The 144,179-nt window shown below is 36.7% G+C and overlaps 8 protein-coding genes, 1 long non-coding RNA gene, 2 other non-coding genes and 3 pseudogenes across 15 annotated transcripts; 4 read left to right on the forward strand and 10 right to left on the reverse strand.

The window, feature by feature from the left end:
• The first annotated feature begins 2,973 nt into the window (after window positions 1–2,973).
• On the forward strand, window positions 2,974–7,451 carry LOC121767693. Its single transcript, XM_042164019.1, has 4 exons — window positions 2,974–3,140; window positions 4,908–4,997; window positions 5,155–5,227; window positions 7,072–7,451. The coding sequence occupies exons 1-4, from the start codon at window positions 3,092–3,094 to the stop codon at window positions 7,082–7,084; spliced, it is 225 nt and encodes a 74-aa protein (XP_042019953.1). The 5' UTR covers window positions 2,974–3,091; the 3' UTR covers window positions 7,085–7,451.
• Window positions 7,452–9,467: 2,016 nt separating this feature from the next.
• Window positions 9,468–10,747, reverse strand: LOC121767403 (deoxyuridine 5'-triphosphate nucleotidohydrolase-like). The gene is made up of 4 exons (XM_042163669.1): window positions 10,690–10,747; window positions 10,145–10,269; window positions 9,955–10,046; window positions 9,468–9,870 (listed from the first exon to the last, which is right to left on the reverse strand). The coding sequence occupies exons 2-4, from the start codon at window positions 10,246–10,248 to the stop codon at window positions 9,617–9,619; spliced, it is 450 nt and encodes a 149-aa protein (XP_042019603.1). The 5' UTR covers window positions 10,249–10,269; window positions 10,690–10,747; the 3' UTR covers window positions 9,468–9,616.
• A 1,084-nt stretch (window positions 10,748–11,831) lies between these two features.
• LOC121766800 lies at window positions 11,832–61,914 on the forward strand (annotated as a pseudogene).
• A 186-nt stretch (window positions 61,915–62,100) lies between these two features.
• Window positions 62,101–67,803, reverse strand: LOC121768469 (membralin-like protein At1g60995). 2 transcript variants are annotated; one of them, XM_042164993.1, is made up of 15 exons: window positions 67,514–67,803; window positions 67,255–67,317; window positions 66,700–67,128; window positions 66,460–66,541; window positions 65,894–65,955; window positions 65,609–65,703; window positions 64,947–65,026; window positions 64,533–64,616; window positions 64,303–64,419; window positions 63,925–64,010; window positions 63,733–63,839; window positions 63,191–63,282; window positions 63,034–63,110; window positions 62,396–62,867; window positions 62,101–62,318 (listed from the first exon to the last, which is right to left on the reverse strand). In XM_042164993.1, exons 1-14 carry the CDS (start codon window positions 67,664–67,666, stop codon window positions 62,397–62,399), a joined length of 1,998 nt encoding a protein of 665 aa, XP_042020927.1. In that variant the 5' UTR covers window positions 67,667–67,803; the 3' UTR covers window positions 62,101–62,318; window position 62,396. The 2 variants fall into 2 exon arrangements, with proteins under 2 accessions (XP_042020927.1, XP_042020928.1); XM_042164994.1 differs by having other exon boundaries at window positions 62,101–62,867; window positions 66,700–67,148; window positions 67,514–67,573.
• A 3,247-nt stretch (window positions 67,804–71,050) lies between these two features.
• On the forward strand, window positions 71,051–79,469 carry LOC121768556. Its single transcript, XM_042165094.1, has 12 exons — window positions 71,051–71,194; window positions 71,703–72,999; window positions 75,164–75,171; window positions 75,578–75,753; window positions 76,340–76,400; window positions 76,533–76,631; window positions 77,246–77,340; window positions 77,705–77,818; window positions 77,988–78,055; window positions 78,433–78,543; window positions 78,733–78,955; window positions 79,217–79,469. Exons 2-12 carry the CDS (start codon window positions 71,723–71,725, stop codon window positions 79,325–79,327), a joined length of 2,343 nt encoding a protein of 780 aa, XP_042021028.1. The 5' UTR covers window positions 71,051–71,194; window positions 71,703–71,722; the 3' UTR covers window positions 79,328–79,469.
• A 912-nt stretch (window positions 79,470–80,381) lies between these two features.
• LOC121769151 (probable aquaporin NIP5-1) lies at window positions 80,382–84,044 on the reverse strand. The gene is made up of 2 exons (XM_042165863.1): window positions 83,206–84,044; window positions 80,382–81,273 (listed from the first exon to the last, which is right to left on the reverse strand). The coding sequence occupies exons 1-2, from the start codon at window positions 83,422–83,424 to the stop codon at window positions 80,596–80,598; spliced, it is 897 nt and encodes a 298-aa protein (XP_042021797.1). The 5' UTR covers window positions 83,425–84,044; the 3' UTR covers window positions 80,382–80,595.
• Window positions 84,045–93,745: 9,701 nt separating this feature from the next.
• Window positions 93,746–95,679, forward strand: LOC121768389. Its single transcript, XR_006043363.1, has 2 exons — window positions 93,746–94,477; window positions 95,018–95,679. It is a non-coding gene; the product is annotated as an uncharacterized LOC121768389 (long non-coding RNA).
• A 119-nt stretch (window positions 95,680–95,798) lies between these two features.
• Window positions 95,799–99,567, reverse strand: LOC121768388 (putative methyltransferase C9orf114). Of its 2 annotated transcripts, XM_042164885.1 has the most exons (11): window positions 99,316–99,567; window positions 98,905–98,952; window positions 98,539–98,715; window positions 98,379–98,445; window positions 98,006–98,080; window positions 97,290–97,354; window positions 96,894–96,972; window positions 96,709–96,821; window positions 96,482–96,631; window positions 96,308–96,385; window positions 95,799–96,216 (listed from the first exon to the last, which is right to left on the reverse strand). In XM_042164885.1, exons 1-11 carry the CDS (start codon window positions 99,526–99,528, stop codon window positions 96,136–96,138), a joined length of 1,146 nt encoding a protein of 381 aa, XP_042020819.1. In that variant the 5' UTR covers window positions 99,529–99,567; the 3' UTR covers window positions 95,799–96,135. The 2 variants fall into 2 exon arrangements, with proteins under 2 accessions (XP_042020819.1, XP_042020820.1); XM_042164886.1 differs by lacking the exon at window positions 98,006–98,080 and having other exon boundaries at window positions 99,316–99,565.
• LOC121769577 lies at window positions 97,705–97,766 on the reverse strand. The gene has a single exon (XR_006043607.1). It is a non-coding gene; the product is annotated as a small nucleolar RNA snoR101 (small nucleolar RNA).
• LOC121769578 lies at window positions 97,970–98,033 on the reverse strand. The gene has a single exon (XR_006043608.1). It is a non-coding gene; the product is annotated as a small nucleolar RNA snoR101 (small nucleolar RNA).
• A 3,389-nt stretch (window positions 99,568–102,956) lies between the features above and the next one.
• Window positions 102,957–107,430, reverse strand: LOC121766801 (annotated as a pseudogene).
• A 1,856-nt stretch (window positions 107,431–109,286) lies between these two features.
• On the reverse strand, window positions 109,287–110,869 carry LOC121766351. 2 transcript variants are annotated; one of them, XM_042162623.1, is made up of 3 exons: window positions 110,539–110,869; window positions 109,890–110,082; window positions 109,287–109,788 (listed from the first exon to the last, which is right to left on the reverse strand). In XM_042162623.1, the coding sequence occupies exons 1-3, from the start codon at window positions 110,728–110,730 to the stop codon at window positions 109,784–109,786; spliced, it is 390 nt and encodes a 129-aa protein (XP_042018557.1). In that variant the 5' UTR covers window positions 110,731–110,869; the 3' UTR covers window positions 109,287–109,783. The 2 variants fall into 2 exon arrangements, with proteins under 2 accessions (XP_042018557.1, XP_042018556.1); XM_042162622.1 differs by having other exon boundaries at window positions 109,287–109,742; window positions 110,539–110,863.
• A 3,691-nt stretch (window positions 110,870–114,560) lies between these two features.
• Window positions 114,561–118,980, reverse strand: LOC121769035 (protein phosphatase 2C 70-like). Of its 2 annotated transcripts, none has more exons than XM_042165692.1 (14): window positions 118,894–118,980; window positions 118,601–118,815; window positions 117,643–117,811; window positions 117,375–117,524; window positions 117,098–117,273; window positions 116,869–117,027; window positions 116,590–116,733; window positions 116,448–116,509; window positions 116,113–116,248; window positions 115,791–115,885; window positions 115,330–115,445; window positions 115,116–115,245; window positions 114,986–115,040; window positions 114,561–114,916 (listed from the first exon to the last, which is right to left on the reverse strand). In XM_042165692.1, the coding sequence occupies exons 1-14, from the start codon at window positions 118,958–118,960 to the stop codon at window positions 114,752–114,754; spliced, it is 1,839 nt and encodes a 612-aa protein (XP_042021626.1). In that variant the 5' UTR covers window positions 118,961–118,980; the 3' UTR covers window positions 114,561–114,751. The 2 variants fall into 2 exon arrangements, with proteins under 2 accessions (XP_042021626.1, XP_042021625.1); XM_042165691.1 differs by having other exon boundaries at window positions 117,375–117,560.
• A 7,404-nt stretch (window positions 118,981–126,384) lies between these two features.
• On the reverse strand, window positions 126,385–137,381 carry LOC121766802 (annotated as a pseudogene).
• Window positions 137,382–144,179: the final 6,798 nt, after the last annotated feature.

Genomic DNA, 144,179 nt, shown 5'->3' on the forward strand with positions numbered 1-144,179 from the left:
TAATAATAAACGTACCTAATTGCGCCTTCTTTTCCATGCATTGTCGAACAACGGCCCGAGTCATTGAAGTTCGACTCAATTTTCTTGCAGCGGCATTATAAACTTGCCGCATACTCGACTCAAAAGCATCGTTATCAAAAGCATTGAATGGAAAATGTTTCATAACGGCAAATCTAGACATCACATTAAGAGCATTTTTATGATCATATTTCAAAAGAGTATTGCTACACGTACCTGATGTTTGGGATGAACCCGTCCCACTCCCGGTCCCGACTCCATGTTGAAAGTTGAGTTGAGTTTGGGTTGGAGCGATACCAAACTCGACCGGATGCGCTTTCTCCATGTGACGGGTAAATGTACCGTATCCTCCACCCCTTCGGAATGTGTATACGTTTTCGCAATAGTTGCAATACACATTATAAGTGTTAGGATCGTTACTATCTTGTACCTTCTTGAAATGTTTCACCATGATGTTTGAGGTTAAAGACCTTTCAGCTGGTCTAGGAGGTTGAGGAGGTTGTCCACGACCACGCCGACTCCTTGGTGGTGGTGGGGATGGCATTTCTTGAACCTCTTCTACCTCCTCCCCCTCCTCCTCGTCGTCATCATCATCATCGTCTTCATCAACATTCACAGGGGTTGGACTTTGTTGGGAATAGGCACCGCGACCGGAAGCACCACTACCGGTACCAACATAAGCATCGCCTTGGGATTGAGAGCGAGAGAGAGCAATAGCATGTGCCACATCTTGCTCTTCTCGAGCCTACAAAATAATATTTGTATTGTAAATACAAAATAAAATTATGAACAATAATGTAATGTAATTCAAAATTAATTAAATTAGTAGATAATAAATATTAACCTGCCACTCATCCATGTTCATTTGAGAAATTTCATCAATAACGGATCTCCGAGATGGCCTCTTGGCCTTTCCCTTTCCCTTATCAACACGACCTTCTCGGGATGAAGACATATTGCTATGTAGAAATGTAGAAATATGGAATAATATTTTTTTTTGTTTTAGCAATTGAGAAAGGAAGACAACTTATAGAACTACGGGAACAAGTATAAGTGTATAGCAATGCGTAAAGCGTAATAAGAGTAGCACTTGCGTAATTAAATGGAAGCACAATAGCACAAATGAGAAATTGGAGACAAAGAGAGAGAATTGGGAGATTGAAGAGAGAAACTCTTATTAACACAAGAGTGGGGTGAATGTAAATGAGGATAGAGGGGGGTATTTATAGATAAAAATGGGGGGGGGGATGGAAGAATTCGAATTTGAAATTTGAAAAAAAAAAATTTGAAAAATCGGCAAAACCGGCGGTTTTTGGCGGAAAACCGCCGGAACCGCCGGTTTCCGGGCAAAACCGCCGGTTCGATCAACGAAACCGTCTGCAAAAGCTGAGTCATGTCGCCTCGTTTCTCGCGCCGCATCCGGAACCCCCTGAACCGGCGGTTAACCGCCGGTTTTCACGGTTAACCGCCGGTTAACCGGCGGTTCACGACCCAAAAACCGCCTGAACCGGCCGGTTTTTCAGCTGAAAAGCTGTCGCCGGTCTGCCCCATCCACATGCCTTGAAAAACGCACCCGAACCGGCGGTTCGGCCGGTTAACCGCCGGTTCCGAACCGTCCGGAACCGCCGGTTCGGTGACGGTTCCGGTTCGAAATATCTTGAACCGGAACCGGACCGCGACCCGAATTCCGACGGTTCCGGTTCGGGAAAAAGGCCACGGTTCCGGTTCGGAACCGGAACCGGCGGTTCCGGTTCGGCGGTTAACCGCCGGAACCGGAACCGGTGGGCATGTCTAAATTCCCATATGCAAAATAAATTTTTTAAAAAAATCTTTCTTGCAAATCTTATGGTACATAGCATAATTATTTCGAAATTTTAAGAAGCGTGCTTAACTACTGCTCCCTACTTCAGCCAATAGGAATTCCATTTCTTGACGGCACGAGTTTTAATAAATGTTAGAAAAGTAGTTGAAAAAAAATTAGTGGAATATGAGTCTCACTAATATATGCTATTAGTTTTAAATGAAATATGAGTGAAATGAGTTAATGGAATGTGAGATCCTATTATCATTTATGGTAAAAATGAACCTGAATTCATATTCACGGACGGACTATAATGGAAAAAAGAGACTTCTATTAGCGGACGGAGGAAATTTACCTATTAGATTATTATAATAATAAGAAACAGAAATATGAAAAAAGAAGAGAAAAACAGCTAAGAACACTCCACACGTAGTATGCGAATTATTTTTAAAATACTAGAATGAACATATATTAATTAAATATATAAATTGAAATAGTTAAATTTTAATCATGAAAAATAAAGACTAGAAACTTATAAATTTAATTAATTTTAAGTTCATTTCAGTATTTAACTAAAAGAAAAAATTGCAAAAATATATATATAAAAGAAATGGGAAGAGTGAATTAAAAATAAGATGTGTGTGTGGTGTTTGTAGCATTTTTTCTCTTTCTTTTCACATTCCTGTATATTGCATCCGTCTCAACTAAGTTGAGTCGTATTCCTTTTTGGGACGTTTCAACAAAGTTGAGTCATTTATTTTTTTTGACAGAAAAACAAAACATCAAATCACTATTACTTTATTTCTCCATCTATTTTACTTTTTTTTTCTCTCTCCTACTTTTTTCTCTTTCTACTTTTATTTTACTTTCATTTAATATATTCAACACGACTTCTTAAATTTCGTGCTAAAAGTTTTGTACCAAGTTAGTTGAGATGGATGGAGCACTATTTATGATCAGTATAATCTAATATACTAGTAATAGTTAATTATTGTTTCGTCGAAATTTGAACTAATTATAATATTTACATTAACCTATGCTACCAAAAGATTTGCAAGAGAGAGTTTTTTAATAAATTTATTTTGCATATGGGAATTTGCTCTATTATCGAGGAAATGAAATAAAAGAATTTAAAAAAAAGATGAATGCATATCACCCAATCCTTCCTTCCCTGATTTATTTTATGCCCTACACTTCACCCGCCTTCGTCTATTCTGTGCAGCAGTCAATCAAAAGGGTTTTCGGCATCTCTCTCTCCCACCTCGATCATCAATGGCTGGCAAGACTCACTTTGATTCTCGCCCTAATTTGATCACCAAAGGTTCACATTCTTCTCCGTAGCCTCTTTTTTTCATTTGTTGCTTCCTGTTTTTTTGTCATTGTTTTCTTCTCCGATTAATGTTTTCTCCGTGATTTGTTTTTTTTTGGTATTTTTTTCCAGTCGTGAATTGATGCCGCTATTGCGTGTTTCAATTATCATCTTTTCGGATTGAAAATGGCAATTTCTTCTCTTTAACTCTTGTTAAACTCATCACTGTGCTTGAAAAAACTTTTCTTTCGATAGCTGTACTTGATAATGTGAGGTTAATTTGAAAATTTTGGCTTGAAGCTATTTCCTTCCCTCCATTGGGAACAAGATTCGTCTTTCTAGTTTTTACTAATGTAGTATTTTGTGGCGGCTGCTTAACGTGCATAATTGATTTGAGTTGCTACCTTATTCCTCACATTTTTAAATTTAGTTCGTTACAGTGTTGCCAAGTAATTTAACTGGCGGTTCTTTCCAACTCTTGTTAAACTCATCAGTGTGCTTGAAAAATCATTTCTTTCGATTGCTGAACTTGATAATGTGGGGTGAATTTGAAAATTTTACAGTCAATAGTTGTTTGGCTTCAGGCTATTTCCTTCCCTCTTATTTGGAACAAGATTTATCTTATCATGTGTTTTACCTTGTACTATATTTTATTCAAATGCAGCAGAAAAATGTTATTCCTTATACTATCTATGTGATTAAGTCAGTCACTCCTAAATTAGTGCCTAATAGAGAAATCGTGTGCCTCTGTTTAGAAGTAGTATATGAGGTTTCAAAAAGTCAAATTGCCATTATCTCCATTTCAGTTTTCCCTATTTTTTTAGTTGTACTGGTTCTGATGTTTATTTTTGAATCTTATCATGAAGTGTCATTACTCAGAAATGCCATTTGTTGTTCAATACTACTACTATTCTTTCTCATGTCACTTAAATTTTACAAATGACTATCGAAGATGTGTCTTATGCTTTAGTATATATTTCACTCGGCAAATGCTTGCGAGTTTTTGGTCTTTAACACTATTGACCATCAAACGGTAGATTGTCGTTACATTAATTAATCTCAACCACTTTTAATCTAAATTTTGAATGCTGACGTTTTTGCAAAGTTACAATTATCGACACATCTGGAAGTGGTCTTCATTCCTTTTTTTTGAAAGTTAGTGCCTTTGAGTTCTTGAACCATCTCATCCTCGCATCACTCGAACCCTAATACAAGATGTGTTATTTGAGAATGAAAATGATGGCTGTTTATAAACAACAATTGGGTGAAAAAGTTTAAATTTGAAAGAAAATATTGATTTCCTTTGTTGAAAATTCGTCTTAAACCGGAAGCAACGACCCGGTTTCCACCGAATCGATGGTCCCGGTTTAACCATCGATATTAGTTTGATTTTTCCGCCTCCCTCTCCATCGCTGTGCTGCCACATGCTGAACACGCCGCCGCTGTGAACACCCTGCCAGCTTGACGTCACCTCCCTCTCTCTCTGGCTCTTCTCTTCTTATAACTTAGCTTTTCAATTTAAAATCACCATTTTTCGTTTCAATTTCTTCAAAATTGGCCTTTTTAGTTTGACATTGTTGAATCTTAGTAACTCTGTGTTTCAATTTTCGCTCTTTTCTCATGCTACATTGAATCTAAATTCTGGATTCAGTTTTACTTTGACATGTACCGTTCGATCTAACAAATTACTATTAATTAAACAATATATAGAGAGCAATCAAATAGTATTACTCAACAGATTTTAAGTCTGGGATTCTTTCTCTCCGAATATATTTTCAGAATCGATGAATTGGGTTCAACGCAAGATTTATCTTTATAACGTCACCTTCGGTCTCTACATGCTCGATTGGTGGGAGCGCTATCTTTTCAGTATCCTTTACTCTTTCTAATTCAAATCCTTTTTTGCCATTTTTTATTTGATTTGATTTGTTCTGAATAGATAGATGAAGATTTGAGTTTCTATTTGATGGGTGTATATCTTAATTTGTTGTTCATTTGATCTTCGTGGACCTTAAATATTGGAAAGATACACTTGTTCTTGTGCTGATGTGGTTTATCTTCTACAACACTTCGAGATACGTGACTGATTTCTGCAAAAGGTGAGCTTTTAAATCTTGTTTATCCATGGTTTAGATCATATTATCTTTTCGGGTTTTTTAGGTGCTTGTTATGTTTTGTAGCTTTTGGTTAGTATGATTTATGTTTTTTGAATTAAACATTTCGTTCCATGAATGAAGCTAGCAAATTTGTTTATTTTGAACTTAGTAGTTTTCTAGTTCTTCCATGATTTGTCAGCATGTTTGCTAATCATCGATCACAAGGTCATTATGTGAACTACACAATTATTAGGAAAGGAAGAATGATTTACCGATGCTACTCTTTGCAGTGGTTACAAGTATTGATGTATAATTTGATTGTGCTACTAATATAGTACTTGAGAAAGTAGGTAGATAGGCTTTTCTCTTTTCTCTGTTCATTTGTATTGAGCATGTTAAAATCAAGGAGAAACACATAAAAAAGAACCAACTATATGAATTTGGTTCTTGATAATTAGAAATTTGACTAGACTTTTGAATTCTCATTTCCTTAAAAGTAGCGATTAGAACCAAATACAGAGATGTTCTATGAAATGGTTAGCCCTTCTTTTCCTGTCCAGCATCAATATTGTTGGTTTCTAAATTTGGTGGAAGTCTTGCCTTTTAGTCAGTGATATTGCATCTTCATATGGCGTTTGGTTAAATGCATTTGCAAGATTCATGGCTCTTTATTTCACTGTTTCAAGTGTAAGTGTGTGTTTGACTGAAGATATGATTATTATAGCGGGATGAGGCTTAGTTTGTTGTTTTACAATTATGCATGTATCCTTCTAAATCATCGGGTGTGTAGCGCAAAAAGTGATATTTTCTATGCTGTAGGTTTGTTCCACTATATTCTTTTTTTTTCCGGTTTACTCTTTAGAATATAGGCTTGAAGGTTAAGCCCTATTTGAAGCGGACTGTTTTTATAAAGCCTTAATGAAGAAAATAAAAGAAAAATCAACTCTAAAATAAGGAGAAAAACCTACACAGTCTGACAGTCTGCCCCCTCCCGCTCCTCTCTCTCTCTCTCTCTCTCTCTCTCTCTCTCTCTCTCTCTCGTCCACCCTGCCCTCTCCCTCTCCGGTGACGCATCTTATAAATTGTAAAAGTTGTGTTTTGTTGTGTTTTAGTATTATACTTTCTGTTTTTATATTTTCTATATTACTCCCTCCGTCCCATTGAAGATGACCCACTTTTCTTTTTGGAGTGTCCCAACCAAGATGACCCATTACTAAAATTAAAAACATCTTTTATCTCTACTTTGTTCCTTCACTCTTACATTACTCTCTCCACTTAATTCACAAAATAAAGCTGCATAAAATCTTGTGCCGCCCAGGAAGGGCATCTTCCTTGGGACGGAGGGAATACTCGGTATGATTTTCATGTGTTTTTTTATTTATAGCTCAGGCCTACACCTCGGACTGCCTTGAGGCTTATGCCTTTCAGGGCCAATGGAATACCCCTCAAGTAAAATGCCATTTAAAACCTTGTATAACTGATTGGTTTCTATTTAGGCTCTACAAATTCCCCTTGCATTACCGACATGTTTTTCAATGGGAAGCTCAATGTTTTCATGCTAACTGCATTTCTTATTCTAATAGTTGTTTTCTTGTTGATTATTTAAATCTTTAGAACATATAGAGTGACTGCATCTTCAGATAATGGCTTCAACTGGATATGTCGTAATTTGACTAGTAAATATTTAGGCACTGCAAAGTCCCCTTGAATGACCAACATGCTTTATTATATGGGAAACTCAGTAATGTATGTCATATTTTTCCATTCTAACTGCATGTTTTTATTTTGATAGTTTTGTTTATTTTTTTCTCACCCTTCCATTTTATGTCCTTTCTTTTTTTGTTTAGGCACCTGCATTGATGTATAGCTTCTGTCATCGGATACTAATGTGCATTACCATGTGGATTAACGTCTGAGTCGTGTTTTAGCAGCAGACAACTGAAAATGTGCTCAAGCAATTCAAATGTATGTACTTTCTCATTTCCAGACTTCAAAAGATCAACTCAGTCTTATGTCCTCTTGATCCCACTCAAGAAATTATGCATTTGTAACGATATAAAAGGTCAGATTCACTGATTCTGCTTGGCCATTTAAGTTACAGTCTTTGTCTTTGAATGAACTTTAAAGCTAAAAGTTTTTTCAGTCACTGAATCTGATTTTTAATTAGTTCAGATTGTATCAACGATTATTTCATGCTTCATTATCGAAAACAATTCTTAGGTTGTTACTACTGCAGCACAGAAGTTGTTAAATGATTATAAATGCATTATACTTGTGCCTGAATAATTTTGTTTTATGATAGATTTGAAGTATTCCGTTAACATTGTTTTTGTAGTGATTTTGCATCATCAATGATAAAATCTCGTTTTCAGTTGCGGTGATCCCTTTAGTTCCTTTAATACAGCTTCAGACTAATAATTTTGATTTTAGTTTCTGCCATTAATGAAGTTTAGTGGATGAAGGATGGCTAAGCAAATTAGTTTTTGAGTTTTATTTATTTCCTAGTTAGTAAAATTAGTAGATGGAAAAATACTAATTTTTTTTCCTTGTACAAATTAGGGTTTCATTTTTTGCTTATTTTCTTTTTAGTTATTTTCCTTTTAGTTTTATTATTCCATAAGTTTAGGATTTTCATTTATCTATGTAAAGCCATCATTGTTGAAATAAAAAGTACATTGAGTTATTATACTCTAGAGTTGTCAATTAGTTGAGTTCTTTATTTACCAGTTCAGTCATTTTCTATACGTTTCTGTATCATTCATACTCATTGCTAATGCAATTTCTTGCATAGTTAATTCTCTCTTTCTTTGAAGAAAACAAAATAGTACTAGTAGTTATATCCATTGCCTCTCTTTCTCTTGTAAGGTTAATGATCATTTGCATAGCTATTACTATTAGCATATGTGAAGCGGTTGATTTTTATAACATCTTGGAGATGGGGGAATTTCAAATGAAATTCACAAGAAGTTGAGAGAACTAAGTTGGGTTCTGGAATTTCAACTTTTCATTATCATTTTTTAAGCATCACTTTTTCATTTTGCTTGAATTCATCTCAAGAAATGTCGGAATATGAACCTAGTAGTATACTTCTGCTACATCATTAACTTTGGTTTCACTAGTCTCTTTAGATCACATAAGGTATTAGTGAGAGGTTCAAGACGTGTAGTATAAATGAGTCACGTGTATATTTTAGATACAAGAACCCTCAATGCAAGTCTTCAGTTTAGTTGCTCATCTACATTTATGATGAATTCCTTTTTTCTTTTGAGTGTTTAAATTCACCGTTGGTTGTTGATATTGCACTGGTAGGTAGATATTCCATCCGTTCTACGGTAGTTGAGGCGTTTCTTTTTGGCACGGAGACTAAGAATTGATTCCTTATGAAAGCTTAAGCATAAGATTAGTCTAGATCTTGAGTTTAGACCCGAGGAGGAAGAAGAGAAGATAACATCACTGAACTCGAATAAGTAGTCCAGAAAGAAAAAAAAATACATTAATAATAATTGATTGTCAAATACTAGATGATTAACTTGAAATTGAATGTATCCGAGTTAGGTAAGCAAAAAAAAGTAGAAGTTGAAATAATTTCGTCGGATGTTTGGGGTTGGGGTGTGAGAGTGTCCATAATAGGGAGGCTGCGACGGACTATAGCTGGAAGGGAGGGAGCCGCGGCAGAGGGCGTGGAAGTGGCGGGGTGGACGGGACCGCGGCTGTCTATTGCGGACCGCCGAGAGCCGCGGCACCAGCAGCAGATTTATTATTATTATTATTATTATTATTATTATTATTATTATTATTATTATTATTATTATTATTATTATTATTATTATTATTATTATTATTATTATTATTATTATTATTATTATTATTATTATTATTATTATTATTATTATTATTTTATTTTCTTAATTTATTTCTATAAATACAACCTATTTATTTCTTAATTTTTTTTCGATAATGATATTCTTATTTATTTTAGTTAACTTGTTAGTGACTAACAAGAAGCTATTGTTAGTGGGTTTTTATTGCATTTGTGGAAAGTTTTGTTTCATTAATTTGGTTAATCTATAATTATTTCAAAGTGGGCGTCGCCTATGACATTTTCTTCAATAATTTAAGTTCCTCAATTTGACGGTAGTACATTAGTTAATCTCAACCCCCCTTTTAATCTAAATATTTTACATCACTTTAATAGAAAGGGATGTCAAAACAATTTGTTGTCACGAATTTAGCAATCCACAAAGGTTGCATCATAATTTCCATGTTAATACGAAGAAGGCCGAAATTGCTTACACTGAACCAAGTCAGAAAACCCAAAACCCATATTTCAAATGTACCATCCTTCACCAATCACCATTATCTACCATACTAACATACCAATGACAAGAAACATCAAGTTCTTAGACACCAGTAGATCCAAACCCCACCAGAGCCGCGAGCCGTGGAATCAAGATCATCAACCTCTGCCACTTCCGGGGTCACAATCTGCTCGATGATCAACTGTGCGATTCTATCTCCAGCCGTCACTTCAAAGTCAACATCGGAATGATTGAAAAGGATCACCCCAATCGGCCCCCGGTAGTCAGCATCCACCACTCCCGCCCCCACATCGATTGAGTGCTTCCACGCCAGCCCAGACCTCGGTGCTGCAGTTAAGAAAATCTTCTTACATTTGTGCATTTTTTCATTGAAGAAACACAAAAACATGTTCAAGTATGCAGAAAAATTACCAATTCGAGCATACGTTCCTTCGGGAACAGCGATGCTGAGATCCGTTGGCACCAGAGCTTTTCCTCTAGCTGGAACCTTCGTCTCCACGGCACTATTGAACTCATGGACAATATAACATTCTGGAAACATGGGAAGGAAAAACAGGAAACTGGTTCGTGGGGAAAAGGAACTATATGAATATATACAAACCTAGAGAGATCGTAGCCGGCTGAAAGAGGGGAACCCCTAGAAGGCAAAATGGCTTTCTCCGAGAGCCTTTTCACTCGAAGAAACGGCGCAACTTCCTGGATCATTCTAGAAGCTATTTTCTCACCCTGCAAAAAGATTGAAGCTTTAGTAAATACTACTACTGCTATAAATTCTCCAACCCTTTAGCAAGACTTAGAGAAGCATAGGGATGTGAACTGTGAAATTAAGAAAAGGTATAAATTAGTTATGGCTTGAGTGTTGCAAAACCGGTTGATTTCAATGTGGTAGAATTTAGGCTTAGCAAGTCACTATTTTTTCCTAAGGATATGATATTAAAAATAGAACTAAAAGCAGAAAAAACACTCAGGATGAAGCAATATCACATACTATATTAGAATAAGCTTTCCTTAGCCAAAGTAAGTATGAATCAGACAAGAAAAAATGTCTCACTCTACAAATTGAGATATGAAAGGAATTGCCTATTCCTTTAGATCTCTAATCCAACAAAGTAGTGGCGTCATTTATGGTTGAAGATAGAAGAGAACCTTTTGAGAAGCAATACCAAGAAAGGTGCCCAACTCTTCAAAACTGTACAACAGACTCTCAAAGTCAACCACATTATACAACCAGAGTTATTAACTTATTATAGATGAATTATGAACTACCATCAATCAGATGCATGTTATTTATCTCCATGGCCATTCATATGGTTACAAACCAGAGTTATGCTTTATCTACATGGCCATATGGTTACAAACCAGCAACACCATTACTCGTTGTTTGACAAGCTACAAGCCCAAAAACTAAAAGCACTGAGAGAACATACTTCATTTCTAAGACATAATAGCATACTCTATTACCTTGGACAAATCTTATCAATCATCTGGAGTAGACTCAAAAAAAATGCGGATCAATGAGAAGGTATTTTCTATTGTTTGGTAGCCTAGATAAGACCAAGATACATGAGTTATACCGGTTATTTGGTAGTTTGGTAGATAAAATAAGTCCATTGTTAGGTCATCGAAGCCCATCCCGACCCACTGAGACCCGGGGCGAATTAGTTAGATCTTTGAATGATAAAGTCTATGCCAAACATCCAAAAAGAATTAACTAAACTACTGGCTCTACAAACTAACCTAATAACACGTCTCAGTTAAGTCTCAGTTAAAATACACAAGATCCTGATATACAGTTACTACCTCTGTCCTACAATAAGTGTCACATTTTGCCATTTCAGTTCGTCTTATAATAAGAGTCACATTTCACTTTTACCATAAATGATAAGTAGACCTCATATTCCAGTAACCAATTATACTCAATTTTTTTATTATAAAACTTATACTGTATATAAGTGTGACCCATAATCCACCAACTTATTCATCTCACTTTTCTTTACATTTCTTAAAACTCGTGCCCACACTAAATGTGACACTTAATGTCGGATGGAGGTAGTATTTAATTTCCCTTTGTCAAATAAACAACATACAATTCATCAAGAGACGGCGCTCAATTATTATAATCAAAGCCAATCCAATCCAATCCAATCCAATCCAATCCAATCAAACACTCACGCACAAAGGAAGGGAAATTAGAGAAAACCATGAAAACTGACAAGTAATGAATGAATGATTGATTGATTCAAAGAATTGGTACCGTTACCATATCAAGTTGCAAAGGAAGACGAACTTGATCCCCTGCTCCTGAATTAAGGTTTATCGTTTCAAGAGAAATGAGAGAGAGAGAGGGGTTTACTTAATCAAATTAAGTTCGCAAAATGCAGAGAACAAAAGGTTCTAAGAGTTCAGATACAACGAAACTCCAGGGGTTATACAGAAGTTTATATGATTTTGGAGGGTCTTAGTGTAAATTTGATGGGGACTAGATTACAAATTCAGAAACTCATTTATGTGACAGTTGATTTCATAAATTAATTCGAGAGAAATGGAGAAGATGAATCAAGCATTTGAGAGGATGAAAATGCTGGTGGGCATGGAAGTTGACGATGAAGAGCAGCTGCAGCAGCAGACTACATGGATGATTTCAATCGCAACTGCACTTTGTCCACCAAACAGGTGACACTTTGTTATTATTTTTTCCGGAAATTGCAATTGCAAATCATAGTGTGGTTTGTTTTGGACTGGAATTGAATAATCATAGTTGATGAGCTTCTTCTACTTCCTTTTGCAGAGACTGTACGGTTTTGCAATTTGCTTATCTGCTGGTATAACTTGCACGCTCTTGGTGAGTTTCCAAATAATTTTGATTATCTGAATTGAAGATGATGTAATTGTCGTTTTATGCATATGATTTAGGCATGGTTTTATGTCAATTTTATGTCCCAACAGAAAATTAACAAGTTTGTGTAAGAATATTTATATTCTTAGGTGACCTATGTATATATTGGTTTAAAATTAAAGTTTAAGTTCATAATATTAAAAGCTAAAAAGGGATTCTAATATTAAAGACGATACCGTGATGGATCGGTTTCGATTATAGAATAAGAATCGGGTGTATTGATAACCCTCCTCTCCTACCTCTAATTATAATGTTATAATATATAATATATAATATATATATATATTATATACTAATAGAATAAGTATATGTATGTATAAATGAATTGATTATATATGTGTTGCCGTAATATACTAAACTAATACTATTAAATTATGGCAGTTAGTATATAAAGTAATATTTGTAAGTGTGATATGCATGTATGTGACATACGGATTGAGATTCATGAATTAGTTTCTTTAGAAACTGATTAACTGCTTTACAAATCAACGTGTCTATTGCTTAATAAAGCAGTAGTATTTAAAATGAAAAGTCACGTCTGAGTGTCTCTCCACGAAGGGTCACGTATTAGTCTATATAAAGGGATGGCCTATGCATGGATTAAACACACCAACAAATGCTTACAGATATAGTCGGCATTTATACACACATATATTTATACATATATATATATAGAGTAGTGATCTAGGGCAAGATCCCCTTAAACCTATAACTAGAGAACAAATCACAGCCACAAGATCAACAAAATCAAGGGCTAGGGTTAATTTTTGAATTTTAAGGATAAATTAGTTCCATCAATCACAAATTTACTCCATAATAACAAGGCAGGGGTATTATGGTCATTGCATATCCAATTGAATTTACGCAACATCAGGTTAGGTCTGCAAAATTCAACGATTGCCAAGCTGATTTGATTGATTTTCGAATTTAAATGGCTCCACTGAATCGGAGCGCAGCAACAATTTGAAATCCCTAATTTGAGGTAACGCCATGAAACTTTCGCGTGTAGACTGGAATTCGGTAGGTCGTAGGAGCAATTGGAAAGACAAAAGGGTAAGTAAACAGAGGAGAGGATGGAGCAGCAGTCATTGGTTAGCTCCGAATACTGGTGATGAACATGATAGGACTGAGGTTGGGGAAGGCGTTGAGGGTCGTGTTGATGGTGGATTTGAAGCAGTAGAAACTGGAGAAAGAGGTTGTGTGGAAGGGAGTTTGCGAAGTAGAGATGAAGATGATTGATGATAGTAATGTGAATGATTCCAAGGCATAAGATAAAAATCTGGTACTGAATTCGAGATAGCAGAAAGTGTTGATGATGAAATAAAAATAGTTAAACTTTCTTGTATGATTGGTTTATACAGTGATAATATTAGTATTAATTAGGTCAGAGATTACTTTTCTATTACAAGAGAAATTATTATGTTCATTTTGATAATTATCCATGCTTTGTGGCTTACAAGAGTGAAGTGAACTAATGCTAAGAGTGATGTGATTTGTAAATAAGAGTGAAGTGAACTAATGCTAAGAGTGATGTGCTTTGTGAACAAGAGTGAAGTGAACTAATGCTAAGAGTGATGTGATTTGTGAACAAGAGTGAAGTGAACTAATGCTAAGAGTGATGTGGTCTGTGAACAACAGTGAAGTGAACTAATGCTAAGAGTGATGTGGTTTGTGAACAACAGTGAAGTGAACTAATGCGAAGAGTGATGTGATTTGTGAACAACAGTGTAGTGAACTAATGCTAAGAGTGATTTTATTTTCTCATATCCATGAAGCTGCTGCAGCCGAAATAAGGTCAAAGATTCGTAAACAATAGAACTAATGCTGAGAGTGATGTGATTCGTAAAATCATGCTAAGAGTGATGTGTTTTGTAAACAAGAGTGAAGTGAAATCATAATAAGAGTGATGTGTTTTGTAAACAAGAGTGGAGTAAAATCATGCTAAGAGTGACGTGTTTTGTAAACAAGAGTGAAGTAAAATCATAATAAGAGTGACATGTTTTGTAAACAAGATTGAAGTAAAATCATGCTAAGAGTGATGTGTTTTGTAAACAAGAGTGAAGTAAAATCATAATAAGAGTGATGTGTTTTGTAAACAAGAGTGAAGTAAAATAATGCTAACAGTGATGTGTTTTGTAAACAAGAGTGAAGTAAAGTCATGCTAAGAGTGATGTATTTTGCAAACAAGAGTGAAGTAAAATCATGCAAAGAGTATCAGTGTAAACAAGAGTGAAGTAAAATCATGTTAAGAGTGATGTGTTTTGTAAACAAGAGTGAAGTAAAATCATGCTAAGAGTGATGTGTTTTGCAAACAAGAGTGAAGTAAAATCATAGTAAGAGTGAAGTAAAGAAACGAAAACATTGTAAAATTTTTAATAAACAGTAACTGTGATTAGCAGATAAAATCGTATTATCAAGATATAAACAACGAATTGAGGTCCTTGTGGAGTTGGCAAACAAAATTTAGATGTATGAAAATGATTATGAAATGAGATAATCGTAGCTAAAATTATTCAATCTAATTCAAATTATATTCATATATGATCGTACTTTTTTTAAATTTTGAATGACAAATTATGAACCTTTCCTTTCTTATATCAGTGAAATCGAAGCTAATATAGTGGACTACGTACAAATCATTCAATGATATAATTGGCATCATAATTTGATTCATTTATATCTTTTTATTCACATTTTTCTCTCATTTTCTTCATCCCTTTGCATCCTTTTATTATATCTTTTATTTTTCGCCATCAACAATTGCGGACGGCCGCTGCATAAGCGGCATCAGCTCTCTCCATTGGTTCGCTGCCTTAACAACATATATCTCCGCCAGAACTGATCAGGGAACGCCGGCAGGTTGAGGTCGAAATCCCGGTGACTAACAGTGGACCCCACCCCTTCCGACGAACTGGAGGCGGCGGTGGTGCCATCGTAGTAGTGGCAGCGCTTGTGCCCTCCCAATGCCTGCCCCGTGGGGAAGCGCTTGTGGAAGATGGCGCACTTGTGGACTCTCCCTCCGGCGCCGGAGGAGGGTGCCGCCGGAGAGGAGGTGCAAGCTGCTCTGCCACCTCTTTCGTGAGAGAAGGAGAGAGTGCGGGTTTGTGTGTGAGTGTGAATAGTGTGTATGTGAAAATATGAGAATAAGGTTGATTCCTAAAATACCCCTATGCAGTTTTTATTAACTAAAAATGCTTACTTATTTTGGTAATTGGATTAAGATAATGAGTGGCTGAGATTTGTTCTCTAGTTATACACTTAAAATTAGTTATATCTTGATCACTAACCTATATATATATATATATATATATATATATATATATATATATATATATATATATATATATACAAAAGTGCTCTTGATTCCTTATCCATTAAAGGGATCAAATAGAAGGCTTGAGGTCAAGAAGAGGATAAACATCAATAGCAGTTTAAGGGGAAACATCAAATAGTGGATCCAACCCTACATCAAATTAATAAGCATGGATGGAGGTTGGTGATCTATCTCCACTTCATAGTATAAATGTTATGGTTGAATTAATTCAAATCTAGAATTAGATTTCATTATCGAAATCGGTAAAGTATCGAAAGATGGCTAGCAGTTGGTATCAGAGCCAATCTAGATTGGGTTAATTCACCATTTATGTGTTTTCAAAATTGAAATTTAAATGGTCTTAATTTTCGATTTTGGTTAAATTTTCTTCCGCTTATGTGTTGGGTATTGTTTTATGAAATGATAAAACAATATAATGTTTTCTACCCATTAAAGATTTCAATATTTAAATAATATATAACTTGTTAATCACCAAAGTGGTCTTGTTATATTGCATTTAATTATTGAGCATGATGAATGTTAGTTAATTGATCATGATTAAAGAGATGCTATAAATGACATTAAAGTTTGATTGATCAATTATATTATTATTTATATACTTGGAGATCACCCAAAGGTGGATCATTGTATACATTTAATAATACGAAAGGGATTAATCATGTCTACTATGTGTCTTATGTAGTATGTATACCCAAAGGCAACATGCTTATTTGATATATGTATGATTTGATTAATTATTAAAGAAATTTTTTTTAGCATCGTTGAAAGTATGTGTATTTTAAGTATTGCCCAAAGGTTACTTGAATGCATGTTATTTAAAGTATTACAGTTATCTGAACCGGTGTTTAAAGTTCAAAGCACTAATTGTAAGCATGTATAAATGTTGCAGCTTCATCTAATATATATGCATCTGCAAACTCTGTCGTAAAGTTCAATGGGCAGAACTATGGTGAATGGTCAGAACAGATCCGGTTTTCACTGGGTGTTATGTCACTTGACCATGCCATACTTACGGAAGATGAGCCTGCAGCCATTACGGAAGAAAGCTCCGAAACGGACAAGTCTCGATATGAGACTTGGGAGCACTCTAACAGGCTAAGTCTCAATCTTATGAGGATGGCGATGGCAGAAAGTTTTAAGCCATCTATGCCTAAGACAGAGAGTGCAAGGGAATTCATAGAAAAGATAAAAGAGTGTTCACAATCAGAATTGGCCGACAAGTCAATTGTAGGGAGCCTAATGAGTGAGCTCACTACAAGAAAGTTTGACTGGTCCCAACCTATTCACGATCATGTAACACACATGTCAAACTTGGCAGCAAGGCTCTCTACCTTGGGAATGGAGGTTCACGAACAGTTCTTGGTTCAATTCATCATAAACTCTCTTCCTAATGAATTTGGCCAGTTCCAGGTGAATTATAACACCATACAAGATAAATTGGACCTTAAAGAGCTTAAGGCCATGTTAGTACAAGAGGAAGGGAGACTAAAGAAGATGGGTGGCCAAGTTGTGAATCTAATGGGTCATGGAGGAGCGAGCACCAGTAAGGGAAAGACAAGTAAAAAGGACAAACGTAAAGATTCTTCTTTACCTAAAGGCCTCGAAAAGAAGATTAAGAAGGAAATGAAGTGTTTCTTCTGTAGAGAAACGGGACACTTCAAGAAGGATTGTCCGAAAAGAAAGGCATGGTTTGATAAGAAAGGTAAACATAACAGTTTCGTTTGCTTTGAATCGAATCTTATTGAAGTGCCTAATAATACTTGGTGGTTAGATTCTGGTGCTACTACTCATGTGTCTCATATTGAACAGGGATTCAGTACGATCCAACCTATAAAAGGAAGTGAACAATACTTGTTCATGGGAAACAGGATGAAGGCACAAATTAAAGGCGTCGGGACCTACAGACTGATCTTAGACACATGATGTTATATAGATCTTAAGGAATGTCTCTATGTACCAGATTGTGCTAGAAATCTTGTATCTGTTAGTCGGTTGGATAGATTAGGTTTTAAAATCAAGTTTGTAAATAGTGTGTTCACATTGTACAGAAATGATTACTTCTATGGAAGTGGTACTTTGTTTGATTCACTCTATAGTTTCAATCTTGATGTAAAGTTTTCTGAATCCTTGTTTAATATTGAAAGTAGAGGCATAAAACGTAGTATGTCAAGTGAATGTTCGGCTTACTTGTGGCATCAAAGACTAGGTCACATATCCAAAGGAAGGATAATGAGGTTGGTAAAGAATGAAATTCTTCCTCAATTGGATTTTAGTGATCTAGATATGTGTATAGATTGCATAAAGGGGAAGCAAACTAAACACATAGTAAAGAAATCAGCCACAAGGAGTTCTCAACTTCTTGAGTTAATTCATACTGATATATGTGGTCCTTTTGATGCACCTTCGCGGGATGGTAGAAATTATTTTATCACCTTTATTGATGATTTCTCACGGTATGGTTATATATATCTATTGCGTGAAAAGGCTGAATCGGTGAATGTTTTAAAGATATTCATAGATGAAGTGGAAAGGCAATTGGATAGAAAAGTTAAGGTTGTGTGATCAGATAGAGGTGGTGAATTCTACAGAAAATTTAATGAGTCTGGACAATGTCCGGGCCCATTTGCAAAGTACCTCGAAAGTAAGGGCATTTGTGCGGGGTATACAATGCCCGGCACTCCGCAACAGAATGGTGTAGCGGAAAGGCGGAATCGTACTCTTTTGGATATGGTTAGATGCATGTTAAGTGGATGTAATTTGCCTCTTTCGTTATGGATTTATGCATTAAAGACTGCAACGTATATGCTTAATCGGATTCCTAGTAAGGCAGTTCCAAATAGAGATGCCCACCGGTTCCGGTTCCGGCGGTTAACCGCCGAACCGGAACCGGCGGTTTCGGTTCCGAACCGGAACCGTGGCAATTTTCCCGAACCAGAACCGTCGCAATTCGGGTCGCGGTCCGGTTCAGGTTCAAGATATTCCGAACCGAAACCGTTACCGAACCGGCGGTTCGGGACGGTTCGGAACCGGCGGTTCGGGACGGTTCGGAACCGGCGGAACTGGTGGTTCGGGCGCGTATATCAAGGCATCGGGGATGGGGCCGATGGCGGCAGCTTTTCAGCTGCAAAACCGGCCGGTTTCGGCGGTTTTTTGGCGGTTAACCGTGAAAACCGGCGGTTCCGGCGGTTTTCCGCCAAAACCGCCGGTTTTCCAAAAATTCAATTTTTTTTTCAAATTCGAATTCTTCCATAAGAGTTTCTCTCTTCAATCTCCCAATTCTCTCTCTTTGTCTCCAATTTCTCATTTGTGCTATCGTGCTTCCATTTAATTACGCAAGTGCTACTCTTATTACGCATTGCTATACACTTATACTTGTTCCCGTAGTTCTATAAGTTGTCTTTCTTTCTCAATTGCTAAAACAAAAAAAATATATATTATTCCATATTTCTACATTTCTACATAGCAATATGTCATCATCCCGAGAACTACGTGGGCTTTGATGTATATGTATTGTAAATTGTAATGTATCGTTGTCCGTTACAACTCAAACTCAATAAAATTGATATCATTTTCTCCTTATTCGTCGTATTTCTATATGAATTATACATTGTCTTGTACTTTTGTTCCAAATTGTTGTATAAATCCAAATTTCAAATTAAAAAAAAAAAAATCGAACCGCGAAACTGCCGGTTCCGAACCGGAACCGCCTAAACCGCCGGAAAAACCGGCGGTTCCGAACCGGAATCGGAACCGCCGGTTTTCGAACTGGAACCGGAACCGGAACCGTGAAATAGCCTCACGGTCCAGTTCCGGTTCCGCCTTCGACCAAACCGGAACCGGCGGTTCCGAACCGGAACCGTCCGGTTCCGAACCGTGGGCAACACTAGTTCCAAAGACCCATTTTGAACTGTGGACGGGAAGGAAACCGAGTTTACGACATATACGTATTTGGGGTTGCCATGCAGAAGTAAAGTTGTATAATCCACATGAAAAGAAGCTGGATTTAAAGACGGTCAGTGGATTCTTCATTGGCTATCCAGATAAGTCAAAGGGATATACATTCTATTGTCCTAACCATAGTACGAGAATAGTTGAGACGGGAAATGCAAGGTTCATTGAAAACAATGAAACTAGTGGGAGTGGTGAACCTCGTAAAGTGGACTTTAATGAAGTTCAAGACAAAGTTGTTCATCCACCTATTGTTGCACCTAAAGTTGTTGTTCATATTAAACATCATGAAGTGCATAACCCACTTGTTGAGATTGAAGATGAACCAGTCATAATTCAAGAACAGAATAATGAACCAATAGAATCTTTAAGGCGATCAGTAAGGGAACGTCGATCGGCCATATCGGATGACTATGTGGTATATTCTGTTGAAAGTGAATGTGACTTGAGCATTGATGAAGACCGAATCTCATTCCAACAAGCCATGGAAAGTAACAATTCTGAAAATTGGTTAAATGCAGCAAGGGAAGAGATGAAATCTATGGGCGATAACAATGTTTGGGACTTAGTAGAATTGCCTACAGGTTTTAAAGCCATTGGTTGTAAATGGATCTTTAAAACAAAACGTGATTCGAAAGGTGACATTGAAAGGTACAAGGCTCGCCTTGTTGCCAAAGGTTTCACTCAAAAGGATGGCATTGACTACAAAGAAACTTTCTCTCCAGTTTCAAAGAAGGATTCTTTAAGAATTGTGTTGGCTTTGGTGGCTCATTATGATTTAGAGCTTCACCAAATGGACGTAAAGACGGCCTTCCTAAATGGAGTACTTGAAGATGAGGTATACATGAAACAGCCCGAAGGATTTATGATAGAAGGAAAAGAAGGTTTAGTATGTAAGTTGAGAAAATCAATATATGGACTCAAACAAGCTTCTAGACAATGGTATATAAAGTTCAATGATATCATTGTGTCATATGGTTTTGCAAAAATCATCGTTGATCGATGTATCTATATTAAAATCAGTGGGAGCAAGTTTATTATATTAGTCCTATATGTTGATGACATTTTGCTAGCCGCAAATGACATGAGTCTATTACATGATGTAAAGAAATATCTCTCTTTGAACTTCGAAATGAAGGATATGGGTGAGGCATCTTATGTGATCGGAATAGAGATATTCCGGGATAGATCACAAGGATTGTTAAGTTTGTCTCAGAAAGGTTATATCAATACAGTATTAGAGAGATATAGAATGGAAAAATGCTCCGCAGGAATTGCTCCAATTCAGAAGGGAAACAAGTTTAGTAAAATGCAATGTCCGAAAAATGAATTGGAGCGTAAGGAAATGGAAAGAATTCCATATGCATCAGTGGTTGGGAGTTTGAACTATGTTCAAACATGTACGCGACCGGATATCACCTTTGAGGTTGGTATGTTGGGTCGATATCAAAGTAATCCCGTAATGGATCACTGGAAGGCTGCAAAGAAAGTCCTCAGGTACTTGCAAGGCACCAAAGAGCACATGCTTATGTATAGAAGATCCGATCATCTAGAGGTCATTGGATATTCAGATTCAGACTATGCCGGGTGCGTTGATAGTAGGAAATCAACGTTTGGCTATTTGTTCCTTTTAGCCGAAGGAGCAGTATCATGGAAAAGTGGAAAACAGTCTGTCATTGCTACTTCCACTATGGAGGCCGAATTTGTGGCATGCTTTGAGGCCACTGTTCACGGATTGTGGTTGCGGAACTTTATTTCAGGGCTTAGAATTGTCGACTCTATAGCTAGGCCGCTGAAAATTTATTGTGATAATTCCGCAGCTGTCTTCTTTTCAAAGAACGATAAGTACTCGAAAGGGGCTAAGCACATGGAGTTAAAATACGGAAAAATTCTTTTTTTGGTAAAGATCTTTAATGGAATTCCATTTAATGAAGATGATTAGTTGAATTCCGCCTCAGGGAGTGACGCACAAGGGTTATGCGTCGTTAACAGAGAGACGCATAACCATTATGCGTCGCTAGCGAAAGACGCATAACCATTATGCGTCGTTAGTTAGTGACGCATAATGGTTATGCGTCGTCAGCTAACAACGCATAAGCATTATGCGTCACTAACTAACGACGCATAATGGTTATGCGTCTTTCGCTAGCGACGCATAATGGTTATGCGTCGTCCGTCGCGTTTTAAAACGGGCAGAAGGTAGAAAGAGACAGAAACGAAGGACGAAGAAGCAGCAGCCAAAACCGAGCGACGAATCCAAAGCAATTTCCGACGAATCCGAGTAATTTTCGGTGAATTTCCACCCTCTTTCGACCATATTCCGGTAATTGTTCTTCAATTTGGCTAAATACATCCTTTAATGCTTAATTTGGGCAGATATTCTGTAATTTAGTAAAAGTAAGGTTTATGATGAAATTGATGGATTTTTGGTATATTTGTGTTGTTTTGTTGCATATAATTAGGGATTATGATGAAAGTAGGGGTTATGATGAAAAGTATGGAATTTTTGGTCGAATTTCGGTAATTTGTGTATTTCATATGGATATAATTTAGCAAAATTAGGGTTTATGATGAAATTGATGGATTTTTTGGTCGATTTTCTGTAATTTGGGTATTTCGTATGCATATAATTGAATGGGTAGAAGCAAATGATTAAGTTTTTGTAATTGCGCCCCTTTTGTTAGGTGATTTTCCGTAAATTGGGTATTTCATATGCATATATTGCGCCCCTAAGTTGCAATTTAGTTAGATTGTTGAGTTGTTATGAAAAAATTGAATCTTGGGTGAATGTTTTGAAGTAGATGGCATCTGCAAGTTCCGAACAACAGTTATGCTATGGACCTGAGGATCCATCATTACTATTTCATCAGAACGAACACATTTCAGCCTCCTTGTTGGCGAATGGCACAACAAATATGTTAAGAAGTCGTAGGACGGAGAGTAAGGTTTGGGCATTGCCAATACATGAAAATGTGATGTATTGGCTTGATGTATGGGGGTTCAGAGGCGTGGTTGAATGTGGAAGACCGATGAGGATGGACAATGAGCTAATAACTGCCTTGATCGAGCGCTGGAGGCCTGAGACACACTGTTTCCACCTTCCAGTTGGTGAGGTTACTGTAACCTTACAGGATGTGCAAAGCCTGTGGGGTTTGAGAGCAGACGGTCGTGTTTTCACTGGCCGTGACGCCAAATTGTTGTGGCCACCCCCCACCTAAGTCCATCATCGTAGCACAGTGACCAACACTCTTTTGTAATCCTATTCAGCATTCGAACCGCACCACTGTTGACATCATGTAGTGCTCGACGTCTTCTTGCAAATTTACGCTCCTGAGAACTGACCCCCAACTTCCATATAATGGCCTTCACATTGGGGCCCTTGTGCTTCTTCAACACATTTGCCCTCACATGAAGCAAACAAAATTTGTGGTGTATCTGCGGGGCCCTTGTCATGATTTCAGACTCCATTGCATTCAAGAGTCCTTTATGCCTATCTGATATAATGCACACCTCCCTCTCGTATTTCACGACATGAGTTCTGACATGATCCAAAAACCACGACCAACTGTCATTGGTTTCTTCATCCACCACAGCATATGCAATAGGCAAGCATGTCTTGTTAGCATCAAAACCACAAGCAACAAGCAACTTACCTTTAAATCTTCCTCGGAGGTGAGTCCCGTCCACTGTTAACACCGGTGCGGCCTTCTGGAACGCATGTATTGCAGGCCCAAATGCTCAGAAAACATAGTTGAACACCATTGTACGCCTCTGACTCAACAGATCGTTATGCTTCCACTCAACAATTGTGCCCATATTCTGTGACTGGAGTTCAAACATGTAGCTTGGCAACTGCCTAAATGATTCCTCCTATCCACCGTATACAAACTCTATAGCCTTTCTCTTTGCATACCACGCCTTCTTATAACTGATTAACACACCAAATCTGTCTTGAATATCAGCTATTATTGAGAAGACCTTGAAATCGGCACATTGTCGCACATGATGTCGAATCAACAGAGCTATCATTGGGGATGAAAAGTTAGCATGATCTCTATTAGCACGATGGCCTATACAAGTATGTCGAGCCTTCCACTTCCTAACTTTCCACATATCGTCATGCGACCTTTGTGTAACTGAAACCTCCCACTTACATTCCCTCACCTTTTCAGCGTCAGTGGTGCTGATGATGCCTGCCCCTGTTACTGTCGTTCCTGCTGGAAATTTGCATACTGCATGCCACCTTCTTAATTTGCTCTCGACAACCTTAAACTGTTTTTCATTCCACAAACTCCACATAGTTATAGCAGTCTTCACGTGTAGCTTGGAATCAAATTTTGTTCCCAACACAATCCGATGCGGCTCATTCTCATTCCAATACAAAAGGCTGTGTTCATTACCACCCACATCATCCGATACTCCAGAAGGACGACTTGGTAATTCATGAAAGAATCTAAACCCACTAGGATTGTATTCCGGAAGTGGTTGTTCACCTTGCATAACAGGTTTACATGGTACTATCTCATCATCAGAACTACCACCGACATCATCAGCACCATCACCATCACTGAGATCGGGGTCTGGCTCTGTCTCAGATAGTGGCCGTGGCTCATCAAGATCATCTGCAACATCTACCTCATCATTCAATCCAACACCAACATCAGCAACACCTACAACATCTACAACATCTCTCTGCTCATTCATACTACGATCAAAACTCATTTGGTCCACCCTCGCAGATGATCCAATACCATAATCAACAACTGGTGGGATTTCTACACTCCTTACCGGTGCATACTCAACAAATAATTCAATACACCCACTTGAATTTTGAGCATTGTTGAACATAAACATTACACTTTCATCATTGCAAATCACAGAACATGTATAACTCATACCGGAAGCAAAGACTATACATTGTCTCCATAATAATTCAATTGTGTGTTGGTTCATATCTATTCTCATCGCATCACAGATCATTGCTACCAATTCAGAATAGGAAACACCTGAATTTAATATGATGGAGCTCCTCGGATGAGGTGGTTCATAACCAATACCCATATGTGATAGTTGAACTACTCTACCACCCTAATACAAACTCACAAATACTTGCATGATTTCTGCATCAAAAACATTTAAAACAACGACAATTATGGACATTTTTCCTACAAGCCCTAATTTGTATAAATTGGGTAAAACTAACAAATGAAAGCAAAATAAACATGAATAATGATGAATGCAGCTAAATTGATGAACAAATTACCGGATCTTATGGAGAAATCGCCGGAAATCGCCTAAAATCACCTGAAATCTCCGAGAAATGAAGTGAAAGTGTGTTCTGTGCGCTGCGTCAGCCCACAGGGGGTTAAAAGCCGACTTAACGACGCATAAGGGTTATGCGTAATTAAGGTAAGACGCATAACCTTTATGCGTCGTTAAACGACGCATAACCCTTGTGCGTCACTAAAGAACGACGCATAAGGGTTGTGCGTTTATTAATAACGACGCACAACGATTATGCGTCACTCCCTCATTCAGAATAAATCTATTCTCCTTCATTAAATTGGAATTCCATTATTTGCCTAGAACAAAAGAAGAAAGAACTCGTTAAAATACTTATCTGTGAAAGAAGAAGTACAGAAACAAAGAGTGTTCTTTGAGCATATTAGGACGGATATGATGGTAGCGGATCCGTTAACTAAAGGACTACCACCCAAAATATTTATTGGTCATGTAGAGCGTATGGGTATTATAGATAAAGCCTTGCTATTTTAGTTGTATTATGCTTGTAAAGTGTAAGACACTTTGAATTCAATAAAAGTTATGTTTCTGTTTATTGAATATGTTATCATTATAGTTTGTATACAATTATGGTTTTTGGATAACATATGATAAATTGAGAATAAATGTTCATCTCAATGAAAGGACAATGTGAAGTTGGAATTGGTATGTGATGCATGGAAGGGATCATGTCGCTTAATGATGTGTGACAGCCATGATTCGACTAATTCTAATTTTATCATGGTATTTAAAGTATATATTGAACTTGATATAAAAGTGCGCATTATGGTTATTAAATCATCAAGACAATACAAAGGTCAAGTGGGAGAATGTAAGAATATTTATATTCTTATGTGACCTATGTATCTATTGGTTTAAAATTAAAGTTCAAGTTCATAATATTAAAAGCTAAAAAGGGATTCTAATATTAAAGACGATACCGTGATGGATCGGTTTCGATTATAGAATTAGAATCGGGTGTATTGATAACCCTCCTCTCCTACCTCTAATTATAATGTTATAATATATATATATATATATATATATATATATATATATATATATGGAGATGATCAAAGTATAACTAATCTTAAGTGTATAACTAGAGAACAAATCTCAACCACTCATTATCTTAATCTAATGACTAAATTAAATATTCATATGGGGGTATTTTGGAAAATACATTGTTCCATATTTTGAATTAGATATCATCTATTCTTGTATTTTGGGTTGCACATTATTGGAATCAGCGACGGAGGTTGGAGGAAGATCATCTCTTCGCCGCCGTCAAGGCCTCCGTGCTCGGAATCTCTCCGTAACTCTCTCTCTCTCACACACACGCACTCTAAAATTTCTTAAAATTCTAACAATTACAGGCGGATGATTAACTGCAATTTGAATTATCTCTCTGTAATTTCTCAAAATTGAATCAGTTACTGGAGGATTATCACAGGCAATTTGTTATTGTATTGGATGATATTGGATGTTGAAAAGTGTGCTCGTGACATGAAAGCAAACATCGAAGGTTCTGATGCTCAGATGCCGTTGGATGTAATGCGTAGGAAGAAGGAAACATGTGGTGGATTCACTTTTGAATTTGAAATAGACGGAGACGAAGAGGCAGGCCCAGGTACGGCGCTTGCTCATGTGGCGGAGCAGCAGTGCCGTGAAATTGGAGAGCTCCGGCAGCGGGGGAGCTCCGGCGGAGGAGTCCGCCATGGATTGATTGTTGAATTGGGGGAATATTTGTTGGATTGAATTGGAATTGAGGTTTGCTTTTGGGGAGGGTTTTGTTTGTAGCTTGGAATTGTGCCTTTTTCTTTTTTGTGTTTCTCTTTTTGGTTTGTGTTTTTGATGCATTAATATGTAATTGTTTGGTATTCTGATACGAATTCAATCACTTCTAAATTCTAATCAATGTACATAGATTGGTTGTATACATGCGGGAATCAGTTCCACCAATTCATAGTAGTACCATTTTAAATAAAACACGTCACTATTAGAATGATTTTACTTCACTCTTGTTTACAAAACACATCACTCTTCGTATGATTTTACTTCACTCTTGTTCACAAAACACATCACTCTTATTCTGATTTTACTTCACTCTTGTTCACAAAACACATCACTCTTATTCTGAGTTTACTTCACTCTTGTTCACAAAACACATCACTCTTACTCTGATTTTACTTCACTCTTGTTCACAAAACACATCACTCTTACTGTGATTTTACTTCACTCTTGTTCACAAAACACATCACTCTTACTGTGATTTTACTTCACTCTTGTTCACAAAACACATCACTCTTATTCTGATTTTACTTCACTCTTGTTTACAAAACACATCCCTCTTAGTATGATTTTACTTCACTCTTGTTCACAAAACACATCACTCTTATTCTGATTTTACTTCACTCTTGTTCACAAAACACATCACTCTTATTCTGATTTTACTTCACTATTGTTCACAAAACACATCACTCTTACTATGATTTTACTTCACTCCTGTTCACAAAACACATCACTCTTAACATGATTTTACTTCACTCTTATTTACAAAACACATCCTATGATTTTACTTCACTCTTGTTTACAAAGCACATCACTCTTAATATGATTTTAATTCACTCTTATTTACAAAACACATCCTATGATTTTACTTCACTCTTGTTTACAAAACACATCACTCTTATTATGATTTTACTTCACTGTTGTTTACAAAACACATCACTCTTATTATGATTTTACTTCACTCTTGTTTACAAAACACATCACTCTTAGCATGATTTTACTTCACTCTTGTTTACAAAACACATCACTCTTAGCATGATTTTACTTCACTGTTATTTATAAAACACATCACCTAGTTCATATAATTAGATTTTCATATGTATCGAATTCATATATTTTTTAGGCATTGAGAAGTATAACATATTATTCTCTCATTCCATTAAGAATAATACAATTATGTTATAACCATTATTTTACTTCACTCTTGTTTACAAAACACATCACTCTTAGCATGATTTTACTTCACTCTTGTTTACAAAAAACATCACTCTTAGTATGATTTTACTTCACTCTTGTTTACAAAAAACATCACTCTTAGCATGATTTTACTTCACTCTAGTTTACAAAACACATCACTCTTAGCATGATTTTACTTCACTCTTGTTTACAAAACACATCACTATTAGTATGATTTTACTTCACTCTTGTTTACAAAAAAACATCACTTTTAGCATGATTTTACTTCACTCTTGTTTAAAAAACACATCACTCTTAGCATGATTTTACTTCACTCTGGTTTACAAAACACATCACTCTTAGCATGATTTTACTTCACTCTTGTTTACAAAACACGTCACTATTAGTATGATTTTACTTCACTCTTGTTTACAAAAAAACATCACTCTTAGCATGATTTTACTTCACTCTTGTTTACAAAACACATCACTCTTAGCATGATTTTACTTCACTCTTGTTTAAAAAACACATCACTCTTAGCATGATTTTACTTCACTCTTGTTTAAAAAACACATCACTCTTAGCATGATTTTACTTCACTCTTGTTTACAAAACACATCACTCTTAGCATGTTTTTACTTCACTCTTGTTTACAAAACACATCACTCTTAGCATGATTTTACTTCACTCTTGTTTACAAAACACATCACTCTTAGCATGATTTTACTTCACTTTTATTTATAAAACACATCACTCTTAACATAATTTTACTTCAGTCTTGTTATATGGTCATCATCATCAGCTTCTATATATGCTTCATCTCTTCTTCCACTAAAATAATAATTGCAAGCAGTTTACAAGTATGAGATTCCCATGTTTTCTACTTGTGATCTACTTATTCAATTTTGTAAAAGCAGAAGAAACTCTAGAGACGTACATCGTCCAAATCGACCCACAAATCAACAATATTAATCAATATTCATTTTTGGCAGCCAATGTCGAGCTCCAGTCACGTCTTCTCCATCACTATAACCACGTTTTCTCTGGTTTCTCAGCAAGACTATCGGCAGCTGAAGTGAAAGTCGTGGCAAATACAGAGGCCCCCCTCCTCGCCGTCCCCAACCCCCTCCTCCGCGCCCCCTCCTCCCCCAACCTCGCCGATGTCCTCCGCTCCACGTCCTCCTCGAATACCTCTCCCTCCCCAACCTCCGCTGCATCCCCCGCCGGCAAGCTCGTCGCCACTCTTCTCCAAACCTGATTTTGGCTATGCAATGACCATAATACCCCCGCCTTGTTATTATGGAGTAAATTTGTAATTGAGGGAACTAATTTCTCCTTAAATTCAAAAATTAATACTAGCCCTTGATTTTTTTGATCTTGTGGCTATGATTTGTTCTCTAGTTATTTGGTTAAGGGGTGTTTGCCATAGATCACTACCCTATATATATATATATATATATATATATAGGATAGTGATCAAGATATAACTAATCTTAAGTGTATAACTAGAGAACAAATCTCAGCCACACATCTTAATGGAACAAATATTATTTATTTTAATAATACAAAATAGGCCAAGGGTATTTTTGGAAGGTACATTATCAAATTTAAATCAGCGATCAAATTACGTGATTTGATCCCAACGGAGAGGAGTGGGGATTCCAGCGGTCAGCTCTGCCCCAGCGGTCACAGATTAGAGAGCGGATGTGGTGGAGCGAGACGGCGTTAGCGGAGTGGACGTAGCTGTCGCAATTGAGGCACAGGGCGGCGCCGTCGGACTTGCAGTAAACCATCGCCATGAGTCGTGGCTGAAGGAGAGTATTTCGAATCTGGAGAAGGCGTTGGCTGAGGAGAGGGCTGCTAGCATGGAGGCGCAACTGAAGTTGCTGGCAAATATGGCAAAGGCAGAGCATGAGTTGAACGAATTGAGGGAGCGACTGAGCCAAGCTTCTCATCGCAGCTGGGAGCTTCAAGAACAGATCAATCGCAAGCCTAATTGTGTTATATTGTATTGTGATCTTCGTTCAATCAACACTGGAGGATGGACCTTAAATGAATTGAATTATTGCTGTTCAATTCAATGTAACATGTAAAATCGAGAAACATTGAAAGATTGGTTGTTGAGAATATATCAGTAGTTGGGTACTTGGGTTTATTGACATATTAGGTTAAACACAACATTTTGATGATAGTAATTGATAAGTATAAACCTTTCCAATGTGTTTTTGGATTATTTTGTTTTCTAGGATCAAAAATATAAATCTAATTATGGATTTTTGCTCTGCCACATGAATGAGTATAAAAATTTTTACTTCACTCTTGTTTACAAAACACATCACTCTTATTGTGATTTTACTTCACTCTTGTTTACAAAACACATCACTCTTATTGTGATTTTGTTAACAAAACACATCACTCTTATTCTAATTTTACTTCACTCTTGTTAACAAAACACATCACTCTTGTTCTGATTTCACTTCACTCTTGTTTACAAAACACATCACTCTTATTCTGATTTTACTTCACCCTTGTTAACAAAACACATCACTCTTATTCTGATTTTACTTCACTCTTGTTTACAAAACACATCACTCTTAGCATGATTTTACTTCACTTTTGTTTACAAAACACATCACTATTCGAATGATTTTACTTCACTCTTGTTTACAAAACACCTCACTCTTATTGTGATTTACTTCACTTTTGTTAACAAAACATATCACTCTTATTCTGATTTTACTTCACTTTTGTTTACAAAACATATCACTCTTATTCTGATTTTACTTCACTTTTGTTTACAAAACATATCACTCTTATTCTGATTTTACTTCACTCTTGTTAACAAAACACATCACTCTTATTCTGATTTTACTTCACTCTTGTTTACAAAATACATCACTCTTAGCATGATTTTACTTCACTATTGTTTACAAAACACATCACTATTCGAATGATTTTACTTCACTCTTGTTTACAAAACACATCACTCTTATTGTGATTTTACTTCACTCTTGTTAACAAAACACATCACTCTTATTGTGATTTTACTTCACTCTTGTTAACAAAACACATCACTCTTATTCTGATTTTACTTCACTCTTGTTTACAAAACACATCACTCTTATTGTGATTTTACTTCACTCTTGTTTACAAAACACATCACTCTTATTGTGATTTTACTTCACTCTTGTTTACAAAAGTGATTGTTGGAATGAATTTGATATTCCTTCTTCTTCTTGGCAGATTTTCGCTTCTTCGCACCTGGTGTTTTTTTTATGTTTTTCATGTTTTTATATGAATAGCTAAAGTGACTTCAATTACAATATGGTTAAGCGTATCAACGATACTATTACGATATTAATTAAAAACTAATTTGTACACAGCTTTCGCAGAAACCAAAATCAAATGGATCAGCTGAAGCCAAGTCCGCTCAATTCAAGGCCGCTGACGCCGATCAGCTTCATCGAGCGAGCCGCCACCGTCTACGCCAACTGCACCTCCATCTTCTACGGCTCTACCACCTACAGCTCGAACCGCCACTCAATCGCGGCGGATCTCGACGGAACGCTCCTGATCTCCCGCTCCTCCTTCCCTTACTTCATGCTCGTGGCGATCGAGGTCAGCAGCCTCCTCCGCAGCCTCATCCTCCTACTCGCCTTCCCTCTCATCGCCGTTTCTCAATGAATTTCTCAATGAATTCAATTTTGCACCTAACATGATTTTGGATTTAATTCGATCTGCAATGACAATAATACCCCTGACTTGTTATTATGGAGTAAATTTGTGATTGAGGGAGCTAATATCTCATTAAATTCGAAAATTAATATTAGCCCTTGATTTTTTTGATCTTGTAGCTATTATTTGTTCTCTAGTTATATGGTTAAGAGGTGTTTGTCATAGATCATGACCCTATATATATATATATATATATATAGGGGAGCGTTATTCTCCTTTTCACATCTTAGATCCTTTTTCCTTCTTAATATTACGCGATAGATCTAAGGCATCAACGGATCAGATTGATTCTATAAAACTGGTTCCGTGTTGCATTATAGAAGGTGGTTGTATGCATTACAGGGTTATTATTGACATTTGACGGAAAAGTAACTGCCACATTTTGGTATCTGCGAATAATGCACCACATGGTCACGAGTAATGCATATAATTGACTATATAATGCACAATATGTGAACTGCAATGCATACGAATAAGATGTACCATGTTATGATGTTTGGACACACGTTTCTTGTTTCCCCTAAGGGTTTAATAAGCTTAGGGGCTAGGGTATAGTACGTAGACACGTATGTAATCTTCACATGGTAACGAGTAATGGATATAATTGACTATATAATGCACAATTTGTGAACTGCAATGCATACGAACAAGATGTGCTGTGTTATGATGTTTGACACACGTTTCTTGTTTCCCCTAAGGGTTTAATAAGCTTAGGGGCTAGGGTATAGTACGTACGCATTAATAACAAATTATAAAACGATACGAATAATTCACCAAATTGTCACGAGTAATGGATGTTATTAACTATATAATGCACAATATGTGAACTGCAATGCATACGAATAAGATGTACCATGTTATGATGTTTGACACACGTTTCTTGTGTCCCTAAGGGTTTAATAAGCTTAGGGGCTAGGGTATAGTACGTAGACATTACTAACAAATTGTTGTTATTGGAATATACGTATGTGCATTATTTGGTTTAGGTAGTGCATTATGTAGCTGTTAATTGTCATTATCTCAGTATATTATGCATTATTAGAGGTATTGTGTATATGGGTTAATCAACGGATTGAAGATTACATACGTGTATTTAGTAATGTCTACGTACTATACCCTAGCCCCTAAGCTTATTAAACCCTTAGGGGAAACAAGAAACGTGTGTCAAACATCATAACATGGTACATCTTATTCGTATGCATTGCAGTTCACATATTGTGCATTATATAGTTAATAACATCCATTACTCGTGACAATTTGGTGAATTATTCGTATCGTTTTATAATTTGTTATTAATGCGTACGTACTATACCCTAGCCCCTAAGCTTATTAAACCCTTAGGGGAAACAAGAAACGTGTGTCAAACATAATAACACAGCACATCTTGTTCGTATGCATTGCAGTTCACAAATTGTGCATTATATAGTCAATTATATGCATTACTCGTTACCATGTGAAGATTACATACATGTCTACGTACTATACCCTAGCCCCTAAGCTTATTAAACCCTTAGGGGAAACAAGAAACGTGTGTCAAACATCATAACACAGCACATCTTGTTCGTATGCATTGCAGTTCACATATTGTGCATTATATAGGCAATTATATGCATTACTCGTGACCATGTGGTGCATTATTCGTAGCGGTTTCCAGCCTAGATTAGATTACTATTGTACCCTCATAATGCACAAAATAGGATAAATAATGCAACACGGGATTAATTACTCAATGTTGATCTTGACCGTCCATTTCTCTAATCTAATGGCTGATATTAAGAAGGAAAAGGGAGGAAATATAGGAAAAGGAAATGAATACATCCATATATATATATATATATTATATACTAATAGAATAAGTATATGTATGTATAAATGAATTGATTATATATGTGTTGCCGTAATATACTAAACTAATACTATTAAATTATGGCAGTTAGTATATAAAGTAATATTTGTAAGTGTGATATGCATGTATGTAACGTACGGATTGAGATTCATGAATCAGTTTCTTTAGAAACTGATTAACTGCTTTACAAATCAACGTGTCTATTGCTTAATAAAGCAGTAGTATTTAAAATGAAAAGTCACGTCTGATTGTCTCTCCACGAAGGGTCACGTATTAGTCTATATAAAGGGATGGCCTATGCATAGATTAAACACACCAATAAATGCTTACAGATATAGTCGGCATTTATACACACATATATTTATATATATATATATATAGGAAAATGATCAATACAAAACTTGATCTCAATACAAAATCCAGACCAAATCCTGACCATGAGATTTGACAATCCAATGGTCATAATTAAACAAAAACACGGAGGGTCATTGTAAAGCAGTTTTAGGTCATATTATAAACTTTGGATTTGAGGTCATGTTAAGATCATTTCATGTCATCCTTACTATAATGACGTAAAAATAAGCTTACAATGACCTAAAAATTACTTTTGTATGCTTGGTTCTGCATTTTTGTATTAAGAATGCTTTTGCATGGATCATATATATATATATATATATATATATATATAGGTTAGTGATCAAGATATAACTAATCTTAAGTGTATAACTAGAGAACAAATCTCAACCACACATCTTAATGGAACAAATATTATTTATTTTAATAATATAAAATAGGCCAAGGGTATTTTTGGAACTTACAATATGAAAATATAAAATAGGATCATGAACATTGTCGGATCCTCCACCTCCTGCTACGTCACCACCGGCACCTTCTCCAGATCCGCCATCAACCACAACACCGGCTGCAAAACCGCTCTCTCCAACGTATTATATTGATAAAATAGTTAAATTTACGCTATAGTCACCAAACGAAACACATTGGTTAACACGGCACCGTTACACAAAAGCCAGCGACACCTCGCCGGAGAAACCCTCACTTATCGCCACCACCGCCGCCAAGGCCTTCGATCATAAGCAGAACTAAGCTCGAGAGATTTCCTCGATCATCAGGACCCTAGGACTTCTGCAATTCAATTCATGGGTTTATATAATTTCTGGAATGCTGATTAATTAGAGGAATTGAAGCCTTATGCTTAGATCTGTAATCAACTTTGGTCATTTGAATGGATGTCTCGTGGATTCTGATTTTACAGTTGTACATTTAAGTTTGTTGCGTTACGAATTATACTTAAATTCTTATTGTTTATATTGTCATAATTGAATAATTGTGTCTTGGAGCTGGACATATGTTGAAAATTTGTAACACAATGGAGGTCAAGTAAGGTTGAGAAAAAGTCTGTTTTTGATATCTTTCTTCATTTATAATGCAACGTATATACCCTAAGATAGTCAAATTTCTAGCATCATCTCGTAAACGTACAATTTGAAAGATCATATTTATAAAACACATTACTCTTAGCATGATTTTACTTCACTCTTGTTTACAAAACACATCACTCTTAGCATAATTTTACTTCATTCTTGTTTACAAAACACATCACTCTTATCATGATTTTACTTCACTCTTGTTTACAAAACACATCACTCTTAGCATGATTTTACTGCACTCTTGTTTACAAAACACATCACTCTTACTATGATTTTACTTCACTCTTAGCGAGATTTTACTTCACCCTTGTTTACAAAACACATCACTCTTAGCATGATTTTACTTCACTCTTGTTTGCAAAACACATCACTCTTAGCATGATTTTACTTCACTCTTGTTTACAAAACACATCACTCTTATCATGATTTTACTTCACTCTTGTTTACAAAGCACATCACTCTTAGCATGATTTTACTTCACTCTTGTTTACAAAACACATCACTCTTAGCATGATTTTACTTCACTTTTATTTACAAAACACATCACTCTTAGCACGAATTTACTTCACTCTTATTTACAAAACACATCACTCTTGTTTACATAACACAATGAGAGCAACAGTCATCAAAACATTCACTTCCATCCACTCTATCTCATACGTCCTCTAGTACCTCGCACATCCTCCACAACATCCCTTCATTTAGCTGAATTCACCACCTTTCGGCCACCTCTCCAGTACACCAACAATGGATGTGTATCAATTGGCTGCCCCTCGGAAGCAGTCTTGTCCTCCAAGGCTGAAATAATGAAATTGTTCCCGCATGTTGATTTCATCCATCCAAGACAAATTCTCCTGCGCCAATCCAGTGCACTTGATCTTACGGAACCTCCTCCCCTTCATGATGCACAATCTTATAGGCTACAGCGGCTTCTAGCAAGAATGGAGAATTCCAACGGCACAAAACTCTTGGGAGAAGGAAAATCCCAATGAGGAAAATCGAGAATAAATCAAGCCTGCAAGTCGCCTGCACCAAGCGCCGCGGCGGGCTCTTCCGCAAAGCCACCAAACTCTCCATCCTCTGCGGTGCGGAAGTCGCGATTCTGGTGCAGTCCTAGGCGCAGAAGCTCTACGCTTTCGGCCACCCTGCTCTGATCGACCGCATCGATCCGATCTCCTGCCGCCGCTGTGACGACGGCGGGTACAAGGCGGCGATGAAGATGGAGAAGAGGAGAAGATAAGATGAATTCAATTTGCCGACGTAACCTAATTTTGGCTATGCAATGACCATTATACCCCTGCCTTGTTATTGTGGAGTAAATTTGTGATTGGGGGAACTAATTCCTCTTTAAATTAGAAAATTACATGTATTAATACTAGCCCTTGATTTTCTTGATCTTGTGGCTGTGATTTGTTCTCTAGTTATTTGGTTAAGGGGTGTTTGCCATAGATCACTACCCTATATATATATATATATATATATATATATATATATATATATATATATATATATAGAGTCCCATTATTCACAAGTCCACTCTTGTTCCAAATTGTTGTATAAATCCAAATTTCAAATAAAAAAAAAATCGAACCGCGAAACCGCCGGTTCCGAACCGGAACCGCCTAAACCGCCGGAAAAACCGGCGGTTCCGAACCGGAACCGGAACCGCCGGTTTTTGAACCGGAACCGGAACCGTGAAATAGCCTCACGGTCCGGTTCTGGTTCCGCCTTCGACCAAACCGGAATCGGCGGTTCCGAACCGTGGGCAACACTAGTTCCAAAGACACCTTTTGAACTGTGGACGGGAAGGAAACCGAGTTTACGACATATACGTATTTGGGGTTGCCATGCAGAAGTAAAGTTGTATAATCCACATGAAAAGAAGCTGGATTTAAAGACGGTCAGTGGATTCTTCATTGGCTATCCAGATAAGTCAAAGGGATATACATTCTATTGTCCTAACCATAGTACGAGAATAGTTGAGACGGGAAATGCTAGGTTCATTGAAAACAATGAAACTAGTGGGAGTGGTGAACCTCGTAAAGTGGACTTTAATGAAGTTCAAGACAAAGTTGTTCATCCACCTATTGTTGCACCTAAAGTTGTTGTTCATATTAAACATCATGAAGTGCATAACCCACTTGTTGAGATTGAAGATGAACCAGTCATAATTCAAGAACAGAATAATGAACCAATAGAATCTTTAAGGCGATCAGTAAGGGAACGTCGATCGGCCATATCGGATGACTGTGTGGTATATTCTGTTGAAAGTGAATGTGACTTGAGCATTGATGAAGACCGAATCTCATTCCAACAAGCCATGGAAAGTAACAATTCTGAAAATTGGTTAAATGCAGCAAGGGAAGAGATGAAATCTATGGGCGATAACAATGTTTGGGACTTAGTAGAATTGCCTACAGGTTTTAAAGCCATTGGTTGTAAATGGATCTTTAAAACAAAACGTGATTCGAAAGGTGACATTGAAAGGTACAAGGCTCGCCTTGTTGCCAAAGGTTTCACTCAAAAGGATGGCATTGACTACAAAGAAACCTTCTCTCCAGTTTCAAAGAAGGATTCTTTAAGAATTGTGTTGGCTTTGGTGGCTCATTATGATTTAGAGCTTCACCAAATGGACGTAAAGACGGCCTTCCTAAATGGAGTACTTGAAGATGAGGTATACATGAAACAGCCCGAAGGATTTATGATAGAAGGAAAAGAAGGTTTAGTATGTAAGTTGAGAAAATCAATATATGGACTCAAACAAGCTTCTAGACAATGGTATATAAAGTTCAATGATATCATTGTGTCATATGGTTTTGCAAAAATCATCGTTGATCGATGTATCTATATTAAAATCAGTGGGAGCAAGTTTATTATATTAGTCCTATATGTTGATGACATTTTGCTAGCCGCAAATGACATGAGTCTATTACATGATGTAAAGAAATATCTCTCTTTGAACTTCGAAATGAAGGATATGGGTGAGGCATCTTATGTGATCGGAATAGAGATATTCCGGGATAGATCACAAGGATTGTTAAGTTTGTCTCAGAAAGGTTATATCAATACAGTATTAGAGAGATATAGAATGGAAAAATGCTCCGCAGGAATTGCTCCAATTCAGAAGGGAAACAAGTTTAGTAAAATGCAATGTCCGAAAAATGAATTGGAGCGTAAGGAAATGGAAAGAATTCCATATGCATCAGTGGTTGGGAGTTTGAACTATGTTCAAACATGTACGCGACCGGATATCACCTTTGAGGTTGGTATGTTGGGTCGATATCAAAGTAATCCCGTAATGGATCACTGGAAGGCTGCAAAGAAAGTCTTCAGGTACTTGCAAGGCACCAAAGAGCACATGCTTATGTATAGAAGATCCGATCATCTAGAGGTCATTGGATATTAAGATTCAGACTATGCCGGGTGCGTTGATAGTAGGAAATCAACGTTTGGCTATTTGTTCCTTTTAGCCGAAGGAGCAGTATCATGGAAAAGTGGAAAACAGTCTGTCATTGCTACTTCCACTATGGAGGCCGAATTTGTGGCATGCTTTGAGGCCACTGTTCACGGATTGTGGTTGCGGAACTTTATTTCAGGGCTTAGAATTGTCGACTCTATAGCTAGGCAGCTGAAAATTTATTGTGATAATTCCGCAGCTGTCTTCTTTTCAAAGAACGATAAGTACTCGAAAGGGGCTAAGCACATGGAGTTAAAATACGGAAAAATTCTTTTTTTGGTAAAGATCTTTAATGGAATTCCATTTTAATGAAGATGATTAGTTGAATTCCGCCTCAGGGAGTGACGCACAAGGGTTATGCGTCGTTAACAGAGAGACGCATAACCATTATGCGTCGCTAGCGAAAGACGCATAACCATTATGCGTCGTTAGTTAGTGACGCATAATGATTATGCGTTGTTAGCTGACGACGCATAAGCATTATGCGTCACTAACTAACGACGCATAATGGTTATGCGTCTTTCGCTAGCGACGCATAATGGTTATGCGTCGTTCGTCGCGTTTTAAAACGGGCAGAAGGTAGAAAGAGACAGAAACGAACGACGAAGAAGCAGCAGCCGAAACCAAGTGACGAATCCAAAGCAATTTCCGACGAATCCGAGCAATTTTCGGCGAATTTCCACCCTCTTTCAACGATATTCCGGTAATTGTTCTTCAATTTGGCTAAATACATCCTTTAATGCTTAATTTGGGCAGATATTCTGTAATTTAGTAAAAGTAGGGTTTATGATGAAATTGATGGATTTTTGGTATATTTATGTTGTTTTGTTGCATATAATTAGGGATTATGATGAAAGTAGGGGTTATGATGAAAAGTATGGAATTTTTGATCGAATTTCGGTAATTTGTGTATTTCATATGGATATAATTTAGCAAAATTAGGGTTTATGATGAAATTGATGGATTTTTTGGTCGATTTTCTGTAATTTGGGTATTTCGTATGCATATAATTGAATGGGTAGAAGCAAATGATTAAGTTTTTGTAATTGCGCCCCTTTTGTTAGGTGATTTTCCGTAAATTGGGTATTTCATATGCATATATTGCGCCCCTAAGTTGCAATTTAGTTAGATCGTTGAGTTGTTATGAAAAAATTGAATCTTGGGTGAATGTTTTGAAGTAGATGGCATCTGCAAGTTCCGAACAACAGTTATGCTATGGACCTGAGGATCCATCATTACTATTTCATCCGAACGAACATATTTCAGCCTCCTTGTTGGCGAATGGCACAACAAATATGTTAAGAAGTCGTAGGACGGAGAGTAAGGTTTGGGCATTGCCAATACATGAAAATGTGATGTATTGGCTTGATGTATGGGGGTTCAGAGGCGTGGTTGAATGTGGAAGACCGATGAGGATGGACAATGAGCTAATAACTGCCTTGATCGAGCGCTGGAGGCCTGAGACACACTGTTTCCACCTTCCAGTTGGTGAGGTTACTGTAACCTTACAGGATGTGCAAAGCCTGTGGGGGTTTGAGAGCAGACGGTCGTGTTTTCACTGGCCGTGACGCCAAATTGTTGTGGCCACCCCCCACCTAAGTCCATCATCGTAGCACAGTGACCAACACTCTTTTGTAATCCTATTCAGCATTCGAACCGCACCACTGTTGACATCATGTAGTGCTCGACGTCTTCTTGCAAATTTACGCTCCTGAGAACTGACCCCCAACTTCCATATAATGGCCTTCACATTGGGGCCCTTGTGCTTCTTCAACACATTTGCCCTCACATGAAGCAAACAAAATTTGTGGTGTATCTGCGGGGCCCTTGTCATGATTTCAGACTCCATTGCATTCAAGAGTCCTTTATGCCTATCTGATATAATGCACACCTCCCTCTCGTATTTCACGACATGAGTTCTGACATGATCCAAAAACCACGACCAACTGTCATTGGTTTCTTCATCCACCACAGCATATGCAATAGGCAAGCATGTCTTGTTAGCATCAAAACCACAAGCAACAAGCAACTTACCTTTAAATCTTCCTCGGAGGTGAGTCCCGTCCACTGTTAACACCGGTGCGGCCTTCTGGAACGCATGTATTGCAGGCCCAAATGCTCAGAAAACATAGTTGAACACCATTGTACGCCTCTGACTCAACAGATCGTTATGCTTCCACTCAACAATTGTGCCCATATTCTGTGACTGGAGTTCAAACATGTAGCTTGGCAACTGCCTAAATGATTCCTCCTATCCACCGTATACAAACTCTATAGCCTTTCTCTTTGCATACCACGCCTTCTTATAACTGATTAACACACCAAATCTGTCTTGAATATCAACTATTATTGAGAAGACCTTGAAATCGGCACATTGTCGCACATGATGTCGAATCAACAGAGCTATCATTGGGGATGAAAAGTTAGCATGATCTCTATTAGCATGATGGCCTATACAAGTATGTCGAGCCTTCCACTTCCTAACTTTCCACATATCGTCATGCGACCTTTGTGTAACTGAAACCTCCCACTTACATTCCCTCACCTTTTCAGCGTCAGTGGTGCTGATGATGCCTGCCCCTGTTACTGTCGTTCCTGTTGGAAATTTGCATACTGCATGCCACCTTCTTAATTTGCTCTCGACAACCTTAAACTGTTTTTCATTCCACAAACTCCACATAGTTATAGCAGTCTTCACGTGTAGCTTGGAATCAAATTTTGTTCCCAACACAATCCGATGCGGCTCATTCTCATTCCAATACAAAAGGCTGTGTTCATTACCACCCACATCATCCGATACTCCAGAAGGACGACTTGGTAATTCATGAAAGAATCTAAACCCACTAGGATTGTATTCCGGAAGTGGTTGTTCACCTTGCATAACAGGTTTACATGGTACTATCTCATCATCAGAACTACCACCGACATCATCAGCACCATCACCATCACTGAGATCGGGGTCTGGCTCTGTCTCAGATAGTGGCCGTGGCTCATCAAGATCATCTGCAACATCTACCTCATCATTCAATCCAACACCAACATCAGCAACACCTACAACATCTACAACATCTCTCTGCTCATTCATACTACGATCAAAACTCATTTGGTCCACCCTCGCAGATGATCCAATACCATAATCAACAACTGGTGGGATTTCTACACTCCTTACCGGTGCATACTCAACAAATAATTCAATACACCCACTTGAATTTTGAGCATTGTTGAACATAAACATTACACTTTCATCATTGCAAATCACAGAACATGTATAACTCATACCGGAAGCAAAGACTATACATTGTCTCCATAATAATTCAATTGTGTGTTGGTTCATATCTATTCTCATCGCATCACAGATCATTGCTACCAATTCAGAATAGGAAACACCTGAATTTAATATGATGGAGCTCCTCGGATGAGGTGGTTCATAACCAATACCCATATGTGATAGTTGAACTACTCTACCACCCCAATACAAACTCACAAATACTTGCATGATTTCTGCATCAAAAACATTTAAAACAACGACAATTATGGACATTTTTCCTACAAGCCCTAATTTGTATAAATTGGGTAAAACTAACAAATGAAAGCAAAATAAACATGAATAATGATGAATGCAGCTAAATTGATGAACAAATTACCGGATCTTATGGAGAAATCGCCGGAAATCGCCTAAAATCACCTGAAATCGCCGAGAGATGAAGTGAAAGTGTGTTCTGTGCGCTGCGTCAGCCCGCTGGGGGTTAAAAGCCGACTTAACGACGCATAAGGGTTATGCGTCATTAAGGTAAGAACGACGCATAACCCTTGTGCGTCACTAAAGAACGACGCATAAGGGTTGTGCGTTTATTAATAACGACGCACAACGATTATGCGTCACTCCCTCATTCAGAATAAATCTATTCTCTTTCATTAAATTGGAATTCCATTATTTGCCTAGAACAAAAGAAGAAAGAACTCGTTAAAATACTTATCTGTGAAAGAAGAAGTACAGAAACAAAGAGTGTTCTTTGAGCATATTAGGACGGATATGATGGTAGCGGATCCGTTAACTAAAGGACTACCACCCAAAATATTTATTGGTCATGTAGAGCGTATGGGTATTATAGATAAAGCCTTGCTATTTTAGTTGTATTATGCTTGTAAAGTGTAAGACACTTTGAATTCAATAAAAGTTATGTTTCTGTTTATTGAATATGTTATCATTATAGTTTGTATACAATTATGGTTTTTGGATAACATATGATAAATTGAGAATAAATGTTCATCTCAATGAAAGGACAATGTGAAGTTGGAATTGGTATGTGATGCATGGAAGGGATCATGTCGCTTAATGATGTGTGACAGCCATGATTCGACTAATTCTAATTTTATCATGGTATTTAAAGTATATATTGAACTTGATATAAAAGTGCGCATTATGGTTATTAAATCATCAAGACAATACAAAGGTCAAGTGGGAGAATGTAAGAATATTTATATTCTTATGTGACCTATGTATCTATTGGTTTAAAATTAAAGTTCAAGTTCATAATATTAAAAGCTAAAAAGGGATTCTAATATTAAAGACGATACCGTGATGGATCGGTTTCGATTATAGAATTAGAATCGGGTGTATTGATAACCCTCCTCTCCTACCTCTAAAATGTTATAATATATATATATATATATATATATATATATATGGAGATGATCAAAGTATAACTAATCTTAAGTGTATAACTATAGAACAAATCTCAACCACTCATTATCTTAATCTAATGACTAAATTAAATATTCATATGGGGGTATTTTGAAAAATACATTGTTCCATATTTTGAATTAGATATCATCTATTCTTGTATTTTGGGTTGCACATTATTGGAATCAGCGACGGAGGTTGGAGGAAGATCATCTCTTCGCCGCCGTCAAGGCCTCCGTGCTCGGAATCTCTCCGTAACTCTCTCTCTCACACACACACACACTAAAATTTCTTAAAATTCTAACAATTACAGGCGGATGATTAACTGCAATTTGAATTATCTCTCTGTAATTTCTCAAAATTGAATCAGTTACTGGAGGATTATCACATGCAATTTGTTATTGTATTGGATGATATTGGATGTTGAAAAGTGTGCTCGTGACATGAAAGCAAACATCGAAGGTTCTGATGCTCAGATGCCGTTGGATGTAATGCGTAGGAAGAAGGAAACATGTGGTGGATTCACTTTTGAATTTGAAATAGATGGAGACGAAGAGGCAGGCCCAGGTGCGGCGCTTGCTCATGTGGCGGAGCAGCAGCGCCGTGAAATTGGAGAGCTCCGGCAGCGGGGGAGCTCCGGCGGAGGAGTCCGCCATGGATTGATTGTTGAATTGGGGGAATATTTGTTGGATTGAATTGGAATTGAGGTTTGCTTTTGGGGAGGGTTTTGTTTGTAGCTTGGAATGGTGCCTTTTTCTTTTTTGTGTTTCTCTTTTTGGTTTGTGTTTTTGATGCATTAATATGTAATTGTTTGGTATTATGATACGAATTCAATCACTTCTAAATTCTAATCAATGTACATAGATTGGTTGTATACATGCGGGAATCAGTTCCACCAATTCATAGTAGTACCATTTTAAATAAAACACGTCACTATTAGAATGATTTTACTTCACTCTTGTTTACAAAACACATCACTCTTCGTATGATTTTACTTCACTCTTGTTCACAAAACACATCACTCTTATTCTGATTTTACTTCACTCTTGTTCACAAAACACATCACTCTTATTCTGAGTTTACTTCACTCTTGTTCACAAAACACATCACTCTTACTCTGATTTTACTTCACTCTTGTTCACAAAACACATCACTCTTACTGTGATTTTACTTCACTCTTGTTCACAAAACACATCACTCTTACTGTGATTTTACTTCACTCTTGTTCACAAAACACATCACTCTTATTCTGATTTTACTTCACTCTTGTTTACAAAACACATCCCTCTTAGTATGATTTTACTTCACTCTTGTTCACAAAACACATCACTCTTATTCTGATTTTACTTCACTATTGTTCACAAAACACATCACTCTTACTCTGATTTTACTTCACTCCAGTTCACAAAACTCATCACTCTTAGGATGCTTTTACTTCACTCTTGTTTACAAAACACATCACTCTTAACATGATTTTACTTCACTCTTATTTACAAAACACATCCTATGATTTTACTTCACTCTTGTTTACAAAACACATCACTCTTAATATGATTTTAATTCACTCTTATTTACAAAACACATCCTATGATTTTACTTCACTCTTGTTTACAAAACACATCACTCTTATTATGATTTTACTTCACTGTTGTTTACAAAACACATCACTCTTAGCATGATTTTACTTCACTCTTGTTTACAAAACACATCACTCTTAGTATGATTTTACTTCACTCTTGTTTACAAAACACATCACTCTTATTATGATTTTACTTCATAGTACTAAATGTGAATAGCATACAAGTAAAATATTTTAAGTTGGATTTATATTAGGATGACAAATATATGCTTGAAATTTGAAAAATAATGATCTTCTACTTCATCCTATAAACTGGATTATTGATGAGCTTTCACAGTACTAAATGTGAATAGCATACAAGTAAAATATTTTAAGTTGGATTTATATTAGGATGAAAAATATATGCTTGAAATTTGAAAAATAATGATCTTCTACTTCATCCTACAAACTGGATTATTGATGAACTTGCATTCAAATGAGCAAAATCTATGATTAACTAAATTTGGTTGTTACTTGTTAGTATATTTTTTTGTCATTCAATATTGCACGCTAAACCGTTTGTCTAGGTTTTCAGAGGTTAAAAAGCAAATGTCAATTTTGACGGTTTACCAGTGAAATGAATTTTCCAAGTCACTTGACAACAGCCACTTGCTTTTATATTAAAAAAAGGCGTAATAAATGACAGAGACATTTTTCTTCCGACAAATACATCACTCTTAGTATGATTTTACTTCACTCTTGTTTACAAAACACATCACTCTTATTATGATTTTACTTCACTCTTGTTTACAAAACACATCACTCTTAGCATGATTTTACTTCACTCTTGTTTACAAAACACATCACTCTTAGCATGATTTTACTTCACTCTTGTTTACAAAACACATCACTCTTAGCATGATTTTACTTCACTGTTATTTATAAAACACATCACCTAGTTCATATAATTAGATTTTCATATGTATCGAATTCATATATTTTTTAGGCATTGAGAAGTATAACATATTATTCTCTAATTCCATTAAGAAAATAACACCTCTACTAAGGCTCCATTATTCACTTTTCATATTATTTCTGCCACGTTAGCCTCAAACATTACAAACTTAGTAATGGAATCTAAAACCATACAAACATAAGAAATCCTTAGCCTTTTGCTTAAGGCATTAACAACTATACACAGCAAATTATTCATTTGCTGGAAATTCAGTTGAATAAAACCAAGGCATTACCGCACAATGCAATTGTGGTTTGAAGCCTCGGAATTTCTGCCGAAAACAGTAAAGGAGTGATTGAAGAAGGCGAGATCCGATCCACTTCATTGCGGAAATTTGGTTGTGTGAAATTGAAGGAAAGTGTGTTTGTTAGGGAGCCTTTCAAGGAAAATCCGGTGGATCAGTTACTTTGATTTTGCATTATGCATTTATATTTCCACGCCGCCGCTGCATTCATCGCCACCACGCAGACCGTGTCGCCGCCGTCTTCATCCCACGCATTCACGCAGTGCAGCGGATTAAACCCCGCCGCCTCAATCCACACGCTCTCTGTCTCATCCTCCGCATACTTCGGAATAACCCCCAATCTCGCCACCTTCTCCCGATCCACCCCCACCGGCGACCTCCCCCTCACAATCAGCCACGGATCCACCACGATCTGCATATCCGGTATCACGGCGTACTTCTCCGTCGCCGTGAAGTCGTGAATCGACATCGGTCTCTCTATTGAGTTTATAGCCACAGATCTGTACTTTCGACCATAATACCCCTGCATTTTTATTATAGAGTAAATTTATGATTAATGGAACTAATATCTCCTTAAATTCAAAAATTAATACTAGCCCTTGATTTTCTGGATCTTGTGGCTATGATTTGTTCTCTAGTTATAGGTTTAAGGGACTCTTGCCATAGATCACTACTCTATATATATATATATATATATATATATATATATATATATATATATATATATATATATATATATAGTGTAGTGATCAAGGTATAACTAATATTAAGTGTATAACTAGAGAACAAATCTCAACCACTCATTATCTTAATCCAATGATCAAAATAAGGAAACATTTTTAGTTAATAAAAATTGCATAGGGATATTTTAGTAAATCTAACTCTATTCTCATATTTTCACTATTCCCGCTCACACACAAACACACACTCTCTCCTTCTCTCACGAAAGAGGTGACGGAGCAGCTTGCACCTCCTCTCCGGCGACACCCTCCTCCGGGCTGCCTGCCTCTCACGGCTGCATCCCCATCACTATATGCTCAATATATGAGAGCGAACATGATGCTTTCCACACTGTTGACAAGTCAAGCAAGGAACGTAAGTAACAGTACTGCAAGTGTCAACTAAGAGGGCAAACTGCTGCGGCGGCGTTCCGATCCACAGCCGAGTCGGGTAATACCTGCACCACCGCATCATAATTCGTCAGGCAAACAAATAATAATCGAGTGATTGAAGATCAAATCTCGCATCACGACAGAAAATGTCAAATTAAAAGAGAAAAGAAGACGCAGAGCAGACCCGTTGAGGAGGAGATCGTTATGGAGAGACATGCGAGCATTTGGGATGGTGCGCGCGTGGAGACGGCGGCGGGTGAAATAGTCCTGGTAGTTGTTGCGCTGCTTGAAAAACAGGTGCAAGATCATGGCGTTGCCTCTACTACTCGTGTTGTTTACGAATCTAACTTGCCTTGCCCATTTGGTTTACCTTATTCTGTTCTTGCTCAATCACTGTTGCTGTAGTGTCTGTAGAGAGAGATCTTTGGATTGTGTAGACTGTAGTAGTAACTTTTTTTTGTTTCTAGTTACGTCCGACACTCACTCAATACACGAAAGCAACGTGTAACATGAATTTGGATTTGCATTAGTATTATTGAATTTATGTTGAGTTCTTTCCTTGTACTTATACATTTTTAACATCTACACTTGTAATTAGCTTGATTTTGTTAAGTTTTCTATTTAATGATACGAGATCCATTCTTAATTAACAATAATACAATTATGTTATAACCATTATTTTACTTCACTCTTGTTTACAAAACACATCACTCTTAGCATGATTTTACTTCACTCTTGTTTACAAAAAACATCACTCTTAGTATGATTTTACTTCACTCTTGTTTACAAAAAACATCACTCTTAGCATGATTTTACTTCACTCTAGTTTACAAAACACATCACTCTTAGCATGATTTTACTTCACTCTTGTTTACAAAACACATCACTATTAGTATGATTTTACTTCACTCTTGTTTACAAAAAAACATCACTCTTAGCATGATTTTACTTCACTCTTGTTTAAAAAACACATCACTCTTAGCATGATTTTACTTCACTCTGGTTTACAAAACACATCACTCTTAGCATGATTTTACTTCACTCTTGTTTACAAAACACGTCACTATTAGTATGATTTTACTTCACTCTTGTTTACAAAAAAACATCACTCTTAGCATGATTTTACTTCACTCTTGTTTACAAAACACATCACTCTTAGCATGATTTTACTTCACTCTTGTTTAAAAAACACATCACTCTTAGCATGATTTTACTTCACTCTTGTTTAAAAAACACATCACTCTTAGCATGATTTTACTTCACTCTTGTTTACAAAACACATCACTCTTAGCATGTTTTTACTTCACTCTTGTTTACAAAACACATCACTCTTAGCATGATTTTACTTCACTCTTGTTTACAAAACACATCACTCTTAGCATGATTTTACTTCACTTTAATTTACAAAACACATCACTCTTAACATAATTTTACTTCAGTCTTGTTATATGGTCATCATCATCAGCTTCTATATATGCTTCATCTCTTCTTCCACTAAAATAATAATTGCAAGCAGTTTACAAGTATGAGATTCCCATGTTTTCTACTTGTGATCTACTTATTCAATTTTGTAAAAGCAGAAGAAACTCTAGAGACGTACATCGTCCAAATCGACCCACAAATCAACAATATTAATCAATATTCATTTTTGGCAGCCAATGTCGAGCTCCAGTCACGTCTTCTCCATCACTATAACCACGTTTTCTCTGGTTTCTTAGCAAGACTATCGGCAGCTGAAGTGAAAGTCGTGGCAAATACAGAGGCCCCCCTCCTCGCCGTCCCCAACCCCCTCCTCCGCGCCCCCTCCTCCCCCAACCTCGCCGATGTCCTCCGCTGCCACGTCCTCCTCGAATACCTCTCCCTCCCCAACCTCCGCTGCATCCCCCGCCGGCAAGCTCGTCGCCACTCTTCTCCAAACCTGATTTTGGCTATGCAATGACCATAATACCCCCGCCTTGTTATTATGGAGTAAATTTGTAATTGAGGGAACTAATTTCTCCTTAAATTCAAAAATTAATACTAGCCCTTGATTTTTTTGATCTTGTGGCTATGATTTGTTCTCTAGTTATTTGGTTAATGAGTGTTTGCCATAGATCACTACCCTATATATATATATATATATATATATAGGGTTGTGATCAATTGAGATTTTTTAGCCTAATTGAGAATTGAGATGCATTATAAGCCACTCATTTTTATTAAATGAGTGGTCCAGAATTTGCCACATGGAAAATATTTTTACATTAATTAATTGTGAAAGGGCATATTTGTAATTTCATCATATATTTTATTTAATAAATATTTTTTTTATTTTTTTAAAAAAAATATTTTTTTTTTCGATTTTTTATTTTTTTATTTATTTTTATTTTTTGTCAACTACATATACAATTCATGTCAACTACACACATGTAATGTCAACTACATATACAATTCATGTCAACTACACACATATAATGTCAACTACATATACAATTCATGTCAACTACACATATATAATGTCAATTATAAGTTGTTGACATTTGATGTGCAGAGCTATTGACATTTGATGTGCAGACTACACATCGTAGTTGACATAATGTCTCAGTAGTTGACATCGCGCGAAAATTTAAAAAAAATTTAAAAAAAATTAAAAAAAATTAAAAAAAATTAAAAAAATTAAAAAAATTAAATTTTTTTTAGTTGTTGACATTTTAATACGAGTTGTTGACATTTGATATTCTGGCTATTGAAATGAAATGACGATAATACCCCTTAGTTGACATAATCTACTTGTAGTTGACATTTCAAAATGAGTGGCTGAAAATGCATCTCAATTCTCAATTAAGCTAAAAAATCTCAACCTAACAAGACCCTATATATATATATATATATATATATATATATGATAGTGATCAAGATATAACTAATCTTAAGTGTATAACTAGAGAACAAATCTCAGCCACACATCTTAATGGAACAAATATTATTTATTTTAATAATACAAAATAGGCCAAGGGTATTTTTGGAAGGTACATTATCAAATTTAAATCAGCGATCAAATTACGTGATTTGATCCCAACGGAGAGGAGTGGGGATTCCAGTGGTCAGCTCTGCCCCAGCGGTCACAGATTAGAGAGCGGATGTGGTGGAGCGAGACGGCGTTAGCGGAGTGGACGTAGCTGTCGCAATTGAGGCACAGGGCGGCGCCGTCAGACTTGCAGTAAACCATCGCCATGAGTCGTGGCTGAAGGAGAGTATTTCGAATCTGGAGAAGGCGTTGGCTGAGGAGAGGGCTGCTAGCATGGAGGCGCAACTGAAGTCGCTGGCAGATATGGCAAAGGCAGAGCATGAGTTGAACGAATTGAGGGAGCGACTGAGCCAAGCTTCTCATCGCAGCTGGGAGCTTCAAGAACAGATCAATCGCAAGCCTAATTGTGTTATATTGTATTGTGATCTTCGTTCAATCAACACTGGAGGATGGACCTTAAATGAATTGAATTATTGCTGTTCAATTCAATGTAACATGTAAAATCGAGAAACATTGAAAGATTGGTTGTTGAGAATATATCAGTAGTTGGGTACTTGGGTTTATTGACATATTAGGTTAAACACAACATTTTGATGATAGTAATTGATAAGTATAAACCTTTCCAATGTGTTTTTGGATTATTTTGTTTTCTAGGATCAAAAATATAAATCTAATTATGGATTTTTGCTCTGCCACATGAATGAGTATAAAAATTTTTACTTCACTCTTGTTTACAAAACACATCACTCTTATTGTGATTTTACTTCACTCTTGTTTACAAAATACATCACTCTTATTGTGATTTTGTTAACAAAACACATCACTCTTATTCTGATTTTACTTCACTCTTGTTAACAAAACACATCACTCTTATTCTGATTTCACTTCACTCTTGTTTACAAAACACATCACTCTTATTCTGATTTTACTTCACCCTCGTTAACAAAACACATCACTCTTATTCTGATTTTACTTCACTCTTGTTTACAAAACACATCACTCTTAGCATGATTTTACTTCACTTTTGTTTACAAAACACATCACTATTCGAATGATTTTACTTCACTTTTGTTTACAAAACACCTCCCTCTTATTGTGATTTACTTCACTCTTGTTAACAAAACATATCACTCTTATTCTGATTTTACTTCACTCTTGTTAACAAAACACATCACTCTTATTCTGATTTTACTTCACTCTTGTTTACAAACACATCACTCTTATTCTGATTTTACTTCACTCTTGTTAACAAAACGCATCACTCTTATTCTGATTTTACTTCACTCTTGTTTACAAAACACATCACTCTTAGCATGATTTTACTTCACTCTTGTTTACAAAACACATCACTATTCGAATGATTTTACTTCACTCTTGTTTACAAAACACATCACTCTTATTGTGATTTTACTTCACTCTTGTTAACAAAACACATCACTCTTATTCTGATTTTACTTCACTCTTGTTTACAAAACACATCACTCTTATTGTGATTTTACTTCACTCTTGTTTACAAAACACATCACTTTTATTGTGATTTTACTTCACTCTTGTTTACAAAAGTGATTGTTGGAATGAATTTGATATTCCTTCTTCTTCTTGGCAGATTTTCGCTTCTTCGCACCTGGTGTTTTTTTTATGTTTTTCATGTTTTTTTATGAATAGCTAAAGTGACTTCATTTACAATATGGTTAAGCGTATCAACGATACTATTACGATATTAATTAAAAACTAATTTGTACACTGCTTTCGCAGAAACCAAAATCAAATGGATCAGCTGAAGCCAAGTCCGCTCAATTCAAGGCCGCTGACGCCGATCAGCTTCATCGAGCGAGCCGCCACCATCTACGCCAACTGCACCTCCATCTTCTACGGCTCCACCACCTACAGCTCGAACCGCCACTCAATCGCGGTGGATCTCGACGGAACGCTCCTGATCTCCCGCTCCTCCTTCCCTTACTTCATGCTCGTGGCGATCGAGGTTAGCAGCCTCCTCCGCAGCCTCATCTTCCTACTCGCCTTCCCTCTCATCGCCGTTTCTCAATGAATTTCTCAATGAATTCAATTTTGCACCTAACATGATTTTGGATTTAATTCGATCTGCAATGACAATAATACCCCTGACTTGTTATTATGGAGTAAATTTGTGATTGAGGGAGCTAATATCTCATTAAATTCAAAAATTAATATTAGCCCTTGATTTTTTTGATCTTGTAGCTATTATTTGTTCTCTAGTTATATGGTTAAGAGGTGTTTGCCATAGATCATGACCCTATATATATATATATATATATATATATATATATATATATATATATATATATATATATATATATGGGAGCGTTATTCTCCTTTTCACATCTTAGATCCTTTTTCCTTCTTAATATTACGCGTTAGATCTAAGGCATCAACGAATCAGATTGATTCTATAAAACTGGTTCCGTGTTGCATTATAGAAGGTGGTTGTATGCATTACAGGGTTATTATTGACATTTGACGGAAAAGTAACTGCCACATTTTGGTATCTGCGAATAATGCACCACATGGTCACGAGTAATGCATATAATTGACTATATAATACACAATATGTGAACTGCAATGCATACGAATAAGATGTACCATGTTATGATGTTTGGACACACGTTTCTTGTTTCCCCTAAGGGTTTAATAAGCTTAGGGGCTAGGGTATAGTACGTAGACACGTATGTAATCTTCACATGGTAACGAGTAATGGATATAATTGACTATATAATGCACAATTTGTGAACTGCAATGCATACGAACAAGATGTGATGTGTTATGATGTTTGACACACGTTTCTTGTTTCCCCTAAGGGTTTAATAAGCTTAGGGGCTAGGGTATAGTACGTACGCATTAATAACAAATTATAAAACGATACGAATAATTCACCAAATTGTCACGAGTAATGGATGTTATTAACTATATAATGCACAATATGTGAACTGCAATGCATACGAATAAGATGTACCATGTTATGATGTTTGACACACGTTTCTTGTTTCCCTAAGGGTTTAATAAGCTTAGGGGCTAGGGTATAGTACGTAGACATTACTAACAAATTGTTGTTATTGGAATATACGTATGTGCATTATTTGGTTTAGGTAGTGCATTATGTAGCTGTTAATTGTCATTATCTCAGTATATTATGCATTATTAGAGGTATTGTGTATATGGGTTAATCAACGGATTGAAGATTACATACGTGTATTTAGTAATGTCTACGTACTATACCCTAGCCCCTAAGCTTATTAAACCCTTAGGGGAAACAAGAAACGTGTGTCAAACATCATAACATGGTACATCTTATTCGTATGCATTGCAGTTCACATATTGTGCATTATATAGTTAATAACATCCATTACTCGTGACAATTTGGTGAATTATTCGTATCGTTTTATAATTTGTTATTAATGCGTACGTACTATACCCTAGCCCCTAAGCTTATTAAACCCTTAGGGGAAACAAGAAGCGTGTGTCAAACATAATAACACAGCACATCTTGTTCGTATGCATTGCAGTTCACAAATTGTGCATTATATAGTCAATTATATGCATTACTCGTTACCATGTGAAGATTACATACATGTCTACGTACTATACCCTAGCCCCTAAGCTTATTAAACCCTTAGGGGAAACAAGAAACGTGTGTCAAACATCATAACACAGCACATCTTGTTCGTATGCATTGCAGTTCACATATTGTGCATTATATAGGCAATTATATGCATTACTCGTGACCATGTGGTGCATTATTCGTAGCGGTTTCCAGCCTAGATTAGATTACTATTGTACCCTCATAATGCACAAAATAGGACAAATAATGCAACACGGGATTAATTACCCAATGTTGATCTTGACCGTCCATTTCTCTAATCTAATGGCTGATATTAAGAAGAAACAGGGAGGAAATATAGGAAAAGGAAATGAATACATCCCTATATATATATATATATATATAGGGTTGTGATCAATTGAGATTTTTTAGCCTAATTGAGAATTGAGATGCATTATAAGCCACTCATTTTTATTAAATGAGTGGTCCAGAATTTGCCACATGGAAAATATTTTTACATTAATTAATTGTGAAAGGGCATATTTGTAATTTCATCATATATTTTATTTAATAAATATTTTTTTATTTTTTTTAAAAAAATTATTTTTTTTTCGATTTTTTATTTTTTTTTATTTTTTGTCAACTACATATACAATTCATGTCAACTACACACATGTAATGTCAACTACATATACAATTCATGTCAACTACACACATATAATGTCAACTACATATACAATTCATGTCAACTACACATATATAATGTCAATTATAAGCTGTTGACATTTGATGTGCAGAGCTATTGACATTTGATGTGCAGACTACACATCGTAGTTGACATAATGTCTCAGTAGTTGACATCGCGCGAAAATTTAAAAAAAATTAAAAAAAATTAAAAAAAATTAAAAAAATTAAAAAAATTAAATTTTTTTTAGTTGTTGACATTTTAATACGAGTTGTTGACATTTGATATTCTGGCTATTGAAATGAAATGACGATAATACCCCTTAGTTGACATAATCTACTTGCAGTTGACATTTCAAAATGAGTGGCTGAAAATGCATCTCAATTCTCAATTAAGCTAAAAAATCTCAACCTAACAAGACCATATATATATATATATAGGTTAGTGATCAAGATATAACTAATCTTAAGTGTATAACTAGAGAACAAATCTCAACCACACATCTTAATGGAACAAATATTATTTATTTTAATAATATAAAATAGGCCAAGGGTATTTTTGGAACTTACAATATGAAAATATAAAATAGGATCATGAACATTGTCGGATCCTCCACCTCCTGCTACGTCACCACCGGCACCTTCTCCAGATCCGCCGTCAACCACAACACCGGCTGCAAAACCGCTCTCTTCAACGTATTATATTGATAAAATAGTTAAATTTACGCTACAGTCACCAAACGAAACACATTGGTTAACACGGCACCGTTACACAAAAGCCAGCGACACCTCGCCGGAGAAACCCTCACTTATCGCCACCACCGCCGCTAAGGCCTTCGATCATAAGCAGAACTAAGCTCGAGAGATTTCCTCGATCATCAGGACCCTAGGACTTCTGCAATTCAATTCATGGGTTTATATAATTTCTGGAATGCTGATTAATTAGAGGAATTGAAGCCTTATGCTTAGATTTGTAATCAACTTTGGTCATTTGAATGGATGTCTCATGGATTCTGATTTTACAGTTGTACATTTAAGTTTGTTGCGTTACGAATTATACTTAAATTCTTGTTGTTTATATTGTCATAATTGAATAATTGTGTCTTGGAGCTGGACATATGTTGAAAATTTGTAACACAATGGAGGTCAAGTAAGGTTGAGAAAAAGTCTGTTTTTGATATCTTTCTTCATTTATAATGCAACGTATATACCCTAAGATAGTCAAATTTCTAGCATCATCTCGTAAACGTACAATTTGAAAGATCATATTTATAAAACACATTACTCTTAGCATGGTTTTACTTCACTCTTGTTTACAAAACACATCACTCTTAACTTGAATTAAAACATGCTTTAGCACATAAAATCCCTAAAACATGCTTACTACGGAATTAGCCAATTTACCTTGTTGATTCAATCAATAATCGATGATGGCTTGCTCCGTCTCCACGTGAAGATCTTCAATACAAGACCTCGGATCTTCTAACTGGTGTCCCGGACTATACGCTGATATTTGTGTGGGCAAATCTCACCAACATACTAGGACTCGAATAATGGAAGACATAACTCAACTCACGGAGGAGGCACAAATTTCGAGCTCTCTCTTTAGAGGGGGACAAAAATTTTGATAATATATTGTTATATTTTCTGTCTCCTTTATTCTCCTATTTATATAAGTCACATATTGGGCCCAGTCAGGGATCTAAGGAAGAATTTGGAACAGGCCTCACCCAATTAGCTTTTTACTAATTAAATTGAACCCACAATTTAATATAAGCTTATATTGGAATATTACGAGCAGCCACTACAGAAGTAATATTGCACTGCCTTCCAAATCCGAAATTATAAGTATTCCGGGTTTCCTTTAATTGCATTTGATTCATTTCCCGCGCTTAAGATGGAAACATCCATTAATTAATTAATGTCTGCTATAGACTTAATTAATTAACATATTTCGAATTCCAAGAGTGGACTTAGCAAGAAACTCTTATTTATTATTAATAGAGTAATCAAACTCCAACTAGCTAGGTTCCGAATAATAAAACCTTGTTTCGAGCTCCTCTTGTGGATGTTATCAAACGAGACTCTCCTCGCGCACGTTTCAACATAATAGCAATCCTAGCACCTCTAGATAATGATCACCACTACCCAATATACCTGGATCGTTGGGTTACGAAAAACCCGCACCTTTGGTAAGTCAAAGTAATGATTTTACTTCACTCTTGTTTACAAAACACATCACTCTTACTATGATTTTACTTCACTCTTAGCGAGATTTTACTTCACCCTTGTTTACAAAACACATCACTCTTAGCATGATTTTACTTCACTCTTGTTTGCAAAACACATCACTCTTAGCATGATTTTACTTCACTCTTGTTTACAAAACACATCACTCTTATCATGATTTTACTTCACTCTTGTTTACAAAGCACATCACTCTTAGCATGATTTTACTTCACTCTTGTTTACAAAACACATCACTCTTAGCATGATTTTACTTCACTTTTGTTTACAAAACACATCACTCTTAGCACGAATTTACTTCACTCTTATTTACAAAACACATCACTCTTGTTTACATAACACAATGAGAGCAACAGTCATCAAAACATTCACTTCCATCCACTCTATCTCATACGTCCTCCAGTACCTCGCACATCCTCCACAACATCCCTTCATTTAGCTGAATTCACCACCTTTCGGCCACCTCTCCAGTACACCAACAATGGATGTGTATCAATTGGCTGCCCCTCGGAAGCAGTCTTGTCCTCCAAGGCTGAAATGAAATTGTTCCCGCATGTTGATTTCATCCATCCAAGACAAATTCTCCTGCGCCAATCCAGTGCACTTGATCTTACGGAACCTCCTCCCCTTCATGATGCACAATCTTATAGGCTACAGCGGCTTCTAGCAAGAATGGAGAATTCCAACGGCACAAAACTCTTGGGAGAAGGAAAATCCCAATGAGGAAAATCGAGAATAAATCAAGCCTGCAAGTCGCCTGCACCAAGCGCCACGGCGGGCTCTTCCGCAAAGCCACCAAACTCTCCATCCTCTGCGGTGCGGAAGTCGCGATTCTGGTGCAGTCCTAGGCGCAGAAGCTCTACGCTTTCAGCCACCCTGCTCTGATCGACCGCATCGATCCGATCTCCTGCCGCCGCTGCGACGACGGCGGGTACAAGGCGGCGATGAAGATGGAGAAGAGGAGAAGATGAGATGAATTCAATTTGCCGACGTAACCTAATTTTGGCTATGCAATGACCATTATACCCCTGCCTTGTTATTGTGGAGTAAACTTGTGATTGGGGGAACTAATTCCTCTTTAAATTAGAAAATTACATGTATTAATACTAGCCCTTGATTTTCTTGATCTTGTGGCTGTGATTTGTTCTCTAGTTATTTGGTTAAGGGGTGTTTGCCATAGATCACTACCCTATATATATATATATATATATATATATATATATATATATATATATATATATATATATATATGTTCATGATCAATTGAGATTTTTTAGGCTAATTGAGAAATGAGATGAAACATCAGCCACTCATTTTTATTAAATGAGTGGTCCAGATTTTGCCACACAAAAAATATTTTTAGATTAATTTATTATGAAAGGGCAGAAGGGTAATTTCATATTTTAATTAGGGGATTCTGGTGAGGGTGCTAGTGTATGTCGGCTTCGTGATGTCGGCTTCGACAATGGTGGCTTCCAGCGCTTTCAGCGCGCTCCCGATCTCTGCGAAGAGCTCCGGCCGATCGACGCCTTGATCTGCTCCGATCCGTCTTCAATCTGATCGATGATCACCTCGTCGATCTCGCTCGGCACGCCGCTGCTGATTTTGCTCGCCTCCTTCGTCCTCTGCCGCTGCTCCTTCACGTGATCCACCACGTGCCCCAATAGCGCCGCCTTGTCCATCTACGTTGATCAGAATCGGTCAATTTAGTGAGAATTTTTATTCGATTTTAATTTGATTTTGATTTTGATTTTGATTTGATTAGAGAGAGGGGGAAAAATACCTTTTCGAATTTGGGGATGAGTTTGCGGAGAGTGGAGAGCTGAGCGTTGATTCTGTCTCTGCGGCGTTTCTCGACTTCGCTATGGCTTCTGGAGGCGGAAGTGGAGGCGGGAGGGAGGAGCCACAGCGGTTCGTCGGTGTGATTGAGGATTGGCCAGTAGCAATTTTCCATTGACACGCTTCAAATCGTTGCTAGAGATCGTCTCCGATGAGATCTGCAACAAGGCGAGCTCGTGCGCGCTGAAGCTGCTGATGCAGATGCTGGAGGCGTCGAAGAAGTCGAGGCTGAAGGCGATCAAGGCCGGTGCGATCTGCATGTTGGTGGAACTGCGACCAGAATCGAGCAGATCTAAATGCGAGAGGATTATGCAATTGATCAATTTTGCTTTTGTTACAGTGTTTGTCAGTTGTTGACATTTGATATATAAGCTGGTGACACTATGATAACTATGGTGCATATCGTGTCAACGGCACATACATGTCATGTCAACTACGGTACATATCGTGTCAACTATACATACAAGCCATGTCAACTATGTTACAAGCCATGTCAACTACACGTACAACCATGTCAACTGCACATAGAAACCATGTCAACAACAATTATAAGTCATGTCAACTAGACATACAAGCCATGTCAACAATCCGACACATTAAAACACAAAATGACACTTATACCCCCGTGTTGACATAATGTGATAGCTGTTGACATTTAGTTAATCTTGTGGATTAGTGGCTGATATTGCATCTCATTTCTCAATTTAGCTAAATAATCTCAACCTAACAGGACCATGTATATATATATATATATATATATATATATATATATATATATAGGGTATTCATCTATCAAAAAACGCCCTTAAGTACAAAAATACAGACCAAATCTGAAACGTAGGATCTGATTATGGGCGGCCACGATTTAGTCTTGACAACCATATTGTTAGGTCATAATAAGAATGAATTGAGGCATAAAAGGGTAAAATGGGCACCAAAAAAATAAAAACAAACGTTCCGTTTTTTCTTCGCGGAAATCATGGGAGCATTACTCCACACGCCAGTAGCCTGATTGTTCAGTTCCCGCCTATTCAATTCGTCTCTCCCCCAACATATCTACCTCACCCCAAAAAATCCTAATCACTAAATCACACAACTCTTCTGGAAATTCTGAATAGGCACAACAATTAAAAACTCCAACCACTCTTTGTTCGAGCGAAGATTCGTCAGATACTTCACCTATGTTATTATGACTTCGGTTGGCGCATATTATGACCCAACAGTGATCATTTAAATATTTATATTATACGCGTAAGACGAATTAAATGCTTATTATGACCAAACTTATCTATATGTTATTATGACTTAGATTAGCACATATTTTGACCCTGAATTGTGCATATAAATATTTATATTATAAACATATGACGTATTAAATACTTATTATGACCAAACATATCTATATGTTATTATAACGTTGATTAGCGTATAGTTGGTATGTATTTAATGGTTAAATTATGTATATTATAAACGTATTACTAATTAAATGCTTGTTATGACCAAACTTAGCTATATGTTATTATGACTTCGGTTGTAGCAGTATTATGACCCAACAGTGATCAATTAAATATTTATATTATAAGCGTAAGACGAATTAAATGCTTATTATGACCAAACTTATGTATATGTTATTATGACTTCGATTAGCGCATATTTTGACCCTGAAGTGTTCATTTAAATGATTATATTATAATCATATGACGTATTAAATGCTTAGTATGACCAAACTAAGCAGAACTACATTAATTGGAATAGGGTATGCAAATTCGACGAAAGATTGAAGGAGAAGAAATTATGGGCTAATAAACTACGATAAAGAGCAGTTAGTGGAGAGATGACAGAGCAAAATTATAGGAAATACTATAACTAACGACATACTATAATTTACTTAATTAACCTTTTTAGATTATAAATAATTAAAATAATAATATGTTCCCATTAAAATCTGGCCGTTAATTAATCTAATCTAAAGATTAGATTGTCTAATCCAATGGACATAAAACCGTCTGCAATTCTTGGTTTAAGGCCATTTTTGTTTTGATCAAATGCCTATATATATATATATATATATATATATATATATATATATATATATATATATATAAGTGCTCTTGATTCCTTATCCATTAAAGAGATCAAATAGAAGGCTTGAGGTCAAGGAGAGGATAAACATCAATAGCAGCTTAAGGGGAAACATCAAATAGTGGATCCAACCCTACATCAAATTAATAAGCATGGATAGAGGTTGGTGATCTATCTCCACTTCATAGTATAAATGTTATGGTTGAATTAATTCAAATCTAGAATTAGATTTCATTATCGAAATCGGTAAAGCATCGAAAGATGGCTAGCAGTTTGTATTTTTGTTTTATGCCTGACAGTCGATGCTTGTTTTCTTCCATCCTGTCAAATTTGGGATAACATTCTCTTTAGGAAATATGCTTGCTCTTGGAAGGTCCGAGAATACTATGAGCCACCTCTTTACATTTTGGCATTGGCAATCGCATGCTTTTGTTATGATCTCATCTTTTATACTGTTGCCGACTTGCCGTAGTGTATCGTTAGGCATTGTGTTTCTGTATGCCTTGATTTATACAAGAGAGTTCCTTTTAAGAAATTTGTATGGCAAAGATGATACGGAGATGAATTGATATTAGACCATTTCTAGTTTCTAATTTCATGGACGATCAACTGCATTTCATTCATTTCTGGTTCTGCTCCAAGATATATGCTGTAGCTCTTTCCTACGTAGTTATTAATTGTCCTGCTTAACTAATATACACAACGCATTCTAGCCTACTTTCTTTGATTTTTGTAATCATTGGAGGACTATAAAGTTTTGACACATGAGATTGACATTTCTCTGTCTTTTTTGTTCTCATTCCATGCTTGCGCTTGATCATATAATATCCACTTGTGTCACAGTTTCTGATTCCATTAAACTTTCTATGGTCATTTTCAAGTCCATCAGAAGTAAATTTTAAATGCTAACTTTGATGTTTTTGGTGGCAGCACAGCATTTCTTATTGGCCCTAAAAGACAAGTTACAATGATGTTTGACCCAGTCCGCATATATGCTACAGCAATATATATTGCTAGCATCATAATTGCTCTTTTTTGTGCTGTATATGTGAGTTTCTTAAATAGTTGTTTTTATGCCATCAATTTGTAAGGTCACTAATCTTTCCTTCTCCTTATTATGCCTAAGAGTTTCTCATATAAATGTCACAGGTCCGGAACAAGTTATTGACACTTCAAGCAATTGTTCTAGAGTTTGGTGCTCTTATTTGGTATGTCTGACGTATTTGTAAAATTTGTAGTTTGGTGTTCCATTTTTTATCAATGTTATTCTGGTCGTATAATGATCTCCTTCCTTGTTTTCCGCTTAATTGAAATACAAAGTTAATCTTTAATCACTTTTTCCAGCACAGCTGAAGAATCCATACAAATTTGCATTTATGCATCCAGCAGAAAACTGAATATTCTTTTAGTGTAATAGTAATCATGAACAAACATTTACTATCATCATTGACTTAAAACCATGCCAAATTATTTGAAGAAAACAAAGTAAAGGAGTATAAAATCAAGCTTAACATATTCTGTAATTAAGATAGCAACAGAATATGTTTGAAGAAGATTATTTTGAGGTGCGAATGAAGTGAAGTATTTATCTAGGAAGGAATGATATAAAAGTCACTGCACAAAACTGAGTTGGATTTTGCTTTACTTTGAAGTTCTAAAAGTTGGAACATTTTCTTATGTACATGTTATTACAGTTGAATAGCATTTGTATTAGTGTACATTGCTCTCTCATCGAATTTTGGCTCCATGTGTTGATTGTTAATCCCGTCGAAAGTATCATACAAACTGCAGCTGTCGAAAGTATCATACAAACTGCAGCTGTGATGAATTGATCCGAGGGAGCATTAGCAATATTACTTTACTGAGTAGAGAGCAAACTAGGTATCCAGGGATACCTCATTCATTGTTCTGTGCTGCACGATTTTCTTGAGGATTTTCTTGCTGCGGAGGTTCTGCATAAACTTGACCTTGATCTCTGAAGTCTCGAAATATGGACAAGAAAGAGTTGAGGCTCTCTGATGAAGCTCCCCCAAGGATCCACAACAACAGTGAACTAAAAGAACTCATGGCCCCAGGATTCCCTCCACCCTCTGGCTGACGAAGGACAGGTTGTTCGCCAAGATTCAGAGGATTGCCTAACCTATTAGGGGGCTGTTCCTCAGGACCAGCAGGAGCATTTCTTGGCGTTCCGCCACCTCGAGGTACAGGTCCAGAGGCCATATCTGAATTTACAGCTCCAGGGTTCCTTGTGTTTAATCTTGTGATGCGTAGCGTTGATGCCAGAATAGTAGAGGATGTGATATGAAAATCTGGATGTTGCTGAAAATGTGAACGACGATTTTGCATAAACCTCTGCAAAGCAGGAACCTGCCAGGATATTCTATTAGGAATCAATCCCTAAGTGACTAACTAATGGGAGGACATGAAGAATAATAGCATCGTCACATTGTTTTCCCTCAATCTCGCAACTCTGATTCTTCCTTCCAAGATACTGCATTATAACTTACAAACATATAGTGTTTGAAGCATGTACCTCAAATCTATTCCAGAAATAGAGGACAAGGTGCTGCATAAATGCTGCAGATGTTGAGAGAGCTAAATAAGAAAACCCTGCATGCACAAAATTGGCATGTCAAAGAATAAAGACTTGGATAATATGATCATCTGATGCTGAGGTACTTGAATATTACCATATGTATAGGAGAAAAAGTATATGTGAAACACTAAAAAGTAGAGCAAAAAGAACCGAGGAAAGAACTTCATTGATATAGGTGTACGGACACTGCAAGCAATACAAGAAACAACGGTGTCAGTAAAAAGAACGCTCAAGAATTGGTTGCACATAGAATCATAGACCAAAATTTTAGGTCTAAGTACTTTATATCTGCATTTATACCAATCATCGTATAGAAATTATCAGGGAAGGCCTGATTATTGTGTTATCAGGCTTTAACGCTGTGGATCACACATGATAGTCTACTACAACCCTACACATACGGATAGTAGAAATATTGGCATGGGGTGGCTTTCCTTAGTTAGAAGTCAGACATCTTATCCACAAGGTTAGGCAAATTAAAGGCAACAAAAGCCATTCAGCTGTTAAATATCATTCAAAATGTTCGGTTTTATATATAATAGATATACTGTTAATATTTTAATAACAAACTGCTTCTCTTGATTTTTTCATACTTTTGTTGTTAGGTAGAACTAGAAGCTAAGGAAAGGGAACCACCTGATAAGCGTGAAGAGTTCACAGATCCAGACAAGAATCAAGACCATAAAAGCCAAAAGCTGATCATCATAAAACTCAAATAGAAAAAATAGTATTCCAATCATTATCTGGATGCAAAATAAGAAGACGTGTCAGTTCATTTATAACGGAGTACAAGGAGCAAAAGATCACTAAAAGTAGTTGCATGCTTACCGGTACAAAAACAAGCGATTCTATTACATGCACAAAAATCAGTTGAAAGGTTGGAAGCCTGTGCCGAGCATGATGCTGGAGCTGCACTGAAATATGGATACAGATATGGAAAGTAAAGACAATATAGATATAGAGGGGAGAAAAAAGAAACATTATGATCCAGCAATCAAGTCAAAATCAAATACTCCATATATTCAAAACAACAAGTTGTGTCACTCTATATCTTCAACCATGGAATGGAACTTTTGTGGTGACAGCATAATGTAAGACTCAAGTTGACTTAATCAATAATGTTTTTCTTTGATGAAAGTCTTGCATGGCATAATGAAAGATGAGGACGATCATTTAAATAATACTAGCTCATTTGTCAAAACAAACCTGTAAACTTCAGCATACGCGTTTGCGTCTCTCTCAATGTAAATGAAACTGACATTGTGGTAGTGAAGAAAACAAATAGTGACATCATTAATACACCGCACTTGGTCACAAGATAGTCTGCAAAGGATAGCAGAAGAAGAGCATATCATGTTTTATTATCATGTGACATTTAATTTTTAAAAGACAGCTTAGATATGTCTGAATCTAGTGAGGAATGGTAAAACATTAACCTCCGAATTTTGCAGAACTTTCAGGCTGCTCATGAGCATAGGTAAGGTTATAGAACTCCTTTGTTTGGTAATTGTAAAGGTAACCTGCCCAAATTGCAAAACATCTAGTATAATGGAAGGAAACACATACTAATAGTACTCTAGGCTAGCTATGCCTTACTTGATTAAGATAGCAAAATCATATTAAGTATGAAACAAGTATATTAAAGGTTACGAGTAATAAATTTAAACCATAAATTGGTTGATTTGACAAAACCCATTAACTCAGAGACAGTTATGTGGCAGAAGAGCAGTGCAAGAATCAAGTACGAGATGGCAGTTTGTTATGCAATAATCAGTGTGGTTTCATGAAAGAGCAAAAAACCATGAAATTTTCAAGCTTGAACAATAACTAAGAGCACAGGAACTTGATACCTTGGCCAGGTGAATTCAATAAACTATTCATCAAAATAGTGTCATATCCTACTACCCTGTTTATCAACAACTGCTGCCACCTGAACAAAACCACCATATCAATTTAATGTTAGTAGCTAGAAACATAATAGGTTAGTTGTCTTAATGAGCTAATGGCACAATTATCTGCAGTACTTTATTTTCAAGTAAATAAATTTTACTGGAAGCAGAATACATATATCAAGTTAACTGGCTATCTAGTACTCCAATTCATGTATTGTGAACTGTGAACAGCTTAGGTAGAAAGGTCTGCATGTCAATTTATTCGTTTTGAAATTTGAATTCTAGTTTAATGTCAAATGTGCTCTATACATGTACTAAGTGAGTAGTAAGCTACTACTATCACATTGCTAAAATCATGCAGATATGCCTAATTCAAAGAATCATACAACTCCCCACGGCTAGCCCAGTAAAAGTGTCAATGAATATCTGAGTGAAAGGGACTGTCTAGTAACAGCATAAGCCATAGCCTCATTTTATATAACGAGAAAAGATAACCTATTCTATGTACAACGTAGATAAAAGACTTTGACACCTTAGCTCAAACTATGCAAAAAAAGAAAATATCAATTAAACGAGCAGTCTTTTCATTTAAAATGCACGAAAAAGAAAAACTGTATTACCGATTGCCAAAGCAATTATGTCGAGCTGAAATACTGATATTGACTGTATGAATTCCATGCCTTGATCTAGCTTCTTCAGGCAACAAAAAATAACCCTACACAAGAAGGCATTACGTAAAAAAAGCCGACAATGAGAGAGAAGGGTAAATGAGGCTCTGCCTCCTGGAGGGTAAATCTTAAAAATTTCCAGAAGCAAAATGTAAATTACCAATATTATTCACCACAACAGGGAATAGCTCGATGCAGAAAAGTAAACAAGAAAATCAAATGAACTTATAAATAAACCTTTTCCATGGTATACAAATAAGCTGGTTCAAATGCCTTGCTTCTCTTCTCTAGAAACTGCACTGAGATATTAATAAAAAGTACAATAAGGTTGCATGAGATGAATGGTTTCTTATACTCTGACAATGTCTACAAGCAAGGGCGGAGCCAGGATTTGACGAGAGGAGGGGCAAAAATGTATTTATAATCAAATTTTGTTGTAATGAGAAGGGGCATTTAAAAGAGGATTTAAAATAAATTTTTAAATTTGAAGAAAAATATCATGGGTATAAATTTTTGAGGAGGGGCAAATGCCCCACCAATCCTCCAAGTAGATCCGCCCATGTCTACAAGGCAGCACTCTCAGAATGTCAACCAAAGTTTAGGAAAACTTTGAAACAAAAGCATGCTAGGATTTAAGATAATCTAACATATTACAAATTAGGTTACATAGAGAAGTGATATCGAATTCCATGGGATTGCAAAACAAAGAGCTAAAATCTCATTATTCGAAGTTGAATGGACTGGAATCATGCATTAAATGTCACCAAAAATCTAGTAAATATATGAGCAGTGAAAGCATCTACCTGCATAGGAGTTGAACCTGTCCAAATGTAAGATCTTTAGCCACTTGGGAATATCAAAATTCAAATTAATACCAGCAATGTCCTGCATGGATGTGCGGCTACGGTTAATTAGAGCTGTTTTGCAAAGTATGTCTGCTGCATTAAATAATCTCTCATAGAAAAGATGTATATGGATTCCTGACATCATTGGTAACCAATTCACAGAAAGGGAAAGGAAGAAATATATCATCATAATCTGACCCATAAACCTCCAAGAGTTCGCCTTGCTAATCTGAGAAAGAAAGACAAACGGCCATGCCACTTTCTACCAATATGAAATATAGCAGCCCTAAGAGATTCTTTTGGCGAAACGAAAAACTTATTCCGAGGCACATCTTTACTGACTTTCACTATCACATCATCAGATGGTGGTTTAAACCTTTCACTGCTGATAGAAATTTCTCTTTGGGATTCTAAAACATCATTGTCAGTCTTCCAAAATTGTAGTCGAGATTTCACCATCTTTGCATCAGAGCTTATCCAGCTCAACCACGAATCTGCGGCCAAATGAGGTGAACCGTCACCATCCACATTGGTGGGTTCTTCACTTTCAGCGCCAGTTTCTTTAACACAGGCGTCTATCTCGTGATTAATGGGCTCATTATGTGACCACAGGCCAGCGCTGGTGATCTGAAAGAGAGCAAGTAAAACTGAGAAGCCGTTATAATCAGTTGAACAAGAAAGTTTTACACGTTGCACAAAGACTTTTGGAGAAGAGCATGATTTCGATTAAAAAAAAGAAGGATCATTTCATACCTTAATCTGAATAAGCTGGGCATCAGACATATTGGCACTAGGGAACTCACTGGAACAGCCAGGCTGCAGCATTCAATCATAATAATACAGTGAAATTTCCATCATAATAGAGTAGTATTAAAAGGGGTAACGATGCAAACATGGAACTGAAACGATGAAGCCCACCTGTAACACTAAATAATTTGATAAAGAAACAACACCAAACCACAATTTTAGTGGAACTAGAAAAGAAGATGAAGAGAGAGATAAAAGTGGAAACCTGCTGAACATAATTGGCGTGCATAACAACGAGGATAGAGAAGAGGGTAATTGCCAATAAGAGGAAAAAGTACTCGAGCTTAGCTCTGATATTGGGAGTGAGCATCTCAGAAAAGCGCTCCTGCACCCGAATAAAGGTCTGCTCTGGATCCATTTCCAATTGCCGGAGGAGGAAGACGAAGATCAATTATCCGGCGAATTTCTCATCTGCAGCTTCCATTGGTAGGGATTTTGATTTTTGTCAGACCTTTAGCCGCCTAACATTTTATTTTATTGTCTCACGTGTCGGAGTAAGAGTGTCACAATGGTAACCCTCGAAGGCCACTAAATATGGTCTGGCCATCATTCATGGCTCTCATGTAACCCTCCGCAATGGTATAGTAACAAAATTAATAAAATTAACAAGGGCCACCAAATGTGGCCCTCTATAAAAAAAAATTAATTTATTTTCTTTTTTTAATGTTATTTTTAATTTAACTATATTAAATTTTATTAGACTTTAAATTTATGATATTTATAAATTTAATTAAAATAAAATAATTTGGATTGTAAATAAAAAAATTCACAACATAAAACCAAAATGTAACAAGAACTTCGTTGTATTATATTAAAATAGGAAAATTATACAACGAAAGTTTTCTAATTTAAAAACAACAACCCGAAAATGGAACCGCCTCAGCCGCCGCCTCCGCCGCATCTTCCGCCTCGTCGGCTTCACGTTGCACCGCTGCAACAAGGTTTTAGAACTCCAGGTCTACCGCTTGTTGGAATTGTTCGTCGTTGGAATCCATAGTTGCAAGGTTGAATTGAAATTGGAAGGAAATATTGGAAAGATTGGAGGAAAATGGAAGTAAAATGGAGTTGAAAAAATGGAATGGAAGTGTAGTATTTTATAAATAATTTTCGAAATTTAAAAAAAAAAATTAAATTCCGCGGCCCAGCCGCGAATGGCGGCCCGCTGCAGTGGAGGGTCGCGGCTCGCCCTCTGCTCTCGGCCCTGCGCCCCGGCTCTTGGCTCTCTGCAATGGGCCGCGCACAGAGCCGCGGGCCGCGGCTCCCCCATTGTGGACACTCTAAATATGCTAGTACTATAAAAAAATATAAAATACTATGCGTTAAATATTAGAGCATCAGCATAGGTGCGGAGGAGGACGGCGTGAGTGCCGCTGACATGACACTCCCCTGTCCGCCGTTGTGCTCTTGCCGCTGGCACGGCCCTGCTCGATACATCGAGCACGTTCGTGCCACGGAGCAGGCTGACGTGGCTCGACGGGATTTTCAATTTTTTAAAATTCGAATTTAATTAAAAAAATATATTTTAACTAAAAAAAATATTTTCACGCTTCCCAATAAATTATATCTGTTTTCTCCCCACTTTTAATTTATTTTTCAAATTTTTCCCCAAAATTCACATTTTCATCTATAAATAGTCTACTTTCACAAAAAAAAATTCCGCCAATCTATACGATTCTCATCTAAATTCTCTTATCAATTCTCAATCTTTCACTCTTACAAAAAAAATGTCCGGCTCCGACGATCACCCATTAGACTCCCGCTGTTGGAACCACAAATGGTTCGGCTCACAACCATTCCCTAATCCGGAAACGCAATTCTCGACCCCTCCTCAAACCCAAGGTTCTCAAGTTCCGGGTGGCTACCGGCCTTACCCAGTGGATGACCAAGATGCCCCCGATGGGCGATACGGATGGGCACCCGAACCCGGATCGGGAGGGAGCTGCGGCTCTCAAACTCCTCCTACTCCTCGTGGTGTCCGCACCCCGTACACTCCGCGCGGAGATAGATCAGTTATTCAAAGTCTATTTGATTATCTCAAAAGATCCGGAGGTTGACACGAACCAAAGCGGGGATAGGTTTTAGTGGCGCTTCTCTCGCTGATACATTGAAAATCGTCCGGATGGAACCATCGAGCGCAATGAGAGTAAGGTGCGCAATGCCATCTTTAGAGCCAACGAAGAAATCCAAAAGTTTCAGGGGTATTACCACCAGGAAGAGCGGTCGGCGGGGAGCTGTAGGAGCGAACTCGACATCATCAGTGCCGCGTTGGCGACCTACCAATCCCAACATTACAAACCGTTCAAGTACCTCAGCGCTTGACAGAAGGTGCGCCATCATTTGAAGTACAAGGGATGCGTATCATCCTCCTTCAGTTCCTCCAGCAAACGGTCGAAGTCGGTATCTCTATCCGAGCTAACTTAGGTAGCCCCGACGCCGGCCCGAGCAATTCCCAACGCCAGCCGCAAGGAAAAAAGAAAGCGACGGCCAACCGTCGTCGTGCCGCGACTCCATCCGCCCCCGCCCCCCGCTCCCTTTGTGCCACCTCAACCCCCACCAACTCGTTGTGCACCATTTTGGCTCAACTCAATTTGGCCGATAGGTCTCAGATGACTCCCGAGCAACTTGATTCACATTTGACAATGATACGGGGTCTCCGAAAAATATTAAGGATAGGGCTAGAGGACTAGTCTTCCACGGGGTATTTGTTAGTCTTTAATTATGTAATTTTTTATTCGCAGAATTTTAATTATGTATTTTTTATTTTTTAGGATTTTAAGTATGTATTTTTTATTTTTAAGGATTTAATTATGTAATTTTTATATTTTAATGTGTTTTTAGTAATGTAAGTATTTAAATTAAATAATGGAATGGTGGGACTCTTGAGCATGTCGTTGCGGAAGAGCATGTGTATGAGTGTTGTGCTTTAGAGAAGAGCAGAGAGTAAAAAATTATTAAAAGTAGGGATGTCAATCGGGCCAGCCCACTGGGTTTCAGGCCAACCCTATTCGGGTTGCGGATCAATCGGGTGTGGGCTAATCGGGTTGTGATTTTTTCGGGTTATAAAAATTCAACCATAACCCTAAAAGCTCGGGTTTCGGGCTAGCCCATCGGGTTAATCGGGTTGCTACCGATAAAATTAACATGCAATCAATCAAATAAATAATGGTGAAAATTAGTTATATTTATAAAATGTAAAATATTTAATTATGATAAATTTGAGATATATGCTTAAACTCAAACATAAATATGATCAAATACTAATATTTGAGATTTATGTAAAATAAAACATAAACAACAAGAAATTTTAAAGCATGTCTAGAAATTTAAATATAATTTTTTAGTGAATTTGAAGTTTCTTATTTATTTATCTATTATTATATTAATAAAAACTTAGTATATAATTTATATATTTAATATATAAAATGAAAAGTTATTTTTTGAGTAATATATATTATAAAATAATTAATGAAGTGTCGAATTAGAGTCAAACAAATAAAACAATAAAAATTTTATCGGATTTTCGGGCCAGCCCATCGGGTTTTCGGATCTGGGCCTAACGGGTTGCGGGTTAATCAGATGCGAGTTAATCAGACTGTAATTTTATCGGACTAAAAATTTTCAGCCCTAACCATGTAAATTTGGCGGGCTATTCGGGTTAGCCCACAGATTCCGAGGTAAATTGAAATCCCTAATTAAAAGTGGGTCCGGACCCACATGATGCTCTTATGCAAAGGATCCTCGCTGTCGTTCATGTCTCTCTTATATTGTAGACGACGAGCTCCTTCAATCTCTTTAAACAAGCCACGAACCCTCTCAAATCTATCACAGACTGAAGAAAAGCACTTGCTCCTCAAACCAATTCAATTCCTTCTTCCCCGCTGTGGAGGTAAGTTTTACCTAAATTTGCTCCTTTTCATTGTCGTTCCAATGCAAAAAATGGACTATGCGTTGCGGGAATGTTTGAATTCATTAGTGTTTCCATGCCCTAATTTAGTCTTTTTATATAATTGGTCGTTGGAAGGGGTTGATATTTTTCACTATTTCTCTCAACCTTGCTTTCATCACTGTTTTTTTAAGCTCCGTTGCTCGGTTAACATTCTAACGATCGAAGCATCTTTTCCTAAAATTCGAGCTAAATCTGCTAAGTTGCTTGATTTAATGACTTGTTTTTGCCAAATTTACTGAGTGTTGGGTAAATCTGCTAAAATAAGATTTTGAAGGTAACCTTGAATGTGATTGTAAGTGCATAAGGGCCCACTGAAAGTCCATAAAAGATGGATTTATATGAAAAATATACGATGGAATTTAATGACTGTTGCTAATCTGCTGCTAGATTTTTTGTTGTAAAGCACGCGTCCATTAATTGTTGTGACTATTTTCTCTCTTTTATTTAGGTTATTCAATTGACTGAAAGATGAGTGGAGCTCCAAATAGAAGACCCCATGAAGATGGGGGCAATGGCAGCGGCGTTGCTGGTGGTGGTGTCAATCACAGTCACGCTTCTGTTTTAAAGAATCCACATGATGACCAGGGAACATATTCTGGTGTAGGTGGGAAAGTTGTTGTGCCTAAGATTGCACTGCGTAACAATGAGTCTCGTGATGCAGATTGGAGATCACCGTTGCTTCCTAATATGTTACTCAGGATGCCAACACCAAATGATTCAAGCTCGGATCATGTTGGTTCAGAGAGCAGGATGGAGTTCAGGGATTCAAAAGACAGCATCAAAGAGGTTAAAGTCGAGAATCGCAACATGAAGTCTGAATCCAGGGATTTGCCACAGACTGCCAAATCTGATAAACATGATGGCAGATGTGATGATAGTAAAGAATCAAAACATGAAAGAGACACATATTCTGAACCTAAGGGCAATGAGAAGCTAGATAAGGATGGTTGTAGAGGATCCAACAGCCAGTTGAATTTGAAAGATGTGAAAGAACAACACCGTCTGAAACAATATCCTGATGTCCCAGGAGGAAATGCCGAAACCGGGAAAACATCGCGAGGCAGCTTGCATGGCCCAACAGATGCTGGTAATGAAGTTTTGCATGTTGATGATAAGGACTTTTCTGAAGCTCGCGAAGCAGTTGGGGAGAACAAGGTCGATACAAAAGTTGATGACAAGCTAAAAGACAAAGATAGAAAGCGTAAAGAAGTGAAGCACTGGGATTTGGGGGAAAGAGATAAAGAAAGAAGTGATCGCCAGAACACCTTGCAGCATGATAATAACATTAATGAGAACAAAGATATGGGAAAGGAGGAAAGAGAGTCTGAGAGGGGGGGAATTGAAAAGAAAGAGCCAGAAAAGGAAAAAGATAATGTGAAGGAGTTGTGGAATCGGTCAGAAAAAGAGGCTCCTCAGAATGAGAAGGTTCCTGGAAAATTTATTAAACAGGATAACTTCTCTTTGGAACTGACGAAGAAAGATCATGGTAAGTGGAAAAATGTTGACCGGGAGGCAATAGACAAAATGAAGGACAGGGATGTTGATTTAGAATCAGATAGACCCGATAAACGCATTAGGTATCATGAAAAAGAACTAGAAGACAGTATGCAAGTTGAAGGAGGCACTGAACAAGAAAGAGAAGATTGTGGGGTTCAGCAGAGAAAAAGAATGCTGCTTCCAAGAGGTAGTCCTCAATCGGGGAATCATGGGTCAGTTTTTAGATCTGGTGCCAATGATAATGAAGGGTATGATTTTATTATCTTTCCCTTTTCACTATGACAACTTTTAATTCCGAGTGCATTTGTGGCATGGAGGTGTGAGCTTTTTAGCCCTTTGAGAAAAACTCACCATTTTAAGTTAACCACATAATATGGAAATTAACGCTTCTAATGTGTTTATATATCTGTGTATGATATTGGAGTTGCAAGGAAAAGACAAATTATAGCCCTCAGCAGCACTTCTTCTGTGGATGAGCAAAAAAAGAGAAATTGCCAAACTTCGTATCTGCTGCCATTTTCATCTGAAATTGGTTTTTCTGATAATCTAGAATCTTATTAACACTTTATACATGAAGTACGTGCTATTAAGAACATCTCCCTGTGTTGTGTCGTATTTGGCTTATGCATTGAAATTAATCATTTGCTGTAAACCATCCCCAACCCCTCAAGATCATTTTTTTTCCATAAATGGATGTTACCTTTGCACTTTTCATTTATTGACTATTTCCAATATGCTTATTACAAATGCTATGCTAAACATTAAGTATTTAAGATGATGGGGGATTCGAAGGTAAAAATGGGGATAAAATGAAGTCCAGAGTTGGCGTGAATGAATAACTTGAGCTGCATGGACTTGGTGCCAAAATTGAAGCCAATCAATGTTGGTTGGAGTTGTTTGGAGGAAGCCCTAATATTTAATAGACTAGTGTGTCAAAAAATTATCCTAGATTTATGCCACTTTGTCAATTCTTGTCCATTATTTTGATACAAGCAGACTAATAAAATTATAGGGTTGAGAAATAAACCTATACAATTATCAAAATTTAAGATCATGTAGACATCAAACCTTATATGTAAGAGAACTGTTGCACCGAACCTATAAATGAACTATTCACTGAGCAAATATTGCGAAATGCTTAATAGGTTAGAGTAAGAGTTCTATCGTAGTTCTCACAATAAGACGTTTTTGTGAGAACCGTACCCTGTATATGTATATATGCTATGATAGTCATGCTAACATATACTACAATTGATTTAATCTTAGGGGTGTGGTGTGGGGGCACAAATTTTGTATCATGAAAAAGCATTTATGTCGGCACTAAATGGCCAGTGTTCAGTTTTAGTGACACTTTTAAACAATTCCCTCCTTTTTTCCATTTAATGATTTATGACCAACAATCTTAACCCAATTCTAGTTAAACAAAAATATTTCCCCATCCCGAAGAAAGTAAAATAGGCTTGGCAGTTCCCTTGACAGAAATTTCATTGAACTCTCTTTCTCTCTTTATCAAAAACTGTATTCTTCTCAGCGGTAACATATGTTCCGATAAGTAGATTTGAACTTCTTTGCTTAAATTAGATTAATTCCATATTTGTTTGTTGTCTGTACGAAATCGAGCTCTTAGAATTCATGTACTAATTAATGCTTATGCACTTTTGTCGAGATACACATTTTCTTAAATGGAGGGGAGAGACTTAATGGTAATTTATTCTTAAGATTCAATGCTCCTCACTGTTGCCAAGTCACTGCAGAGGGATATGCGTGTAAAAATTGTTTGTTAGATAAGTGAGATAAAAGATAAGATACTCATCGGTAAAATGAGAGAACAATTCATAGTTACCTTCCCATTAACAAAGAATTGTGTGCTCCCAATTGCCTTCTCGTGAGGGAACTCTTGGATAGCATTAATCCGCATTCAACCAGCTAAAGAAATATTCAAGATGAAATTAATGTACCCAGAAGCCTTCATATACATTCCTTCGTTACCGAAGTTCACGTGCCACACTATAGAACATTATTTGGTTACTTGTAGACCCCCCAGCTCCCCAACCACCTAAATACGACAACTTGAACTTCATTTTCATTAATTAAAAGGATATAAACCCCTTCCTGTAGAAGAGACAGATTTTACTATAGGATTCACGTCTCTTTTTCATTCCTTCCATCCCAGCCCTGGTTGTGCAGTGATGATTAGTCCATGTAATTCTGCGCATCATAATTTTCTGTGGTATAATTAGGCATGAGTAATTGAGTAGCATGGTGATTTATTTACTTGCATTTTGCTTCTCATGAGTTCCTTTGATTGATCGTATCCTGTATCTACCTGCTTGATTTTCCTGTTTGACTTCTCTTGCATAGATATTCCTAACTCTTCTCTGTTATCTTTTGTTTGTTTTGACCTTTCTGCAGGTCACAAGGTAATGCTCAAGTTGGACTGGATGATTGTTACCTTCCATTTGCGTAATTAACTTGGATTTCTGGTTTGCTTTTCATTTTCTCTTAGAGGAGTATTTCATGATTAACATGGCCATGAGAAGTGCCTGATCAAAGCATTTAGCAGTAGTGCTAAATTTTCTTGAACTTTGCTTTCAATGAATACTAATATACTATATTACTATAATGCAGCGAATTCATGGTATCTTAAATAGCCGGAGTTTCCTACATAATATTCTGGGTTTCCTCTGGATATTTGTTTTTTTTTCTCCCATAGTTCCTGATACTACCTAGGGCATCAAAAATACCACGTTGCACTCTTCATAATTTTATATGAGATTTCCTGTTACATCGTAGTGTTTATCTTGGATCCATGATGTCCATTTGCAGGTAAAACTGGTGTGTCCCGTCTTGTTTATAAAATTGGTGAGTGCATGCAAGAACTCATAAAATTGTGGAAGGAATATGAATTATTGCAAGGCGATAAAGCATGTGATGCCTCTCAAAATGGCCCGACTTTAGAAATTTGCATACCAGCAGAACTTGTTACTGCTACTAATCGGCAAGTAAGATAATTATATGTTTTCCTGATGCTCGTACATCTTATGTGGCCCCAGTTACTGATTGAACTTTATAGATTCCACTTGTATTTCTGAATCTCCATCTATAGGTAATTCATACTTTTGCATCCTGAGATATTCATGCCTTATTAGTTTACCATGCTTTTGCCCATTTCCAGCATTAAAAACTCATTTCTTTTAGTTTTATATGATTTTCATTTGTGTCTGGCTATTTTACACTTGTAAATGAACTACTTTATTATAGCTTAATAGTCAAAATAAAAGCACAGTAAATTTTATCTAGTATAAGCATGAGATACATGCTTTAATAAGTTTGTGAGGCTTCAAATTCAAGGACTTAATTGTGGGTAGCACTCGGTTTTTATATCTTCAGATCAAAAAAACTAAATGCCTACTAGCTTAAATTCTGCATCCTGTGCTCCAAATGATGTATTGACTAATAAAGATATTCCCTCCATCCCAGAAAATAGTGCACACAGCCATTTTAGGGTGTCCCACAAAACAGTGCACACTTCTTAACTTTCCTTCTTGTGACACATTTCTTTTATAATTTACCCTCATTCCTGTGCAGGTGAGAGGTGGTCAGCTTTGGGGAACTGATGTGTATACGGTGGACTCTGATTTGGTGGCTGGTATGCTCAGTGTCATATATTGCAACTTTCTCTTTTCTGTTCTTATTTTTTGGTTGGATTTCAGCTTCTTTATGTTGCACAATCAAGAGGTACTTGATGCTACTTCGACTAACATTAAACACTCTCGTTTAGTTCTGATGCATACAGGATATTGTCGCCCAACAGCTTCTCCCCCTTCATCTACTACTCAGGAGTTAAGGGCTACCATCAGAGTGCTGCCACCACAAGATAGTATGTTCAATATATAACCAGTCATAAATTATTCATGCTTTTTAAGCAGATGTTTCCATAAGTCCTGACTTTTGATAGTTAAATGTAGTGCATGTCAATGTAAAACTTTCTTTCACACTGGGTCAATAGAAATATCAGTACGAGGAAAAGAGGGTAGGAGAGAGAATGCCTGCTCATAACAAAGTTTGCCTGGACTATACCACTTGTGGCTAGTGAATTGTCGGCTAGCCTCTTGATGCTTCCATTACCTCAATTTACATAACTTTATCTACTAGGAGTCTAGGAGTATTGTTATTATGTTATTATTATTATTATTATTATTATTATTATTATTATTATTATTATTATTATTATTATTATCATCTGTTGTTATACCCGAAGTATATTCACAGGCAAATGTGAGTGGATGGACCTTAGTATTTTGTGTAACTGTTAAAGTAGTATACATTATATTGATTATTGAGTAGTGGAGTATATGTTTCTCTGTACCTTTTCCATTAAAAAGTTGATGCTTTGCTAAATAGTAGTAGTATCTTTCAAGGAAAGCATTACATCCATTTCTCTGTGGGTTCTACGCTTTGTGATAATTGACTCTATTTCATTAAATCTGCCAGGTTATATTTCTACACTGAGGAATAATGTCCGTTCCCGTGCATGGGGTGCAGCCATTGGTTGCAGTTATCGTGTTGAGCGATGTTGCTTTGTAAAGGTTGTTGGACTTGCTATGTATTTTCATGTTTGCCTTTGCTCTCTCTCTCTCTCTCTCTCTCTCTCACAGCTATTTACTACTCCCTCCGTCCTAGAGAAACATTAATCACTTTTTATGGCATGAGTAAAAAATTGTAGGTAATGTGTGGTTAGTGGAGAAAGTTAGTGGTGGGCCATGGTTGGTGATATTGTGAATAAGTTGGTAAGTAAGGGTAGAAGATAAAAGGTTTGTGGTGGGTTAGAGCCCAAAAATGGAAAATGAATGCTGTTGTGAGGCATACCAAAATGGAAAGAAATGAACGACGCTTTGGGACAGAGAGAGTATTAACTCATTTACTTATATTGATGGTGTGCTTCTTTATCAGAAAGAAGGTGTGATTGTTGATCTTAAACCTTGTCTTACGCAATCATCAACTGTGGAGCCTACTTTAATTCCAGTTACTTTGGAGCGCAAAATGACTACTAGAGCTGCAGCTTCGGTAATTGCATCGTGATGTTCTATCTACTCTATCATATCCAAGCACACACATCTTTTGTTATTGATAAGGAATACGCTACCTTCTCTGTCCTTGTGAATAGCTTAACCTAACACCCACTTCCTCAATTAAAAAAAACATAAAATAAATAAATTTACATCTGTTTTTCCAGAATGCATTACGCCAGCAAAAGTTTCTCCGTGAAGTAACAGCTCAGTTCAACCTCTGCATGGAGCCTTGGTATGTTATGTGCTCTTCAACTGTACCATTTGAACTCTTATACGGTTTTTTGCATTATGTTTTTTTATGACCACCATTATTAGCCCCGTTTAATTAGCACTATCTTTGTGAATGGCTGGATATGTGGATTGTGCAAATGTATTCTACCTGTGCTAGTTAAGTTAAGGTTAAACTCCATCGTTGCTTTTTCATTTAACAATTATCTGTCATAAATCATTGTCATAGATATTCTGAAGTGATCACTGTTTTTGTTATTATCAACAATGATCCTGGTGAAATATTTAATAGGCTAAAAAAGGGATGGTATACCAATTGCTGTACTCCTTTTTATTTCTACCTGTGACTTTTCCCTTATTATTGATTTCTGGTTTATTTAGGCTGAAATACAGCATGAATGCGGTTGCTGACAAAGGTCCAAAAAAGTCCCACTTTACATCGGCACGCTTAAAGAAGGGAGAAGTGCTATATGTAGAGACTCATTATCGGAGGTATATATTTTGGGTTAAATTTAAATCAAATTATATTAATTCTCAATTCTTTTTGTCATTCCAATACTATACATGATCATAGAAATGACTCTTGGGGTTGTACAGTACATCATGTTTTCTTCAGTTTACTAGTTGTGGGGGATGAGTTTATTTGATTTTTAATATGAACTACAATGGAGCTATCTATAGGTATGAACTATGCTTTAATCGAGAGAAGGTAGTAAAAGCTGGAACAGCGTCTGAAACTGGAAGACCTCAAATTAACAATGCACATTCCATTAATGGTGAACGAGGTGCTGTGGATGGTGAAAGCACTGTAGTGGATGTGTTCCGATGGTCTCGTGTTAAGCGCCCACTTCCCCAGACAAGTATGCAGAGTATTGGAATTCCATTGCCCCTTGAACATGTAGAGGTAATACATCCATGCATGGTGCTACTTACTGATTCTTTCCAATGATATTATGCTACTTTTCTTAGGACTCATGTCTTTACCTTGTTTCTCAAAAATCCCATCCTTGCTACTTTCGATAGAATGCGGGGGGATGAGATCCTTATGATTTTTAAGTTGGATCTTTTCTTGATTGCATATGCGATATTCAGTCTTGCCATAGTTGGTTAGGATAACGACATGCTATTATGTTACTAATTTGTATCTGCTCTCTTAAACTGCCAGGTTATGGACGATAATATCGAGTGGGACGATATAACATGGACGCAAACTGGTGCTTGGATTGCTGGAAGAGATTACCGTATTGCTCGTGCGCATTTTATTCCCCAAAGTTAGATGCGGTGATGTCTATGGATGTGGCAAACAGCATGCATTCCTGTTTCTCAGGGAATTTATAGATGGAGAACTAACATAATACTGAATGGGGTTTGAGACTATGCTACTCTTGTTATATTTTAATTCATGCTGTTTGATTCAATATCTTTCAAGTGTTCAGCTTTATCAAAGCATAAGTTGCATATGCATCATTGGCAGACTTAGAATGACCAGATAGTGTAGACTTTGGTGATCAATTAAGATGATAAACTTCTTGTGTGGAGATAATGATGTCACTTCTTTATACTAGCAAATACGACGACGCAATCGGTGGCAATCAGTGTGTTGATTTGGGAGAATGTTGCAATGGAGTAAAAGGCGATACACCCTGCGGGTACCTCTAAACTTGTAGTGTTGTTTTGTGAGTTAATGATGCAAAAGGAAAATAAGAGAGAAGAAAACATGCTTATGCTATTGACGTGTTTCATTTAAAATTTAAACACGTCAATATCATTAGCATGTAAGGCCAGTCTTATGTTTAAAACCCCAATAGCATTGGTATATTTCTCTTTAAACTCGCAAATAATATTGGGGTGATTGTTTTCCTCTTATAAAAATAAAAAAATTCATTTCGATAACTTTTTTTTTCTAACATCACGCAAAACGAGAATTCTTTCTTAAGAAGGATCATGTGCGGCTCCATTCGTCTACACAGTTGCATAGTTGAATTGCAATAAATTGCAATGATTCACATTGATGATGTTCTCTCCGAAGCATGCTATTTTTGGAGGATATGCAGGTCATATATACTTTATAAATTATACTCATTTTGTTCTATGTTAATTGAGTCATTTTTCTATTTTAATAGGTTTTAAGATAATTAAATTATTTCTATTTTCACAAAAGTAACTCCTTTTTTACTTTTTTTTCGTTCATCTTTCAAACTTCACTCGTTCTTCATTTAACATACTATTCTTAAACTCCATGTAAAAAAATGTCTCAATTACAATGAACGGAGAGAGTAATTCTATTATCACACCTTATATCAGAATATAGGTAATAGTATGACCATGAATTTAACAACAAAAGGCACACAACAACAATTGTATACAGCATAAAAGGTAATGAAACAGAAGAAAATGTTACAGAGTTGTCTAAGCACACAAACACACACATTAGTTCATCAATCACTCAGGGCGATGGTCATAATCAATACATATTGTCTCGTCGTCCCCGGCCTTTATTTCATCAAACCATAACATATATAATCGGAAAGATGCAGACACGAATCAGCGGCGGAAGCTCCTGACCGGGCGTGGCACTTCCTCTTCTTCCCCACGGAGCTTAACAAGCGTATAGATAGCCGCCCCCGCAACCGCCCCGAGCGTCGGCGCCACCAGATATATCCATATGGCCTTGTAGTTCCCCGCCGCCACCGCGGGCCCCAGCGTCCGCACCGGATTCATCGAGGCGCCGCTGGACGGGCCCGCCACCAGGATGTTAAGCATCACCGTCGCCCCAACCGCTATTCCCGCCAACTCCCCGACCGCGCGGGTGTCGGTGGCGACGGCTGTCACGACGAAGAGGAGGTTGAAGGTGATGAGGAACTCGAGGGCGAAGGCCTGTCCGGTGGCGACGGAGGGGACGGTGACGCCGCCGGAGAGGAAGGGGTGGAAGACGCCCTTGAGGGCGAAGGAGGCGCAGATGGAGGCGGAGACCTGGGCGGCGATGTAGGCGGGGACTTGGACCCAGGGGAAGTGGCGGAGGGCGGCGAAGGCGATGGTGAGGGATGGGTTGAGATGTGCACCGGAGATGTGGCCCGTCGACAGGATCACGATCATCACCGCCAGCCCCGCGCACGCTGCGTTCCCGATCAGGCTCTCGACCCCGTTGTACTTCTCGTTCACGATCGGCCCCGCCGTCGCTGCGAATATCAGGATGAATGTGCCTACGAACTCCGCTCCCAGCTGCACAACGCAATAAGAACACACATTTTAGGTCAGATAAATCTTAGTAGAGAAGTTCTGCAGTCTACCAACTTGCCCCTAATCGGCTCCTTTGTACAATTATTGATAGTACTCCCTACCATCGCCATTAATTATCACATTTTGATTCGACATGAGTTTTAAGAAATGCAATAGCAAGTGAGTTTAAAAAAATTAGTGCAATGTGTGTTCTACTTTTATATACTCTATTCGTCCTAATAAATATGAAACATTTATTTTTTGATACGAGATTTTATGTAGTGTTGTTATGTGAGACAATGAAGAGAGAGTAAAGTAAAAGATAGAAAAAGTAGGTATGATGTTGTTTTTATTTTAAGAAATATTTTATTTTTAATTGACCAACTCAAAAGAAAAATATTTCATTTTTAATTAGACAGATGAAATACTCCCTCTGTCCCAAGGAAGATGACCCCTTCCTTGGGCGGCACGAGATTTATGCAACTTTATTTTGTGTGTTCAGTGGAGAGAGTAAAGTAAGAAAGATGGAATAAAGTAGAGATAAAAGTGTTTCCATTTTAAGTAATGAGTCATCATGGTTGGGCACAAACTTAAAAAGAAAGTGAGCCATCTTCAATGGGACGTAGGGAGTATTAGTTTTATACTGGCAAAAATATGAGTGGGGAATAAGTTAGTAGAATATAAAGTACTCCCTCCGTCACTAAAAATGTATCACTTTTTTCCATTTTTTGTCCGTTCCAAATTTGTCACCTTTCACTTTTAGTACTCCCTCCGTCCACAAAAAATAGACTACATTGTGAATGACACGAGTTTTAATGTGGAATTGGTAAAGTAAGATAGGAGGGAAAATGTAAGAGAGAAGTAGTGTTAGTGGAATGTGAGATCCACATTATTAGTAGTGTTTAATTGAGTTAGGTAGCGAATGTGGGGTCTTTTTTTTGACTTGGTCTATTTTTTGTGGACAACAAAAAATGACAAATGTGGTCTATTTTTCGTGGACGGAGAGAGTACTATTTTTGGTAGTGGACTCCTCACATTACACTAACTCATTCTTATAAAACTAATACTCATTCATTTTCGACTAACTTTCTATTACATTTCTTAAAATCCGTGCCGAGTAAAATGGTGACAAATTATTAGAGACGGGCGGAGTACATTACCAGAAATTATACTCATTTCGTCCCAACTAAATTGAGTCGTATTCCTTTCTTGGGATGTTCCAATTAAGTTGAATCATTTTTCTTTTTGATAAAAAATAAAATTTTCCATCACTCTTACTTTATTTCATCAACTGTTTTACTTTATTTTCTCTACTTTATCCATTTCTCTTATTTTTCAGTATAACTTTTAATGTTTGTGCTCAAAAATTTTGCCCTAGCTTAGAGTTGGGACGAGGGGTGTAAAAAAGTGAACGTTTTGTTTTGTATAGAGAAAAACATTGCGGAAAGCAGTAGGCTGGAAATGTGAAAAGGAAAGGCGTCACATCAATGCGTGAGTAACATAACAGGCAGTGATATGCATAAGAGTAAAAAAAAAATAGGTGACAGGCTTGTGGCACATCACCATTTAATCAGATGATACCATCTTGCTCCATCCAATCACCTTTCTCACCTCTCTCAATTATTCTCAATATATAATTACTCAATTCTCCATCTGAAACAAATACATTTACCAACTTCACTAATCAAGATACACTCAGTATTAGTCAAAATAAAACCGCATCTAAAAAGTTGATTAATCCGCAATTAAATAATTGAAGCGTAGTTATAGAATTGGTGGAGCCATTTGTTTCACCATTTATGTGGTAATACTAATGCAGCTGCTCTAGTTCATTAATTATAAATTTGAGTTGAAAAAAAAGGTGGGACCCCCCACAACAGAAAAAGACGAAAGCAATCACACGAATATCATTGCATAAAAATAATGAAAAAATACCTTGCGAGTGAGTGAGATATCTGGCACAGAGAAGTCGGTGAGGCATGTGTGAGGGGCGCCCCAAGTGGGCGCATCAATGGGCAGGCACTTGCACCGAGGCATTGACTTACGATCGTACGACAGCGACTCCACCCTCAGCGAAGGCATCAGCGGCGTCGGCGTCCCCGGCGTCGCCGGTGCAGAGATCGCCGTGTTTCCAGCTTCGTAGTCCCCGCTCATTCTCAAATCTCGCTCTCGATCTATCTCTTTTTTTTTTTTAAGAAGAAAAAAGTAGCGGAAAACGCGAGGTGAAGATGGATACGGCTACAGTTACATGCTGTGTAGGTTTTTTTAAAGTTGGAGCTACACGAGATGCTGTGTTGTATCCAGATCGATCGCGATCCTACTCACAGATTGATAATACCAGATTTTTTTTTTGTTTTTTTTTTGAGAGGATGAAGGTGTGATTGAAGAAAGGAGATGGCGAAGTTACATAATTGGTAGGTTTTTTTAAAGGTGCAGCTACGGAATAGGAGATAAAAAATCCAGCTTAATCTGCAACTAGCAAATAAGAGATGGATGTATAGAATTCAGTAGAAATGATTTTTTTCTTTTTTTTGGTAAGAGAATTTTGAAGCTAGAAACCTGAAAAACACAAGATTACATACTTGGAAGGTTTTTATAAAAGTAGGATTAAGGAATTGAAAATCCAAGAGATTGATCCAGGATTAATCGACGAAAATGAAGATGATGATGATGATGATAATATGAATTGATATGAGAGAGAGAGGAATGAGAAATTTGTTTGAGATGGATTGAGTGAAGAAGGGAGCGGAAATGCAACTGAATATAACGAGGTAGAAAGCGAGAGGGTGGATTCGTGGCTTCATTATTAATCATTCACTGAAGTCCATTTACATTTGCTCAAAAAAAATTGGTCATTTGTGTTAAGTTTGTTATCTTTTGGTCCTAAATAATATATTTTCGTCCAAAATTAATATTTCCAGTTTAACTTAACGGTTGAGCGTGTTCGACTAATTAAAGAAAAGTGAGTTGAATAAATTAGTGGAATATGAGTCCGACTTATATATATTCGTTATATAACAAAATGTGAGTGAAATAAGTTGGTGGAATGTAGGGCCTATTTACTATTTATGGTAAAACCAAAATAAAACTCTTATTGTAGGACAGATCGAAATGACAAAACATGATTCTCATTGTGGGACGGAGGGAGTATTATTAATTTTTTGAATATTTTATAAATTTTAATTCAATTTTAATATTATTAAATTTGTATTAAAACATTTATGATTATTAATATATTTTGATATAAGTAAAAAAATATTTTATAAATTTTAATATTGAATTAGTTAGGTTAATTGGTTAATTGAATTATAATTAAGTCACTAATTTAATCAAATTATGTTTGATCGTTAAATTTAATGAAAAAAATGTTAATTTTGACCAAAACATATTGTTTAGGATCAAAAGATAATAAACTTAATGTAAAGGACCTAAAAGTTTTTTTAGAACAAATGTAAAGGACCAAAGTTATAGTTTAGTATTAATCATTTAATAAACAAAACGTCAGGAAATTAAAATAATAAAAAAAAAGTCAATGACCAGCCAAGCTGAATTATTTTATCCTACTTTATGCATTATTACATGTTATCTAGCCTATTGCTTATTCCTAACCCACCTCCCTTCCACCCCCTCATCAATTTGTCCACCATTTCTATTTTCTTTCACTTTATTTGTTACATGATTAATTATTCTTTTTTCTCCTCTCAATATTAATTGCTTTCCTCCATTGTTTATCGATAGGACCATATATATTATTCAACGATGTAGTTTGTAAAGTCAAACCACTAACTTATTCATGTATGAATGACCCCATATGCCTTCACATAACTCGGAGAGAGAAACAAAGGGAAAGACAAGGATTATCAAACTAATTACTCCTTTTGTCCGATTAGTGATATAAACATTTCTTTTGGATATCAAGATCAATATATGTGAGAGTAAATTAAGACTGATTAAGTGTGTTGGATTTTTTCAAAAAATAAAATGACTCAGCTATAATCAGACGATGTAAAAAAAATACAACCCATCATTAATAGAGATGTATGAAGTAGTACTAGTTTTTAAAATCATTAATTGATTTTTTAGAACAAAGTTGAAAACAAAATAGTTTCTCCTACATCACCCCTTAACAAAAGTTAAGGTACTGCTACAACATTAACATCAACGGAATTGGGTTCACATCAAATATGTGCCACCTTTAGAGAAAAGTCATGAACATAATCCATCTCAAAGTAATTTTTAGGTTGTCTTATTTAACATTGATGTCGAACTATTAATATAATCAAACAATTTAATAATATAAAAACTACACATGTAAATTATGTATGACATTAATTGATGTTGAACTATTTACATTGATGTTTCATTTAAGTTGTCCTTATATTTAATTTTAATGTATTCAGTTGATATTAATTATGTGTGTTGTTTAGTAATGTGTTCATTTAAAAACTACATGATCTTCAGCAAATTATAACAACGAGGTTAATATGGCAGCCACGTGAATGATATATACTATATGTTGAATATTTTATATTTTGATGTTTCATAAACTGTTTCAATAATATATTGATAAATATTGCATATTCCCAATCCACCCCCATTACCAATTTGTCTACCATTTCTATTTTTCTTTCAATGTATATTTGTTATATATGTTTTTTTTTTCTCCTCTCAAATATTGCATTGATTATCGATAGGACCATATATATATATATTCAACGAATCATATTGTCTCCAGTTTATAAAGTCAAACCACTAACTTATTTATAAAGTCAAACCACTAACTTAACAGCATGAGTTGATTTTTTTTAGAAAAAAGTATAAACAAAGAGTTTCTCCTACATTTGTTCGAGTGTGTGTGTGATCTTATTTTTTAGCATTCGTCATTTTATGCATAATTCATTCAGTGTAATACAAATTCGTACTTGTCTTAATAGCCTTGTCTTAAGCAACTATTCCCTCCGTCTCACTTTAAGAGTTCCTATCAATTTTAGTTTGTCCGACTTTAGGAGTCCCAGTTAGAATCTTTTATAAAAGATAATAGGCCTAATCACATTCCATTAACTACATTCCACTCACATGTTATTATAAAACTAATATATAAAAATGAGACTCACATTCCACTATCCATATTTACCAATTTCTTTTACATTTCTTAAAATATGTGTCGAATTTAACTGAAACTCCTAAAGTGGGACGGATGGAGTACTAACTTAGAATAGCTGAATATATATTCAGCTTGAGGCTTCACAATTGTGTCTCACAATGCGTAAATAAATATTTTTGGCATAAAAAAATGTTGAGTTTGAAGGAGGTCGTCATGAAATATCACGTAGATTTATCAATCTATAAGCTGGAATCGACCCTTTGAAATTCGATTATACTACTACTTGTACATATATAAGTTACTAAGCAAGTAATTTAATCTATTATTACAAAAGCGACACGAAAACATAATTATGTTGATAATGAAATGGTAAAGAAATGTGCAAGGCGTGATTGTTTGGTGGAAGAGACGTGTTGCTACAACCCATCTGCCTTGAATATATATCTTGTAGTATACTATACTACTTAATATGTAACGTCTATTATTTTTATGTATTTTTCAACTTATAAGATATTAATAAAAATCCCCCGCCTCCAAACCGGCCCCTACAGGTACAATAATAATTCATTAAAAAAATCATCAAACTACCGACTATATATATTAATATATATTACACCTAGTAATCTATTTATATTGGCAGTATGTATTATTCTCGCATGTTCCAAAAAATCATTAAATTGCATGGATATAGGTTTTCTTTTGTTGTGGAATTTCTCCAAGCAGATTAATACCCCATCTGTCCCATTATAAGTGATACATTTTTTCCGCACGTGTTTTAGAAAAATCATAAAAATAGTTAAAGTAAAAGGAAAATAAAATAAGAAAGAGAATAATATAGAGGAGTGTTTCATCTACATTATTCTCTCGTTTACTTTACTTTGTCTTCATTTATTATAAATTTTCTAAAATATACGCAGAAAAGAAATATGTCACTTTTAATAGGACCGTTCTCTTCAAACATATATTTTAAATAATTGAATTGATTAATTAGAACAATTACTTTAAAAGTTTGTTAATTTGATGAACCTAAGATATGGAGTATACTATTTGTCTATTCATTCCATACCATGTGAGGTACTAGTACACTTGCCATCAATCAAAAGTGTAGTGGCCTTCTTATTTTATTTTATTTTATTTTATTTATAATATTGTAGGATTTGTTTCTATCATTGAAATAAAGCAGCATTAGGTATGTCGTTGAAAACATAAGGGACCCACTACTTCCCCATTTTTTGCAAAATAGGAACTTACCAGATTCATCTGGGGTTAAATTAAAAGTTTCCCTATTAAGTTAAGTATCCGACTCTGAATTCAGTGGTAAGATTATATCAAGTGAAACAAAATTAAATGGTATGATTATATGAGAATCACCTAAAGCATGCAAATGTGTCTAATTAAATTTAGTTTTACCACTTTAATGCTAATTATATGTTTATTTGTCTTTTCTTACTCAGATCATGTCGTCCAAATAAGTTACTATTATATATAACTAGTAAGTATGCATAGAATTTAATAGTAATTTCTATTAAGTCTTCTGTATTTAAACATACAGTTATTTAAAGAATAAATTTTAAAGAAATTAATTAAAGTCAAAGGCAGTGTATATAATCAGTATAGTTAGCGAGCTATATATCATTACATATTTACATAAGAATAATTGTATGTTTCCTAATTTCTTTCGGTGATCAAGTAAATGTTAAGCACTTAAGAGTGTGAACATTTTATTGTTCTATACAAAAATTTGTATTTTGTAAAGTATAATTATGATTCCCTTTCATTGCTCTCGCTTTCCAAGCATGCATGAGTCCATCTACAATTATGACAAGAGATAAATATATGTGGCTACACCAATTTCTATATTTCTAATGCATGATGATGAGTAGCTGAAAATTCGATCTGTTAATTATAGGATCGATCTCAATATAAAATAAAGTAATATAATCAGTAATTAAAAAGGCAATATACAATAGTGTTTTGTTTATTATCTTTTATATACTTTAGTGGTTTGATCATTAAAAAGTGGAAATTCAGTTAATCTATTTTATAGAGGGGAAGAATCTCTTCACCAAACTTTAGTGGTTATACAAGGTAGAATCTATAGTAAATATAGAATACAATAAATAGTGTTGCCAAACATGCATTGGTGGAGTTTGCTTAGCTTTACATGTCGATTAACATATATTAATTGGATTAAAGAAATATAATAACAGCCTCATTCTAGTGGATGCAGCTAGCCATATAACCAATTGCTTTATATTGTAGTATTGCTGAATATGGATGCATGATCAGAGAAATTGAACATAACTTAAATAAGATGTATAATTGTCATTTAATAACAACTTTACGTTGACTTTTGATTAATTCCACATCTTTTGAAATTGAAATATAAAATCGTAATATTCCATTTTTTTCGCAGATGTCCTATATATGATGGTCAAAATCGAAACTGATGTAACAAAATTGAATATTATATGGAAATAAAAGCACTTTATTTAGGAAAATTGGGATCTTTAATTTAATTAACAATTAAAAATATAATGACGTCCGCTTAGTATTGCTTTATGAACTTTAATTAACATCCAAGTAATTATTAGAGTTTCTGACTTGAATTATTCCAAGTTAAGCGGAAGCAACAAGGGATTAGCATATAATCACATGCCTGCCTCCCAAGTTAATTAAACACATGCACTTAGTTGCACACACTCCAACACACAAATTAAATAACGAGGGAACATCTTTTTAGGTCCACAAACTTTGCCGAAATATCATTTTAGGTCCGTGAACTTTGAAAATATCATTTTAGGTCTGTCAACTATAAGTTAATATCATTTGAGGTATTTTGAACTTTTTTCGGACGAAAATGCCCTTAAGGCCTTCAAAGGGAAATTTGAACAATTCTTTCGCCACTCATCTTGCGTCAAACACCTAGAGTCCAACAATTTTTGTTTCATACTGTTTAATTCAATTACCATCCAAATTGAATTTAAATATAATTAAAATTTGCCGTAAAACATAGTAGTACATTTTTCAATTATTAGATGACCAATTATATAGGGATAGTGAATTGGGACATAGATATTTTATTTTATTTTTTAATCTAAACTGCATTTTAAGAACTTACTATAGGTGATTTGTGAATTATATTTAGTTTATTTGTTTTGAAATTGGATAGCTATTAATTTGGATTGTAATTTGGAATATTATTTATATGAATTTCAGAATGAGATCAATTACCATCCAAATTAAATTTAAATATAAAAATTTGCCGTTAAAAATTGTTGGACTATAGGTCTCTGGCGCAAGATGAGTGGCGAAAGAATTGTCCAAATTGCCCTTTGAAGGCTTTAAGGGCATTTTCGTCCAGAAAAAGTTCAAAATACCTCAAATGATATTAACTTATAGTTGGCGGACCTAAAATGATATTTTCAAAGTTCACGGACCTAAAATGATACTTCGGCAAAGTTCGTGGACCTAAAAAGATGTTCCCTCTTAAATAATTAAGTCTGGCATTTGTGCGAAGATCGAAGAATTCTATTCCAATTTATGAAATTAGCTAAAGAAAATGAGGACATAAAAGTAAAAATGATTATATAGAGAGATTTGGTATGTGGAGATGAGATGAAATGAATCGAAGAAATTGGAGTGGGAGTAATGATGAAAATTGAAGGGTTGAAAATATTGGAGATTTGGAGTGGAGTGTAAAGAAGTGGACTCACAAACAGCAAATTAACAGGACTGGACGATGACATTACACAAACACCCACAAATTTAAATTCATAGTATTTTAGAATTTATTCACACATCACATGGTAAAATATGGAGTATATATAACTAGCAGCCAAGAATAATTTTATTCATTTTTTTCCATCAATAGTCTGCTTCATTAGTATATGATTTTTATTAAGCTTTAATAAATTGAAAATGCTTAATTGCGTAAGAAATAAACTAATTAAGTCTATACTCGAGGCTAGTATGGCCATTTAGAGACTAGTAGTGAGTAGGTTGTGCACATTAATAAAATTCATTGTATCGATTGGAATTGTAATGATCACAACTATGCAATTGATTTTACTTTTAATTTGTGTATGTCATTCATCCAAGTCATGAAATGTTTAAAGAAGAGAAAATGAAGCATCCTATATATATAGCTCAATTTCGATGTTTTATTATCAAAATTTTAGAATTATTATTTAATATTTAATTTGCACTCTTTGTACTTGAAAGAATATTAGAATATTTGTGTGAATGTGAGAGCTTCATCTTCCCCACAATCATAGTCAAACATGATCCATCACTAGCTAGACATGCATGATTATAATTTTCCTTTCACCGCTCACTTAATTTCGACCATTCTTTTTCATTTCTAATGGCTCTTCTTTTCAATCATTCTTTCGTCCAGAACCTTCGCTTCCATTCACCTCTTCATTTCCAATATTAATAATGGCAAATCGATGCTTAAAATGCACTATCATTCATGATCATAATGATACACTACATATAATAATACTGTCTTAATTCATATTAGGCTTTGATTATTACGAATCCCTCGCCAAAAAAATGGATGGAGGAATTGCAACGATTCAAAGTAGCAAGAGCGGAAACGAAAAGAAGAAAATATATAGTAATACATCCATGAAAAATATAGTATTAGTATACATTTTAATTTGGTCTATCTACCAAAATTAGTCTCTATATATTTGTGGTAAATTTTAATTTGACAAATGGATCTTATTTTTTAGAGTGAACTACATAAATGGTAAATTGGTCTAATATAAATTTTAATTTGACAAATGGATCTCATTTTAATTAGTCATGATCTCAATATGTAACACTTTATCCAATTTGTATTAGAGTGAACTACATAAATGGTACCTGATTTTTCACTTTCGCACATAAATGGTATATGATCTTTATTTTATATCGTTTTTGGTACCTAAAAATCACATTTTTGGTACCTGATGCAATTTTCACCCCAAAATACCCTCTAAACAAATTCATTTTTCCATTTGTGTCATAAAGGATATTTTGGGCATTGACAAAACTAGTACCAAAAGTGATATTATAACATCTTCTCTCATTCTCCTCACTCTTTATACTATTATTATTAATCAATATTAATATTATTATTTTGATGTTATAAATTAATAATTAATTTATTTTTAATATCATTTAAATATACTTAATCATAATTATAGTTATAATTATATTTAATTATTATAATAATATTATTGTTATAATAGTAAAAACTAGTAGTAATAATTATTATTTTATATAAATTAATAATTAATCAATATAGTCTTTATCAAAATTTAAAATTGTGAATTGTATTCACAATGATAAAGAGTTGAATATTTTTAGTTAGGTGTTTCAACCCTAAAATGAGTATAAATAATTTAATTAAAAATATTCAATTGATTTAATTACTTTAAATAATTAATTTAATTAGGTATTTTGTTATTGATTTATATTATGAATGCAATGAGATGTATGTATAAAACACTAAAAAGAAAGAAGAAAAAGAAGAGAAAAGAAAAAAGAGGAAACATAAACTAAGGAGAGAAAAGAAAGAAGAAAGGAAGATAAAATACTAAAAAGAAAGACGAAAATGAAGAAAAAAAGAAAGAAGAATAAACTAAAGAAGAAAAAAAGAAATAAGAAAGGAAGAAAAAAATCACATAGTTGGTTCTATTTAACTGAAATTTCCAAAAATTTCCTCCATAACAAAAAAATCACATGTTTGGTACTTAGGGTTATTTTTGTCATGGGGTACCAAAAACGATATAAAATAAAGATCAGGTATCATTTATGTGAGAAAGTGAAAAATAAGGTACCATTTATGTAGTTCACTCTTTGTATTAAGACTTTATTGTCAACCATCAGTATTATTTTTTTATGGACAAAGATAGAATATGAAATGTAATCGAATACTCTCTCCATCCTATACTAAGTACGACCTCTACCTTTTCGAGATGTTCCGAACTAAGCGAGACATCTCATTTTCCGGCAATAATTAACTCTATTCTCTCTTTTAATAATTCTATTTCATTCTTTTTTTTCTCCATACTTTATTATACTCCCTCCATCCCCTAAAAATAAAAAAACTCTTTCCTTTTTAGTCCGTCCCTGAAAATAGAAACTTTTTGTTTAAGGAAATTTCTTTCTCTCTAATGAGGTGAGACTCATTTTCCACTAACACATTTTTCTTTCTATCTCTCTCATACTTTATCAATTTTGCATTAAAACCCGTGTGATTTTAAAGTTTCCATTTTTAGGGGATGGAGGGAGTATTATTTAATCAATCAGCCCTTCCTAATTTTTTTACTATAATAGAAGAGTCTCGTTTAGCCCCTAAGAAGGAATAGCAACTAGGATCTAAATACTAACAAAAGCTAATTATCAGCAAGATGATAATTACTTAAAATGTGTCATGTGAAATTTTATTTATTTATTTTATTCAAAAGGAGTAAGAGTGTCATCCATAATAAATACTAATGCAATAACTACTACTAGTAGTATTTTGTTGAATTTTAAAGCCTATTAATAGAATGACAATTTTGAAATATAGGAAGTCCCATGAGGCCCAATCAAAATACAACAATTGGTGACCAAGAAGATGGGCTTTGGGTTCGGGCTCTCAGTTTACAACCTCCGCCCATTAACAAAGAAACGAGTAACTTTAATACTAGTATTCAAATATACTAAGAGCATCTCCAATAGATTAGGACGTCAAATAGCCCTCAAATAGCCTTCACACTGCCACATCATCAGCACTACAATTCTCCTGCCACATCAGTTTGCCACATCAACTGGACATCAAATAGCCCTCACATAGCCTTCACACTAACTATCCACATCACTAATAACAATTATATAATTTAATTTACACTCGTATCAACATACGGAATTTAATTTACGAGACAAATACGGAAAATTCGAATAATAATATTAAAATTTAAAAAGTACATTAATTTTAAAAAAATTACATTTAAAAAATTACATAAATTTGCATAAAAACTAACGCCTTGCAATCCTCCGCGCCCACAACTCTTCAACTAAATCCTTTTGCAGTCGAATATGAGCCTCAGTTCAACGCGCGTATATATAGTGTTTTCGAAAAAAAAAAAAAAATTAAATCCGACGCCGGTTTGGCGCCGATCCGGGACGCACAATGGCGCCCGTGAGGATCGGCGTCGGAACCGGCGTCAGCGCGGGAATCGGCATGGCGACGCCGATTTCACCGACGCCGGTTCCAATGGTTCGGCGTCAAACCGGCGTCGGCGAAAAATCGGCGTCGCGGTGGTGACGCCAGTTATTGGAGATGCTCTAATAAGCCCCTTTTAATTTATTTTCCGCATCATCATCATCATCTTCTTCTTCTTCTTCCTCCTCCTCCTTTCAGTTCTAACTGTGGTGTTTCATTTTCTCAGGTGTTCCTATTTTCTCCCGGTTAATAATTCTTAAATCCTTCCTACGCTCCTCTTTTTCATGCGTATCTATTTGATCATACTCGTTTCTTCTAAATTAATTTTATTAGGGTCGATTTCATTATGCAACTGTTCGTTCTGATTTTCAATTTCCACCTAATCTTCTCTTTTTTGTGTGAATGTGTCTTTTTGTTTGATTATTGGTTGCATATAACTTTGAGGCGTGAGCTTAACTCATAGATAGCCTATTGCGTAGTTCTCGATCTTCAGTCCAGGATTAATTAACCGAAAATTACATGTATATGTGCAGCTGGAAATCTCGACCCTATGTACTTACATTCTTCGTTTATTCTATTTTACAATCATTATTGTTGTTGCTGCATCTTGCACTTCAAGATCGGAACTTGGTTAGGCTTAGGCTCCTTCTCCATTTACTCTTTGGTTTATGCAATTCGTAGAGTCTAGGATGCATTTCTGTAGAATTGCTAAGAGATGACTCTTCTCACTTGAAAAGTTTTAACTTCTGTAATTAACACTCGCCATTTCAAGTTGACAATATATTGCATACATCACAGAAAGAGTTGCATTTTCCCTGTCAGCTAAAATTTCTAATAGATAAGTTTGCAATAGGTCTGTATATATCAATCTGGACTCTGCAACAGACTTGTCACCCTCATCGGTAAAGTTTAACCTTAAAAAAGAGGCAAAAGATTTTTATTTTTATCTGAATTGGCACTTTTCCTGGCTGTTAATTCCATTGAGATGCTTTTAGTATTCATTCTTTTGAATTCTGTGCTTCAATGATCTAGCTCTTGTGTTTTTGTATTTTGTTTTACTACTTCTGCTGAGATGAGTGTTTTTCAAGTGCTTATATTCTGAGAACCTTTGGAATATGGAGTATATCCCAGCCGAGAAAATTGAGTGTATATCTACTTACTGATAGTCGATAGCTTTCTCATTTGGAGCCTGTCCATGTATGAAGCCTTCGTGCTTATTTTAGCCATCAATTCCACATAATGCCATCTCCAACAAAATACATCCAGTATCCTTCTCTTCCCTTTTTAGTGTAATTGAGATTAACCATGCATATGTCTGCATTTAGTTCTGAAGGGCTACGGATAGGTTGTATTTGAAACAAAATATATGCAAAATTTAACTGAATACATGTGATATCTCTGGTGCTTTCATTTAAGAGGATTCTACCATTGCTATGATCCAGATCATCTTCACTATTCTGGAAGGCAATTGGAACCTTATTCCTCCCTCATTTGGCTTGTTGTGAAGTCAAGTATGTCCGGTGAGCGGACTTTCATTGATGGGGACGTTTCTTCTGGGTCTGGCGAGGAAGCAAACATGTTAGATGGCCATAATAAAAACCATACTGTTCCCCAATCAGGGAGGCACAAGAGAAACCGTAAGGCAACAGGGGATGCTATTGTGGATGCTATGCTGGAGATCGCTGCAGCCTCAAAGATGAGAGCTGCTGCAATCATGAGAGCTGAGGAACGATTCACCATAAGCAAATGTATAAGAATATTGGACGAGATGCAAGGTGTTGATCAAAATGTATACTTTTTTGCTTTGGATTTATTCGAAAATCCTTCAGCAAGAGAAACTTTCATATCTCTTAAAAGCGAGAGGCGGTTAGCATGGATGCAGGGGAAATTTAGAGCATCTACAAGTTCAGCAGCCTGACTATGATGTGAACTAGTGTCAGCTGACTTAGTACTGCATTATTAGATGGTCATGTTTAGATATCTACTCTTACAATAGCCTAGTTGGTTTAATGTGGATCTGCTGTACATTTACAAGGTTAGCATTTGTGAACATGATTTAGTTTTATGATTCAGTAGCCATGATTATTATGTTAGCACTATTAAACCAAGCGATGTTATGTTACGTTGAAGAGGTCAAAAGTGTTGGAGCAACACTAATTTATTCATGCGCTTATGCTTTCATTAAGTTGAACACTTGTAGGATGTTGTACGAAACAGCATTAATTAAATGCAAAAACTTTAATTTTTCTTAAATTGAAGTTTCCTGACAAATATTTGATGATAATACCAGTAAATAATGAGGTTCTTACAAGTTACAGTACAATTGATAACAGACTAGTCAATTTGGTTACAGCAGCGAAGTAGAGGTGCGATCTGCTGACTGGAAGATCGTGAGATTATCCGACCGATTCGCAGATCAAGACATCGACAGACCAGGTGCGACTCTGTACATAGCATCAAAAGGTCAACTTCAACAATGAAAAGGCTTAGCAGCTTGCACTAGAAGTCTGTAGAAGATCATTGAGAATCTCGCCATTTTGCTATCTTTGCCGAGTTCAAATTATTGGGTTCGCTGTTGATATTTCTGTGAAACTCGATTTATCGGCTCTTGAAAATACTGGAGTGATATAAGGATAGCTTCCTGCTTTCAGACGAGCAATTTTAGGGGTAGGCGCAATAGATGGGAGGGCGAACAGCTCAGAGGGAAGCGGGGAATGGTAGGGTGTACGTACCTCTGTCCGGATAGTTCGGCTTCCTTGATGAGGGCAAGTATTTAGATAAGAGTCAAATATGTCCCTCACAGTTTTTCCCTAAAATCATACAGCACCATTCGTGTTACCAATCCATCAAAATTGTGAATGCGGGTATAAAGAAGGTAAAGAATTGAGCCCAGAGCTGGAAAATACCTTCAAAGTTGCATCTTCTTCAACGCATTCTTCCAGTCCCGCAAGTCCACCAAAGGCGATCAGAAGGTGCTTGAATGATGGTAGAGTGAGCTCCGACGAATTGATAACTAAACCATGTTCAGAGGTACCAATCCGATGATCATATCCTCCCTGTTAAGGAGAGTAAAATGTTCAGTCAATCTAACTCTCTAGACAAATCAAAAGGTGATTGAAACAAAAACCAGAACCTGGTATGGACAGTTCTTGAACACAGAACTAATGTTTGGAGCATATCGCACTTTATATCCCCAATACATTCCTTCATCTCGAGGCCTTGAAGAAGGGACGATTTTCCGTGGAGCTGAAAATTTTGTGTTCCATAGAGCTCATTGTTCTTGCATGAATTTGCCCACATTAGAAAGGTTTTACTGACCTGCATCCACATTACGGTCTGTTCCCATCTCTACAGTTACTCTCGTTCCAGGTTCAAGAACTTGATCAACCTTGATATTCTGCAGAATAGGGTCTTCAAATTACAACCAATACGGATCCAATTAGCCAGCAAATTAAGCTACTTTTGTAGTGAAAAAGCTTAGTCATTTAATCCTTCTACGTGTTGTCTCACAACAGGGAATATTCATTTGAAATGATGAAGTAGAATTTGTGACTATAAATTTGTAAATGACCAAAGAAAATGCAGGAAAAATATACTCCTATAATACCAAGTTCTCAGATTAAAGAAATAACTGTTGTGGTGAATAAACCTTTTAAGTGAAATGGAAATGGGTATTCAAGAAAGGTAGAATGGTTACCAACAAATGAATTATACCTTGCTGAGACCCACATCAACAAGCGTCCCTGCAGAACCTTGCTCTAGCTTTTCTCGTGCAATACCTACAAAGATATACGTGCACTCTCTAGTTAAACAAATAAGCCTTTTAGATTTTCTGTGCCAAGTGATGAACACACAGAAAATAAAATAAATCTTGACTATTAAAGCAATAGATGTTCAAAGAGTGCAGTTATGAATTACAAATGGATACTCCCAAGACTAACAATTTATTGCATAGAGATAAAACTGCTATTATTGGCACTGCTAGTGATTAATGAAAGAGAACGATCAACAAAGTTATAAGGTACTAAACCCTTTATTATCAGAAAAATGTTAGGACTCCTGAAGAAAATTGGGGAGAACACAATAAGGATGAAAACACATATCCAGGTACCAAAAAGAAGGAACCGAGGGCATCAGGAAATTGATTGTCGACATAAAACTTACCTGAAGTTCAGAGATCAAGTGTAAGCCATCATTTGCCCAACTCAAATTTTTTTAAAAAAATAAAGGTACAAGTGTAACTCGATGAAAAAATGCCAAAGAAAAATCAATGCATTTAAATCTGTTCAACTATGTGCAAACATGTGGATGATATTAATAACTTCTATTGGCCATGAAACAATCAAATTGTTGGCATCGAATACCTGAACAGCTTAGAAAGGTGCAAAGTTGTGGGCATCAGCAATTCAAGATGTCTACAGGAAACTTACCTGAGATTTCAGAGATCAAGTGTAAGGCATCATATTCCCAAACTTTGCACCAAACAAGTGAATCATTTGTATATACTGTACAGAAAGATGATTTACTACAGTGACTATAAGGGCCGTGAATCAACGTAGTAGGGCTATATGTTTCACATACACAAACATTTACGGTCGTCCACAGACTCCACACTATGGAACCATCAAAATTAGCATCAAAATGAGATAAAAATAAATAAATACACGTAGCAAGCTATCAGAAAAGTTGAAAATCATTTAAATATCATAACTACATTGCAAAACCACATCAACTATACTGGTCAAACTAGTAGGAAAGCAGTGTGCAAAAAGTCAACTTTTATAGAGGATTATAGCATGCTACCTTCCCTGTATGTAGCCCATTCGTGCTTGCGCAAATGATGTGGGGCATCAAGTGGGGGCAACAAACCCTGCAGAAACACACAGAAATATTTTAAGTTTTAACGAGCACCAGAAGAGTATACTGTTTTCCCCAAAAGAACATAATGCTATAAGATACTCACCACAACTCTTAAACTGCTATGCATTGGGAAAAGGCTCTTCCTCAGATACTGTGGTGTCTCGAGATACCTCAATATTCTCATAAGGAAAGCAGCACCACTATCATTCTCTCCTGAATCATCTCCGATTATGTCAATTGAAATATCCTCCGATGTATTCTTGCTATCAAAAACAACCACCTGTTAACAAAGCAAGAACAAAAATGTTGCAGTTGGAAGCACATTTCAAGACCTGTCTGGGCATTTCCGAGACTTCAGTCATTAAAAGACAAAAAACAGAAAAACAAAATCCACAAAATAAGTATGAAATTCAAAAGGGACCTTAAAAAATAATTTGATTTCACTATAGAGAAACAAGCAGAGACGAACCTCATCGATTCGGAAAATCGCAGCAGCACGTGCAACCTGCCCAGCCAACTGCAAGGAAGTAAAAACTGAAATTAGAAGAGAGGGTACATGACAAGATCACTACACAAAGTCACATTTCCATTTAATTGTAAATAAAATGTTATGAATCACTTCCATCTAATTTCATCTCATAAACATACATAGTGCAAAACAGAGGAACAGCAAATCCCAAAAAATGGAACAGCAAATCCCAAAAAACCTGCATTAATTCTCTCATTCAACTCAATCAATATAATCAGTTAATCAACGAGTAAAGAGCTTAATAGAATAAGCAGCCTCAATTAGAAACAAGTTTTTGAACCAAAAAACAATGAGTTCATTAACAGATTATAGTAAAATAAAGTAACATTTGAAGGAATAAAAGAAGATTACACGAGTAGCGAGTTCGAGGGATTGAGTATTATTGATTATGGAGCCGGGAAGAGCAACGGTAATGGTGGGTGTTTCAGTTGGCGATGGCTGTTCTTCAACTTCACCTACGTTTTTCCTCTTCTTTTTGGAACGCTTTTCGTTTGATTCGAGACCGCCGTTTTGCAAGGCCTCTGTGTTTTTTTCAGCTCTCTCCGTCTTCATCTTCTTCCCCATCTCACTCAAAGTTGGCCTTCGACTCTATTCTTCACCTTTAATTATAGTTTGAAGCAATTAGGGTTTTGTTGCAACAGTATATCGGTAATTTTGCATTTTTTAGAAGTAAAACATTTCTTGTGATACTAATTTTACTCAAAACATTTACCATCATTTTAGTATAAATGTAACATCAATTAGTAATTTTACTCCAAACCATTTATTTATATTAAACTCAAACTTAAAAGAATATTCACTACTTTTTTACTCACTAAATTTGAAAAAATAATTTGGATTTGTTTTAGTGTAAATCTAAAAATAAGTACTAGTATATTATACCCAAAAACAAAAAAATGAGACTGGTTTTGTAGTATGGCGGTAGCTAATTGCCTATTCTATTTTAAATTTTAATGCACCATTGAAAATATCTACTACTACTACTATAAATTTAATCTTGTAAAATAGGACATATTTTAAAATTCTTTTTAAAAATATACTCCCTTTGTCTTATAAAAATAGACACTCTTTTCATTTTCGTCCGTCTTATATTGTGAATGGCTTAATGCTCTAAGTTAAATATAGCTCAAATGATTTAAAACATTTTTCCAGATACCTCGAGCGCAATTTATTTTCACGAATATGTACTGTCTTATCCAGAAACCATTTTTGTTGTACATTCTTCTACTTTTTGTGATATCATTATATAGTTTATATCGACATCCCTTCATAATATGTGTAATTATTCAAAAATAAGTACATATAAATAATATTATATTAACAATATTATATAACTACCCTTTGCAATTTGTCTCAGCAATTTATATAACTAAATTATTAGTGTACATGGTATTGCATGAGGACCAATGAGTTTTTCATAATTAGAGAGAGCTCAGCAGCATGCACATCTATAATGCATATCTTAGAGCATCTCCAATGGCGGACGTCCGGTCGGACATCCAGTCGGACGTCGCGACGGGCGACCCGGACGTCCGCCATTGTGGCGTTTAGGGTCGGATACGGACTTCCCGTGAGGACGTCGGGTGTCCTCGGACGTCCCTGCGACGGGCGGGCGGACGTCCGCCACTGTGGCAAGGGTCGGACGTCCCGCTCGGACGTCCGAAATTTTTTTATTTTTTTTAAACCCTATATATACGGCTCGTTGAACTTCATTTCATTTGCACCACTTGTTGTTAACAAGTTTCTCTCTTCTTTTACTACAAATTTCATTTCTACTTTTAATGGAGAACGATAGGAACTCCCCGGCCACGAGCGAGTCGCAGACTCCGGCGTTTCCCATCGACCTGGAGGGAAACGTCAGCGGAAATGCGACAACGGTACCGGGAATGGGACAGATGGGGGGCATGGGTGGGATGATGTCCCTTATATGTACAATTGGATGGGACAGATGGGTGGTATGATGCCCATGGCAGCCGGGATGGGGGGAATGACCCCAAATATGATGATGCCAGGGATGGGGATGGGGGGCATGACCCCAAATATGATGGGGGGCATGACCCCAAATATGATGATGTCGGGGATGATGCCGGGGATGATGCATGTGGGAGGGGGTGGCAGGGGCCCTGAACCACTAGCGGACGATGTCTATCGGCCGGTTGTGGATATGCAGTCTACTGATACCCCTTCCACTTATGTTCCGGATACTCAGTTCACCGGCATAGACACTTTCTCTTTTGAGGAGTTGGGGATATCTCCAGTCTGGCAGACGCCCGATGATATGAGCGGGGGCAGGGGGAAGGGACGTGGCAAGGGCAAGGGGAAAGCCCCAGGGTCTTCCTCACGAACGGTGGCAGAGGAGGAGGATGAGGAGACGGGAAAGAGGACGATCTGGAGCCAGTGGGAAAACGTCGCGCTTGCGAAGGCTTGGATTGCAATTGTCGAGGATCCCTATGTCGGTGCCAACTAGCATATTGACAGACTGTGGCATCGGATCGCTGAAGCCTACCACACACACAAACCGGCTGGGGCGAAGCATCGCCTTCCCGAACAGTGCCGGAAACAGTGGGAGCGGTTGAGGCCTAAGCTTAGTCGATTTGCTGGCCTCTACCAAAACAACCTCCGCCAGGCAAGCAGCGGTATGTCCGAGGAGGATGTCCGGAACCGTGCCTTTGCTCAGTACCCTGACAAAGCCTTGAAATTCAAACAATTCGACCAATGGGAGGCCTTTCTCGTGGTGAAGGATTCCCCTAAGTTTTGTGGGGGAGTCGAATCGGGCTGGGCGAAGCGGACGAATATCAACGCTTCCGGTGAATACAGCAGCAGTGCTGGTTCGTACGAGCTCCCGGAAGCCGACGAAGTGTCCCCGCTACCGCAATCAGACTCTCGCCGTCGTCGTCGCCCGGTTGGGCAAAAGGCTGCGCAGCGGAGGGCTAGGGGAACCAGCGGCGGTAGCGGGTCGTTCGAGGTCGAATCGGAGGCCCCTGCTCCCCAAGAAGATATCGACCGCCTCGCCCGCGCGCAGTTAACGACAAGCTTGGTCCGGACCATGCATAGGTGGCATAGCACGACCGATCCGCTGTACAAGAGGATGCTGAAGGATGTCATCGATGGATGTCGGCGCGATTTGGGGATGCCCCCCATTGGAGATGATGGCGCCGAGATTAGCGGAGGGGACGACGGGGGCGGCACGGGCGACGAGGACAGCGCGGAGTGAGCCGGGGATGTTGGATTATGTATTTTTCTTTTTTTGAATGACTATGTATTTTGCTTTTTTCTAACTATGTTTTTTTTATGTTTTATGAATATGTATTTTTGCCCGTATTTTGCTTTCCCGTATTACGTGTCAAAATTATATTTCCGTTTTTACGTAATTAATTATTGTGATTTTTTTTATTACGGGATGTCCTAGTGGGAAGGGCGGACATAGGAGGGGATGTCCTAGTGACGTGGCAGTGAGATGGGAAGTCCTAGTGACGTGGCAGGAGGTGTTTTTGGGATGTCCTAGTGGATGTCCTAGTGGGATGTCCGCCCACTGGAGATGCTCTTATGATGGAAGATACACACACACTTTTCTGCAAAGAAACTCATGGAACAATTGGGTCCAACTCTTGGAAGGCTCTTGTTTAGGCAACTTGAGCTGCTTTGCAACCCTTTCAAATCCAGCATGCCTCTTTATTTCATTATCACCACTCATCGTCACCCTCTTACCCGACCCTTGATGAGTCGACAAGGCCCATTGCATGCTCCATATCGCCAACGGCCTCATGTAACACAACGATCAGTATTCTCCCTCCACCCCCCATCCTTCTGGAGTTTGGAATGAAAACCTGCCAAATCACGTGTACATGTTACTTATTAGTGTGTGTGTTACAGACTCAATGTCCCAGGGTGTGAGAACAACTGGTGTGGGGTATATAGACTAAATGAGCTATCTTTCCTAACAGACTAGTCTTTTGGACTAAGTTCTCTTGTTTGGTCTATATCAGTGTGACTTACCCAAAACCATTTTTAGACCATGCAGATTCATAGATAGCAAATGCTGTCTTTGATGGAGCTGCGAATTTTCGATGATGATGAATGCTCGTAAAAATAAATTACGACACAGAGATTTACGTGGTTCGATTTACTGAGGTAAATCTACGTCCACGGGAAGAAAAGAGGGCAGAGTTGTATTGCTTGATCTGTTTTCTACAGCTTACAAATACAAACTTGCTATATGGTGTTTTATCTCTAGAGAGCTTAACCTCCCTTCTACCAGATCTAAGTTCTATTTATATATTGAACTGAGATCGTGGCTTGCATCACCACCTTAAGTCGTGGAGGTCACGGAGGTCATGAGATCCTGCATGGCCACTAACTAGGCGGTGGCTTACATCATCAGTAATTATGTCGTGGATGTCGTGGATGTCGTGGAGGCTGCATGGGTCCACCACTAGATAGATCGTGTCTCCCAGTTCGGTATTGCCGAGCAGCTTTTGCCGATGCTGAGACCGAACTGCTGAACTATTGCCGAGCAGCTTTTGCCGATCTGAGAGTAGAGCTTGATGCCGACCTGAGGGCAGAGCTTGATTGGTTGGCTTTTACCGAGCTGTAGGCTGAGGCCGAACTCTTTGGTCATGCCGAACTGATACTCTTTCTTGGGCTTTGTGCTGGCTTGTTTAGTACGTACTCCATCAGTCTTGAATGCCAAATCAGACATACCCTCTTGCAACATAGCAGCAGCAACTGAATAGGTAACCCCTGTCCAAATTTCCCTAGACTGCAAAGCTGATGTGTCCACTTCTCCATTAGGCCTCATTCCATTCACAGCGCCGAGCGTGCCCCCCTTCACCTTCATAACGTTGAACTCGTATGTTTTCCCAAGGGCACTTCTCACCTTTTGCTCATCAGCAATAGGCGAAAGCCCACACGCCCTAGCATACCACTGCCCAGCCAGCTGGTCTGCTTGAATCGACGCGCTACATTTGGCTGCACCACTGTCATAATTGAAGTAGGAACCATTCCATAACTTTTCGTACGCGGATTTCGCCTTCCCAAGCTTGAACCACAAGAATTCAGCAGATGGCTCATCGCCAAGCTCGCGTGCCATTTCTGAGGCAGCTTCAAGTGCTGCAGCCCAGAGCCCTCCACAATACGAGCTCACTCCTGTAACAGTCCAAGCATCATATGTCATGTCGGGGAAGCCTTCGTTCTCAATCATTCCATCACCGTATTTATCAAATTGATCCATGAAGGCTATGGCCACAAACAATGCAGGCCATACAGCCTTTGCAAAGCTTTTATCTCCGGTCGCAACCATATCTCTGTACACTTGAAGAACAAATTTGGAGTTCAAATCTTTCCATCTATCCGTATTGAAGAGGTTATACGCGTTCACTTCAAACCATGGATCGTTAAGCCCAGTATCATGTGGGACAGCACCAAGAACTTTCTTCGGAACCCATGTGCCATCGCTCATTATCTTCATCTTGCGCGGATCATGCATCATCACTGCCATGGCAAAATCTCTCTGGATGCTCAGCTCCAGCCTCAGGAACAGCATCAGCATAGCGAAGGATGAGTAGAAATGGACATCATAAGTGTTCCACATGCGATACTCTATCCCTTCCAGATATAAAAACTGCCCTACGTTCTCTTCTTCGGGTGCCAGCAAACAAGGTCCAAAAGCAGAATTTGATGTCAACGAAGGTCGCATATCCTCCACAATAGCTCTCATTCTTTCAAGAATATTACTTGACATATCTTTATCTTTTTTATGCAAAAACTCCACAGATTCTTTGCCTATGGAAAATCTCTGTTGCAGAATGCGGGAGAGGTTTTGGATTGGTAAGGATCCATCTGGCAAGAACAAAAGTGGAATGCGAATGATTGAAGAGACGATGTATCTATTGACAAAGATTTCAATTTACTCGTATATGTAAATACCTGTCCAGATTGTCAATAAGGCAGCTCCAATGGATGAACCTACTTCTGAAGGTAATTGTTTCGCATCATCTTTAATTCTGTCCAAGGAACCATGCTGCAAAAAAAAAAGGAAATTATAGTTGAATAAATGAGGTAGATGCACTATTGCTTAGGTTCACAACAACTGACCTCTTTAATATTTTCCCAAACTCTCTTTGCTGTCATCATCTGTGAAGTAGTTCCTGATATCAGAAAACAAGGGTATTCCGACACATGAACCTCGTTTGTCTCCTGAGCAGCAATAGCAAAAGTCACGGGAGGGCATTGGTCGGATGTGCTGAAATAATCACACCATGTTGTACACATTACAAAGTCTGTCGGAGTAAAATTATTTGTAGTAGAACATAACTTGTGATGCAGAAGCACACTATGCACGCCTCGTTCCATCCTGCAAGAAATTCTCAACAGTCACGACAATATGACACGAGTATATATACAAATTTGAAAATTTTATACACGATGCTTTCATTAAGATGGCCACCACTAGATCCAGAATCTCCACCCACTGAGTTCTGCACAACAGATGCAATAAGTTAAGTTAGAAAAGCAATTCGTCATATTGTGATGGAGTTTATTAAGAAATGCGATAACATACGGCCCATGTGAAAAGCAGCGTTGCATCAGCAGAAGTCATCCCTGAGTTTGAGATCTGAAAAAACATTACCACAACAGTACTATAGTTTCAAAAACGATAGTCTAGTGAGGAGGCTTTCACATACCATAAATGTAAATACAGCAACAGGAAGGCTGCTGTTTATGCGATATAAATGGTGAGATCTGACGGCAGGTGATGCTGATCTCGGGATCAGGTAAACCTATACGCGTATTAGAATCAAAACCGGAGGATAAAAATAACGAAATTTGGAAGCTAGATAGATAGATACCATCATATATTGTCCAAGCTCTTGGAAATAAAGCATGATAGGTGCATTTCTCTCCATCAAGGTTCCAGTCCCATGATTCAATGCCCTCTCCTTTCTCCTTTCTGAACCCATCACTTGCTATAAGCTAACTCGACACAACAAAATTCGATGAAGTAATGGTGTAAACTGTATGGCTCACCCCTTTATAGTTGTTGGACTTGTGGAGCACAAAACTGTGCTACATTGGCGTCCATTCGAGCGTGAAATGAAAGCCTAGAACACAGCCAAAGAAAACCACCAGTTTTATTGCATATATCTGCTAAATAACATCAGACATCAAGTAAACATGATGCTATTGCAAAAGAGAAGTACTTACTGAAAACTGGTTTGCTAAAATTGGGGTGTCTTCGCATACTGTCGGGAAGAGCTGAAAGCGTTGGAACTCGCCTCTCAAGCTTCTCCCAATGCTTCCACAACTGAAGTAGGTAAAAAGAAGCTACATTGAACACCAACTACAACATTAATCTACAACATTAATCTTGTTAATTCAGGAACAAGATTTGCCCAATGCCACCTAAAGGGACACCATGCCAACACGTGAGCAGGCGCTTATGATAAGGATCGACTACTGAAGGCTGGATGGACAAAGAAGAAGCTAATCATTAACAAAGTACTAATCAAAAGCATAGCAAATTACTAGACGAGTTATACCGTTCCCTTGTCTGCTTCTTCCTTAATATGCCGGAACAACCTCACTCCCAACGGAAGCTTACACAAATCAACTGTTAATAATCATTTTGCAAATGCAATGACATCTCAATTCTAAGTGTACAAACACTAGCTAGTGTGAGGAAAGGAAATGATACTCACCAAATTCAAAATCTCTCCAATTCTAACAGAGTACTCTTTGGGTAGAGCAGAACTGTGATTGAGCTTCCTCTGCCACGTCAGCTCAGGAGGTTTTCCAGTAGCACCCTAAAAGTGTAAATGAGTATTTTTGGTACTCGGAGATCAAGAATCATTTTTTTATTACTATACCTTTTTTTTCTGGTGAATCAGAATGAATCCTTTTTCCCACATCATTCTCCATCATCAAGCTATCTCAGCAACTCAAAGAAACTACTGCAAACAAAACTATGTGTTCATGATCATTCAAAGAGTTTTTCTTTAAGTGGGACAGAATATTTGATTAAGACAACATAAGAACACCACCACCAAACTTATGTAAGCTCCTGCTAATAAGTTGAGCTGGGGCAGCGGCGGATGCATGTGGGGTCGCGCGGGGTCGGCCGACCCCACCACCATCCCCGGAGAACCGCCGGAAGACTCCTCCCAACAGCCCCCGACCCCACGGCATCCGGAACTCCGCCCCACGATTAATCCTCAGACCTCAAGCAACGCAAAGAAAACCAACAACTAGCCATCCCCATTTCACAAACAAGACGATTGAATCAAGTACCTCACGGCGTGAGAGTTCCGCTTTCCAAGCAGCTTCGCGCTCGGCAACCTCACGCTCACGTTCCTCGATGTAACTCTGCATCTCCCTCTCCTTCATGATCCTATCTTGTATATCTGCATCTAGAGCCTCCTTCAACTCCTGCACAAACTTGTCTACAACTGTTTTTATCCTCAGCGACATCAGAAATTAGAGCGTTTAAACCACGCTTCTTCACTTTATCTTCCAATACACTACAAACTCCTGCAACATAAAACATCTCCTTCATTTACCACAAATAATTATAAAGGCAGCTTTTCCGATAACATCAAGCAGCGCAGTTTTTCCCTTCTTCTTTTTATGTATTTGGCTTAGGTTTGAGCTTTTTATTAATTAAAAAAATACAATCAATACTTTTCTTTTTAACAATTTTATCTTATATAAGTGTTTAAACTTTATTTATAAATAAGAATTCTCGGTTTCTAGTTTATTGATCATCTTTTAATCATGATTTATTACTTTTTAGTTTTATTTTTTAGTAGTTTATTGATTATCTTTTAATCTTGTTTTATTATATTTTACTTTTATTTTAAACTAGTAGGAGTAGTAACTAATAAAATTTTTATCTAGTTTTAATAAATATAATGATTACTTTTGATCATTGATTTTAATTACTTTTCATTTAGATTAATGGATACATTTCTTTTATAAAGATTTGGCGCTTTCATCTGTTCTTCTAGTACTAATGTTGAACACGAACAACGACTAAAAGATATATTCATAGCTATTTCCAATGAAATAACTTTAAGTTAGCTTCAAAACATGAATACTTGTAGAAGTCAATTATCGCGTTTAATATAAAATAGAGATATTTCGTTTGCAATGCATTTTTATTACTATTTTATATATTTAAATATTACTCCTTATATTAATTTTCTCGTCCGACCCCACCATTTTTAATTCCTGGATCCGCCATTGAGCTGGGGAGATGATCACTAGTCTTGATAGAAAAGTCGCACCTAACTTATTAAACGTATTTATAAAACTCAAGTTTTCTACATCAATCACTATTTTGTCGCATCATTTGTACTATGACTTTTGTCGCAGGGGCATCTTTTTCTGACATGCATTATTTTCAACTTATTTTTGTCATAAATTTTCAAATACTAGTACTCTCTCTAATTTTCTATTTTAACTTGTCCCAAACTATTTATACTATTTTTATTTGAAATAAGAATTAGGATATTTAATTTATATATTATAGTTAATTAAGTATTTTGTTATTAAATTATTTTTTGTTAAACTTAAAATACTAATTTAATTATTTAAAATTAATCACAAATTCACAATAAAAAATGAAAAGTGCGAGTAACAAGATTGATGGAGTATTAACCAATAACCATAAGGGTAAATTGCTTCAAAAGTCGCCAACTTTGCAAATAGTTTGGTATTTCTCGTAAACTTTAAAAGTTGCATGAAAAGTCATGAACTTTACATTTGGGTGCTGATTTCCCGTGTCGGATATTCCGGCAATGGAGAAGAAAGAGTTGAACCCTACCTATGGAGGAAACACGATGAGACTGTAGATTGACGAATCGCGACCAGTTACATGTCGCAATGGAGAAGAAAGAGTAGAAATCTCGACGGGAATTGAGATTTCTGTCACAGAGAGAAGAGACATAAACCCTAAATTGATATACATTTTAATTTAAATGAAACTAAAAAACAACATCGTTTTATTGTTCTGACGGAGATTTTGCCATGTCACTCCTCCGGCGAGCCACGTAGGATTAGTTTTTGCCGGAAATGTATCGGGTCGGGTCGTACGGGAAATTTGCAACACCTGGTAAAGTTCATGACTTTTCATGCAACTTTGAAAGTTTACGGAAAATACCAAACTATTTGAAGTTGACGACTTTTGAAGCAATTTACCCTAACCATAATGAGACACGAATATATTTAATTTGGGTCGAAAAATTATCTAAAATTTATAGCATGGAGTAATTTTTGTTTTGTTATAAATCACCCCAATTAAAGGTGATTGAATGTGTGCAAGATCATTTCGAAATTCCTTGTTTACTGTAGGTGTAGCAACTAGCATGTCCATTGTAGGCATACTACAATGTACTCTCTTGTACAAAAATCTATGGTCCATTATATTGAAAAAAACTAAGCAACCTTGAAAGTTGGTGGCAAGTGGTTGGAAGAGGAAGAGGAAGAGGAAGAGGAAGAAGGAGACCATTTCATCTGCATGAAAGTCTTGTTCCTCCATGGACCGATGTGGATGTTCTGCTCCTCTGCCGATTTCTTGGCGGCTTCACACAGCAGGCGGATGATGGCCTTCATATGCTCCCACTTCCCTATATACATCTCCGGAACTTGCTTTATTAGTTTCTTGTATTCTTCACTTGCTTTTGCCATTCTAAACTCTTCTCTAAACCCTACTTCTACTACAAATCCGATCTGCTTCTTCTTTCCCTGTGTGTTCACCCTCACCTCTATGTACTCGTGCCACCCTACACATGTTATATATGTCAAGGGGGTGTGTTAGGGTCCTTCAACCTTCATAGTGTTAAACACAACACAAATCACCGTCTTTGGATCCTTGGATTTGATGGTTGTGATAACAATAGCCAAGCTTCATTATTAGACCAAAAATCTACCTGCTGGAGTGTTGTGAGTGGGCTTCCAGTGGGAAAAACAGAGGGCTGCATTGAGGCCCTTGCTGCATAGCTGATTCACAACTGCTCGCCGTAGGCATAATGTGCTTCTGCTACTCTCTCTCGCTATCTCTATTTGTCTCTTCATTTCTTCCCTCACCTTCCTTCCAACTGCATTATATTGCTCCACTATTTCCTGCCCATTTAAACATTTCACAATACAATAACATTGTAAATACTCTACCTACTTCTTTTTGGAAAAAAAAAACTAACAACACAGAACAAGATTAACTCTAGCTAGACAATTTTTTTTGGGACACCAAAATTAAGACGCAATTACTTGCGTTCGAAAATATTTAAAAATAACATCTAAATATTTAAAAATAACAACAATTTAGAATGCAAAAGAAAGTGTCTCTAAATTAAGGGCAAATTAACTTAATCTTTTGCTTTTTCTAGGACGCTTTCATTTGCGACCTCTAATTTTAATTTTAACACCAACAATAAGGACGCGTCGGTGGTATACTTAGAAACACGAATTAGCGTCCTTAGTTGCATTAAAAAATTATCTTTAATGATTTTTTTGCTGGTAGAATTAGAAATGAAAGAAAGTAGAAATAGTGAAAAGTGGAGTTAATTGATTAGGTGGTACCTGAAGCAACAAGTGTTGTGATTCCCAGTATATTCTGCGCTCCTCCGCCTCGCCGCCACAGTCGTCGTCGGAAATTGAATCCTCTTGCTCATCATCCAAGTCTTGATGAAATCCTTCCAAACTAAAATCATCATCTTCGTCCTCGCCACTCTTCCGATCAACCCTGCACCCCAAAAATCTCTCCGCCCCCATAATTGGAAGATCACACACTATTAATTTGCCAGCTCTCTACTACTTATATAGCTTCTTTCATTTTTCTAATATCTCTGTATAACACGATATGAAAACGACATATATTGATTTTTTGTATGCGATTTACTTATTCTTATCTCTGAGTTGTCTAGGCCATATAAAGATAACAGATTAAAATTTAGTAAATAAGGAGATATTTATAATAATTTATGTGGTCAGTGGTCACATATGCCACATATCACAATCGTCTTTAGTGTGACCACGAAAGAATATATCATCATTCACAATCAGAATTGACTAAACTTGCATGATTTTTATTAGGCTTATATCTCATTGTCAATGTCAAAATAGTTTTGAGGTCAGAAATCTACTGTGTTCTCCTCCATAAAATTATACTCTCTCCGTCCCATAAAGATTGTCTCACTTTAATCGAGCACGGGTTTTAAGAAATGTAATGGAAAGTGAGTTGAAAAAGTTAGTGAAATATGAGTCATACTTTTATATATTAGTTTTATAATAAAATGTGAGTATGAATGAGCTAATGGAATATGAGTTTCACTACCAAAAATGGAAAAAGTGAAATGGAACAAATTTTGTGGAACGGACAAAAATAAAAAAAAATGAGACCATATTTGTGGGATGGGGAGAGTATTTTGCCAACTGATGAAAACAACATACAATCATGGCCGTCCATAATCTAGTTGTAGTACTATCTGAGAATATATAATCGGTAATCCATCTAGCTGAGTCATATTTGTTTTTGGATGGTCCTATTATAGCAGCTGGATAATTTCTTTTTTAGATAAAAAATAATACTCCACATCTGTTTTACTTTATTCTCTTTACCCTTAACTCATTTAACACATATCTATACATATATACAAACCAAATCCCCAACCAGTTTTTTCCTATCCACTTTCATGAAATTTTTTTGACTAAATCTATACATATATAAAAGCCAAATCCCCAACCAATTTTTTTTCTCGCTCACTTTCACGAAATTTTTTTGACGATATTGTATAAATCTTTTAGCATGTAGTATTATAGAAATTTAATGCAAGATGCCTGATATGATAGGTTGTCATTGAAAAAAGTATTATTATACATTGGATATCTATACATATATAAAAGACAAACTCCCAACCGGATATTTTTTCTGCCCACTTTCATGAAATTATTTTGACTATATTGTATAAATCTTTTAGCATGTATTATAGAAATTTAATGCAAGATGCATGGTTCGATAGGCTATCATTGAATAAAACATCATTACATATTGGATAATAGATACTCCCTCCGTCCCATAGAAATAGGTCATATTTTCTTTTTCGTCCGTCTCATACAAATAGTCCATATCTATTTATGGTAACTTTTTTCTACTTCTCTTTTACTTTATCATTTATGGGCTCCACTATCCAGTATACAATTTCAACTACTTTTTCTTCTTCTCTCTTACTTTACCAATTATACATTAAAACCCGTGCCAAAGCCAAATGACCTATTTCTATGGGACGGAGGGAGTATTAAAAAACGTGAAAGGGTGTGATTGATGTGAGTAATAAGATGAACCAATGGTCAATAAATAAATCAACGTATCAAATGACACAATCTCATTGGTTGATAAATATTTTTTTTTTAAATTTATACTCCCTCAGTTCCATAGTAGTTGAGTCATATTTTGGTACGTTCCATAGTGGACGAGTGATTTCCCTTTTGAGTAAAAGTCAACACATTTTTTCTTACTTACTTTACTCTCTCTTAATTTTATTCTCTCTTCATCTCTCTACCCTTTTCATTTCCTACTTTATTCTTCATTTACTTAATTCACTTAACACAATTTTTCTTAAATCTCGTGCCGAAAAGAAACGTCTCTACTACTATGGAACGAAGGGAGTATATCTTTTATATACTCCCTCCCGCCGCTTGAGGTGTTGGCATGTTTTCTAGCTTTTCTTTTTGTGCTCTCTGTGTGGGCTAGTGTTGGTCGTTTGTTTTTATTTTTAGGTATAGTTGTATGGGTTGAACCGTTGAGGGAGTTAGGTGTTGTGTTTTGTTGCTTCGGTAGGAATATGGAGCTTGTGACTTTGGGGAGTGTTGGTGGGTTGTGGGGGTTGGTGTTGTTGGGTTTGTTTCCTTTATTTTGTTTGGTCTTTTGTTTTTTGATGTACTTTTCCGGCTCGTCATTTTTTTGGTTTGAGTATTTCTATTTAATAAAAAAAATCTATATTTTATTCCATCTCACTTACTTTATTCTCTCCACCTAATACATAAAATAAAATTACATAAAATACCGTGCCACCCAAGGAAGGGATCATCTTCCTTGGAGCGGAGGGAGTATTATATTAAATTTTTTTAAAAATTACACCAAAAAATTCATATTTTTCATTATTTATAAATAGAGACCACATCTGTTATAGTTTTGATTAAAAAAGATGTCATATATTCTTCTCATATAATCATTCTTGTTTTGTACTCACTCTCTCCGCCGTTGGAGTTCCATTTGAGTCCCATTTTACTTCGGCCTCCCCAAATTTTAGGTTTTCACGGCTAACTTTTGATTATATCTTTATAGTACTCCTATTAGATTTCTTGACAAACAATGAAACTAAACGTACTCCATCTGTCCTAAAAAAAATAGATAAATTTGTAAATGACACGAATTTAATGTGCAATTGGTAAAGTAAGAGAAAGATGAGAAAAAATAAAAGAGAGGGAAAAATATAGTCCGCACCCGATTAACCCACAACCCGTTAGGGCAAGACCTGAAAATCCGATAAAATTTCTATTGTTCTATTTATTTGACTCCTAATTCGACACTTTATTGATTATATTTATAATATAGATAATTAAAAAATAACTTTCGATTTTATATTAAACATGAAAATTATATATTAAAAATTTATTAATATAATAATAGATAAATGAAATAGAAACTTCAAATTCACTAAGAAAAATATTTAAATTTTTAAACATGCTTAAAAATTTCTTGAAATATGATTATGTTTGATTTTTACAAATTTCAAATATTAGTATTTGATCATGTTTATGTTGAATTTAAGCATATATCTTAAATTTATCATAATTAAATGTTTTACATTTTATAAATATAACTATTTTTCATCATTATTTATTGGATTGATCGTATGTTAATTTTTTCAATAGCAACCCGATTAACCTTTAGGCTAGCCCGAAACCCAGCCTTTTAGGGTTAGGACTGAAAATATAACCCGATTGATCTGCAACCCGAGCAGGGTTGGCCCGAAACCCACTGGGCCGGCCCGATTGACATCCATAGATATGGCACCGCGCACAACAAGTAGGCACTATGCTCTTTTTACCCCGAATCAAATATACTTGCATTTGCCCTGTATCAAATACATGAGTTTCCCATTCAAGCAAATAAAATTGATGCAACATATACCTTAATTTTCTCAGCACATTCCTCAAACATGTTGCGGTGAGGGTGTGGTAATAATTGTGATTGTGCGGCACGTGGATTGGGGGAGGTGATGAAGCTCGAACTAGACTTGTTGGTAGGTTTGGCTCTGATACCAACTGATGTGTAGGGTCGAGACAAACAGGCGATCATGTGAGCAAATGAGAAAATAAATCCAAATAAAGGCAGTTCAGTGAAGATTTGGTATCAAAATTGTTGGCCCGGCCGGGCTCTCGGATGCTGATTACACTCATCGGACACAAGGGCATACGGAATTCAACCTCTCCTCCTCCTCAATCGAGCTAGATTAATCGTGGCCTAACCACACTTTCGCCCAACGAACAAGTCGCATGTCTCGTACATTATCATTAAGATTCAGCATAACACCAGCACATTTTCAACTACAAATATATTCTAATATTAATCAGCTCATGGCATCAATTTCTGTACATTATCATCAAGATTCAGCATAACTCCAGCAAAGGGGACACCAAATCCCAGTTGCACTTGACCTTCATATGATGGAAACAAAAATAATAGAATGTTTGTATAAGTTGAAGCCTAACTAACAAATTTCTTTCATCTCTAGCTGTCAGCTTTACACGATCCGCCATGGCTGCTGCTGTTGGTAAAATCTAAGAAAATTATCGATGTGTTATCTTTTGTACGCAGTGTTCTTGCCTCACTCAACAAATACTTAGCTATCTTCTCCGCGGAGCTCTCTCTCTCCATCGCATTCCCTTCCACTGCCTGTAAGAAGAAAGAAATCCAGGGTTCAGAAACGAGGCACGAGGTTGGCGTTCACACACAGATTTTTACCTGATGCACAAGCTGAAATGCCTTCTTCATATTAATTACATCCCAGAAACCATCACTGCATAAAATCACATCACGTTAGCACAACGTAGCAATAACTTCATGAATTGTTTGACGTTAGAAGCAAACTAACCTGGCTAGAAGGGCAAAGCCCTCACTTGATTGGTCTATGCATACAACTTCACTAATATAAGGTTCAGCGCTGAAGCGAGCATCCTGCTCCTTCAAAAATTTATCTCCGAGCATTCTGGCCAGGTTAATACCTGGATAGAGAAAGTTTTCCAACATATGAGAGCACACGAGTTGAGAATTGAGAGGAAACTATCACTGATAAATTGTAACCTTACCACATATCCGACTCTCCCCATCTCTCAGAGGTGTTCCTATTGCCTGAATACGGAGCCTTTCTGACTGACTAGTTACCCTGTGGTCTTCGGTCATCTTTATATGCTTTCCCCCGATACTGGCAAAATAAAGTTTGAATCAGGCAAATGCAGAGAAATGGATTTCACAAAATTAAAGAAACGGATGTATAGCTTTTTAAATTATAATATGACATGAAGATGCTCAAGAAAGAAAAAGTATGCTAAGTTGTACTAAAAGAATCCAAAATTATGGTAAATTGCACAAAATTATCTCATTAGCATCATAGACTCATAGTAGTAGTGGTTAGTCTTCAATAAGAAAATTGAGGATAACTACTATCAATAGTATTAAAAACACCAATAGGGTAAAGATTATGGAGCTTCTTAGAAATGATATGCTGCAGATATCCAATACAAAATAAGTATGGTATATGAGCACCTACTTTGCAACACAAGCCGAGTCTCCAACATTTGCACATTGTGCATAGAAATTTTGATGACCATCAGACCACACCAGTAGCAGTGTTGCAGTACAACCCTGAAATAATTAATTGTACATGAATCTTCCAAATATCACAAGTGATGTGTAACAATATAAGGAAAATCAGTGATGTATCATTTTGCTGCTACAATGAACTGCATATTTTTTTTACTGGACTACTAAAACAACCTAATCTATACAGTATATAATTCAGCATATACTGGTCAAAATTATATGGCTTCTATGAAGAAACCAAAACTAGGAAAGGAATCCCGAGTATTAACCTCATAGTAATGGTTAATGCGCGCCTCTGTCTGGTAAAATGCTTCTCTGAGGATCTCAGAAGCGTCGCACTGAGACAGAACTTTCTCTCGTATGAATGAATCTGACAAGATTCCAGTAATTACTTCAGGCATTATTCTGGATAGTAAACAGAGCTAGATAAGTATTGTGTTAGAGCAGCAGGCGAAGAATCTTGGAATTAACAATGAAGAATGGGAATATTAGAAGTAAAATCTAGGTCCATATAGTATTCGAACAAGGTCGTGCGACATAAACATTATCCTGGGTTTTGTAAAACGAAACGACCATTTTAGATTAATACACATCAAAAACTAACTTGCTAACAGATGTGGCCGCATCTGCTCCTCCATGTCCATCACATATACCGAACATCCCAAACTGCAAAATGAAAATTCAAAAACCTTTTATGCATCTCAGATACACACGTCGACAATTAAGACATGGTTGCAGTTCAAAACCTGATCTAGTCCATGAAGAGGCCACTGGTAATAGCAGACATCTTCCATGGCCAACTTTTTCCCTCCTCGACGCAAAGCCATAGGATCCGATGCTATACCAATCCTGAAAGGGATCTTGCATTCGGTTTGTGATGTAATATTAACCTGCCACGTTAGACGAGGGAATAGCATTCAGAATTTTACACAATAACTGCAGTATCAGCAAACATGTAAATGGGGATCACGCAGCAAAGTAACCCACTGGGTGCACTGAAATTCTACAAAGTTGCTTTTATGTACCGAAATTTTTGAACTTGTGCCAAATGTTACTGTGTCACCACTTGAGAGCTCAACTGGGTTACTCCAATGCCTATTTCCTGATTGGGCTGGAAGGACTGCCAGGGAGTTCAACATTGTGCCGTTCAAGCTACCCATGTCGACGAGCTCCCACTTCAATTTCTACAACAATATGAAGTTAGATAGCATAAAGCATAAGTTGCATATACAGTGTTGCATACTATAAACTTACATTAGCATTCCAATTTATCATTGCATGCTTTCCAGAGACCTCCGAATCCTTAAGTATTAAATCACCAGGTGACACTCTTCCAATAGTCACTGGAAGCTCTGTTGCGTTGGTCGACTTTACAGAATACTGAAGCCCGCGAGCAGGGCCAGATACTACCTCCAGCTTGAGAATACTTCCTGCACGACTAAGAGGACAACATGATCACACGTTTTACATATTCAGCAGATAACAGATGTAAAAAATATTAACATCATGCAATCGACAAAAAGAGTATTACCCTGGTTTGCAGTGTTACTGAGAATAGGCTCTCTGATATTTGTACTGTATTTCTGGCTATAATTATCTCCTCTTTTTTCATTTCTCCGATCTTCAGGGAAAAGACTTGTTGCATGAGGATGCTGAAGCGTCTGGCCCACCAAAGGATTCTCTGAAGTATTTGGAATGTCAAGAACAATAATATCATCTGGAACAAGCAATCAGTAAGACTTTCTTCTCCTAAGATTCACAGGAAACTATAAACAAGGAGAGCAGTAGAATCTATTTACCGTGGGTCAGCTGGGAGGACGCTGATGGAGTATGTGATGAAGTATGTGATGAAGTATAACTACCCTGAGTTTGACGACCAGCCTGCTCATTGGGATGGCATAATGTAGACTCGTCACTTTCAACAGAACTAAGATCTCCCGAAACAAGAGGGCGTTCAATGTCATCAACCTACATTTGGAACAAAACGGTTAAAGGGGTACATAACAGAAATCACAGATCCTTAAGACTCAAAAGCAGGAACATAGAGTATATTTCTAGATCAATCATTTGGAATTCAAATTGCCATTCACTACGAAACCGAATACACAAACAATTACTTAGCATAGCTTTCGCCAAGCAGCAAGACATTTCAGATCCATAATTCAGAGTCACTGATATGATAGAATGTTTCGAACTTTCTACATATATCGAGTTCAAACCCGGAGCACCATGAGAGTAAAAAACATGACTATCCATTTTCAACTTTAAGAGAAAACTAGAAAAAAATTGACTAAACTCCAGTGCTAAGCTGAAAGAAAAGCAAAAACATTAATCATGATAACTACATAAATTTAAAAAGGGTAAATGAACCCCCAAAACATTAGAAGTTCACTAAAATCCACTTTAAATGTGTGAAAAACTTGCACTAAAATCAGAGCTGATTACTCGATCCATTTTCAACACTCACATTCATGAGAAAATGGGGGAACCTTAGCAACAACAAAGTGAAATAAGCTAAAAAAATCTCCACGCCAATACAAATTCACACAATAGCACAGGAAAATGAGGCATCATAATGAAATAAAACAATCCGATCTGCAAAATAACGCAAATCCTTAAAAATTAAAATCGAAATCCAATCACGAAGAAGCATAACTACCAATCAATCCCCAAGGAAAACCTAATCAGGAAAATAAAATACAATCTTGCTCACAAATCAAATCCGAAAACACACATAAGATCAATCCCGAGGCAGACCCTGATCGAGGCCGGGGCGCGGCGGCGAGCGGCGGCGGTGGAGGCGGAGAGGAAGCGGGTCCATGGTCGGAACTTGCAGGCTATGAAGATGAGGATTAGGACGAGCGAAAGCATAAGAATGAGTAAGGCAATAGGCAACGCCGATGACGATGTGAAAATGCTGGTAAAGCGCATCGCCTTCTCCATCGGAGTGTTACTGAGATGGCTTTCTCTCACTAGAAATCGATGGGAGAGAAAATTAAGACATTTTCATAATTTTTTTTAATGGGAATTGGATTTGCAACGAACCATACCAACCAACAATACTTCGTGTCTGTTTCTGTATACCCTCTGCGAGAAGGCCGCTTGAAATGGTCTCATCTTTTCTTCGTCTTATTTTGTCTTCCAAATCTTTACTAATAAACAAACACAAAGTTTAGATGGGCTAATTTTATTTATTTTTGTTTTTCTAACATGACATCTGAAATATTACAATTCATTTACATTTTAGCTTATGGAAAAATTAAAACCTTAAATTTTTTTTGTTACTCGTGTAACTTATGTGATTTATGATTTAGGTCTGTCAATCGGGGTACTCATGGATTTCCGATCTAAAATATCTGGTACCCGATCCCGAATTTTCCAAAACTTAATACCTGATACCCGATTTGAAAATGATTTTGGGTATCCAAATACCCGACTCAGGTATCCAATCTCGATTTGGAATTTTTTAAAGAAAATTAACTATAAGCTTTTAAAAATACAAACTTGAAGTAGTTCGAATTTAAGAAAAAAATAACTACAAACTTTTAGAAATACCAAATTTATAAGTTATAACATCCATCACCCATCCATAATAAACATCACAATTTATACATTAACCCTAAATGTGGCTTAAGAGTGAAGGGTTTTGAAGTACATTTAATTATTTATTTTTTTTAAATAACAAAATAAATACATAATTTATTAAATTTAAAAAAATTAAAAAATATAGTAACTCGGGTATCGGGTAACCCGGTACCCGATAATCCAAAAAATCCATACCCGAACTGATACCGAAATCCGAAAAATCTGATATCGGGTATCCAATTATCCGATTTTTCGAGTTTGGATATCGGGTATCCAATATCCATTTTGACAGTCCTATAATTATGATAGTTGACGTGGTATGCAACATTGCCATTGGTGTTACCGACTCAACTTATTTTAAATACAAATATATCCACAAGTGTACGAGACTACTATAGCAAATAGCAAACAAGAGTATTGTATTCCGCAGAGACAATTTTGTATCAACTTAAGTATCATAAACAAATTTTAACTACTATCTAGACAAATCAAATATGAAATACTCAAAGCATAAACAAAAAGAATTAAAAGTAACAGTAGTATACCTGAATAGAAATGTATCACAAAGAGAAACGTAGAGTTGTGGATCCAAATACAATGGAAATGTCATGCAATTAATTCAACAACTTCAATTACCCATTTTACGTCTCTAGGATTACTAGGAAAGTCGCTAGTCTAGGTTGAGTCCTCTCTCGAGTGCACTCACCATGTTAATTAACCCTTAATATTGAAGTCTTCTTCTAATATGTCTAAATTAACTCCAAGAAACAAAAAACCCAAGCCCCACTAAGATATCCCCTCTCTCGAGTGCAGATTATCTAAGTGAAGTTCATTTTTTTTCACCCTGGGATTTTCTGGACAGCGTAGTGTTCGTCTAACGACTATAACTTCTTCTACAGGACTTCAATTGAGGCTTTTAAGATACCCACACAAAGCTCTTTTGAGAGGAAGAGAATGATATGCATTAAGGACTAATTGGACTTCAAAATTGCCAAAAATATTATCTTGAACCAGGGCTGCTGCACATCCACATATTTTGTACATTTCTACACATTCTTTACAACATGGTCAAAGTACCAACATAATAGTAGATATAAACGCGCCAATAATAGACAAAATATGATCAAATTCATAATCTCTCCGTCCCATTCAAGATGTCAACATTCTTGAATGGCACGAGATTTTAGGTAGAGTAGTTGAGTGTGACAAAATAAAGTGAAAAAAAGGTGATTGAATATTTTAATGAGTAGAGAGATATTTATTTTCAAAAACTAGAAAGTGGACATCTTGAATGAGTGAAACTAAAAAGGAAAAGTGAACCTTTTGAATGAGACGGAAAAAAATATAAAATTATCATCTAGAACCATGCAAAATCCAAATATGTCAGTTAGATTAATGATAACAACAATAACAATGTGAGGCCGCATAACCTTCAATTTGGGCATTCGCCGTTTTCGGGAGGTGGCAGTAGCTTTTTGGTTCAAGCTGTGGTGGCGGCTTCTTGCTCAAGACTCTCTCTGGGCTTAGTTTCATGACCCAGAAGTACAGTATCAACCCTTGTCATTTACATACATCTGCATGTTGGTCGCATGATAGTCCTACTTGGCGTCGTCTGCGTCGTATTTGGTCATTCATGCATGATTATATTCGTTGGTCCTTGGGTGAGGGGAAGATCAACTTCTGGGATAATGTCTGGCTTGGGGCTAGCCCCATCCAGAATCTGTGCGTCCCGGGATATGATCGTCCTTAATCCCAGGTCGTTGCATCATACTGCCATGAGCATGCATGGGATGATGATATGCTGCATGATTTGTCTTTTAGGTTTGGCGTACCTCTCGATACGATCGACCAGATCAGGGCCACGCCGATTGAGTTGGGGGAGAAGGATGTGACACGCTGGAGTCTGACTAGCCATGGCCAGTTCTCTGTGACCTCAGCCTGGGAGAGCATCCGGACGAGACTGCCGAAGCATGAGATTTTTGGGTTGATTTGGAATGGAGGGATGACCCCCACCACCTCAGTGTTCATTTGGAGGTTGTTGTTTGGTAGGCTGCCGGTGGATGAGAAGTTGCAGCGTCGGGGTATTGAGTTAGCTTCTAGGTGTCAGTGTTGTCGGTCTCCTTCTGTCGAGTCTTTCAGTCATGTCTTTCTTTTGAGTTAGTCGGCGATTTTCTGTATGGGAGTATTTCGATGTCTGGTTCCCTTCCTCGCACACACCGATTCACACGAGCACTGATATTGCACTTAGATTAGGTCACTGGCGGATGTCCTCCTTCATTAGGGCTCCCGCCATGCATATTAGTTTTATAGTTCCATGTTTGATTGTTTGGTTCCTTTTGGCGGAGAGGAACGACTGCAAGCATCATGGTCGCCCTTTCCGTCATTCTCATGTTATTTGGCAGGTCACCATCACCTGCATACGTTTGTGCTGGCTGGCAGGATCATCCCGATTCACTAGAGGGGATGCTCACCGTTGGTTGATTTCATACCTTCTTCTCCCAGACAGAGTGTTCTGCGTTCTCTCATGGTCCTTTGGCATCCCCTTGATGCCCCTTGGGTGAAGTTGAACACTGATGGAGCCTTCTCTACATCGACAATGGAGGCGTGAGAGAGATGATTGGTTCGTGGCTCTGATGGTGGTCTTCTGCGGGCTTTCTGTTCTCCGGTTGCTGCATCTTCGAGCTTTGAGGCAGAGCTTATGGCTTTTATTCGAGGTTTAGAGATGGCTATGGATTTTTCTACACATATTTGGATAGAGCTGGACTCAGCGGCTCTGGTTACCTTATTGTCATATGGACAACTTGGTTCTGCGGAACTTAGGAATCATATGACTTTGATTCAGAGTATGACTTCTCAGCGGCACATTCGATTCTCACACATCTACAGAGAAGGAAATCGTACTGCCGACTTTGTTGCAGGTAGGGGGTACAGATCCCTGCCATGACCTTTTATGATTCAGTTTCTGCGCCTCGGTACCTGAAGGCGCTTGTTAGGATGGACCAGTTGGGATATCCTAACTTTCATTTTCGACGCAGAGATGTGGATTGATATTGACTCTAGGGCTTTTTCATTATTTTATACTTGTTTCTTCCTTTTGTTCATTTAGTATCTAGTTTATTTTTTATAGCATGGATGATCCCGACTTGTGGGACCTTAAGTTTTTTTTTTTCATGTTCTTGCTTTAGATCCTAATCACTTTTGGGCTATGATCATAATTTGGAATGTTACATTTTGATTTTATTCACGGGTTGGGGGTCTGCCTAAATCCCCCATCCATTTTGGGTGTTTTTGATTTAAAAAAAAAACCTTCAATCCCTTTGTTATTGTGTACAATGATCATAAAGTCAAATGTATTAAATTTTAAATTATTTAAAAGATAATCACATTATTACAAAATTTCAAATATCTTATTAAAATTTCAAAGTTGTGTGAGTTTCTGCAGCAATTAATAATTTTTTTATACCGAGTGGCGAGTACCCACACAATTGTGGAACTAACAATAATGTCTTCTAATTATATATAAAAAAGTAGAAATGATATGCTATATATCTTATGTAAGCACTATTCTCTTTTAACGCACGTTTAATGTTGTTTGTTTTGATTTATATATTTAGTTTGATTCTAATACATTAAAAAATGTTATTGGAAATTTTAATTTCACAAAAATCATAAAAATCAAAGATTGATTTGTTATTTTATTAATTTATTTGAAATTATAGAGAAAACGAGAAAATTGAGCTTTGTTTTTTATGAATTTTATGAAATTAAAAATTTCATCAATAACATTTTTAGTATATTAGAATCAAATTAAATATATAAATCAAAACGAACAATAATACACGTGTGTTAAACAGAGTGATGCTCACATAAAATATATAGCAAATCACTCCTCCTACATAAACAATGAAATTTTTGTTGAACTAGATAAAATTTTTGTCAAACTTATCTCCAAAGATCTCCACTCCTCATACATAAACAATGAAATATTTGTTGAACTAGATAAAATTTTTTGTCAAAACTTATCTCCAAAGATCTCCTCTTACTTTCCAATAAAGTCACTAATCTTCGTTGGTTTGGTGATCAGGTGGTGGATCAATCGAAGTGAGGCCCATATCACATACACCCCATTAAAAGATTATAATTAAACTTTCACAAAGTTTTGTGTTTTTTTTTATGAATTTATAATTAGAATTTATCAATCTAATTATAATACTTAGAGTGTCCACAATAGGGAGCCGCGACTCTCGGACATGGGCTTGGCCAGGCCGCATCTTCCTATAGTTGAGGACAAGCAGAGCCGCAGCGGGGGGAGGGGGTAGCCGTGCAGTCGGCCAGGCTGAGGCTCTTGAGCGCGAGCCACGATGCCCTATTGTGGCGGCCGAGAGCCGCGGCTCAGCCCAAGTTTCAATATATTTTTTATTTTCTTATTTATTTCTTATAAATATACTCATTCTTCTCAATTTTTAACCCCATTCCAATCTCCACTCTTTTCAATTTATCTCAATTCTACTTTAAAAAAATGAATACCGATGATGAGTATCAACAAATGATTGATGGGGCGTTCGAAGAACTAGTTGAAGAGATGCAACGTGAAGCAGACGAGGAAGCGGCGGCGGCGGTCCCTCAGCCAATCCATCATCGGCGGACAATCCGTCGTGACCATGTCGGGGCCCACCAGCGGCTGATGGAAGACTACTTTGGCGATAACCCCCGTTATCCGCCAGAGATTTTCCGTCGGTGATTCAGAATGTCACAACGGCTCTTCATCCATATAGCGACTCCATTGGCCCAACGGTATATGTGTTTCACCCTCCGACGTGATGCCAGCGGCCGACTCGGATTGTCGACGTATCAGAAGTGTACCACTGCAATTAGGCAACTTGCCTATGCCGGGCCGCTGACATGTTCGATGAATACCTACAGATGGGTGAAACGACTTCCCTACAGGTGCTGAGACAGTTTTGTAGGGGCATCCAGGCTATTTTCGGTTCGGAGTATCTACGGAAGCCAAATGCCGATGAATGCCAGAGATTGATAGATATGCACGGGAGGGTGCACAATTTTTCAGGATGTTGGGAAGCATCGATTGCATGCATTGGGAGTGGAAGAACTGCCCGATGACTTGGAAGGGGCAGTTTACTTCTGGATTCAAAGGGAAACACCCCACGATGATCCTGGAAGCCGTTGTTGACTACCGTTTGCGAATCTGGCATGCGTATTTTGGTGTCGCAGGGTCGTCTCATCTCTTCAATGACGAGTGCCGGGGTGAGGGTCCGGAGGTCAGATTCGTGGCCAACGACACGTAGTTCAACAGGGCATACTATTTAGCCGATGGGATATACCCTCGTTGGTCCGTGTTTGTCAAGACGATCAGGCAACCGGTTGGGTCGAGGCAATCCTATTTCGCGCGAAAATAAGAGGGTGCTAGGAAGGATGTTGAGCGAGCTTTTGGTGCCCTCCAATCGCGATGGGCCATTCTATGGTGCCCGGCACAAGTTTGGCACAAAAATGATGTCGCCGACATCATGTATGCATGTATCATATTGCACAATATGATAATAGATGATGAAGGATTTGCTGCAGAGCGCTGGGTACCGGAAGAGGGTGCTAGTACAAGTCACAGTATTGACACCGCCCCCTGCAGATGGGTGTACCACGTACTAATGAATACTTGATCCAACGGTTCACCGATATGCGGAGGGAAACATCACATACGACACTGCAGGCTCATTTGGTTGAAGAGCTCTGGGCATGTAGGGAGGAGGCACAACGTGATATGAGATAATTTTCGTTGTATAATTTTCCCCTTTCTATAATACAACGAAGATTTGGTTTTAATTTTTTTTTATTAAATTATGCATTTTTTAATTATTATAGTCCGATAATTTTTATTCTAGTTAAATTAAAATATACCTAGAATGAAAAAATAGTTAATTTGTAGCTTGGGCTTGTCCACTATTGGGGTGGACAAGTTTTTTTGTGGCCCTGGACAAGTTTTCTTGGGGCACTGGACAAGTTTTTGTGGCTTGGGCTTGGTCAAGTCCATCTTATTGTGGACACCCTTAAAAAATTATTTTAATACATGTTAGTATTTTTTTAATCTAAAAATTGACTATGTTGTGGTTGATTGATTTTGTCTAATTACATTATTATTTCATTTTAAAGTATATAAAATTTTCAAGGTTCAATTATTATTAACAGACGCCATTAATTATCTCATTTAGGATTCACACACATTTTTAAAAATATGAAGAAATAAGATTAAAAAAATAATGAAATGTCAGTTTCACTTTTATATATACTGTTTTCAAGGTTCAATTATTATTAACATACGCCATTAATTATCTCATTTAGGATTCACACACATTTTTAAAAATATGAAGAAATAAGATTTAAAAAATAATGAAATGTCAGTTGCATTTTATATATACCGCATTCGTTCATAAAAAATAGTCATGTTTTTTTCATTTTGTGTCGTCCACAAAAATTGTCTATTTACACTAAGTTTTGTCTCCCTAACGATGTGAGTCCAATTTTCTACCAACACTCCAACCATTTTTTTCTCTATCTCTTTCTTACTTTACCAAATTTGCATTTAAATTCCCGCCGTTCGTTCATAACTAATTAAATTATTTTTTGTGGTCGGAGATAGTATTATTTTAATAATAAAATATAAGTGGAATGTGTTTGTGTTATACAAAATCTTTTTTGGTAGGCATGTTAAATTAGCACAAGATAATTAATTAAGATGAACTTTAAGATAATGATATGTTGTCTCACTTTTTTGGGCTGTTAAATAATCCACTCTTTTAAACTATTTCGCTCCGAGTCTCAGCAGGCCGAGATGGGCTTTGATGGCCTAACATGGACCTTGTTTTATCTACCAAACAGCCAAATAACTCTTATAACTCATATATCTTGGTCCTATCTGGACAATCAAACAAGCACTAGGAAATTTAATGATAAAGTTGTGTGTCCAAGCGCGGTGCGACATGAGCAATCAATGGTTGAGCCAATAAGATATGAGAATCTGCCTCGACGAGATGAGCAAGGGAGGTATGAGACGATGGAGACAAGTAAAACCCTGAATAAGTCTAGCTAAAAGCATGGTTACCATAGTAGAACCAAGCTTAACAGCAGGACAACCTCGTAGTCCTGTACTAAATGACAAGATTTGCAATTGAGGATCATGAAGCACTACTTGTCCCGTGTGGCGTTGGGGTTTAAACTTAAGCACTACTTGTCCCATATGTTAGGGTTATGCCCAAAGCCGGGACGACTCAACATGACATGGCTTCCTTTCGGTATGTGATAACCGCCTACAACACTATCAACGGTCGATACATACAGAAGGTTGAAAACCGTCACAGGGTGCAATCTAAATGCCTCCTTCACACAAGCCTTTATAAAGTTAAGTTGATGCAAATCCGATTCTTGGACTAGTCTGTTTCGGCCCACGACTTCATCTAGCTCTTTCGAGGCCAAATCAAGAAGACTGGGGTCAATCATCATCTCTGCCAGGGCCCACTCAACTGCACTTGCTGGATTGTCAATCGCCACAAGGATTATTTCCTATCATCAAATCACCAACTAATGTTAGGAGCTAGACAGTTTGATAGAAAAGATAAATAAAGTTATAACATGATAAGATTTAAGAACACGTATTTTAGGTCAGACAGACTGAAAGATACTATCGTACTTACATTAACCTGAGCCTTGATCTCTTGCGTAGATAGCAACGGATCGTCGTTGGAGTCTTTGAGGTTAATCAAGATATCGAGAATATCTTTTTTGGTGTTTCTACTACCATTTCTCTGTCAGCCATATCTCAACTTTAATGATTTCGATAATGAAATCTAATTCTAGATTTGAATTAATTCAACCATAACATTTATACTATAAAGTGGGGATAGAATCACCAACCTCCGTCCATGCTTATTAATTTTATGTAGGGTTGGATCCACTATTTGATGTTTCCCCTTAAGCTGCTATTGATGTTTATCATCTCCTTGACCTCAAGCCTTCTATTTAATCCCTTTAATGGATAAGGAATCAAGAGCACTTTTGTATATATATATATATATATATATATATATATATATATATATATATAGGGATGTATTCATTTCCTTTTCCTATATTTTCTCCTTTTTCCTTCTTAATATCAGCCATTAGATTAGAGAAATGGACGGTCAAGATCAACATTGGGTAATTAATCCCGTGTTGCATTATTTGTCCTATTTTGTGCATTATGAGGGTACAATAGTAATCTAATAATGGCTGGAAACCGCTACGAATAATGCACCACATGGTCACGAGTAATGCATATAATTGACTATATAATGCACAATATGTTAACTGCAATGCATACGAACAAGATGTGTTGTGTTATGATGTTTGACACACGTTTCTTGTTTCCCCTAAGGGTTTAATAAGCTTAGGGGCTAGGGTATAGTACGTAGACACGTATGTAATCTTCACATGGTAACGAGTAATGGATATATTTGACTATATAATGCACAATTTGTGAACTGCAATGCATACGAACAAGATGTGCTGTGTTGTGATGTTTGACACACGTTTCTTGTTTCCGCTAAGGGTTTAATAAGCTTAGGGGCTAGGGTATAGTACGTACGCATTAATAACAAATTATAAAACGATACGAATAATTCACCAAATTGTCACGAGTAATGGATGTTATTAACTATATAATGCACAATATGTGAACTGCAATGCATACGAATAAGATGTACCATGTTATGATGTTTGACACACGTTTCTTGTTTCCCCTAAGGGTTTAATAAGCTTAGGGGCTAGGGTATAGTATGTAGACATTACTAAATGCACGTATGTAATCTTCAATCCGTTGATTAACCCATATACACAATACCTCTAATAATGCATAATATACTGAGATAATGACAATTAACAGCTACATAATGCACTACCTAAACCAAATAATGCACATACGTATATTCCAATAACAACAATTTGTTAGTAATGTCTACGTACTATACCCTAGCCCCTAAGCTTATTAAACCCTTAGGGGAAACAAGAAACGTGTGTCAAACATCATAACATGGTACATCTTATTCGTATGCATTGCAGTTCACATATTGTGCATTATATAGTTAATAACATCCATTACTCGTGACAATTTGGTGAATTATTCGTATCGTTTTATAATTTGTTATTAATGCGTACGTACTCTACCCTAGCCCCTAAGCTTATTAAACCCTTAGGGGAAACAAGAAACGTGTGTCAAACATCATAACACAGCACATCTTGTTCGTATACATTGCAGTTCACAAATTGTGCATTATATAGTCAATTATATCCATTAGTCGTTACCATGTGAAGATTACATACGTGTCTACGTACTATACCCTAGCCCCTAAGCTTATTAAACCCTTAGGGGAAACAAGAAATGTGTGTCCAAACATCATAACATGGTACATCTTATTCGTATGCATTGCAGTTCACATATTGTGCATTATATAGTCAATTATATGCATTACTCGTGACCATGTGGTGCATTATTCGCAGATACCAAAATATGGCAGTTACTTTTCCGTCAAATTTCAATAATAACCCTGTAATGCATACAACCACCTTCTATAATGCAACACGGAACCAGTTTTATAGAATCAATCTGATCCGTTGATGCCTTAGATCTAACGAGTAATATTAAGAAGGAAAAATGATCTAAGATGTGAAAAGGAGAATAACGCTCCCCTATATATATATATATATACAAAAGTGCTCTTGATTCCTTATCCATTAAAGGAATCAAATAGAAGGCTTGAGGTCAAAGAGAGGATAAACATCAATAGTAGCTTAAGGGGAAACATCAAATAGTGGATCCAACCCTACATCAAATTAATAAGCATGGACGGAGGTTGGTGATTATATCCCCACTTTATAGTATAAATGTTATGGTTGAATTAATTAAAATCTAGAATTAGATTTCATTATCGAAATCATTAAAGTTGAGATATGGCTGACAGTTGGTATCAGTGCCAATCTAGATTTGGTTAATTCACCATTTATGTGTTTTCAAAATCAAAATTTGAATGGTCTTAATTTTTTCGATTTTGATTAAATTTACGTCCGCTCATGTGTTGGGTAATTGTTTTATGAAATGATAAAACAATATAAAGTTTTTTCTACCCATTAAAGATTTTCAATATTTAAATAATATATGACTTATTAATCACCAAAGTGGTTTTTTATATTGCATTTAATTATTGAGCATGATAAATGTTAGTTAATTGATCATGATTAAAGAGATGCTATAAATGACATTAAAGTTTGATTGATCAATTATATTATTATCTATATACATGGAGTCACCCAAAGGTGGATCATTGTATATATTTAATAATACAAAAGGGATTAATCATGTCTATTATGTGTCTTATGTAGTATGTATACCCAAAGGCAACATACTTATTTGACATATGTATGATTTGATTAATTATTAAAATATTTTTTTTAGCATCGTTGAAAGTATGTGTATTCTAAGTATTGCCCAAAGGTTACTTGAATGCATGTTATTTAAAGTATTACTGTTTATGAATCTGTATTAAAGTCTCAAGCACTAATAGATAAGCATGTATAAATGTTGCAGCCTCAGCGAATTTGTATGCATCGGCAAACTCTGTCATTAAGTTCAATGGGCAAAATTATGGTGAATGGTAAGAACAGATCCGGTTTTCACTGGGTGTAATGGCGTTGGACCATGCCATATTAACAGAAGATGAACCCTCAACCATAACGGATGAGAGCTCCGAAACTGAAAAGTCTCAATATGAGACTTGGGAGCGATCTAACTGGTTGAGCCTGAATCTTATGAGGATGACGATGGCAGAAAATTTTAAGCCATCAATGCCCAAGACAGAAAGTGCAAGGGAATTCATTGAGAAAATTAAAGTGTGTTCACAATCTGAATTGGCTGATAAGTCAATTGTTGGAAGTTTGATGAGTGAACTTACTACAAAGAAGTTTGACTGGTCTCGGCCAATTCACAATCATGTGACAAACATGTCTAACTTGGCGGCAAAGCTAACGACCTTGGGAATGGAGGTTCATGAGCAATTTGTGGTCCAGTTTATCATGAACTCCCTACCTATTGAATTTAGCCAGTTCCAGGTGAATTATAACACCATTAAAGAGAAATGGGACTTTAAAGAATTAAAGCCTATGTTGGTTCAAGAGGAAGGGAGATTAAAGAAGATGAATGGCCAAGTTGCGAATCTCATAGGTCATGGAGAAGCCAGCACCAGTAAAGGAAAATCAAGTAAGAAGGACAAAAAGAAGGATAAATCTTTTCTGAAAGGTCCGGAGAAGAAAATCCAAAAGGAAATGAAGTGTTTCTTTTGTAGAGAAACGGGACACTTCAAGAAGGATTATCCAAAAAGAAAGGCATGGTTTGATAAGAAAGGTAAACATATCAGTTTCGTTTGCTTTGAATTGAATCTTATTGAAGTACCTAATAATACTTGGTGGTTTGATTCTGGTGCTACTACTCATGTGTCTCATATTGAACAGGGATTCAGTACGATCCAGCCTATAAAAGGAAGTGAACAATACTTGTTCATGGGAAACAGAATGAAGGCACAAATTAAAGGCGTCGGGACCTACAGACTGATCTTAGACACCGGCTGTCATATAGATCTTAAGGAATGTCTCTATGTACCAGATTGTGCTAGAAATCTTGTATCTGTTAGTAGGTTGGATAGATTAGGTTTTAAAATCAAGTTTGTAAATAGTGTATTCACATTGTACAGAAATGATTACTTCTATGGAAGTGGTACTTTGTTTGATTCACTCTACAGTTTCAATCTTGATGCAAAGTTTTCAGAATCCTTGTTTAATATTGAAAGTAGAGGCATAAAACGTAGTATGTCAAGTGAATGTTCGGCTTACTTATGGCATCAAAGACTAGGTCACATATCCAAAGAAAGGATAATGAGGTTGGTAAAGAATGAAATTCTTCCTCAATTGGATTTTAGTGATCTAGATATGTGTATAGATTGCATAAAGGGGAAGCAAACTAATCACACAGTAAAGAAATCAGCCACAAGGAGTTCTCAACTTCTTGAGTTAATTCATACTGATATATGTGGTCCTTTTGATGCACCTTCGTGGGATGGTAGAAATTATTTTATCACCTTTATTGATGATTTCTCACGATATGGTTATATATATCTATTGCGTGAAAAGGCTGAATCAGTGCATGTCTTGAAGATATTCATAGATGAAGTAGAAAGGCAACTAGATAGAAAAGTAAAAGTTGTGAGATCAGATAGAGGTGGTGAATTCTACGGAAAATTTAATGAGTCTGGACAATGTCCGGGCCCATTTGCAAAGTACCTCGAAAGTAAGGGCATTTGTGCACAATATACAATGCCCGGCACTCCGCAACAGAATGGTGTAGCGGAAAGGCGGAATCATACTCTTTTGGATATGGATAGATGCATGTTAAGTGGATGTAATTTTCCTCTTTCGTTATGGATTTATGCATTAAAGACTGCAACGTATATGCTTAATCGGATTCCTAGTAAGGCAGTTCCAAAGACCCCTTTTGAACTGTGGACGGGAAGGAAACCGAGTTTACGACATATACGTATTTGGGGTTGCCCTGTAGAAGTAAAGTTGTATAATCCACATGAAAATAAGCTGGATTTAAAGACGGTCAGTGGATTCTTCATTGGCTATCCAGATAAGTCAAAGGGAAAGGGATATACATTCTATTATCCTAACCATAGTACGAGAATAGTTGAGACGGGAAATGCTAGGTTCATTGAAAACAATGAAACTAGTGGGAGTGGTGAACCTCGTAAAGTGGACTTTAATGAAGTTCAAGACAAAGTTGTTCATCCACCTATTGTTGCACCTAAAGTTGTTGTTCATATTGAACAACATGAAGTGCATAACCCACTTGTTGAGATTGAAGATGAACCAGTCATAATTCAAGAACAGAATAATGAACCAATAGAACCTTTAAGGCGATCAGTAAGGGAACGTCGATCGGCCTTATCGGATGACTATGTGGTATATTCTGTTGAAAGTGAATGTGACTTGAGCATTGATGAAGACCCAATCTCATTCCAACAAGCCATGGAAAGTAACAATTCTGAAAGTTGGTTAAATGCAGCAAAGGAAGAGATGAAATCTATGGGCGATAACAATGTTTGAGACTTAGTAGAATTGCCTATGGGTTTTAAAGCCATTGGTTGTAAATGGATCTTTAAAACAAAACGTGATTCGAAAGGTGACATTGAAAGGTACAAGGCTCGCCTTGTTACCAAAGGTTTCACTCAAAAGGATGGCATTGACTACAAAGAAACCTTCTCTCCAGTTTCAAAGAATGATTCTTTAAGAATTGTGTTGGTTTTGGTGGCTCATTATGATTTAGAGCTTCACCAAATGGATGTAAAGACGGCCTTCCTAAATGGAGTACTTGAAGAGGAGGTATACATGAAACAGCCCGAAGGATTTATGATAGAATAAAAAGAAGGTTTAGTATGTAAGTTGAGAAAGTCAATATATGGACTCAAACAAGCTTCTAGACAATGGTATATAAAGTTCAATGATATCATTGTGTCATATGGTTTTGTAGAAATCATCGTTGATCGATGTATCTATATTAAAATCAGTGGGAGTAAGTTTATTGTATTAGTCCTATATGTTGATGACATTTTGCTAGCCGCAAATGACATGAGTCTATTACATGATGTAAAGAAATATCTCTCTTTGAACTTCGAAATGAAGGATATGGGTGAGGCATCTTATGTGATCGGAATAGAGATATTCCGGGATAGATCACAAGGATTGTTAAGTTTGTCTCAGAAAGGTTATATCAATAAATTATTAGAGAGATATAGAATGGAAAAATGCTCCGCATGAATTGCTCCAATTCAGAAGGGAGACAAGTTTAGTAAAATGCAATGTCCGAAAAATGAATTGGAGCGTAAGGAAATGGAAAGAATTCCATATGCATCAGTAGTTGGGAGTTTGAACTATGTTCAAACATGTACGCTACCGGATATCCCCTTTGCGGTTGGTATGTTGGGTCGATATCAAAGTAATCCCGGAATGGATCACTGGAAGGCTGCAAAGAAAGTCCTCAGGTACTTGCAAGGCACCAAAGAGCACATGCTTACGTATAGAAGATCCGATCATCTCGAGGTAATTGGATATTCAGATTCAGACTATGTCGGATGCGTTGATAGTAGAAAGTCAACGTTTGGCTATTTGTTCCTTTTAGCCGAGGGAGCAGTATCATGGAAAAGTGGAAAGCAGTCTGTCATTGCTACTTCCACTATGGAGGCCGGATTTGTGGCATGCTTTGAGGCCACTGTTCACGGATTGTGGTTGCGGAACTATATTACGGGGCTTAAAATTGTCGACTCTATAGCTAGGCCGCTGAAAATTTATTGTGATAATTTTGCAGCTGTCTTCATTTCAAAGAATGATAAGTACTCGAAAGGGGCTAAACACATGGAGTTAAAATACTTATCTGTTAAAGAAGAAGTACAAAAACAAAGAGTGTTCTTTGAGCATATTAGGAGAGGAGGGTTCAAATACTTATGTAGAGTTCTAGGTTCTACACTTAAGAATGGAGTTAAAATACTTATCCATTAGATGCATTGAAATCCATGGATGAGATTAAAAAGGAGAAAGGATATATAAGGTGAAAAGGATTTGAATACAATCCTATATATATATAGGGATGTATTCATTTCCTTTTCCTATATTTTCTCCTTTTTCCTTCTTAATATCAGCCATTAGATTAGAGAAATGGACGGTCAAGATCAACATTGGGTAATTAATCCCGTGTTGCATTATTTGTCCTATTTTGTGCATTATGAGGGTACAATAGTAATCTAATAATGGCTGGAAACCGCTACGAATAATGCACCACATGGTCACGAGTAATGCATATAATTGACTATATAATGCACAATATGTTAACTGCAATGCATACGAACAAGATGTACCATGTTATGATGTTTGACACACGTTTCTTGTTTCCCCGAAGGGTTTAATAAGCTTAGGGGCTAGGGTATAGTACGTAGACACGTATGTAATCTTCACATGGTAACGAGTAATGGATATATTTGACTATATAATGCACAATTTGTGAACTGCAATGCATACGAACAAGATGTGCTGTGTTATGATGTTTGACACACGTTTCTTGTTTCCGCTAAGGGTTTAATAAGCTTAGGGGCTATGGTATAGTACGTACGCATTAATAACAAATTATAAAACGATACGAATAATTCACCAAATTGTCACGAGTAATGGATGTTATTAACTATATAATGCACAATATGTGAACTGCAATGCATACGAATAAGATGTACCATGTTATGATGTTTGACACACGTTTCTTGTTTCCCCTAAGGGTTTAATAAGCTTAGGGGCTAGGGTATAGTACGTAGACATTACTAAATGCACGTATGTAATCTTCAATCCGTTGATTAACCCATATACACAATACCTCTAATAATGCATAATATACTGAGATAATGACAATTAACAGCTACATAATGCACTACCTAAACCAAATAATGCACATACATATTCCAATAACAACAATTTGTTAGTAATGTCTACGTACTATACCCTAGCCCCTAAGCTTATTAAACCCTTAGGGGAAACAAGAAACGTGTGTCAAACATCATAACATGGTACATCTTATTCGTATGCATTGCAGTTCACATATTGTGCATTACAATTTGGTGAATTATTCGTATCGTTTTATAATTTGTTATTAATGCGTACGTACTATACCCTAGCCCCTAAGCTTATTAAACCCTTAGAGGAAACAAGAAACGTGTGTCAAACATCATAACACAGCACATCTTGTTCGTATGCATTGCAGTTCACAAATTGTGCATTATATAGTCAATTATATCCATTACTCGTTACCATGTGAAGATTACATACGTGTCTACGTACTATACCCTAGCCCCTAAGCTTATTAAACCCTTAGGGGAAACAAGAAACGTGTGTCCAAACATCATAACATGGTACATCTTATTCGTATGCATTGCAGTTCACATATTGTGCATTATATAGTCAATTATATGCATTACTCGTGACCATGTGGTGCATTATTCGCAGATACCAAAATGTGGCAGTTACTTTTCCGTCAAATGTCAATAATAACCCTGTAATGCATACAACCACCTTCTATAATGCAACACGGAACCAGTTTTATAGAATCAATCTGATCTGTTGATGCCTTAGATCTAACGCGTAATATTAAGAAGGAAAAAGGATCTAAGATGTGAAAAGGAGAATAACGCTCCCCTATATATATATATATATATGTGTGTGTGTGTGTGTGTGTGTGTGTGTATATAAATGCCGACTATATCTGTAAGCATTTGTTGGTGTGTTTAATCCATGCATAGGCCATCCCTTTATATAGACTAATACGTGACCCTTCGTGAAGAGACAATCAGACGTGACTTTTCATTTTAAATACTACTGCTTTGTTAAGCAATAGACACGTTGATTTGTAAAGCAGTTAATCAGTTTCTTTCTTGAATCTCAATCCGTACGTCACATACATGCATATCACACTTACAAATATTACCTTATATACTAACTGCCATAATTTAATAGTACTCCCTCCGTCCCATTAAATATGCAACATTTACTTTTCAGCACAGGATTTTATGTAGTGTTGTTTTGTGAGTTAATGAAGAGAGAGTAAAGTAAGAGAGAAGAAAAAGTAGAGAGAGTATTGTTTCCATTTTTAGAAACGTTTCATTTTTAATGGGACAGACCAAAAAGGAAAACGTTTCATTTCTAATGGGACAGAGGGAGTATTAGTTTAGTATATTACGGCAACACACATATATAATCAATTCATTTATACATACATATACTTATTCTTTTAGTATATAATATATATATATATATATATATATATATATATTATATTATTATAATTAGAGGTAGGAGAGGAGGGTTATCAATACACCTGATTCTAATTCTTTAATCGAAACCGATCCATCACGGTATCGTCTTTAATATTAGAATCCCTTTTTAGCTTTTACTATTATGAACTTGAACTTTAATTTTAAACCAATAGATACATAAGTCACATAAGAATATAAATATTCTTACATTCTCCGCATCTCAACCCTTTTATCAATCCTTGGATCTTGATACTTTTTCATGCAAGCAAGTGCATTTGTAACAATCTTTTTATGTCCATCCAAATCAAACACCTCCAACAAAGGAACAAAATCACTAATTGCAAATCCATAAGTGTGCATAAGAACAGTCCATAACGCATCCATGTGCTTCGCCTCTTCGACAGCCTTCCCTCCGTCCTCCATCCCACACCCGAAAAACCTCTCCCCGAACACCAGCTTCCTAATCAGGCCGCCACAGTAGAGCTGCGCCGTCTCTCTCACATTCAAAACCCCATAGTCCTGGCACCGGTTGTAGACATATCGAACGAGGTGATCAGCTTCTTCGCATCTCTTTGAATTGAGTGATTGGTAGACATCATTCTTGAGCACCTCAGAAACCACTATTCTCTTCATCTTCTTCCACTGATCACCGGCTGGTGTGGAACCGCCGTGAGGTAGCCATTGGTGGTGAGTCTCGTCGACATGGTCTCCGGCCTTGAGGAGAAAATGGCATCATGCTCCTTGAAGAACTGTCGAGCAAGCTGTGGTGAGGTGACGGTGATGACGTGGACGCTGCCAAGGCGGAAGCATGCGATTTCGGTTTTGGACGTTTGCATGTAGTTGTGCATCCACCGGAATGTTGGCTTGTTTCTCACCATCTGTGGAAGGCAGCCGACGATCGGGTAGGTCGTCGGGCCCGGTGGAAGAGGGTGCTTTCTTATTCTTCGACTCCATTTGTACAACAAGATTGTTAATAGAGAAAACCCTAGTATTATGAGTTCATTCGTCATGCCTGAAAAAAGATTTTTTTTTAATATGATGGAAATCAAATTAGTAGATTGATGAATGTGGTATCGAGTTGGGTTTTATAGTGGGAGGATTGGACTACGTTTCATTGCCATTTCAAAACAAAGGAAAAAAATTGTTAAAGCTAAATTGCCAATTTCTATTTTAGGACTCTTGTTTGAGTTTATCCAAGTGTTTTATCTTTAGTGGGGGCTATGGATGACATATCTTTGCCATTTGAAGGAAAAGGAAATTTTTACAAGAGTTGTGGATGACAACATTTATTAAAGAGTTGTGGTGGGTGAATAAATTTTACAAAATTTATCCAAGAGTTAATTGTAGTGGAGGAATGGACGACTTACCTTTGCCATTTCAAAGAAAAGGAGAAAAGATTGTTAAACCTAGACTATTTCTCTTTAAATTTGGAAACATGCGTTACGACATTTATTGGAGAGTTGTGGACTCTCGGTGTATATATGTTATACCTAGTACTCTTCACCTTATAAATTATACTCATTCCGTCGCTCAATTTCCTTTTCATTCTATATCCATTTATGAAAATTTTTTCTCATTTTTGTTATACTTTTATCGTTTATAGGTCCCACCATCCACTATAATACTATTTCCCCCGTCACATAGAAATAGGCCACTTAGGATTAACACGAGTTTTAATGTATAAATTGGTAAAGTAAGAGAGAAGGAGAAAAAATAGTTGAAATTGTGTAGTAGAACCCATAAATAATACTCCATCCGTCCGCAAAATGTTGTCCAAGTTTGACTCGGCACGAGTTTTAAAAAATGTGAAGAAAAATGAGTGAAAAAAGTTACTGGAATGTAGGCCCCACATTTATATATTAGTTTTATAATAGAATGTGAGTTTAATGAGTTGGTGGAAAGAATGGTCCATTTATCAAAAATAGAAAAAAACAAAGTGGACAACATTTCACGGACGGACCATAATAGCAAAACCGGATAACATTTCACGGACAGAGGGAGTAAAATACTAAAAGAAAAGGGGAAAAGGTTACATAGATGTATATGGACTATTTGTAAGGACGATAAAAGAAATATCGCCTATTTCTATGAAAATGGGAGAGTATTTCAATTATTTTTTCTTCTTATTTTTTATTTTACTAATTACGCATTAAAACTCGTCTCATCCCCAAATGTCATATTTCTGTAAGACAGACGGCATGAGTAAATAATTTTTACACAGGACTTTTGGTCAATTATACCATGAATTATAAGATTTTCTCTTAGAATTTGAGATTTCCAACAAATAATGTTTCCAATAAAATAAATCGTACGTGGCCGTTACTAATTCTAACGTCCAACGTCCGTTACTGATTCTAATGTATTTTAATTGATTGACATGCTCTTACTACTTATTAAGAAGCTCAAATGACTACTTCAAGCGACTGAAGTCCTTACTAAAGCTTTTAATTAGGATACTTGTTTTACAAGATTTATCCAAGTGTTTATCTTTAGTGGGAGGAATGGATGACATATCTTTGCCATGTCAAAGAAAAGGAAAATCTTACAAGAGTTGTGGATGACAACATTTATTGAAGAGTTGTGGTCTGTGGGTGAATAAAGTTTACAATATTTATCCAAGAGTTAATTAAGTGGGAGGAATTAGGGATGTCAATTAGGCCGGTCCTACTCGGGTTGCGGGTCAATCGGGTGCGGGCTAATCGGGTTGTGAATTCTTTCGGGTTGTAAAAGTTCAACCCTAACCCTAAAAGCTCGGGTTTCAGGCTAGCCCAGCGGGTTAATCGGGTTGCTACCGATAAGATTAACATGCGATCAATCCAATAAATAATGATGAAAATTAGTTATATTCATAAAATGTAAAATATTTAATTATGATAAATTTGAGATATATGGTCAAGCTCAATCATAAACATGATCAAATACTAATATTTGAGATATTTCGTGAAATTTTAATGCATGTTTTAGAAATGTAAATATTTTTTAAAGTGAATTTGATGTTTTTAATTTATTTATCAATTATTATATTAATAAAAATTAAATATATAATTTGTATATTTAATATAAAATTGAAAGTTATTTTTTTAGTTATCTATATTATAAAATTAATCAATGAAGTGTCGAATTAGGAGTAAAAAATAGAATAATAGAAATTTTATCGGGTTTTCGGGTCTAGCCCTAACGGGTCGTGGGTTAATCGGGTGCAGGCTAATCGGGCTAGAAATTTTCAACCCTAACCCGATAAAATTTGGCGGGCTATTCGAGCCAGCCCACGGGTTGCGAGCTACATTGACCTCTCTAGGAGGAATGAATGACTTATCTAGTTATCTTTGTCATTTCAAAGAAAAGGAAAAAGATTGTGAAACCTAGACTATCACTATTTTAATTTGGAAACATGCGTTATAACATTTTTGGATAGTTGTGGACTGTTGGTGTATACGTTATGCCTAGCATTCTTACTTTATAAATTATAAATAATACTCCTTCCGTCCTTAAAAAACAAACTAGTTTTACTATTTTTATCGTCCCTCAAAATTACACTAAGTCTAAATATGGATAGCAATTAATCAATTACATACTACTATTAATGTGAATTCCACAATCCACTAACACTACTTCTATAACCTTTTCCCTTTCTCTCTTACTTTTTTTTATCGCTCTCTTACTTTACCAATTATACTTTAACTTATGCCACATAATTTGTCTATTCTTTTAGGACAGAGGAAGTAAATAATTTTGATATAGGACTATTGGTCGTTAATACCACAAATTATACCCCCTACGTCCCCCATTTATAGTTCACTTTGTGTTGGACACGGATTTTAAGAAATGTAAAGAAAAATGAGTTGAAAAGTTAGTGGAATTTTAGTCTCACTTTTATATATTGGTTGAGTAAAGGTCATTTGTGGTCTTAAACATATGACAATTTAATGATTTTGGTCCAGAACCTTAACTTTTAAATTATTGAATAAAAAAATGAAATGATCCGAATTTGGTCCATTTTTTACGGAGCCGTCTATTTTTTTTATGGTCAATGCCAATTAAATGGCATTTGACTAGATTAGTATTTTTTTTAATTTGTTTCTTTAATATTATAAAGAATAAAGTACAAATTTGGTCATTTACATTTGCTATAAAAATCTTTTAGGTCCTTTACATTAAGTTTGTTATATCTTTTTAATTTATTTATTTTATATTATAAGTTTGGTCTCAAACAATATGTTTTGGTCCAATGTTAACATTTTCCATTAAACTTAACGGTGAAACGTGATTTGACCAAATTAGTGACTTAATTATGAATCTAATTAGTCAGATTAACCTAATTAATTTAATATTAAAATTTATAAATATTTTTTTACCTATAATAAAAATTAATTTATAAAAATTAAATTTGTGAATATTATATAATTTTAATTTAATATATATATTTTATAGGTAAAAAATACTCTCTCCGTCTCTAAAAATAGACTAGTTCTATCATTTTAGGTCGTCCTCCAAAATTAGACAAAGTCTAAATACGAAGGGAGTATGTATTTAATATAAATTGCTTCATTATAGTTATTTTGTTTTTTTAGTGATTGGATTCAATCAGGATTTTGGTGTTCCTATTTGATCGTCTCTTGTTATCTAATAAGGCAAATATTGTTCTATGTCTCAACCGCTCACTTTACACGTCTTGAACTTGAAAATGCTCAAATGGAATGCTACGAAATCTTCAATTTTAAAAAAATACTCCCTCTGTTGCACAGTAAAAGTCACATTTGGTGTGAGCTATAATAAAATGTGAATGAAGTGAGATACTGGAATGTGGGGCCTACTTATTATTTACGTTAAAAGTGAAATGTGACTCTTATTGTGGAACGGACCAAAATGACAAAATGTGACTTTAATTATGGGGCGGAAGGAGTATGTTAACCTTGGAATTTACTTTTTGTTTGAAATTCGAGCAGTAACTATATATTTTAATTGTTGTGTTGAATTTATCTATTTAAATTCTGACTTTTGCTAATTTATTCTAAAGTCAGAAATTTGCAATTTACTACTCCATGAAGGTGATATGCAGGATGATAATGGGTATTAGAGCATTGCAGATAGGGTTCTATATTATTAAGAAGGGTTTCATAATGGGTTGTAGGAGCATACTCATTGGGCTTGATGATGCACTAAACCTATTTAGGAGAATGTTGGACATGATGAGAATGATCAAATGTTCCACTTATTTCAATATGTAAATCCATGATGAATTATACTTGTAAATCAATAAGACGAAGATGAAGGTATTTAAAGACCCCTCTTTGAATAATATGGCATCTGTTTCACTATATAATTATATGGCATTTGTTTCACTATATAATTATATGGCATTTGTTTCACTGTATATCCCAAAGACCCCTATTTTTGACATCAACATCTCATCCTCATTGTTCCTTTTTATTTTTATGTGACAAATAAAATAATATGGCATATTTTTCAATGTATATCCCAAAGACCCCTCTTTGTTGTAACTTTTCACAAAGGTTCTGATGGGGTACGTACTAAACAAGCCCAATAGCAGTGACAGCTCGGCCAGCCCAAAGCCCAATAGCAGTGACAGCTCGGCCAGCCCAAAGCCCAAGAGTTCAGTTCGGCATTACCAAAGAGTTCGGCCTCAGCCTACAGCTCGGTAAAAGCCAACCAATCAAGCTCTGCTCTCAGGTCGGCATCAAGCTCTACTCTCAGATCGGCAACCAAAGCAGTTCGGTCTCGGTATTCGACCGAACAAGGAGTTAGTGGACCCATACCGGATGTCCAACACACCCACTACCACGTGATGTCAGTTCAGGCCACGATCGTAGGCCATGACCTACGCTTCACCCACGATCTTAGGCCATAACCTACACGACATCCACGACTTAGGGTGGTGACGCAAGCCATGATCTGAGTTCATTATATAAATAGAACTTAGATCTGATAGAAGAGGGTAGAATCTCTCTAGAGAAATAATCATATAGCAAGTCTGTGTTGTAAGCTGTAATTCGCAGATCAAGCAATACAAACCTGCCCCCATTTCTCCCCGTGGACGTAGATTTACCTCAGTAAATCGAACCACGTAAAATTCTCTGTGTCGTAATTTATTTTTACGAGCATTTATCATCATCGAAAATTCGCCGATTCATCACTGGCGCCGTCTGTGGGAAACAGAGAACCAAATTTGTGATAAAGCGAATTTTTGATCCATTTTTTCCACCCAAAAAATGCATACCAGATCGCAGAGTACCCGTATTCCTGCCCGTGAGAACCAGGAGGAAGCCAATCCATCCCATAGGTCTGGAAAACAGCCTAGGGATAAATCCACCACCAGTTCTCATGGCGAAGGAACAAGCCGCTCCAAAAATCGTCCCACTGAGTCTTCCCAGCAGCCTGATTTGAATGAGGCTGTCAAGCTGTTCTTGGCTGAGAAGCAGGATGAGTTCTTAGCCTTCCTGCAAAAGAGCCAACAGACGAAGACGAAAACGGTAGATTCTCCTTCCTCGTCCAGACATGAAAGTCACTACCGCAGTAGTACCGTGTCTTCCAGGAAGAAGAATCCTCAACCCCGACACATTCCTGTTCCTCCTCGGTACCGGAATCACAGGAGATCTCCATCTCCTCCATACCGAAGAGATGTCGGGTTCGCCATGTACGGAGCATTGAAGACTCCGTTCTCGGACGATATCACCCGAACTCCCCTTCCACAGAACTACCGAACTCCGTCGATAACCTATGACGGACTCGTAGATCCTCATGACTTCCTGGGACGCTATCAGTATAATATGGCGAACCAAGGTCTCAATGAGGTCCATATGTGCAAGCTGTTCCCCGAGCTGCTCATCGGGAACGCCAGAAGGTGGTTCGACAGCCTTCCTCAAGGCAGCATTAGATCCTACCGAGATCTGATGGATGCTTTCCACAGGAGGTTCTTTCAGAAAGCGGAAGCCCGGAATACTTCGGCTCAGCTGCTTTCTATACGTCAAGGTCGCGACGAAAAGATCAGCGACTTCCTGACGAGATTCCATAAGGAGTGCCTACAAGTAGATAATCTCAATGATCTACTTGTCATTTCGGCATTCCAAAATGGAATCCTGCCCGGAGCTCTCTACAGAAAGCTCGTGGAATGCAGTCCGCAAACAGCTCAAGAGATGTGGGACATTGCGGACCAGTTCTCCCGAGCCGATGAGGCAGACCGTCGAAAACGGTCTTTAGACAGCTCATCTAGAGGAGACGAAAAGAAGCCCGATCACAACGATCAGAGGCTTCCTCGCCGAACACCTTCCCCATCAAAGGAGGGATAGCGGTCATCCGAGGTGATCGAAAAAGAGCAAGTGTGTTCGCAGATTGCGCTTAAAAGTGCCGAGCAATCAGTTCGGCACCATCAAGCATAGCAATCACAGCAGCCGGAGTCAGAGGCAGGCGGAATGACCGAAGTCACACCGGAGCCGAACTCAATGGTGTACGGCACTGAAGCTGTGATTCCGGTTTAGATCGGCATACCCAGTCCCCGAACTCAATTTCTCCTCAGAAATGAATGGTGACGGAATGAGAGCCGAACTAGATCTTGCCGAAGAAAGAAGAGAATTGGCCTGCATAAAAGCAGCCAAGTACAAGGAGCAAGTAGCCCGGTATTACAACCAAAGGGTGAAGAAGCTGCAACTTCAAGTGGGAGATCTCATCTTGAGAAACAACGAAGTCAGCCGAGCAGAAAAGCTGGGCAAACTCTAACCCACCATCAAAAATTTCCATATCGGGTGTCAGAAGTCCTCGGCAAAGGGTCTTATAAATTGACTCTCAAGTCA

The sequence above is a fragment of the Salvia splendens genome, chromosome 15 (genome assembly GCF_004379255.2).
Source record: "Salvia splendens isolate huo1 chromosome 15, SspV2, whole genome shotgun sequence".
Lineage (NCBI taxonomy): Eukaryota > Viridiplantae > Streptophyta > Magnoliopsida > Lamiales > Lamiaceae > Salvia > Salvia splendens.

Excerpts from the sequence above, each read along its gene's own strand:
- LOC121768388 (XM_042164885.1), bottom strand. The coding sequence starts at position 99,528 with ATGGGGAAGAAGATGAAGACGGAGAGAGCTGAAAAAAACACAGAGGCC. Across the intron at positions 96,386-96,481 it reads AAGAAGATGCAACTTTGAAG|GGAAAAACTGTGAGGGACAT; the intron begins GTATTTTCCAGC and ends GTATGATTTTAG. Across the intron at positions 96,217-96,307 it reads GCCGAACTATCCGGACAGAG|GAAGCTATCCTTATATCACT; the intron begins GTACGTACACCC and ends GTCTGAAAGCAG.
- LOC121768556 (XM_042165094.1), top strand. The coding sequence starts at position 71,723 with ATGAGTGGAGCTCCAAATAGAAGACCCCATGAAGATGGGGGCAATGGC. Across the intron at positions 78,056-78,432 it reads AACCTCTGCATGGAGCCTTG|GCTGAAATACAGCATGAATG; the intron begins GTATGTTATGTG and ends TGGTTTATTTAG. Across the intron at positions 78,544-78,732 it reads GTAGAGACTCATTATCGGAG|GTATGAACTATGCTTTAATC; the intron begins GTATATATTTTG and ends AGCTATCTATAG.
- LOC121769035 (XM_042165691.1), bottom strand. The coding sequence starts at position 118,960 with ATGAGACCATTTCAAGCGGCCTTCTCGCAGAGGGTATACAGAAACAGA. Across the intron at positions 116,249-116,447 it reads GCGGCCACATCTGTTAGCAA|AATAATGCCTGAAGTAATTA; the intron begins GTTAGTTTTTGA and ends TTTACTATCCAG. Across the intron at positions 114,917-114,985 it reads CATTTCAGCTTGTGCATCAG|GCAGTGGAAGGGAATGCGAT; the intron begins GTAAAAATCTGT and ends TTCTTCTTACAG.
- LOC121766351 (XM_042162622.1), bottom strand. The coding sequence starts at position 110,730 with ATGGGGGCGGAGAGATTTTTGGGGTGCAGGGTTGATCGGAAGAGTGGC. Across the intron at positions 110,083-110,538 it reads CACAACACTTGTTGCTTCAG|GAAATAGTGGAGCAATATAA; the intron begins GTACCACCTAAT and ends TTAAATGGGCAG. Across the intron at positions 109,743-109,889 it reads CACTCACAACACTCCAGCAG|GGTGGCACGAGTACATAGAG; the intron begins GTAGATTTTTGG and ends TAACATGTGTAG.
- LOC121767693 (XM_042164019.1), top strand. The coding sequence starts at position 3,092 with ATGGCTGGCAAGACTCACTTTGATTCTCGCCCTAATTTGATCACCAAA. Across the intron at positions 3,141-4,907 it reads CCCTAATTTGATCACCAAAG|AATCGATGAATTGGGTTCAA; the intron begins GTTCACATTCTT and ends ATATATTTTCAG. Across the intron at positions 4,998-5,154 it reads GTGGGAGCGCTATCTTTTCA|ATACACTTGTTCTTGTGCTG; the intron begins GTATCCTTTACT and ends AATATTGGAAAG.
- LOC121768469 (XM_042164993.1), bottom strand. The coding sequence starts at position 67,666 with ATGGATCCAGAGCAGACCTTTATTCGGGTGCAGGAGCGCTTTTCTGAG. Across the intron at positions 65,704-65,893 it reads ATTTGTATACCATGGAAAAG|GGTTATTTTTTGTTGCCTGA; the intron begins GTTTATTTATAA and ends CTTCTTGTGTAG. Across the intron at positions 63,840-63,924 it reads AATCGCTTGTTTTTGTACCG|ATAATGATTGGAATACTATT; the intron begins GTAAGCATGCAA and ends TTTTGCATCCAG.
- LOC121769151 (XM_042165863.1), bottom strand. The coding sequence starts at position 83,424 with ATGAGCGGGGACTACGAAGCTGGAAACACGGCGATCTCTGCACCGGCG. Across the intron at positions 81,274-83,205 it reads ATATCTCACTCACTCGCAAG|CTGGGAGCGGAGTTCGTAGG; the intron begins GTATTTTTTCAT and ends TGCGTTGTGCAG.
- LOC121767403 (XM_042163669.1), bottom strand. The coding sequence starts at position 10,248 with ATGATCCAGGAAGTTGCGCCGTTTCTTCGAGTGAAAAGGCTCTCGGAG. Across the intron at positions 10,047-10,144 it reads GCCGGCTACGATCTCTCTAG|TGCCGTGGAGACGAAGGTTC; the intron begins GTTTGTATATAT and ends TGAGTTCAATAG. Across the intron at positions 9,871-9,954 it reads AGGAACGTATGCTCGAATTG|CACCGAGGTCTGGGCTGGCG; the intron begins GTAATTTTTCTG and ends TCTTAACTGCAG.